The sequence below is a fragment of the Schistocerca piceifrons genome, chromosome X (assembly GCF_021461385.2).
Source record: "Schistocerca piceifrons isolate TAMUIC-IGC-003096 chromosome X, iqSchPice1.1, whole genome shotgun sequence".
Classification (NCBI taxonomy): Eukaryota; Metazoa; Arthropoda; class Insecta; order Orthoptera; family Acrididae; genus Schistocerca; species Schistocerca piceifrons.
The window spans coordinates 263,097,352-263,241,530 of record NC_060149.1 but is presented as its reverse complement, the minus strand read 5'-3'; the positions used below and the strand labels follow the sequence as shown (position 1 = coordinate 263,241,530).

At 43.0% G+C, this 144,179-nt stretch overlaps 1 protein-coding gene and 1 pseudogene across 2 annotated transcripts; both read right to left on the bottom strand.

Annotated features, from left to right (window-relative positions):
* Window positions 1-28,037: 28,037 nt before the first annotated feature.
* Window positions 28,038-28,155, bottom strand: LOC124723429 (annotated as a pseudogene).
* A 65,481-nt stretch (window positions 28,156-93,636) lies between these two features.
* On the bottom strand, window positions 93,637-143,958 carry LOC124721737 (steroid receptor RNA activator 1). Of its 2 annotated transcripts, none has more exons than XM_047246839.1 (4): window positions 143,814-143,958; window positions 134,840-135,150; window positions 109,106-109,211; window positions 93,637-94,003 (listed from the first exon to the last, which is right to left on the bottom strand). In XM_047246839.1, the coding sequence occupies exons 1-4, from the start codon at window positions 143,836-143,838 to the stop codon at window positions 93,873-93,875; spliced, it is 573 nt and encodes a 190-aa protein (XP_047102795.1). In that variant the 5' UTR covers window positions 143,839-143,958; the 3' UTR covers window positions 93,637-93,872. The 2 variants fall into 2 exon arrangements, with proteins under 2 accessions (XP_047102795.1, XP_047102794.1); XM_047246838.1 differs by lacking the exon at window positions 143,814-143,958 and adding an exon at window positions 143,617-143,760.
* Between the last annotated feature and the right edge of the window lie 221 nt (window positions 143,959-144,179).

Sequence of the window (144,179 nt, the reverse complement as noted above, 5' to 3'; positions counted from 1 at the left end):
CTGTCTGAAAAGCGATATTCATCCCCCTCATCAAGCTTATAGATAGTAATGCATGCTTTTCTAACAGCGACATTTTCCAGAAGAGGGATGAAACTGGACCCACCAGTAAGTGGATCATAGACTTGCGAATATACGTCGAGGTGGAGTACACAGCTGACTACCTTACTGCATGTTGGAATAACAGTCGAGTATGACACTCTTGACAAAAGTACCATACCACTCTGTGATTCAATTGCTCCACAATACCACACCACTCCTCCCCCAGATTTGCACAATACTCTTTGCACTGGCCTCTTTCAGGGTTGTCTGAGCTCTCAGTATAGAACTGCATTACACTTAATGGCAGGATTCTGCAGATCTTTGACAATTTTGGATAGCTTCCTTTCCACAACAAATTGGTAGGCACCGAGAAAAGTTGCAGGATCTCAGAAGCCTACATTCGTGTTGTCAATATTGACTTGTGAGATCCTCGCCCCAAAAGCGATAGTATCCACGGAGCAGTCCAGTACTCTTGAAGGTCTTACTTGATTGTTTGTAACAAAGCGAACAGGGGTACTACTGCTGCTGCCAGGCCCAAAGTTATGCTGAAGCAATGTCCAGTCCCATTCCACATCCGATGCAAGTCCGTGACTATTACGAGATGATGCACAGTGATACTGCATTGGCAAATGCAGTCCATACCGCTGTGATGATGACAGAGTGGTCTGTGGTGATGTTTGCAGGTGCAGTGAGTATATCATCTTGTCATGCATGATTTAAGTTACATCCTTTACTTGGATGTCAGCAACCTCTAGGAGTACACCATGCAAGAAAGACTACCATTTGGAGAGTTCCAATGGCTGCATGAGGAGGAAGTCGTCAGACTGAAGGAAGAGATCCATGATTTGGTTGCGGATGTTGGTCAGGGATATGTTCTGAAGGTATAACTGCCATATCACACCCATTTGCTAAACGTGTACTGTGACTTACCACTGTGTCCCAAGCACGTAGTTCCGCAAAATGGTTTCATCCTGAAGCTATTCACAACCCTGTGGAATAAGTTGTGATACATTATGCACCACAGAAACCTCCAGCAGTGTCTCAGGTTGGAAATCGAACTTTTTAGTATCAGTCGGGGATATTTTCTTCTAGCAGTGTTGCTAGTTGGAGTACATCGGTCTAAACACACAACAGTGGGTTCTCACAACATGAGGCTTTGAAAAAGATTTTTACGATTTAATAAATAAATCAAATTTCCGAAAAACAATGGAAAATGTTATCGAATATCGTGAAATTCATTTAGTTTACCTGTGGAACATTATGCTGCAACATGCGACGCTGTCAGACCAATTTCAGGAAGGCCACCATTATCAATGGAGGACTAGTCGCTGTAGAGATGGCCAAGGTATCAGTGCAGTTCATAGAACCTGTCTATACGGTTATGTAGGTTGTGGACCTCTCCAAACTCCATATGTACTGATTCCACTACAAGTTTGCGAAGCCAAAGTTTACTGATCCCACATTACTTTATATGGATACAGACAGTTTCATCCACTGGATAAAAGATTACGATCCATGTGAAGCAATGAGGTACAATCACACAAGATTCAACATGTTTGATATGCACATGATAATCCTTTTGGAATAACACCACAAAACAGGAAGTTCATCAGCCTGATGAAAGACGAGGTGAATGGATTGCAGATTGTGAAGTTTATGGAGCTCAGATCGAAAATCCATGCCACCACATAGATGTAGGTGCCACTCAGGGGCAGAGTTATAGAAACAAAATGAGAGACATAGTACTTGAGTTCTTTTCTCTATACTAGCTTTAGTATATGTAAATACTGTATATAGAATAAATAGAAAGAAAATATAAATATTGTATATAGAAACAAAATGGGAAACATAGTATTTGAGTTCTTTTTCTCTATACTGGCTTTCGTATAAATGACTGTAGCCATTATTATTAAAGACTTCACAAAAAATAATAGTGCCTCTGTAAAGAAAACCACTGCATATATGTAAGAAAAAAAATGGCTGTGTAAACACACCAACAAAAAAATTGTGAATCATTGTTTATAAGAAGAAAGTAGCTTAGTAAAAAAAGCACTGCATGTATCTTATCAAAAACAAATAGTTTTGTAAATGGACAACAAAAAATATTGTAAAAAAAGTATTGCAAAAATCAAAAATTTTAACCATTAAGTGCTCACATCAGGTCAGTATGACCCAAAGGTTTTTTTTCTTATGTAGCTTATCTTTGACATGGTGAGAAACAAAGGTAGCCAGGGCCATTGAAATTCCTCTACTATGTGATTTTCTCTTGAGCTCTGTTTATTATCATTATCGCCCTTATTATTTCATTGTTATGTGTGACTACCAGACTCATTCCGATTTTCAGCGAAGGGAACCAACGCAGTCACTTGTGCTATTTACCATTTCACTGAAGTGACCCGATGTGAATGTTAACGCATTATCACCATCATTGCCTGTCACGTGCATCAACGTTCTGGCAGCAATATAACTACTGGCAACTGGTACACCAACATGCCTCTTACAAGAATTATATTTAAAAAAAGTTGCTATTTGCAGAAACATCACGAAAGAACAAACCAGACCTCTCCCCACAATTTTTGCCCAATAATGAAAGAACTGTAGCTTCAAGCGTGTTCGGATTTGTAAAAGATATGACAATGGTGTCACACGTTCCAGCCAAATCGCGATCTGTTGTGCTCATCCCCACGATGCATAATGATCAAAAGATCGATGAAGATAGTCCCTCAGAAAAAGCCGGAAGTTATAAAGTTTTACAACCATACGCAAGATGTAGTAGACACTTATGATCAGTTATGTACTAATTACAGCGATGCCTTAAGAACGGGACGATGGCCATTAACAGTGTTTTTCCATCTGGTAAATGTGTCTTCTCTGAATTCATATCTACTGTACAAACTGACCTCTTCTAATAAAGGTACAAGACGTGAATTTCTGAAGAATGTAGTTAAGGACATACTAATCGATTATATTGTCCAAAGGCTGAAGAGTTCTTATATACATCCAAATCTATGACAAAGAGTAAAGCTTTATGTAGCAGAGAGAGGACTTGCTGCCAACTTGCAAAGATGTGAAGAACAAGGCCAACTACTACTGCCTAACAAGAGCAGAAAGTGACACAAGTGCCCAAGTACGAATGACAGTAAGCATTCCATGGTGTGTTTGATTTGTGCAAATATGTATGTAAAACACATACTAGAGGGATATGTACTGGGTGATCAAAAAGTCAGCATAAATTTGAAAACTGAATAAATCACGGAATAATGTAGATAGAGAGGTACAAATTGACACACATATTTGGAATGACATGGGGTTTTATTAGAACAAAAAAAAATAAAAAAGTTCAAAAAATGTCCGACAGATGGCGCTTCATCTGATCAGAATAGCAATAATTAGCATAACAAAGTAATACAAAGCAAAGATGATGTCCTTTATAGGAAATACTCAATATGTCCACCATCATTCCTCAACTATAGCTGTAGTCGAGGAATAATGTTGTGAACAGCACTGTAAAGCATGTTGTGTTTCAGCATCCCTAGAGATGTTGGTCGATCACGATACACTTGCGACTTCAGGTAACCCCAAAGCCAATAATCGCACGGACTGAGGTCTGGGGACCTGGGAGGCCAAGCATGACGAAAGTGGCGGCTGAGCACACGATCTTCACCAAACGACGCGCGCAAGAGATCTTTCACGCGTCTAGTAGTATTGGGTGGAGCACCATCCTGCATAAGCATCGTACGTTCCAGCAGGTGTTTATAAGCCAGGCTGGGGATGATGCTATTCTGTAACATATCGGCGTACCTCTCACCTGTCACGGTAGCAATTACGAAACTCGTATCACGCATTTCCTCGAAGAAGAAAGGCCCGATAACGGTAGATGTGGTAAATCCAACCCATACCGTGACTTTCTCGTCGTGCAATGGAGTTTCCACGACAGCTCCAGGGTTTTCGGTAGCCCAAATTCTGCACTTGTGGGCGTTGACAGACCCTCGGAGCGTGAAATGAGCTTCGTCCGTCCACAACACGTTACTCAACCAATCGTCATCTTCCGCCATCTTTTGAAACGCCCACACAGCAAATGCCCTCCGCTTCACTAAATCGCCAGGTAACAGTTCATGATGCCGATGGATTTTGTACGGATAGCATCGGAGGGTACGTCTCAGTGCCAACCAAACAGTAGTGTTGCCGGTGCGACGTGCGACTGCACGAGCGCTGATTCCCCCTTGCGTAGATGAACCTGCTGCAGTCTCCATTTCTTCCTGAACTGCCTCAGCAGCATTACGCCTTGTACTCGGTCGGCCACTAAGGCGTCTATCGTCTAAACAACCCGTGGCTTTGAACTTCGAAATCGTTCTCGCCACAGCTGCATTTGTCAACGGACCTTTACCTGTTAGAATCCCCTTCCTATGGCGATACGATCGTAACGCTGAACTAGCACATGCCCCATTCTGATAATACAGCTTCACTAAAAGCGCCTTTTCAAGTAACGTCAACATGCTGCAACTGCTGGGGCATCTGATTCTCTCTCTCATTACAGCTCCTTTTATACACGATTGGCGGCGCGGGATTAGCCGAGCGGTCTTGGGCGCTGCAGTCATGGACTGTGCGGCTTTTCCCGGCGCAGGTTCGAGTCCTCCCTCGGGCATGGGTGTGTGTGTTCGTCCTTAGGATAATTTAGGTTACGTAGTGTGTAAGCTTAGGGACTGATGACCTTAGCAGATAAGTCCTATAGGATTTCACACACATTTGAACATTTGAACATACACGATTGTCATGCACAGTCATTGACGTTTTGCTGTCTAGCGCCATCTGTCGGACATTTTGTGAACTTTGTTTTTTTTTTGTTCTAATAAAACCCCATGTCATTCCAAGCATTTGTGTCAATTTTTACCTCTCTATCTGCATTATTCCGTGGTTTATTAAGTTTTCAAATTTATACTGACTTCTTGATCACCCGGTACATCATGTAAAGATGAAAAAGAATGAACTTTTATTCCATGTAATGTGAATTATAATACCTCTGTCTTAAAAATACTGAAATCGTTATTATTCTCTTAAAAAGGGATAAAAAGGTATATTTTAAATAATTATCTCATGGTATGATGAAGTATTACGTACTTCTTTGTGTTTTTGTTTCAGGTGAAATGAACTCAATCCGAGTGTGTCCATATCAAAATATCATGCAACTCCTTAAGGGTTAATAATAAACCATTAGTTCATTTGTTATAGTACTGTTATTTTACCCATTATAGAACTGTTGTTAAACTAACTTGAACCTCTCCCCATGATGCACAGATCTCGTATGATGACGCCTACACAACTGAACTAGTTATAAAGGTTGATAAGGTGGAAGAGAAGTTTGAATATTATTGGTCAATGGAGAGGAGTTTCCTAAAATTTTATTGTGCTCCCATTGATCTAGTGGTTTCCCACAAATTTTTTTATCATGTGACCAGTATCGAGTTACATCACAACCTAGTCCACTTGCCTAAGATGCATGTGAAGGATAGGGGTTCCCCTGCATGACCTTGAATGTACCACATACACATGCCAGTGATTTGGTGGGGTGAGGGGAGATGGTGGTGGTTCCCTAAGTGACCTTAAACACTTCCCGTGAGGGGAAGGGACTGGGGGTGATACATATATATATATATATATATATATATATATATATATATATATATATATATATATATACACTCCTGGAAATGGAAAAAAGAACGCATTGACACCGGTGTGTCAGACCCATCATACTTGCTCCGGACACTGCGAGAGGGCTGTACAAGCAATGATCACACGCACGGCACAGTGGACACACCAGGATCCGCGGTGTTGGCCGTCGAATGGCGCTAGCTGCGCAGCATTTGTGCACCGCCGCCGTCAGTGTCAGCCAGTTTGCCGTGGCATACGGAGCTCCATCGCAGTCTTTAACACTGGTAGCATGCCGCGACAGCGTGGACGTGAACCGTATGTGCAGTTGACGGACTCTGAGCGAGGGCGTATAGTGGGCATGCGGGAGGCCGGGTGGACGTACCGCCGAATTGTTCAACACGTGGGGCGTGAGGTCTCCACAGTACATCGACGTTGTCGCCAGTGGTCGGCGGAAGGTGCACATGCCCGTCGACCTGGGACCGGACCGCAGCGACGCACGGATGCACGCCAAGACCGTAGGATCCTACGCAGTGCCGTAGGGGACCGCACCGCCACTTCCCAGCAAATTAGGGACACTGTTGCTCCTGGGGTATCGGCGAGGACCATTCGCAACCGTCTCCATGAAGCTGGGCTACGGTCCCGCACACCGTTAGGCCGTCTTCTGCTCACGCCCCAACATCGTGCAGCCCGCCTCCAGTGGTGTCGCGACAGGCGTGAATGGAGGGACGAATGGAGACGTGTCGTCTTCAGCGATGAGAGTCGCTTCTGCCTTGGTGCCAATGATGGTCGTATGCGTGTTTGGCGCCGTGCAGGTGAGCGCCACAATCAGGATTGCATACGACCGAGGCACACAGGGCCCACACCCGGCATCATGGTGTGGGGAGCGATCTCCTACACTGGCCGTACACCACTGGTGATCGTCGAGGGGACACTGAATAGTGCACGGTACATCCAAACCGTCATCGAACCCATCGTTCTACCATTCCTAGACCGGCAAGGGAACTTGCTGTTCCAACAGGACAATGCACGTCCGCATGTATCCCGTGCCACCCAACGTACTCTAGAAGGTGTAAGTCAACTACCCTGGCCAGCAAGATCTCCGGATCTGTCCCCCATTGAGCATGTTTGGGACTGGATGAAGCGTCGTCTCACGCGGTCTGCACGTCCAGCACGAACGCTGGTCCAACTGAGGCGCCAGGTGGAAATGGCATGGCAAGCCGTTCCACAGGACTACATCCAGCATCTCTACGATCGTTTCCATGAGAGAATAGCAGCCTGCATTGCTGCGAAAGGTGGATATACACTGTACTAGTGCCGACATTGTGCATGCTCTGTTGCCTGTGTCTATGTGCCTGTGGTTCTGTCAGTGTGATCATGTGATGTATCTGACCCCAGGAATGTGTCAATAAAGTTTCCCCTTCCTGGGACAATGAATTCACGGTGTTCTTATTTCAATTTCCAGGAGTGTGTATATATATATATATATATATATATATATATATATATATATATATATATATATCGGCACTTCTGCGTGCTTGTTGGGGCTCTACCAGTTTCTTTGACTCTTCAGTGAATATCACAAGTCAACCTGACACCACAAGTCAGTGATCTTTAGATAAGATCGTTCTCAGTTCTTGTACCTACACTAATAACCTAACACTTATCAGCTGTGGTGTTATCATATCACCAGACATGTGAGTCGCCTGTTCCCCTTACCCCTGCACTTGAACCCACCCTTCTACACTACTGACCACAATGGACTGTCGCCAGTGACAGAGAACTGGAACATGACATCAGGTGTTAGCTTGCGCCCCAGGCTTAAATCTAATTGAACATGGACTGCTTCAGGTCACGCTCTCTGCAGGAGGCTTGTCCAGCAATACAAGATACTACTACGTGCCATGAAATAGTTATGACTCCATTAGGCAAAGCTGTATTACCATGTCAGAGTATCACAGCCCATGCTGACATTCTGTATGTCATGGTACTAGGGGAACATTACTTTACAGTACACATTGCATCCTCGATTACCGCCTCATGTTTCATAATTCATGAACTTCCAGGATGAAGCAGGAAAAATGGGTCATCAACTTATTTTATTAAAACTACTATTTTCGAAGCCACAAAAGTTGCAATGAGAAATATCTTCATTAGCAGTGACTAGTGTTGTCAGAGTACTTTTTAATTGCACATTTACTGCTATGGCTCATACTGTTTTATGTATATCGAGGATCCTATAACTTATGAACTTGTGTGTAGAGATGCCCACCTGGCGGCTTGTGGGCAAGTGAGGCGCCGTGATAGAACAATGCAAAATGCGCATGCAGCCTGCCTGTAAGAGACCTTCTGCAGTGGCTGTCCTACTCATCACAGGTGGAAAACATGCATCTATTTCGGTCCATAGTTTTAGTACAGTCACTTTCAAAACATTAAAATACTTTATATTTTTAATTTTATCGTCACAAATAGACGATACACATCAGGCAGCAAAGAAAGCTCAAGTGCTATTTCTTAAACATCTATTAACATGTTTTCTCTAATCTTACACTGAAACGGAAGTTCACACAGGCCTACAATTTGCGAAAAAGAAAGAAAAATTTACACCACTCAACAGTGTCAATAAAATTCTTTTCTGTAACACTTTGATGTTCGTTAGTTACTTAGTTACTTGTTCCATAGACCATTTGAATGATTATTTTATCAAAATGATTCTGAACGAGCTAATTTACAGGATAGGTATACATGTTTTATACATCATTTGAAACATTACACTTAAAAACAAGGCTTTTTTTTTACTGGATACCAGTGGTAGAAATTCGTCAGTGGAATAGAAAGAATTATCCAGGACTAATGATTTTGAATTAGATTTAAAAACTTGCTTTGCTACCTGTCAGACATTTGATGTTACTGGGTAAATGATCAAAAATTTTTATTGCTGCATATTGAACTCCTCTCTGAGCCACTGACAGCTTTAACAATGAATAAAAAGGCCATTTTTCCCTCTCGTGTTATGCGTAAGTACATCACAGTTCTTCTGGAATTGTGGTGGATTATTTATGACGAATTTCATTATCGGAAATATATATTGTTACGGTACAACTAAAACGCCTAGCTCCTTGAACAGGTTCTCTCATGGCATCTGTGGGTGAATACGACTGCTCGCTTTTGTGCGATCAACATTTTCTTTCTAACTGATGTGATACATCAGAAATATTTCATACGAAATTATCGAGTGGAAATATGCTACATATGTTAGGAGACTGATACATCAGCTTCCAAGAGTAGCAATTATACAAAGAGCAAAATCAGCTGAACTTAATTGTTTGAGAAGCTCATTAGTATGCTCCTTCCGGTTTAAGTTTTCATCAATATACAGACCCAAAAATTTGGAGCATTCTACGTTACTTACTGCCCCTGCTCATGTTCTACTGCAGTTGTTGGTATGGCTCTATTTGTTGTACTGAACTGGTTGTAGTATGCTTTTAAGAAATTATGGAGAGTTCATTTTCAGAGAATCACTTAATAATTCTTTGGAAAATATTATTTACCAACTCTTCCGTTGCTTTCTCTCTAATGGGATTTATTGCAACACTAGTACTGTCTGCAAAACAGTACCAATTTTGCTTGTTGATGTTAGGTGGAAGATCGTTCACACAGATACGGAGGAGTGATCCCGAAATTGAACCCTGTGGGACTCCCTTTGAGATTTTTTTTTTTACCCCAGTCACTAAAATTTTCTACTTTTCCTACTTGTTTTAATTATTCAGCACAGCCTTTTGCATTCTGTCTGTCAAATAAAAGTCAAACCAGTTGTGTGTAAAACCATCAGTTCCATAAAATTTGAGTTTTTGTAAGAGATTATCATCAAGTGGATTGCTCCTGTGAGATGAAATCAGTGAAATTATTCCTAAGCTTAGATTTCATTAATTTCATTATTGAAAAAATATTTGCTCATAAGTATGTTGTATCACGCATACTGCAGATTCAAGGGGTATTTCATACAAATGTTGAAATTGTTTATAAAGAAATTTCTTGTAGAATATTTCTTAATTTTTTGCAGTGCAAACCGTCGCTCCTTCCAGACGATTACACTGGAAATCAGTTAGTTCCAGTTGAACTTCAGGAGGCGACTTTCTAATGTCAATTGCAAAACGCGTTGAAAAAATATGAAGCCGACCCAAGTGAAGATCCGCCACGTTAGCTACCCCACAACATTCGTTTCTGGTGGTTTGATTCCGTGTAATCGTGAAGTGTTTTGATAAAAAATGTCGGCTTGCGTCGCTTACGGGTGTACTAATCGTTGTGATTGTAGTCTAAAGTTTAAACAAATCACACTTCATTCGTAAGTGGGCTTATTTAAGCGCTATATATACTTGAAATCCTGATGCACTGTAAAGTTTTACAGTATGGCCTTATTTCTGTGATTTGACTTTAGATTTCCTATCAAACCAACGCGAAGGGCTCTCTGGAGGTGAGCAATACACTTGGTTTTCATTGTTTGGTTATCCCCAAGTAACCGAAAAGTCCTGCCAAGAAATATCCTGGAAATGGGGACTAATGTTTTAAAATGCAGTAATTCAATATAAAAGTAATGTAACTACATTTAGTTAAGTAAACCTTCAGTAAAATGTGTGGAACACCTGTTACAGTGGTTAAATTATAAGTACTTAGAGGGTTACGTATTTGTTAAAGCAAAGTTCCCTATCTAAGACCAGTCCTAGATCATTACATTAATCACTGCGTTGTCGTGTTACCCTGTAAATTGCTGTTATTTGCCACACTGAATGTCATTTTGTAGGTACAATTTAAAAACGAAGCTGATGTGTAAACTACAATGGGCCTGACAATCTAAATTCACTTCTTTTCCTTTGTAATTTAACGAATCTTCCACTTTGTTGACATGACAGCTGGCTTGTTTATTTCATACCATGGGACACCAAAGGAAATGAGGTAAGTTTCTTGCAAACTGGAACATTTAAAATTTGCATTTGACTTGAAAATAAAACGAATACAAATTGGTGCCTCTAAACTATCAATCATTGCTTTTGGAGTTCTGGCTTTATCAATTATCGACACAAACACAATGAAAGTGAGTAGAAATGGATTACTAAAGCACGCTTTTCATAGCACATACTTCTCTTCTCGGTTATTCTAAGTGTATAAACAAAACGGAATTACAGTACTGAGGCAAGAAGCGTCACATTTTCGTGTCGTATTACTGTATCAAATACGCATTTAAGACCAGAAAAACGTTTGAAGTTGCGTTCCTTATGCTTTGTTGTTCACTAAAACAGTGTAACATTTACTATATAAAACGAATATCGCGTGCACACGACAGAAATGACGAACAAGAAGCAATTGTAAACACTCGTCTGCTAATGTTTTGGGGGATCCAAGATGGCGGCAGGCCCCGCCCACTGGCTTCAAATCAACGTACAGCGTAAGTCTGTAGCGCCATCTCCCCTTATTCTACCTCCATGATTTTATCGTGATAGCAGCTTTAGAAATGCCTTTAAATTGTTAAACTGAGTAACTCTGCACTGGTGGCCTCCCCCACCTTATCCGACATTTGAGAAAGTGCTTGCTTCAGCGGAATTTTTGTCAGTTTTAAGGCTATTTTCTTTCGATATCTGTGGCTGACATCTATGTCTCTGGCTGACATCTATATCTTTGCCTGAAAACTTTCTTGCATGTGGTTTATTTACGTTTTGACAATGCTGACACATATTAGTAGGTGGAGGGTTGAATTTGCAAACCTTTACGTGAAAGTCGAGATTTGTGCATAATGGATGGTGGAAAAACTGTGTTTAGGGAAATGAAGAACATATGCTCTCAGCTTCAGCATCGAAACTTGGGACAGGAGAATTATACAGGTGTGTGAGTGATGTTGATGTGGATGCCACTGGATTCAGACTTATTCATTTAGAGCTTCTCTGCCAGGCTATAAAGTTTTCATGTTCATGTGTTAGCTGTAAAAATACGGAATGCATGATTCATGTTGAAGAAAGAAGAGTGGGAAGCGCTTGTGACTTTAAATTAACTTTTAATTCGTGTGGCTATGAATTTTCATTTTCCGCCTCCAGAAAAACAGACACTGGTACCTATGAAAGCAGTTTTAGGTTTGCATATGCTCTGAGATGCCTTGGACAGGGCAGGGAAGGAGGTAATTTATTGTGTGGTTTTCTGAACATGTCTCCATCTTGTGCAAGGTTTGAAAACATAAATAAAGAAATGTCTGATGCTGTATACGATACTGCCAAAGTTTGTACGAAGAATGCTGATTAGGAATTGGTGGAAATAAACCAAAAAAATTAATCCTGAGGTAGATATTCATGACAGTGAATCTCCTACAAATGTTACTGACCTGTGTGTGTGTCTGTAGATAGGACCTGGATGAAAAGGGGCACACATCTCTGTATGGAGTTGCATCTGTTATTGGTATTGACTCAGATAAAGCTTTAGATGTAGAACTTATATCTAAATACTGCCACCACTGTGCAACAAGGAAAATGTCCAACAGTGAAGACAGTGAGAAATTGTGGCAAGAAAAACATGCAGTAGCATGCTCTAAAAATTATAGTGGTTCAAGTGGGGGCATGGAGGCTGTCGCAGTTATGAAGATGTTCTCCAGACCTGAGGACCATTACGATGTTAGATATAATAAATACCTTGGTGATGGGGACTCCTCTTCGTTCAAAGCTATAACAAATAAAAATCCGTACAATACAACAATAGAAAAGTTCGAATGTGTTGGCCACATCCATCATTGCTTGTTGAAAGAGAAGAAAGACGAAGTACTTGAGAATTGAAAACCACTAGGAAGAGAAGGCAGGCTTACCCTGAATGAAACTGATTCTTTTCAGTTATTTTATGGGAGAGCTATAAGGAAAACACACATAATTTAGAGGCAATGAGGCGTGCTGTGTGGGCAATTTTTTTCCACAGCAGTCCACTTACCAAACACCAATGCACAATCTGTGTTCAAAAGACAATTGGTGTAAGTTCAGCAACAGAAATGAGATGTATGAATTCACATAAACACTCATTACCAGAACCTTTTATGAATGCAATTAAGCCCACATTCAGGTTTCTTGCAAACCCTTATTTATTGAGGAAGTGTCTTCACGGAAAGACACAAAATGCATTTGAAGGCTTCAATAATTTAATTTGGATTAGATGCTCGAAAAGGACACTCTGTGCACTTGAAGTACTCAAAGTAGGTGTCTATGATGCAGTTATATGTTACAATAACGGAAATAATGACAGAATTGAACTGTTAAAAAGAGTTGGACAAATCCTGCTGTGTTTAGAACAAAAGCATTTTACACCATCGACGACAGCAGGGTCAAGAAAGCTAACAGATCATTGTCTTACCTGCAAACACAGGCCTGGCAGATTTGAGGAGGAGAGAAGAGAAACCTGGAGGATGAGGAGTATCAGTATGAAGGATTTTAAAATTGAAATAAGAAGTATGAGAAGAAAAAAATCTTTGAACCTCATTTTCTCTGTTTTACATGTTTTACGTTATTAGAAGCCTTGTCTCAAAAAGTATATGGGCTAATGGTATGAAATTTTCAGGAACTGTTTGCAACATGTCGCTGTCTCCCTGGGACTAAAAAATATGAGATTTTGCAATTACATTCTGATTTTTAGGCGACTGTATGTAGAAAAAGTTAATTTTGGATGTGCAAAATTAAAAACTCTGTTAATGATACAATTTGTACCATAAATTAATAACTGTAGTTCAGTGGTCTTATAGCCTTCTCAGAGCACTACAATAAAATTTTCAAATTAACTGCATAATTAGACTCTGAGTTGTGGCTTTTTATAAAAAAGATAATTAAAAATTAAAAAATCACATTTCTGGTAAAATATTAATCCTGCATATTTTATTATATTTTTATGTTAAAACACAGCTCTTTTGCTTTACACATGCAAAACTTTAGATTTGTACATTGATAAATATGGCTGTAATGATGTTTTATATAAACTTTTACATTTTCCGTTATAAACCCCCTTAAACTCTTAATGTTACTTCTATCAGAATACAGGTTCTGCAGCTTGTATGTGCGTCAACAAAAATTGCTGGGTTTTTCCACAAACATCTGATTTGGCGCGTCTTTCGAAATGTCTGCACATGAGGCTACTTCGCTCTGTACAAAAGGGACCCTTTCCACTCAGTCATATTATTGGATTAATCGATATTTAATACGGGATTCTAAATAACATGATTTCTTGCTTTCTTCTCAGATGGTCCGCCCATACAAAAGGCAAAGCCAAGGACTTCATGGTCCAAGGAAATGAAACTCGCTGTAACAAGTGTTACAGGCTGGGATGGAGTATGAGAGGAGCTGCTGCGTTTTTCAAAGTTCCTTATTCGACACTTAAGGCTAGGGTAACTGTTTTAAAACGTGATTTGGCAATGGGAGAAAGGAAACCTCATATACCAGCTGGTCATCTGACTGTATTCAACCCAGAAGAAGAGGATGATTTAAAGTTCTCGGTTGAAAGACAGCTGTAAGGGGCTTTGGCTTCACTCTTGAACAGACTCGAAGAGCATCATTAACTTATGCAACGACGAATAACGTCAAGCATCCCTGGGGCATGACACACATGATTGCAGGTAAAGCAGGTTTACTGTGTTTATGAAGAGGCATAGTGATTCATCACTGCCGGCCGGAGTGGCCGTGCGGTTCTAGGCACTACAGTCTGGAGCCGAGCGACCGCTACGGTCGCAGGTTCGAATCCTGCCTCGGGCATGGATGTGGTGTGTGATGTCCTTAGGTTAGTTAGGTTTAATTAGTTCTAAGTTCTAGGCGACTGATGACCTCAGAAGTTAAGTCGCATAGTGCTCAGAGCCATTTGAACCATTTGATTCATCACTCCGAAACCCACTAGGTTTGTTAAAAGCTAGAGCAAAGGGGATGAATAATAAGGCTGTGACTGCATTTTTCGATAAGTATCGGAATTTGTCTGATCAGACTGGAGTTTGTGTAAGCCTCGTCTCATTTTCAACGTTGACGAGACGGGTTTGGCCCTTAATAATTTCCCACCTAAAATAGTGACAGCAAAAGGCACCAGGGAAGTAGTGAGGTTAAAAAAAGAGAAGAGGAGGGAAAACGTCACCATTACAGATTGCTGTAGTGCTAATGGCGTTTTTATTCCTCCCTTTGCTATCTTCAAAGGTGTTCAATTTAGAGAAGTGTACAAACACCCCCTACCAGTAGGTTCAGAAACCACCATATCAGATTCTGGGTATGTGAACGAAGATGTTTTTCTAAAGTGGCTCGAACACTTTCAGAAGCACCGCTCACCTAGAGAGTGTCTTCTAATTTTGGAAGGCCATAGCTCTCACTGTTCTCTCCAGTGTCTGGAGTATTCTCGTCAGAACGACATAGAGATGCTCTGCCTTCCACCTCACACCACACATGCCCTTCAGCCTCTGGACAGATCAGTGTTCAAACTGCTGGAACAAATTACATCCATTCGACATCAGGAGGTGCAATCAGCAAGTTTAACGTAGGAGAACTGTTTTCCGCAGTTTGGAATAAAGCTGCCACCGTTGGAAATGGCGTTAAAGGATTTAAATGCACTGGACTGTTCCGTTAAATCCGTTAGTTTTTACGAAGACAAATTTCTCTCCTCAGTTTGTTTCCAGGCACATATTTCCAATGTGCCATCATGTCCCCTTCCGCAGATTCCTGTGTTCCCACTTGCGACCTGAGTCCTCTTCGCTGGGACCCTCTTTCTCCGTTCATCAGAAGGGTTCTTCTTTCAATGGAAGCATTTCCTACCCAGCAAAAAGAATGTCCCAAAGGGGATCAAAAAAGGTAGGAACAGAACCAAGGCATTAGAACTCAGTAACGAATTACGATGCGACGAAGGCTACACGCAGACTAAAAATGTAGAAGGAAAGCAAAGGTAACGCAAGTAAGAAACGTCGTCGTCAACTGAATGAGTCAGATGATGACTTACAGCCAACTGCGACTGAAGACGATCATCAGAGCACTCCTTGCGGCTTTTGCGGTCTGAAATATTTTTCGTCAGAATAGGTCAAGAAGGAAGACTGGGTACAGTGCCAGTAATGTGCTACATGGTTTCACGAAGTGTGTGTGGGTACAAAAGGACGAAAAATGATTACTTGTGGTAAATGTTTGTAATCTGGACACTGAAATGTACTGGGCGGAATAGTCCCGTGATTGGGCAAAATAGCCCCACATTTTGGTATATTGTGATTTCTGCCTTCTTCACCTGTTTGTTTAATATTTTGTTCTTATGAACGAATTTCCGCCTTTTATGCACTGGAATGTATTCGCAATGTAACTGCCATATTGTATCACATTCAGTGATTTTTTTCATATTACATACGACTTACAGTTGAAATGAACGGATGATGATGATGTTTGGTTTGTGGGGCGCTCAACTGCGCGGTCATCAGCGCCCGTACAAAGTCCCAATTTTTACACAGTTCATTTTTTTTCACAATCCAATCTAGTCACTGTCACAAATGATGATGATGAAATGATAAGGACAACACAAACAACCAGTCCCCGGGCAGAGAAAATCCCCGACTCGACCGGGAATCGAACCCGGGACCCCATGATCCACAGGCAGCAACGCTAACCACTAGACCACGAAATGAATGGCATAGTCCCGATGTACCATAGCTGTTGTGGTACCGTATTCGCATTTTGTCAATTCATTTCATCATTCAGGTTTTTTTTTTTTCACCGAGGCAACGACACAGGTCAAGGGCACGCTTGTGGATTATTTCTAAGGAAGAAAATGTCATTGTCTGTAGTTGTGTCACGTACTCAGACAAAAACAAGGAGTTCCTCCATGACGCTCAACAAAGCAACAACACTCATCAGAAATATGGCCAGTCTAGCAACGTCAGTTACATCAATGCTTTCATCCAAAGCCAGAGAGAAAGAGAATATTCCCTTCTTTCAACTGTGCTGCCATGTAGTACGCTAATTCTTCAATGCGCCTGGAAACCACTCTACATTAAAGAGATGAATGAGGATTTGTTTTTAAAATAGGAATTTCCTCTGCACAGAAAATTCTAAATGGCGCGCCGCGGCATCCCTGGACGAGGTAAAATAACGCAATGCCTTACTAATAACGGCAATAATTTTAATAAAAAATTACATATATATACCTACACGTGCACTTACTTCTTTCTCTCTATTCTGCCTCAGCTCGACAAGTTTGGGTTCCTTTCTTTAGTATAGCAGACTTCCATTAGTTCGACATCGAGCGGTCCGGAATGCCCGATGGTCCGGTGCCGTCGTAGGTTCGGAACCACTCGGATTTCGCTACTGCGCGTCTGCTACTGTTAGACGCAGTCGGCATTGTTCGGAATCATTCGGAAGCGTTCAGACTTTACTCGGATGGTCCTGGCTGTCACCACACAACGGTTCAATTCTCTGTTTTGATCGCGAGCGGTTTTCGCCATTTTTCCTTCCGACCTAGGTTCCGTATTACAGCAGTGAACGTAAATGTCAAAATGACCTGTGGCAGTTTTATTGACACTGAAGCAGTGACAGTGTTCTCGAAACCGAAACCTTCTTCAAGTTCTAAATCAAGAGAGAAACATAAGCACGTAACTCTGACCGTCAACCAGAAACTGGAAATCATCAAACGCCTGAAGAAAAGTGAGAACAGAAATATTTTGATGAATGAATTTAACATTGGCTCATCAACCATTCATGACATAAAAATAGCAACTGAAAAATTGGCTTCCAGACAAACATTAAAAAAAAAACTGGTAGAAATACCAAACGAGCATATGAACAGGGAAACTTATGGAAATAGACAAAAACTTTGTAAAAAGTAATACCTGTGACTTTCATCAAACTTTTAAGAACGAATAAAAGGGGTAATAAACTCCAAACATCTGTTTCAAAAATGAAAACAGCAAAATTGGGTTAAGCAATTCTGAAAATTGTGAAATACTAGCAAGATATTTTCATCAGCTTCTCAACTGTCCTGAACCAAGTCATAAATTAGAATTCTCAGATATTAATGAAAATGTGGAAGAAGATTTACCACCAACTGCAGAAGAAATTGAAGAAGTAATTAAATCCCTCAAAAACAACTAAGCTACAATTGTTTGATCGAAGTCTGCTTTGCTGATGACCCATGATATTTCCCTTCAACATGGGTTTTCCTCATAGTCATCTTTCTTTTTATTCTAGTAGTTGAAATATTACCAAATAAATGAGTATTATATATTTAAGAAAATTAAACTTACATCTCTAGCTACTAAATCTTTCACAAGCTGAACCTCCCAATGAAATAATAGTCCTACCTTTACATTACAGTATAGAAATAAATCAAACGTTCTCATTAAAATAGATATCACTATTCTACTTCAGTTTCACGAATTTGTACTCCTTCATTACACTGTTCGGTAACTAATGTCTTTCCTATGCATCTTTGAAAAGCAAGTAATATTGTTCTTTTATCAAGTACACTCACAGGAATGACACTTTCTATGTCCTAAATACAGAAAAATATACCACGGAAAACACTTCTATACTACTACATACGTGAAAAATAAACCAAAAACTGAAAGAAAATCTAATATCTACATTGTCATTATAAATCATGTTATATACAGTTTGATGTCTTCATAAGGGTACAGTCCTTTAATCTTTTCTCAGCCTATATTAGACAAGAGAAAGCTACAATTATGTGGTATGTCAACGATTTTGTATGGTCCAATGTATAACATCTGCCATTCTTTTTCAATAGCGATGACTTGGGGTGACTTTTCACTAAAACCAAGTCTCCAATTTTATATTGCAGTATCTTTTTTATATTTTCGTCATATTTTTTCTTTCTTCCTTCTACACATTTTGTAAGGTTGTTTGCCACCTCAGCAATTATTACTTCCCGAGGCATAGATGCCCTTGGCAACCTGGGTAAAGGATTTATCCATTCATTCTTTTCTATTTTATAAAACATTATTTCATGCGGTGTATAACCAGTAGCCGAATGGGGCAGGTTATTATGAATATTTTCGAATAGAGGTACCAATTCCACCCACTTGGTGTGTTGCTTTGTTGCATATGTTCTAATAAATCTAATGAGTCCACGAAGAGCCCTTTCCACGAGACTTGCGTCTGGTAGATATCGAAATAGATGGCAGAGGGATAGAAAAACAGTTGAAATCGCTCAAAAGAGGAAAGGCTGCCGGACTTGATGGGATACCAGTACGATTTTACACAGAGTACGCGAAGGAACTTGTCTTCCTTCTTGCTGCAGTGTACCGTAGGTCTCTAGAAGAGCGTAGCGTTCCAAAAGATTGGAAAAGGGCACAGGTCATCCCCGTTTTCAAGAAGGGACGTCGAACACATGTGCAGAACTATAGACCTATACCTCTAACGTCGATCAGTTGAAGAATTTTGGAACACGTATTACGTTCGAGTATAGTGACTTTTATGGAGACTAGAAATCTACTCTGTAGGAATCAGCATGGGTTTCGAAAAAGACGATCATGTGCAACCGATCTCGCGCTATTCGTCCACAAGACTCAGCGGGCCATAGACACGGGTTCCCAGGTAGAAGCAGTTAATTCCATAAATTACCTGGGAGTAGGCATTAGGAGTGATTTAAAATGGAATGACCATATAAAATTAATCGTAAAGCAGATGCCAGACTGAGATTCATTGGAAGAATCCTAAGGAAATGCAGTCCGAAAACAAAGGAACAAAGGAAGTAGGTTACAGTACACTTGTTCGCCCACTGCTTGAATACTGCTCACCGGTATGGGATCCTTACCAGATACGGTTGGTAGAAGAGATAGAGAAGATCCAACGGAGAGCAGCGCACTTCGTTACAGGATCACTTAGTAATCGCGAAAGCGTTACGGAGATGATAGATAAACTCCAGTGAAAGACTCTGCAAGAGAGACGCTCAGTAGCTTTGTACGGGCTTTTGCTGAAGTTTCGAGAACATACCTTCACCGAGCAGTCAAGCAGTATATTGCTCCCGCCTACGTATATCTCGCGAAGAGATCATGAGGATAAAATCAGAGAGATTAGAGCCCACACGGAGGCGTACCGACAATCTTTCTTTCCGAGAACAATACGAGACTGGAATAGAAGGGAGAAACGATAGAGATACTCAAGGTACCGTCCGCCACACACCGTCAGGTGGCTTGCGGAGTATGGATGTAGGTGTAGATGGATGGTACACGGCTATCATAATGCACTTTATACCAGTTTCAGATAAAAAAGCTTTCCATGCATGCCCTGTGAAGTATTTAGCATTATCAGATATAATTGCTCTCCGATTGCCTACATTGGGAACGTAATCATTCAAGATTCTCTGGGTCATGGGTTTCGCTGTGGATGTCTTTAATGGATATAATTTCAAATATTTGGAGAATGTATCGTAAACTTCTAATAGATATTCGCCCCCACCACGTGCTGTGGGATAGGGTCCCACTACATCCACAGATACCAAATGATGCGATCCTATGGATAAAATAGGGTGAAGCACATTTTTAGTGACTCTGTTGGCATGTTTTGTCTTTTGACGAACAGTACAAGCTCTTAACATTTTGAACGTTTCATGCCTGGGAAATAACAATTCATATGGTTCAAATGGCTCTGAGCACTATGGGACTTAACTTCTGAGGTCATCAGTCCCCTAGAACTTTGAACTACTTAAACCTAACTAACCTAAGAACATCACACACATCCATGCGCGAGGCAGGATTCGAACCTGCGACCGTAGCGGTCGCGCGCTTCCAGACTGTAGCGTCTAGAGCCGCTCGACCACCCCGGCCGGCGGAAATAACAGTATTTATCAATAATATCCTTACATTTTTCTATGCCTGTGTAGTCCCATAAGAGATGAGTGTGCCACACAAGGCTTTCTACACATTGTTCAGGTATACGAACACACCAACTGTCGGAATTACTATCCTTCTTATGGAAAAGAATGTCATTTTCTATCTTATATTTTTGAATTATCTCAGGGTCTGAATTCTACTGTAAGGATTGTTTGATTCTTTCCCACAGCAATTCTGAGTCTTGGATCTGTGTCATGTTTTTAAACATTCTCAGGAATTGGTTTGTGTGTGCTATAACTTTGACCAGTAATACCTTAAACTCGGATGCTTGCTCTATCAGCTCGGTAAATTCAGGCAAACCGTGAGATAGCCTGGATAATGCATCTGTCATTACATTGTCTTTTCCATTAATATACATTATGTGAAATGCATATTGTTGTAATGCAAGTGACCACCTCGCTAATTGGGCATCTGGATCGACATGTGCGTGATTACTCTGCTATTCATAATTAAGCGCCTGGCAGAGGGTTCAATGAGTCAACTTCAAGCTGTGTCTCTATCGTTCCACTTTAGAACGGCGCGTGGGAAAAAACGAGACTTAAATTTTTCTGTGCGAGCCCTGATTTCTCTTATTTTATCGGGATGATCATTTCTCCCTATGTAGGTGGGCGTCAATATAATGTTTTCGCAATCGGAGGAGAAAACTGGTGATTGAAATTTCTGGATCGACATGTGCGTGATTACTCTGCTATTCATAATTAAGCGCCTGGCAGAGGGTTCAATGAGTCACCTTCAAGCTGTGTCTCTATCGTTCCACTTTAGAACGGCGCGTGGGAAAAAACGAGACTTAAATTTTTCTGTGCGAGCCCTGATTTCTCTTATTTTATCGGGATGATCATTTCTCCCTATGTAGGTGGGCGTCAATATAATGTTTTCGCAATCGGAGGAGAAAACTGGTGATTGAAATTTCATGAGAAGATCCCGTCGCAACGAAAAACGCCTTTAGCCGGCCGAAGTGGCCGCGCGGTTCTGGCGCTGCAGTCTGGAACCGTGAGACCGCTACGGTCGCAGGTTCGAATCCTGCCTCGGGCATGGATGTGTGTGATGTCCTTAGGTTAGTTAGGTTTAACTAGTTCTAAGTTCTAGGGGACTAATGACCTCAGCAGTTGAGTCCCATAGTGCTCAGAGCCATTTGAACCATTTTTGAAAAACGCCCTTGTTGTAATGATTGCCACTCCAATTCACGTGTCATATCTGTGGGACTATCTCCCCTACTTTGCGATAATACAAGACGACTTTCCCTTCTTTGTACCTTTTCGATGTCATCCGTCAGGCCGGCCGCTGTGGCCAAGCGGTTCTAGACACTTCAGTCCGGAACCGCGCTGCTGCTCCGGTCACAGGTTCGAATCCTGCCTCGGGCATAGATGTGTGTGATGTCCTTAGGTTAGGCCCGTTTAACTAGTTCTGAGTCTAGGGGACTGATGACCTCAGATGTTAAGTCCCATAGTGCTTGGAGCCATTTGATTTTGTTGTCCGGTAGGGGCCTGGACGGTTTTCGTCTGACATCTCCACTATCCTAACACTGGATTGCTGTAATGGCCAATCTTGCTGATTTACGTTTCCTCCGCGATTTTCATTTTTTTGTTCACTGTTCAGTCCTAATGGGGGACCTGTGCTTTCATTCCACTGTGGCGAGAAATTACTCTGCCACTCGATTCGGTTGTTACTATTGTTATTCGGCCCCTTCGAATTGCTTTGGTATCCGGTGTTGGGTCTGTCATCCCACTTTCTTTTTCGATTTGGTTACAGATAACCATCGCCATTCGCTTGCCTTCCATTACTGGTTGGCTGATCATAACCTTTACCACTGTTATTGTTGTGTCCTTGTTTGTTATTTCGATTGCCATTTTTCTGAGGAGAAGACGAATGATTTGTATCACTTTTTTCTGCCAAATCAATCTTGTCTAATGATGACAGATATTTGTCTAAATTTTCCTCATCAACATTAATTTTCTTTGATATGTCCAGGCAGACGCAACTTCAGCAGCCGGATCACACCTTTACTAGCCATTGGCTCATCCCAGTAACTGGTCTTAGACTACCTTGTCTGGGATTATACATTTCTGGACAATAGACTTCATTTCTTAATCTCTCCTGAATATTCGGTGACCAATACTTGCCGAAGAAAGCCTTTTCGAACTGCTGAGTATTGTGACATCTATCTATTGCCTCATTTCCCCAAAGTCCAGCATCTGCCTGCATACGAGATACAATAAACTGAACTACTTGTTTTTCTGTCCACATGTTGGGCAAGATATTCCTAAAAGTTTTAATGAAAATGACTCGGTGATCCGATTTCTTTCCGTTATTAGAAATTTGGAATTGCCTATGTTTAAATAGGCTTTCCTCTCCCATCATGCTCGGTGCCAGTACTGCCGTCCCCGGAATGCTAGGTAGCATTGTCGGTACACTATTAGGAACGCGGCTGTTCCGGCCACTATCATGTTGTTGATCATAATTAATAGCCATACTCGGTGCGTTACCATACACTTTATGAGTAGGCATGATAATTTCTGTAATGTTTTGACAGCCAAGCGCCTCGCGCTGTAAGTTTAGCAATATGCTCTGTCACTTCGCGCTGCCAGTGTGGCAGCTCTGCGCGTAACTTATCCCTCAGCTGTGCGACTTCTGTTTACAGCGTTTCCGTTACTCGATTGTTAGCAAGGTCAACGCCCCCAGACACAGCTGTATCGCAGTGTTTACTTTTTCGTCTACCTGTTGTACATTTGTTTGTTCTTTCGATTCCAGCCATTCCTGGATTTCATCCTCGATTCTGTCAGCCTGATCGGCTAAATTATTTTCAACATACTCTCGGTTGTGATTGAATCTACCTCCTCCTTCAAAGTCGTTTGTGTTGTCTGTATAATCTTTACCTCCAAAGCTAAGCTGATGACTAGTTCAGGCAGCCCCTGACAGGAATGCTTTAATTCAGTTACCTCTGAGGAAATTTTCTCAAGGTAATCTGATAGCATTTTTTCATTCGTTTGTTCTCGCTCAGATAACTGAGATAACAATTGCCTATCCCTCTCAGCTTGTAATCGATTACGTTCTTCTAATTCTCGTTTTAACTTTTCATCGCTTTCAGCCTGTAACCGATCACGTTCCGTGTCACGTTCTCCCAATTTGCGTAGTAAAGCCGCAAATAGATCAGGCAGTGGAGAGCACGCAAGTGACATAAAAATTCTCTCCACTGACCTGTTCGGTATCAAAACATTTTCTGTTAACAGTCTGACATCCTCTACATCCAATATATTTTTTGTGTCAATTGTTCCACCTGAGAACTACTGACAGCTGCCCCCAACATCTTGCTTGCTGAGGCAGTGGCTTTACTATCATCAGCAAATCTACTCATGTTCTGCACATTATCATGCTGTACAAAATCATAATTCTACCCACTTTGCCCATAACTTGATTTTGCTGTTATAAAAGTCTGCACACGCTTGGACACTGTACACATATAATCACACACGTTAAAAGCATTTACTATTACAATGCTGTTGAAATGCTAACCTTGGTTGTGGTGGCAAAGTGAAAGTTAAACTCAATAACATTACACTGTCTTTATATCAGTAATTGTTCTAAAATTGCAACTTGAAATGAATTTCTGCCTTGCCATGAGTCATCACTTCAGCAGTGCATGTCAAACTTTAGTGCAAAAAACGGGATAGTATGCATAGTAATCCTTACCCTTATTACTGTGTTCTGTACTGGTTTATTTGTCTTTATTTTCAGCTTGGCAGCTATCTTTTTCATATATCTCAGGGTCGGTTTTCTTCAAATCTATATAACATACCCTAGATGTACGTAATTTCCATGTAAAAGAATTTTGGGTTGTGGTTAGTATACAAATTATAGATAAAATATACACACATAAAATCACAAAAATACAAATATTACTGAGAAATTATACTTTAAATCGTGTATGTTTTCTATTATTCTGGCCCCACGTTGGGAGCGACCTCTGTAGTCACTAGACATCGTGAGAGAGCAGAATGGAGCGCTCCGCGGAACTCACGGACATCGAACGCGGTCAGGTGACTGGGTGTCTCTTGTGTCATACGTCTGTACGTGAGATTTCCACACTCCTAAACATCCCTAGGTCCACTGTTTCCGATGTGACAATGAAGTGGAAACGTGAAGGAACACGTACAGCACAAAAGCGTACAGGCCGACCTCGTCTGTTGACCGACATAGATCGCCGACTGTTGAAGACGGTCATAATGTGTAATAGATAGACATCTATCCAGACCATTACACAGAAATTCCAAACTGCATCAGGATCCACTGCAAGTACTATAACAGTTAGGTGGGAGGTGAGAAAACTTGGATTTCATTGTTGAAAGGCTGCTCATAAGCCACACATCACGCCGTTAAATGCCAAACGAGAACTGGCTTGTGTAAGGAGTGTAAACATTGGACGATTGAACAGTGGAAAAATGTTGTGTGGAGTGAAGAATCACAGTATACAATGTGACGATCCGATGGCAGGGTGTGGGTATGGCGAATGCCCGGTGAAAGTCCTCTGCCAGCGTGTGCAGGGCAACAATAAAATTCGGCTGTGGTGTTGTTATGGTGTGGTCGTGTTTTTCATGGATGGGGGGCATGCATCCCTCGTTGCTTTGGGTGGCACTATCACGCCACAGGCCTACATTGATGTTTTAAGCACCTTCTTGCTTCCCACTGTTGAAGAGCAATTCGGGGATGGCGATTGCAACCTTCAACACGATCGAGCACCTGTTCATAATACACGGCCTGTGGCGGAGTGGTTACTCGACAAATAACATCCCTGCAATGGACTGACCTGCACAGAATCCTGACCTGAATCCTACAGAACACCTTTGGGATGTTTTGGAACGCCGATTTCGAGCCGGGCCTCACCGACCGACATCGATAGCTCTCCTCAATGCAGCACTCCGTGAAGAATGGGTTGTCATTCGCCAAGAAACCTTCCAGCAACTGACTGTACTTATGCCTGCGAGACTGGAAGCTGTCATCAAGGCTAAGGTGGGCCAACACCACACTGAATTCCAGCATTACCGATGGAGGACGCCACGAACTCGTAAGCTATTTTCAGCCAAGTGTCCGGATACTTTTGATCACATAGTGCATTTATATAACTTATTAATGCGTGTGTTGTTGAGTGGAATGTGAATGTAGAGTTCTATTATTTTATTTTATTTTATTTTGGTTTCACTGTAAAGTATGTAGATTTTACTGACAAAAAAATGTAGCGTGGGATCCTGTATAATTATTGAAGTTACTTAGGCGAATCCGTGCTCAAACACAGTTAATCATTATAGGCTATATACACACACAAAAAAACTATTTCGCCATTTTCAATACATAAGGACCTAAGTGTGATTTAATTTCGTCTTAGTGCAGTGTCCTATCGTACGCAACACAAAACGTCTTAATAAATCGTTAAATACTTTGAAAATATCAGTTTCTTATAGATCATAAATAAAAGAAATAATATCGCCAATCTCCAGCGTCGCCTGTGGAAAGAAAGGGATAATAATTACGATAATTTGAAATTGCAGCTTAATGGCGGCCAATTGTCGCCGTCCAGCGATGTTCACCTTTCTGCCGGCGCGGCGTCCAAAATTCTTTTAAAAATGATGGGACAAGCAAACGGGATAAGTGGTGCAGGTTACAGTTAAAATTAACAGTAGCAATACTTTAGACATCTATTGGAGTTCACTTCCCAAGTAATAAAACATGTACACACCTTATTATGTAGATTGCGCACAATTGCGTCCTATCAGAACAAGACAAAACAAGAGAGAGTCTGCCACTTTTTGTTTCACGCCGATACCGAAAAGAACAAAGATAATAATAATACTTATCCTACAGATAATTATTTTTCTTGACAATCGCATCATTCCTTGCCTTTCAATAGAGTTTCTTTTACATATGACAAATATAATTGCTTAATATGGAGGAAAAATATTCAATAATTTATAGTTCTCATAATCTGGACTATGGGACGCCATAGCCGCTTAGCGATTTACATGAGACCAGAATTTTCCCGGGTTCTCTGCCAGATCTTTTGCTAAGGTGGTAGTTGTATGCCTCGGGCATAGATCTTTTCACGGACGCACCAATCTCTACTAACCTTTACTTGCCGTCGCTTGTGCGTCCTCTTTTGAACCTAGAGTGCAACAGCCTATGCTTCCTCAGCATCATACGAATTTCGTTACTGAACCATGGTTGATCTTTTCCATCTTTAACCACTTACTACGCACGTAACTCTCCAGACAACGATTTACAATCTGCTTAAACTTTGCCCATAATTCCTCTACATACGTCATACTGGTACCAAGTGATGCTAATTCACAGTGTAAGTAAGATGTTAATAACTGCTTATCACCTCTATCTAGCAGAAACACTCTCTTAGCCTTCTTGACTGATTTATTAACTTTCGTAATTATAGTTGCTCTAATGACATCATGATCGCTAATCCCCGTTTCTATACTGACATTGCCGATTAGGTCTGACCTATTTGTAGCTACAAGGTCTAAGATATTTCCATTGCGTGTGGGCTGCCGAGGTAGCTGCTCAAGAGAGTTTTCAGAAATTTGTTCAAAAGTATTTCGCGTCACTGTCTGTCTGTAACCCCCACAATGAATCCATAGACCTCCCAGTCTATACTCAGCAGGTTAAAGTCGCCTCCAACTAGTATTGCATGATCTGAGTATTTACGCGCTATTGACCGTAGACTTTCTTTGAATGGCTCTAGAACTGCCACAGCGGAATCGGGTGCCGGGTAAAAACACCTAACAACCGACTTAGTTTTACCTACAACTCTTATATGCGACCAGATGACTTCACTGTCACACTCAACTTCGACCTCAATGGAGACAATATTTTTGTCAACTGCAATGAAAACTGCCTCTCGTATGGCCTCTAATCTGTCCTTCCGATATATGCTCCATGGCCTGCTAAATATCTCAGAGCTTTTCACTTTGGGTTTCGGTCAGTTGTTGGTCCCAGGAACAATTTGACCGCAAGAACATTCCAGGAGGGCAGTAAATTCTGAAACTTCATTACGAATATTTTGACAGTTTGCTGATAAGATTTTGACAGTCGAAGTGTCTTTACTCTGAATGGTCTCTGACTTCCCCTGCTGCGTATCAACTGGTGAGTGTTCATCAGAGCACCTCAAACTACCGTCTAGCCTAAAAAAACCAGCATGTGCACTGCACAGGTACTCTGCTACACGAGTAGCAGCTTTCTTTGTGTAGTGTACCCCTGACCTATCAAGGAGGAGGAGGAGCACTTCGTCTTCAGGCCACAAGTGGCCCATCGGGACCATCCGACCACCGTGTCATCCTCAGCTGAGGAAGTGGATAGGAGGGGCGTGTGGTCAGCACACCGCTCTCCCGGTCGTTATGATGGTTTTCTTTGACCGGAGCCGCTACTATTCGGTCGAGTAGCTCCTCAATTGGCATCACGAGGCTGAGTGCACCACGAAAAATTGCAACAGCGCATGACGACCCGGATGGTCACCCATCCAAGGGCCGGCCACGCCCGACAGCGCTTAACTTCGGTGATCTGACGGGAACCGGTGTATCCACTGCAGCAAGGCCGTTGCCCTGACCTATCAAGGGGAGTGCTACAAATCCCCACACGATAACGCAGGCCTAGAAACCTGTAGCCAAGACCGTCACAATGTCGACGAGGCCTTTGGTTGAGAGCCTCCACTAGGCTGCAGACCAAAGGACCCAGATTAACTCTGCAAACAATGCTGCAAATTGCGAGCTCTACTTGTACCCTGCAACCAAGGCCAGCAGTCTCCATCACCCCACGAGCTGCCTGTATCAACTGAGGATGGCTCAGAACCCGTGCGACAGGCGTCGTTGGTGCCGACATGAGCCACAACTTGCCGACGACTGCACCCTGCACGCTGAATTACTACCAATAAGGCCGCCTTCACATGTCGGATGAATCCCCCCCAGCAGACATACCAAGTAAACATTGGCTCTCTTTCCAACCCTGAACGCTTTCTGCCTAAGGGGATCCATAATGCGGCTAACATTGGAGCTCCCAATAACCAGTAAACCTCCCCCTCCCCCCCCCCCCCCCCCCCCGTGTGCCTGCTCTTACCCCGCTGAAGGAGCGGCCACCTGTCCATTCACAGGGTGAATGGGCGAGGCCAGGCGGCCAGTCTCCACATTAGCCCTCGGCCTCGAGCGACGAGAACGCGTTACCACCTGCCACTCCCTGCGCTGTGAGGGCGGATCCATCGCATCGTGAGCATTAGGAGGTGCCTCGGGATCAGAGTCCGTGGGCAAAAAAAGTCACCTGTGGTGTCCTATGCGACACGCCAGATTTTCCACCCACGCTACACCCGAGGCAGCATCCTGAAGGTGACTGGCCGTAGCGAACAGCACGTTCAGCTGTTCGCAAACTGCGGCCACCACCTCCTGCGTCCGCACACAGCATGCACAAATCCATCCTACCCATCCTAGCAAAACTAACTGAAGAAGTGAACTATAAAAGCAGACAATCCTAAATATGCGACATGTTACCCTCCTGATGTGTCACCAATGGACGCTGATGCGTTAGAGAGATACGTAGCCGACTGCTCAGTGAGCAAATATTGTGCTAAAGATTGAATGAATTTGCACTTACAAAACGTGAGATTAACCCTCTTCAGCAGAAAAACACGCACGAAATTTAATAAATATACTACGTGGAAAACACAGAAGAGGATAAACTTGCCTCTCTGTAGACGCACTCGTACCACAGCCGGAAGCCAGGTAATTCACCACAGATCACTTAATTCGAAGAACATTGTATTGGATTTCAAAAAGGTTTTTCATTCTGTTGACAGAGAAACTATGGAGAAAATAATTCGTGAATCTGGCGTTAAGTCTAAACTGGCAAATCTGATCCGTGAAACACTTACAGGTGCAGACTGTATAGTAAAATTTATGGGAGCAATTTCACAGCCTTTCAAAATAAAAACAGGTGTACGACAAGGTGACGGCCTATACCAAATTCTTTTTAATAGTGTGTTAGAGAAAGCAGTGAGAATTTGGAACGAAAAACTTCTTGAACTCAACATTCGCCTATCAGGTTAGGAAGAGGAAGCGAAATGACCGAAATCAATTGCTTTACGTTTGCAGATGGGTTGCTATACTTTCCGAAAATGTGACATCTGCTATAACACAAATAGATCTCTTGGAAGAAATAGCCCACAGAAGCGGTTTAAGAATTTCTCCAGAAAAAACAAAAATTTGTAACAAAGATTAAGGACGCTCCAGAATTCCTGAAAACAGATATTGGCCAAATAGAGTGGGTAAAAAAAGAAATTCAAATATCTAGCGGAATAATCCAAGAAAATGCTTTGGAAAAATTTGCAATAGAGGAAAGGTTGCACAAAATGAGGAGAGCATGTGGTATCACCAAAGACCTCTACAAGGAAAAGTACCTATACAAAAATGCAAAAATAAGGCGTTACAACACATTAGCAAAGTCAGAATGCCTATATGCAAGTGAATGCCTGACACTAAACTATAATTTAGATAAGTTGGAAGTACTAGAAAGGTGAATTATAAGGAAAATATTAGGACCACAAAACACAACAGAAGGCTGGAAATTACGAAGTAATGCTGAAATACATCAACATATAGAAAATATTTCAAATACAATGAGAAAAAGAAGACACGTTTTTTGGACATTTATTTCGAATGTAAGACGGTAGATTAACTAACAAGATTTTCAAATATTTGTGGTGTAAGAAGTCCACTACAAGTTGGGTCAACGAAGTGAAAAAGGATTTCGAAAGAAACAATATAAAACATAAGATATAAACAACAGAGAAGCTTTTCGGGAAAAAGTACTGAAAAATGGAAGGATGCCAAGGCAGGATAGCTAAAACGACTGGTTCAAAACGGTCTGAAAACAGAAAGAAGAAACATAGTGAACAGATGAAAGCATACTGGAAGAATAGGAAAGAACAAAGAATGCCGGCCGGAGTGGCGGCGCGGTTCTAGGTGCTTCAGTCTGGAACCGTGAGACCGCTACGGTCGCAGGTTCGAATCCTGCCTAAAAAAAAAAAAAAAAAAAAAAAAAAAAAAAGGAACTGAGATTGGAACGTTGTCCACAGATAGCCTATTCGCAGGAAAAAAACTGGAACGATTACATAGCATATTGTACAAACGGTTTAGTGCAGTACGTTCCGAAGGAAAGCTGGTAACAGGGCCAATGGTTATTGAAGAAGCAAAGAAATTTGGACAAGATTTAGTTGCAGAAGGTGTGTGCAAATTTTTTGATGGTCGGTCAGAAACTTAAACTTTCGGCATGGAATTCGAAGACTTGGTGTAACTGGAGAAACACATTCAGCAAACTAAGACTAACAAGGGGTGTGCGAGAACTTCCTCTTAGCCATTTGACACATACTGACACGGTTCGTAGGGTATGATTAGGACACAAACAGGAAGATGCAGGTATCAACCATTTTCAAGAAAACAGAATTAGAAAATTTTACGCGTGTTTATGAACTTCGTATCCTCGGAGTCCGGAGTCGAGTGAGCAAGTGCTTGTTTCTAAGCGCGCGGTGTGTGGATCGAATCTCGCTGCCAGCTTTTTTTTTTTTTTTTTTCGTTCCCATGTAATTCTAACAACAAATGTGTGTGATACGCCACGCACACAACGAAAAAACCGTACACGTTCAAAACTTCGGCCTTCATTAATAACTGTATGTCGCAATATTACTTTCTATGTTAAGCATCATCCTAATTCGTGCAGTGCTCCGTATGTTACACATCATACTTGCCACAAATGTGAATAAAATAGTATAAAAAATGACTATACCGATTTGATTGAAAGGCCTTGTGTATCCTTTTTTATTTCCGATCTCTTTACCATTTTTTTTCTTTTTTTGAGAATAAATAGCATGGAAATAATAAATGAATCCCCATTGTTGATAGCCAGCCAGAGTGGCCGAGCGGTTAATTGCGCTACAGTCTGGAACCGCACGACCGCTACGGTCGCAGGTTCGAATCCTGCCTCGGGCATGGATGTGTGTGATGTCCTTAGGTTAGTTAGGTTTAAGTAGTTCTAAGTTCTAGGGGACTTATGACCGCAGCAGTTGAGTCCCATAGGGCTCAGAGCCATTTGAACCATTTGAACCCATTGTTGATAATTTGTCTAGTCACAATAAATCTGTTGTTCGAATTATGTGGAAATGAAAAAGAAAATAAGTGACAGCATGTAGATTCGATCCAAAGACCTTGCGATTCTGAAACTAAGCACTTACCCGCTATTTTTCTGGACCTTTGCCTTTCATGTATGTGTACTTGCGTCTTTTGAGCATATTACCCTTCAAATGTAATATGTGTGAAATAGTATGACTAGTGCTGAAGAAATTTTAAATTAAAAAGAAACTGAAACATGTACGGGATTTCATCCAGTGATCCACTGACTACGCGGCTTTTTTTCCGCTTATCGGGAGCGGTCGCCTTATCTTTTTCTTTTTTTTTAAGTAAGACGATGTTCTTTATAAAATAAAATATTTCTGGAAAACGTAAAGAAGTGGACTTTTTTACATAATCGTGTAACAATAACAAACGTAAACTGCTTCTATAAGTACAAACCAATAACGGACCACGTCCCTCTTCTTGGCTGTGTCCCTCGCTAATCCCGGTGTACCTCGCGTTGGTGCCAGGTACGTCTTCACGTATGGTGGTGGATCCTCTCCACTGTCCTGGTCCTTTCTTGATCTGAATACTTATAGACAATAATTTCATTCTCCTGCACGTTACACCCCAATGGGTGGGGGATCAAGCAAGGCTATCTCTAAAAAATTAGCATAATATGTTCGATATCTCGGATTTCTCATAATCTGTGAGTGATGTTCTTGTAGTAAGGCCCAAAGGCGAGTACATCCTTACTGTCCTCTCGGAAAAGTTAAAGCACAGTCAGACCCCGAATCCAAGTCACTGCGTTTGTCTTCGTTCGGGGATAATATGTCATATCTGGGTGAAGTAGTATCCGTGGTTCTTTGCTTGCGGCACCACCCGAAGGGGGAAGGCGATCATTTTTTTGGTCCAAACACCACACGTCAACCGAGGGCCCGCATATCAGGCGATGTTCCTCTGTGTCTATAACATCGCACTGTGGAAATGGGTCAAATGGCTCTGAGCACTATGGGACTTAACAGCTGAGGTCATCAGTCCCCTAGAACTTAGAAATACTTAAACCTAACCAACCTAAGGACATCACACACATCCATGCCCGAGGCAGGATTCGAACCTGCGACCGTAGCGGTCACGCAGTTCTCGCACTGTGGACACAGTGACGCATCCGCCATATGAATTGTAAGCAACCTGGAACGAGTCCGTATTTCCCATTTACTACCTGATACTACAGTGCGTGCTTCCCCGTGTCAAGATGTGCGTGGTGTACTGTACGCCATACCACTGACCATGTCACTATTAGTTGTCGGCGCTCAACGGCATTATTCGGCCGTCGTCGAGCCAAGAGGCGCTATACGAGTATACCACGTGCCGTTGACGTCCTGGTGGTCGTTGGTTCCATATGTACATAACTGTGGTCCAAAAAAAGGTTCCTATGTGAGCAAGCGATGGTGAGATATGAGCCACCGCTACCAGTGCCAGTCGAGAAGATCAAGGTGCACGTCAGACTTATCCGGTGTCGTGTTCACATCTTTATCATCATGCTTACGTAAATAGCCACTGCTCGGTCTTGGACGTGGACTATTTCAAGACCGCCACGACTACTAGGAAGGGCGAGGGTTTCGTATCCGACCTTAAAAAGCAGACCTGTGCTCACAAAATATCCTAATGCCGCCAGGATTCGGGGCGCCAACACCACCGGCATAGGAAGAACTTGGGCCAGGTGGGGGATGCGAGAAGCTAGATAAGTGTTGGCAAAGGTGATCCGTTGTATCATGTCCAGAGCGCTAAACCTGTGACTTCGGACACTCGCACGAATTGTTTAGAAGAGGTCTGTAGCTCAGTGCCGCCGTGCGTCGAGCGTCTGTAGCGAAGATAATTCCTAGGCATTTCATCTTGTTTATCGGCTGTAGTGGTGCTGCACTTGCCGTCGGGAGTCCTCTCCTAATGTTAATCGCTCCCGACTTTGCCATGTTCATACGATTTCCCGTAGCCATACCATACAAATTAATCCAATGCAAGGCCGCTCTTGCCTCGTCGGCCGACCGTGCTAAAAACACTAGTTCATCCACGCATGTTCTGCATATAAACTTGTTGTGCCTTTTCGTCATTCCTTGGAGTCGATCCCGGAGCCCGCAGATGGCATACAGTATCGTCGACAGCGCTCACCCTTGTCTGACCGATCGGAAGGAAGATGGTGATGGACCCCACCATGCGTCCATTGATGAGCACTCTGGATGAGGCGCCGAGGAGTAATCGCATAACGACGGTGGCAAAACTCTGTGGAAACTTCACTTGCATCATAACTTCCAAGAGAGAGGCGTAGCTTACCCTGTCAAAGGCTCGATCGAAGTCTATCGATACCAGTGCACCCCGGAGGCGACATGTTGTTGCCAGTGCGATAACATCGCGGTAGTCGCTGAGTGCCGTTTGTATATTGCTATTCCTTCCTATAATCCGTTTATCATAAGAATAAACGTGATGTAAACGAACACAAACGCGATGATTGGTCAGTAGCTGTACCACACGTACACTGGTGTTTTTACGCTCTTGGAAGTAGGTCCTACGTCTTAGTTATCTTATTACTAAGTCACGCTAAATAAAACTTTAAGGTATTCAAATGTATTAACAGCCATCAACGTTTTTCTTAATCACGCTTTAGCCACGTCGTTTTTATTTCAAAAAACGCGTACAGTCTCAGCCTCTACAAAAAATGGTGCAAATGGCTCTAAGCACTACGGGACTTAACCTTTGAGGTCATCAGTCCTCTAGACTTAGAACTAATTAAACCTAACTAACCTAAGGACATCACACAACACCCAGTCATCACGAGGCAGAGAAAATCCCTGACCCCGCCGGCAATCGAACCCGGGAACACGGGCGCGGGAAGCGAGAACGCTACCGCACGACCACGAGCTGCGGACGTTTACAGAGATAATCGGCTCTGAAGTTTTCCCAGCGTTGTATATAATGCAGTTGATAAAGACACTCATGTAGATCATGTAACGCAGTCGGTAGCGTAATGGAATGTGAAGCAAATGCAGTTATTCGTGCGTAAGTTCAAATTCGTGAAGTATCATTTTTTTTTTCTCGTTCAATTTGAAACACATACATCTCGTAATTATGAAACTCATCTTCATTTTTTATGAATAATGCACGTCTACTTATTTATAATTACATATTGGACGCGAAATTCCTTTTTCCATTTCAAATACAAATTGTTAATTATTGATGTTTTATGAAAGACTGTTCATAAAAGTTGTTTAAATTAAGAAAACATAACAATTTAATTTCTAACGGAAAAATGAAAAACCAAATCCTCTTTATTTGGACTATGGCCATCGTTTTATAACACGGAGGTAGATAAGTATCGTAGAAACATGAAAAACAATCATTTTCACAGCATCGAGCACATCATACAAATGCTGCATTTTTACATTTGCTACTGTACCATTACAATATGAGCCCAGCAGAACTGATCTGGAACCAAGGTGCAGGATTTGACCCGAGAAATAACAAGATTGTTAAGCTGCCATACGTACTGGAACTAACGCATGCAGCTTTCTCACATGTCACTGCCGAACGCTTGTGGAATATAGAACGGCTCGTCATAATAGAAGAAGAGAAAATGCTGCGTCTGGTTGGCTTCGTGGATTCTATTGTTGATAGGCTCGTTATCCACGTAGCAGGCGACACTTCCAGAGTTGAAATGTATTTTCGGATTCGGATAACGAAAGAGCTAAGAGATTACCAGATGACTGACTGTAAGTAATAACTTCAGTGGCTTCAGCATTTAACTACACGGCGAAATCCTTGAATACTCTCTTACGTTACACACAGCTTATGTAGAAAAAATACCCTGCGGTTAAGTCAGGAATTTTGATGATTCTTGTTTTTAGTTACAATAGTACTTTAGCTAAAAACGATAACGTGTTACGGTTTTCGTCTAGTCGTCTAAGGGGCGTATCGTGGGAGATTTGCAGTGTATTATTCCATACTGCTTAAAAATTAAATGACATTTGAAGCTGTATTGCTCCTCCGCACGTCTCGTTTTACATGTGAACTGCAGCTGGCCATGTCACTGCAGGCAAGCTGTACCAGCTGACCGGCCAGTGCTAAGTTAAATGCACCGGTAAAGCTGTTGTCCCGTATTATCACTAAGTCGATGTGCGCGTAACGCACAGCTCAAAACGTACTCGTATTATGGTACTTGACAGTACTCGATACAACTTGGCTGCAGTCCCACGTGAAACTGAAATCCAATAAGGTTCCAGCAAACGCTGAAGAATACATACTGCAAAGTTTACATCGTATTTATTCTTATGATGAACGGATTATGCTTGGGTTTGGACGAGTGATATCACTTGGCGCAGTACGCGTTTAAAGCGTGCTGCAAGTATCCTGGTGAAGATCTTGTAGTCGCAATTAAGAAGGGTCAGTGGCCGGTAGGCCTGTATCCCTATGCCGCCGGGTGGTTTGTGGATAGGGATGTCATTCCTTCCACGAAGGAGGGTGGAAAATGCACATTGGGCGACATCAGTTCGCGTTACATGGCAGTCTATCGCGGAGTTATGAGATCTTTAAATGTACGATAAAACTCTGACGGTAACCCGCCGGGCCCCGGCGACTTGTTGGATGCTCCCTTATCGAACGCTTCTAGTACGTCTTCATCTGTGACTTCCCCCGTTAACTCTCGGTCGGCCGTCGCGTCGTGGCACGCGGATTGCGTTCGTGGGACCTCATGAAGGGCTGGCTGATCGTGTTCCGCTTCTTTGTAGAGATGACCGTATTGTTGCACAAAGGCGTTGGCGATGTCTTTTTGCGTTGACATACGGCGACCGTCCGGCAGTATGACCGCCTGTATTAAGGTTCAGCGGCTACGTTGTTTTTCTCTGATAACGTGATACATCGACGATGATTCTCCAAGGACTCGTTCAAAGGCCCTTGCGTGGACAGCGACGCCGTTCAGACGGCGTCGCGTTATGGAAAGTATTTTTTTTTCCTTTATTGAATTTCGATTCCCCCCCCCCCCCCCCAGAGGGGGCGGGCTGGCAGCAGCTTAGTACGCCGTACTTGAGCCTACAGAATACTAGCAGACTTGAAGCTGTGAGGACGGGTCGTGAGTCGTGCTTGGATAGCTCAAAGGGTAGAGCGCTTGCCCGCGAAAGGCAAAGGTCCCGAGTTCGAGTCTCGGTCCGGCACACAGTTTTAATCTGCCAGGAAGTTTCATAACAGCGCACACTCTGGTGCAGAGTGAAAATCTCATTCCAGCGTACAGAATAGTTTAAAACATAATACAATAACCAATAAAAACAGGCCATAGAAACAGTGACTTTTTAAAACTGTAAAACGGTGGAAAGTTAAAATATAAAAACAAAGGGTTGATGATGCTAATTAAGACACACAATAAGTAGACAGGTACAATAGTATACAGACAATTAAAAAACATGGCGACAGTCTCGTTTCTGTTTGCAAGACATAAAAAAATCACACCTAGCGACAGTATGGTTTCTGTTCGCAAAACTTAAAAAAAAAAGGACAACATTTAACACTCACGTAAACACTGCACTAAAGAGTAGACACGAAGATGACACACCACAGCCTAAGGCAGATGGGGGGGGGGGGAGGAGAGGACCCAGACAGATGGGGGGGGGGGAAGGGACGGAAAAAAGGGGGAGGAGAGGAAAAAGCAAAGGGGAGAGGAGCCGATGGAGGGAGAGGACACATAAAAATGGGGGGGGGGGGGGGTGCAGGGCAGACGCGAGAAGTAGTGGGGAAGGTAGAGGAGGGGAATTCAAAAAGACTCAGGGGAGAGAAGGCAGTGAAAGAGAGGGTAGGCGGGGAAAAACAGAATGGAAGGGGGGGGAAGAGGGAGCCTAGGAAAAGGACAGAGGTAAGGAGTGGGAGGTGAGGATCAGAGCTCATAGGAGGGATAAGTAGAGGGAGAGAGGGCATCATCTGGGAGGGGGAGTTGACAGAAGCCACCTTGGGAAAGGAGATGAAGGGTGTAGAGGTGGAGGGTAGGTGGGACACAACGGTGAAGGCGGGGCAGTGGGCGAGGGTTGGAGAGGAGAGGAGCAACCAGGGGATGGGGGGAATCAAGTCAGAGGGAGGTGAAGAGGACTCAGATATGTTCGAGGAAAAGGAGCAGATGGGGGAAAGAAATCAGGTCATAGAGAATCTGCATGGGGGATGACAGGCATATACGGAAGGTGAGGCAGAGTGCATGGCGCTCGAGGATCTGGAGGGACTTATAGAATTTGGGGGGAGGTGGGTGGAGATCCAGGCAGGACTGGCATAGAAGAGAATGGGATGGGTCAAGGATTTGTGGGTGTGGAGAATGGCAGAGGGGTGCAACCCCCATGTCCGGCCAGAGAGGAGTGTAAGGAGATGGAGGCGATTGCGAGCTTTGGATTGGATAGAGTGGAAATGAGGGATCCAGGTAAGATGATGGTCGGGGGGAGGCAGACAGGTCGGGCGCAGATGGTAAGAGAAAAATCAAAAAGCTGGAAGGAGCGAGTGGAACGACCTACGATGATTGCCTGCATCTTGGAAGGATTGATTTTTAGCAGCCACTGGTTACACCATGTGACATAAAGGTCAAGGTGATTCTGGAGAAGGCGTTGGGACCGTTGAAGGTTAGGAGCAAGGGCTAGGAAGGCGGTGTCATCGGCATACTGCATATCTGCTGTGTATAGGAGGTAGAAGAGAGGTGAGAGGGCAGAGCCCTGGGGCACACCCGCAGAGGGGTCGAAGGTGCGGGAATCGATGTTATGGATGGTAATGTAGGAAGTGTGGTGGGAGAAATATGTGTGATGTCAAATGTGTGTGAATTCCTAAGGGACCAAACTGCTGAGGTCATCGGTCCCTAGACTTACACACTAGTTAAACTAACTTATGCGAAGAACAACACACGCACACCCATGCGCGAGGGAGGACTTGAACTTCCGGCGGGAGGGCCCGCACAATCCGTGTCATGGCGCCTCAAACCGCGCGACCACTACGTGCAGCGCTGCGGGAGATGTAGGAGGCAATCAGACGGACATAGTTATTAGGAAGGGCGTAGGTCTGGAGTTTAAACAGGAGACTGGGGAAATCATTTGGCCCTGCTCTCGTTTTATAGTAGCACTCCGGTCCTGTGAAGGCGCTTGTACAGAAAGTTCACGGAGCATCGTGAAATAAAATTCCGTTGTGTGGCGCCTCCATATCATCTGCTCTCATCCGCATGCAATTAACGCTAGGCGCAATGCAGGCTTAACGCATTCCAACCACCACTGCAACGTCGTCGGAAATGTCGGGAGGCGTCGTTCACAGATGTGCCGAGAGTCTTTCATTAAGCAACTACACTCAGGTTCCCTGAGGTGCGTTGTATTCAATTTGCAAACACCACGACTCCTCCACACTCGTTGACGACTTAGGGAGCCCGTGCATATGTATGCTATGTGATCTGAAAAGGCGACGGGCCACAATTCCGCATCAAGGATCGCAGATTCGAGACGACGTTTTACGTAATTTCAATCGAAGCGACTTGCAGAGTGACTTGTGACATAGGTATATCCGCATCTGTCGCCGTGTATCGTCTCCCATGTATCGATGAGATTCATGTCCTGTATCAATTACGGCAGCTCCTGGCATGAATTAGAGCGTGGGTGCTGATCCTTTAGTGCGAGCACGCAGTTGAAGTCGCCTCCAAATAATACATGTTCATACCGGCCTAAGAATAGTGGTGCAATGTCGTCTGCGTAAAATCGGGATCGATCGCGCCGTCTGTCAGACGCTGACGGTACGTAGATGTTAACAATCCGTACTCCTAGCACTGTGAGCGCCAGTCCTCGCGCTGACGGCAGGTACTCCACGTCCTCGGCTACTATGCTGCCACGTAGAAGTATCGCTGTTCCGCTGCCGCCGTCTGTAGTGGGTGTAATGTATGTATCGCAAATATGACAAGTGCAATTTGACCAGCGTTCTAACTGTATTAATATTAATGAAGGCTGTTCTATATGCCTGTGGCCATTCCTCGGTGCATAAAAGAAACATGAACACTTATGTTAATTTGTGTGCTGTTGCTCGGCGACATGGTGTCTGTGCGACAGTCTGCGTCTTCTGCGTGGTTAACATCCGGCGGACACCGCATTCGCCATTGCAGCTGCGTCGTCGATCTGTGGATCAATATTGGATTCATCGGCCCAGTTCCTGTGCTGGAGGTCCATCTCTCGTGGGCGGACGGTCTTCTACCGGCGGCTCTCCGTCCGGTGGGTCTGCATTCAACCCCTGTCTCATGTGATTCGCGTCGTACTGCTGTGTGGGAAGTAGGTCCTCCCTTTGCGCATCCGGATTCACTGTATCGTCGTTACACGCAATTCCGTCTGACGTGGAATGCATTAAAGGCCGGTTCCCACTAGGGCTGCCGCGTGTCAAAACCGCGCGTCAGCGGCGTGGTTGCCATGGAAACGGCGTCAGCGGCAAGGCGCGGCGGGCTCTGCGTCGCGGTTTCACCATGTCGAACCGCTTCCGCTGCCGCGTACCGCGCTCCAGGTGCGCGCCGCCAATCACAGAACGCGCTGAGCGTGACGTCAGGTACGGCACCCCGGGCCACATGAACTTCCGCCGAAGCGCTGGCGCAGACGCGGCGGCAGCTATGAAATACTTATCATCCGATTCCAAGGAAACTATTTGGTAGAAAAATTTGATTCTTGGGCATGTTACAGCCTGATATCTTCTCTCGATAAAGGACCGAATTTCTTTTCGTTATTCGTCGTGGTTACTTGCTGTATCGCATTTACGTAAACCTTTACACGAAATTTTAATGAGTGTGAAGAGGTAAAAACGCATTGCGTGGACTTTGCGTACAGTTCATTTTAGGTGATACATTATTGCGTATGAAATTTAGTCAACATATCGAAATTGTTTTTAAAGCTCAGAGCAGAGCGATAGCTATCACCGTTCTCGAGATATTGAATGATATATCGGCGGACGGGCTATGCGGTGATCGCGCGCAGATCGCTCGTGACGCGACCGATACTTCGTCCTGCTCGTCGTAAACCATGTGGTTGTATCAACCGCAAGTTTCGTAAACGGTTCAAGACATCGAAACGCGTTTTTTTGCAAACGATAACTTGTAAAAAGTCATGTATTTCGTCGCATGATAAATATCCAAAATCTGTTTATCTACCAAGATATGAAAGTAACCACAGTTTTTCAGAAGGGATAGATGAATTTTTTAAACGGCATTTAATAGCATGTGGAATGAGAAGTTAAACCGAGACTAATTTGCTGGTATGTCATAAGATGTAATTTGCTAAGTATCCACAGCTATTGATTATTTCCTTTGGAAGTAGCAAACGTTTTTTTCTATATCCAGTGTACTTTATTGGTTCAAGACGCGTTTTGCCTTTTACTTTAAGGCATCTTCGGTGGAATCTAGAATGATTGTTTTGTTTTGATATGTGATGCTTGCAGATTATAAAACAGTTCACTTTTTTTTTACGTGAATAACTGATTACTTACAGTGAATCGAGTTTTTGGCGGCCATCTGCGTTTCTCCTCACCTGGTCACATACTGGGGGTTGAACTAAAACTTAGTTTGTGGAACATAAGCACATTTTCATGTTCTCTCTTTTTTCGTCTGTCACTAGCTGTAGACATTTTACCGAAAACACTGAATTGAAGTCGTAACTAGTGTGTTCACCTTATATCCCTTCCTGCTTGGTTCGTTTATGTACATGTTGCCAGCCTAAAGAATTATATGCTGAAAACTAATGTTTGTTTATTTCTGTTCTCCTTATATCTGTATGTGTGTGTGGCTAGCCAGTGATAGTTATAGAAAGTTGAAAGTGAATGCAGTAGTTGTCAGACAATGGTTGAAAGATTTGGTGTTCAGCTGATTTCAGTTTTGGTTTAAATGTTTTGTGGAGGAGTGCATGGAAGAGTAAATTCACTGCTTACATTAATAGATAAAATAGTAGAATAGCATTTCAACAGATGATTATTATCAGATACTATCACCCAACCCCTTTTGTCCTCAATCTTTGATGCCTCATAATATGTCGTGTCAACTTATCCCTCTTGTAGTCAGAGTTGTGCCATAATTTCCTCTTCCTCCTCTATTTAATTTTGTACCTCTTCTTTAGTTACACGATCCTCATATCTAATCTTCAGCATTTTTATTGATCATCACGTTTTGAAAGTATCCATTGTCTTCTTGACAGAACTGTTCATCGCCCACATTTCACTTACATACAAGGTTGCACACCACACAAATACCTTTGTAAAATAGTACCCAATCATTAGAATTTATATTCGATGTGAACAAATTTTCTTTTTTAGAACGCTTTTCTTGCTATTCACTGACTTCATTTTATATCCTCTCTACTTCTGCCTTCTCAATTACTGCTTCCCTTTCAAGTCATTGAAGTCTTAGAAATGCAGTTTGGTTTCAGTACAAGTTGTAGATAATCTTGTGGCCCTGTGTTTTATCGATTACATCACCAGAGCTTCAAAGAATGTTTTAATGAAGATTGTCAAAATCTCTCTATTAACATGCAAATGCTATAAACACAGTTTCGCAGTTCTTCAGTGTGTCTACTTAGCTAAGTGGTAGGATCAGTATTGCCTTGCGTGTTCAGATATCTCACAGGAATCTAACATTGTGCTTATGTTAGTTTGTACAACCCCTCCCCCTCTCCTCTCTGCATATTCCTTCCACTTTCTAGCCTTCTCTTATTTGCTTAGTTCTGACTTGCCAAATGAGTTCTTGACAGTTGCTTCTCCTTTGAGCAAAGTTTTCTTTGTTCTTTCTCAGTTTCATTCCCTTATGTTTTCCAAGTGCAAAATCGCGTTGCAATTTTGGACTTTCTGTCAACGTCATGTTTAGGCATTTCTATTTCCTATGGCCTACTTTATTTGCTGCATTTTTATATTTTTCCCTCGTATCAAATTTAATATATCACGTTTTATCTAACGATTTCTACTGTACCTTCTTCCCATTCACATACTCTGCTGCACTGACCACTTCTTCTCTCAAAGATATCCATTCGTATTCTAGCGGATTCCTTCCTCTGTTTCAGTCAGTCGTTGCATTACGGTAACTTTAAGATTATCGAATTCAAGTTCCGTCTCCTTAATTTGCCACCGTTTACTGTCTCTTTAGTTGTAAACCGCAGCTCGTAACCAATAAATTATTGTAGGTTTGCGTCTGCACCAGGAAATGTCTTATAATTTAAAATCTGGTTTCGAAAACTTTGTTCCAAATATGCATTATTCTTTCATGATTCTTAAGCAAGGTGCTGGCGATGATTACATTATGCTCTGTCGCGAAATTCTATCTGGTGGCTTCCACTTTCATCCCTTCCCCCCAAGCCTTTGTGTTCTTACTGTTTCCCTGTACCTGCTACCGTATCACATTTTAAATTTTTGTCTCGCTTAACTATCTGAATAATCTCTTTTGTCGTACATTGTTTCAGTGTGTTAGGAGATAGTGAACAATCATGAACGGTAGTTATCAAATCTGTTTATGGTGAAATGAGAAAACAGGAATAATGAAATATGTGAAAGAGTACATTTGTACAGAAAGTGAAAACATGGTATGTCTTCACCCAACTTCGTCTTTCCTTCATGTAGGTGTAAGATATAGTTATTCAAACACACCGGTCGTTTCGGTGGGTCTCGCCCCGTACCTCAGTGGCTGTCCGTCATTGGCTACCGCTAGCGTCTGCCGCTTCCAGATGGGAACGCCAATTCCGCGAGCCGCCGCGTCAACGCGGAAAACGCTTGCCGCTGCCGTTGCCGCACGATGCGCTGCCGCGCTCTAGTGGGAACCGGCCTTTAAGCAGGTGTCCGGCGGCTCTAGCCGTCGTTTCTTGTGGCGCTTCGGCGATCGTTGTTTGCACGTGTGCGCCTCCGTGTCCGAGTGCGAAAGTGACTCCCTTTGCTCAGGGACGAAAGCAGCTGTCGGCTCAACCATAGGATCAATTTCCATACCCCCTACCGATCCTTTCCGGTCGGTTAACGGCATCGTCGGCGCCGGAGTGGCAGAAGTGTGCGTCGTTTCGTCACAGGAGGCGGTCTCTGCTGCAGTCGGTTGCCATAAACTGTCAGGATGTTGGTGCTGGTCATTCTTCGGGATGGATCTGTTCGAAACGGGTCCGCATACGTCAGTGTCAGCGGCGTTAGCGTGAACGTAGGTACGGGTTCGCCAATTGGAACTTGCACAAGCCTCCGCTGCTTACATTCTGAACGGACATGGCCCTCTTTCCCGCATCCAGAGCATGTTTTGGGTTGTCCATCGTACGACTATTGCTCTGGATCCGCCGATGAACAAGTATGAGGGTACATGGTGTGTCAATTCTGATTAGCCGCAAGCCGTTGAGAACGGGGAAGGTAGTGAAGTTGGACCATTCTTCCTCTACGTGGCTAAGCACTCTTCCATATGGGGTCAATCACCAACTCAGACGGAACCTCGAAGGGAAATTCGAAAATATGTGTGCTTAGTAATCCCAGTCCTGCGTGATCAATAGTTACCTCTTCAACATGTCCATCAGAGTGACGAAATTTGAGTCCATGTTTAGTATCTCGAATGATTCTGTCACATTGCATCGTTAATCAGTTTGACGTAGACGACACTGCTCACTATGGAGAGGTGTATTCCAATAAGTTCGTTGTAGTCAAGTTGAACTTCGTCTCGTAGGAACCTTTCAATTTCATAGACTTTCGATCTCGCATATTCATTCCAGAAACTAATTTTGAGAGTCGACTTCCAGTATGCATGTGCCATTCTACAGGGTGGTCCATTGATAGGGACCGGGCCAAATATCTCACGAAATAACATTAAACGAAAAAACTACAAAGAACGAAACTCGTCTAGCTTGAAGGGGGAAACCAGATGGCGCTATGGTTGGCCCTCTAGATGGCGCTGCCATAGGTCAAACGGATGTCAACTGCGTTTTTTTTTAAATAGGAACCCCCATTTTTATTACATATTCGTGTAGTATGTAAAGAAATATGAATGTTTTAGTTGGACCACTTTTTTCGCTTTGTGATAGATAGCGCTGTAATAGTCACAAACGATAAGTACGTGGTATCCGCCAGTGCGGACGGTATTTGCTTCATGATACATTACCCATGTTAAAATGGACCGTTTACCAACTGCGGAAAAGGTCGATATCGTTCTGATGTATGGCTATTGTGATCAAAATGCCCAACGGGCGTGTGCTATGTATGCTGCTCGGTATCCTGGACGACATCATCCAAGTGTCCAGACCGTTCGCCGGATAATTACGTTATTTAAGGAAACAGGAAGTGTTCAGCCACATGTGAAACGTCAGCCACGACCTGCAACAAATGATGATGCCTAAGTACGTGTTTTAGCTGCTGTCGCTGCTGGTCCGCACATCAGTAGCAGACAAAATGCGCGAGAATCGGGAATCTCAAAAACGTCGGTGTTGAGAATGCTACATCAATATCGATTGCACCCGTACCATATTTCTATGCACCAGGAATTGCATGGCGACGACTTTGAACGTCGTATACATTTCTGCCACTGGGCACAAGAGAAATTACGGAACGATGACAGAGTTTTTGCACGCGTTCTATTTAGCGACGAAGCGTCATTCACCAACAGCGGTAACTTAAACCGGCATAATATGCACTGTTGGGCAACGGGAAATCCACGACGGCTGCGACAAGTGTAACATCAGCGACCTTGGCGGGTTAATGTATGGTGCGGCATTATGGGAGGAAGGATAATTGGCCCCCATTTTATCGATGGCAATCTAAATGGTGCAGTGTATGCTGATTTCCTACGTAATGTTCTACCGATGTTACTACAAGATGTTTCACTGCATGACCGAATGGCGATGTACTTCCAACATGATGAAAGTCTGGCAAATAGCTCGCGTGCGGTTGAAGCGGTATTGAATAGCATATTTCATGACAGGTGGATTGGTCGTCGAAGCACCATACCATGGCCCGCACATTCACTGGATCTGACGTCCCCGGATTTCTTTCTGTGGGGAAAGTTGAAGGATATTTGCTATCGCGTTCTCAGAAATAATAAGTTCACAAAATTACATGTATCACACTGGAACAGCCGAAATAAAATGTTCAAACATACCTACGTTCTGTATTTTAATTAAAAAAACCTACCAGCTGCAGCAGCAAGTCGTATACTCCTAGCTCACTCATTTGTTACATAGTTTAATTCTTAATTTCTTTGCGTGCTTTTGGTACTTGCATTGTTTAATTCATAAATTTCGGGCGTATTATAGTATTTGAGAGTTGTAGCATCGCGTTTTAGTACCTGAATAGTGTAAATTCGCGTAGTCGTTTGTCTTCTGTTTTTGTTTTGAACGGCCAGTGTCGGTTGGTCACAGTCAGTGTGCTCCCTGCCGCCGTTGGATAAGCAGCTGCAGCAGCAAGTCGTATACTCCTAGCTCACTCATTTGTTACATAGTTTAATTCTTAATTTCTTTGCGTGTTTTTGGTACTTGCATTGTTTAATTCATAAATTTCGGGCGTATTATAGTATTTGAGAGTGTAGCATCGCGTTTTAGTACCTGAATAGTGTAAATTCGCGTAGTCTCCTTCCGCCGCCGAGCAGTGTCAGCAGTGCGCAAGTAGCAGCATTACTGCATTTACTAGGCAATCTTGTAATTTAATAACCGTTTAAATTTTGTTGATTTGTTTGCGCTCTCTGTAGATTAGTTCAGACGTTCTTTGCAAAACAGTTTTTAGCATGGATAGGGACTGCAACTGCTGTGTTCGGATGCAGGCTGAGTTGGCATCCCTTCGCTCCCAGCTTCAGGCAGTGTTGGCTTCGGTCACACAGCTTGAGGCTGTTGCCAATGGGCATCACTGTGGGGGTCCGGATGGGGGTTTGTCGGGGACGGCCAGCTCGTCCCACGCATCCCCTGATCGGACTACGACTGTGGTTGCCCGGGATACTGCCCGCATTGAGGCTGATCCCTCACCTGTGGTAGAGTGGGAGGTCGTCTCAAGGTGTGGCAGGTGGCGAAAGACATTCCGGAAGGCTGAACGGAAAGCCTCTCCAGTTTGTCTGACGAACCGGTTTCAGGCTCTGTCTCAGGCTGATACTGATCTTCGGCCTGACATGGCTGCTTGTCCTGTTCCAGAGGTTGCCCCTCAGTCTGCAAGATCCGGGCAGTCGCAGAGGGTGGGCTTACTGGTAGTTGGGAGCTCCAACGTCAGGCGCGTAATGGGGCCCCTTAGGGAAATGGCAGCAAGAGAGGGGAAGAAAACCAATGTGCACTCCGTGTGCATACCGGGGGGAGTCATTCCAGATGTGGAAAGGGTCCTTCCGGATGCCATGAAGGGTACAGGGTGCACCCATCTGCAGGTGGTCGCTCATGTCGGCACCAATGATGTGTGTCGCTATGGATCGGAGGAAATCCTCTCTGGCTTCCGGCGGCTATCTGATTTGGTGAAGACTGCCAGTCTCGCTAGCGGGATGAAAGCAGAGCTCACCATCTGCAGCATCGTCGACAGGACTGACTGCGGACCTTTGGTACAGAGCCGAGTGGAGGGTCTGAATCAGAGGCTGAGACGGTTCTGCGACCGTGTGGGCTGCAGATTCCTCGACTTCCGCCATAGGGTGGTGGGGTTTCGGGTTCCGCTGGATAGGTCAGGAGTCCACTACACGCAACAAGCGGCTACACGGGTAGCAGGGGTTGTGTGGCGTGGGCTGGGCGGTTTTTTAGGTTAGATGGCCTTGGGCAAGTACAGAAAGGGCAACAGCCTCAATGGGTGCGGGGCAAAGTCAGGACATGCGGGGACCAAGCAGCAACCGGTATTGTAATTGTCAACTGTCGAAGCTGCGTTGGTAAAGTACCAGAACTTCAAACGCTGATAGAAAGCACCGAAGCTGAAATCGTTATAGGTACAGAAAGCTGGCTTAAGCCAGAGATAAATTCTGCCGAAATTTTTACAAAGGTACAGACGGTGTTTAGAAAGGATAGATTGCATGCAACCGGTGGTGGAGTGTTCGTCGCTGTTAGTAGTAGTTTATCCTGTAGTGAAGTAGAAGTGGATAGTTCCTGTGAATTATTATGGGTGGAGGTTACACTCAACAACCGAACTAGGTTAATAATTGGCTCCTTTTACCGACCTCCCGACTCAGCAGCATTAGTGGCAGAACAACTGAGAGAAAATTTGGAATACATTTCACATAAATTTTCTCAGCATGTTATAGTCTTAGGTGGAGATTTCAATTTACCAGATATAGACTGGGACACTCAGATGTTTAGGACGGGTGGTAGGGACAGAGCATCGAGTGACATTATACTGAGTGCACATCCGAAAATTACCTCGAGCAATTAAACAGAGAACCGACTCGTGGAGATAACATCTTGGACCTACTGATAACAAACAGACCCGAACTTTTCGACTCTGTATGTACAGAACAGGGAATCAGTGATCATAAGGCAGTTGCAGCATCCCTGAATATGGAAGTTAATAGGAATATAAAAAAAGGGAGGAAGGTTTATCTGTTTAGCAAGAGTAATAGAAGGCAGATTTCAGACTACCTAACAGATCAAAACGAAGATTTCTGTTCCGACACTGACAATGTTGAGTGTTTATGGAAAAAGTTCAAGGCAATCGTAAAATGCGTTTTAGACAGGTACGTGCCGAGTAAAACTGTGAGGGACGGGAAAAACCCACCGTGGTACAACAACAAAGTTAGGAAACTACTGCGAAAGCAAAGAGAACTCCACTCCAAGTTTAAATGCAGCCAAAACCTCTCAGACAAACAGAAGCTAAACGATGTCAAAGTTAGCGTAAGGAGGGCTATGCGTGAAGCGTTCAGTGAATTCGAAAGTAAAATTCTATGTACCGACTTGACAGAAAATCCTAGGAAGTTCTGGTCTTACGCTAAATCAGTAAGTGGCTCGAAACAGCATATCCAGACACTACGGGATGATGATGGCATTGAAACAGAGGATGACACGCGTAAAGCTGAAATACTAAACACCTTTTTCCAAAGCTGTTTCACAGAGGAAGACCGCACTGCAGTTCCTTCTCTAAATCCTCGCACAAACGAAACAATGGCTGACATCGAAATAAGTGTCCAAGGAATAGAAAAGCAACTGGAATCACTCAATAGAGGAAAGTCCACTGGACCTGACGGGATACCAATTCGATTCTACACAGAGTACACGAAAGAACTTGCCCCCCTTCTAACAGCCGTGTACCGCAAGTCTCTAGAGGAACGGAGGGTTCCAAATGATTGGAAAAGAGCACAGATAGTCCCAGTCTTCAAGAAGGCTCGTCGAGCAGATGCGCAAAACTATAAACCTATATCTCTGACGTCGATCTGTTGTAGAATTTTAGAACATGTTTTTTGCTCGAGTATCATGTTTTTGGAAACCCAGAATCTATTATGTAGGAATCAACATGGATTCCGGAAACAGCGATCGTGTGAGACCCAACTCGCTTTATTTGTTCATGAGACCCAGAAAATATTAGATACAGGCTCCCAGGTAGATGCTATTTTTCTTGACTTCCGGAAGGCGTTCGATACAGTTCCGCACTGTCGCCTGATAAACAAAGTAAGAGCCTACGGAATATCAGACCAGCTGTGTGGCTGGATTGAAGAGTTTTTAGCAAACAGAACACAGCATGTTGTTATCAATGGAGAGACGTCTACAGACGTTAAAGTAACCTCTGGCGTGCCACAGGGGAATGTTATGGGACCATTGCTTTTCACAATATATATAAATGACCTAGTAGATAGTGTCGGAAGTTCCATGCGGCTTTTCGCGGATGATGCTGTAGTATACAGAGAAGTTGCAGCATTAGAAAATTGTAGCGAAATGCAGGAAGATCTGCAGCGGATAGGCACTTGGTGCGGGGAGTGGCAACTGACCCTTAACATAGAGAAATGTAATGTATTGCGAATACATAGAAAGAAGGATCCTTTATTGTATGATTATATGATAGTGGAACAAACACTGGTAGCAGTTACTTCTGTAAAATATCTGGGAGTATGCGTGCGGAACGATTTGAAGTGGAATGATCATATAAAATTAATTGTTGGTAAGGCGGGTACCAGGTTGAGATTCATTGGGAGAGTGCTTAGAAAATGTAGTCCATCAACAAAGGAGGTGGCTTACAAAACACTCGTTCGACCTGTACTTGAGTATTGCTCATCAGTGTGGGATCCGTACCAGATCGGTCTGACGGAGGAGATAGAGAAGATCCAAAGAAGAGCGGCGCGTTTCGTCACAGGGTTATTTGGTAACCGTGATAGCGTTACGGAGATGTTTAATATACTCAAGTGGCAGACTCTGCAAGAGAGGCGCTCTGCATCGCGGTGTAGCTTGCTCGCCAGGTTTCGAAAGGGTGCGTTTTTGGATGAGGTATCGAATATATTGCTTCCCCCTACTTATACCTCCCGAGGAGATCACGAATGTAAAATTAGAGAGATTAGAGCGCGCACGGAGGCTTTCAGACAGTCGTTCTTCCCGCGAACCATACACGACTGGAACAGGAAAGGGAGGTAATGACAGTGGCACGTGAAGTGCCCTCCGCCACACACCGTTGGGTGGCTTGAGGAGTATAAATGTAGATGAAGATGTAGAACTGTTCATCTAAAATTGTGAGCCATATGTTTGTGACTATTACAGCGCCATCTATCACAAAGCGAAAAAAGTGGTCCAACCAAAACATTCATATTACTTTACGTACTACACGAATATGTAATAAAAATGGGGGTTCTTAGCCGGCCGCGGTGGTCTTGCGGTTCTAGGTGCTGCAGTCCGGAACCGCGGGACTGCTACGGTCGCAGGTTCGAATCCTGCCTCGGGCATGGATGTGTGTGATGTCCTTAGGTTAGTTAGGTTTAAGTAGTTCTAAGTTCTAGGGGACTGATGAGCTAAGATGTTAAGTCCCATAGTGCTCAGAGCCATTTGAACCATCTTTTGGGGGGGAGGTTCCTATTTAAAAAAAACGCAGTTGATATCAGTTTGACCTATGGCAGCGCCATCCAGCGGGCCAATCATAGCGCCATCTGGTTTCCCCCTTCAAGCAAGACAAGTTTCGTTCTTTGTAGTTTTTTCGTTTGATGCTTATTTCGTGAGATATTTGGCCCGTTCACGATCAATGGACCACCCTGTATATCAAGTCTTCGAAACGTGCGAGTACGCCGAATAGGTAAACAACCGCGCGCGCCCGAACTTCCACGGCAAGGACGTAAACAGACGTCCGTGCCGCAGCCACGCCGAAGCCAGACCGAGTCACAATAAATCTGTTGTTCGAATCTTGTGGAAATGAAAAAGAAAATAAGTGACAGCATGTAGATTCGACCCAAAGACCTTGCGATTCTGAAACTAAGCACTTACTCGCTTGGCTGCGGACTCCTGGATCACTAACGACCATACAAAGAAGACGCCTAAAATTTTAAAGGTCGATTTTTTTCGAAAACGGTTGGGTGTTGCGTCTTCTTGTTTGCATATGTTGAACTCCTAGTCGTGTCCTACACATCCTGTCAGTATCAATCAAATCGGAAAATTTTATGAACCATATCGGTGAGGGGACGTTCGTACGTTCCCCTTCTCAGCAGAAAAATACAAAGACGAGTTTGAAGAAATAATCGCAGTTGATAATGTAACAGCTGATCAGATTGACAATGCCTATGAAACAGACTTACCATGGCGGTGCTTACCAACATCTGCTCTAGCTGGGGGAGGTGAAGAGGCGGCTATAGGGTTAAAAACAAACAAACAAACAAAGACAGGTTGACCGTTTTGCTATGTGCTAATGCGTCTGGAAGCCACCGAATAACTCCTTTTGTAATTTGTAAATCTAGAAAACCTCAGACATTTAAGAATGTTACGAACTTGCCGCGCGGGATTAGCCGAGCGGTTGTCGGCACGGTAGCTCAGCGTGTTCGGTCAGAGGGTTATCTGCCCTCTGTAATAAAAAAACTGAGTTAATCGATCAACAACGAACTTAAACGGATGTCTTACGACGTCCACCCCGAGCAGATACAACGAACGAAAGCGAACAAAATGAGGTTTTTTTTTTTTTAAAAAAAAAAAAAAAGCGGTCTTAGGCGCTGCAGTCATGGACTGTGCGGCTGGCCCCGGCGGAGGTTCGAGTCCTCCCTCGGGCATGGGTGTGTGTGTTTGTCCTTAGGATAATTTAGATTACGTAGTGTGTAAGCTTATGGACTGATGACCTTAACAGTGAAGTCCCATAAGATTTCACACACATTTTAACATTTTGTTACGAACTTGCTTGTTCATTATCACGCTCAGTCAAATGCGTGGATGACTGCCACAATTTTCAAAAACTGGATGTTTCATCATTTTGTTCCACAAGTCAAAGAAAGCTTCAAAAACTTTGGTCTGCCAGAAGATAGCAAAGCCATCCTAGTTTTGGATGATTGTAAAGCAAATCCGCCAGTAGCTGAGTTAGTTTATAGAAACATATTTTCTACACTTCTTCCACCTAATGTTACGTCACCGATTCAACCAATGGATCAAGGGGTAATCCAGAACTTTAACTGTTTGTGTAGGAGCTCTTTCGTTCACGGCCTGTTAAACGCCCGTGTGATGTAACTGACTTTCAAAAAAAGTTTAATGTACAAGATGCCGTCTATGCTGTCGCACTGTCTTGGGCTCAAGTATAAAGAGTTATTTTACAACGGTGCTGAAGAAAACTGTGGCGAACTGCAGATCCTATAGTTGCTTCAACACCACAGACTGTTGAGTAGGAACAACATCCAGAATCAGTGTTTGAAGTTTTGGATGTTGTAAGAAGTGTAACCAACAACAATCCTTTCGAAAACGTATCTGAAGAGAGTGACTCAGATGTTGGTCCGTCGAGGGGGAGGGGAGGGGGGCGGAGGGGCAGGGGGAAGGAGCAAAATCTCTGTAACCAAAGTCTCATGGGGACCCAAGTCTCAAGGTTCGGTACCCCTAGTGTGTCAAGTTGCTGAATATCAGACTGCTACCGTAAAACAAATTTTGTATCATACAATAAATAAAAGAACAGTATCCCAGCACAAGCATAACTAGCTCTTCCTTTCCACTTCAGTTCTTCAGTTTTATGAGTCATACAGACCAAATTCTATTTCGTGTTTCATACTGAATGCACAATATTTTCTTTAGATTTCGTGCGCTAAAGCCGCGATGTGATGGTGTCGAAAATGCACTTTCTTTAAATGTTGTTGGAAATCCTTTCAAAACATTTACTCAACGAATGTACACCACAACAGCTGTGAAATGTTGTTACAATATGGTAGGTTTGTCAACAACATTAAAAGATAAGGGACTTCTGGTTCCATCACAAGGTGATTTTACAGAAAATATTTTGCATTCAAGACTAACCACAAAATAAAGTGAATTTACAGTGAAATCCAAACCATTAAATGCTTACGGGCGTTGATAAATATGAACTGGGATAGTTCAAAAGGTGCTCGCCGACAGGGACTCGAACCCAGGATCTCCTGCTTTACATGGCAGACGTTCTGTTCGACTGAGCCATCGATGAAACAGGTGATAATGCGACTACAGGGACTAATCTGTGGCACGCTCCCCGTGTGACCCACACTTCCAGCTTACTGTCGACACACTACATTTGTAGTGCCCCCCTATCCACTATACTCATTACTCGCAGCGCAGAATCTACCGATTCCCGTAAGAGTTTGAGCAATGTGAGTGCATCCGCACTGAAGAAGATCATTGGCCGGTAAGCCTTATCTATATGAAGATGGTATCTGTTGTTTCGGATATGTCCGAAAGAACAGGTACCATCTTCATATATTCATACAGAATAAAGTATTTGTATTTGTATACGACTGCCGTGGAAGGAGTGTAAAAGTGAAGAAATGAAATGACAGCCGTCAGGGGTGGCCGAGCGGTTCTAGGCGCTTCAGTCTGGAACCGCGTGACCGCTACGGTCGCAGGTTCGAATCCTGCCTCGGGCATGGATGTGTGTGATGTCCTTAGGTTAGTTAGGTTTAAGTAGTTCTAATTTCTAGGGTACTGATGACCTCACAAGTTAAGTCCCATAGTGCTCAGAGCCATTTGAACGATTTTTGAAATGAAATAACATGAAAGGAGCACTGTGGCCATGCTGATGTACGGAAGTAAAGAGGTAACGTTCTTCTTTTGTTCGTCCGTAGAATAACCAACGTCCGAGCGAACTCTCACGTTACTTGATGTGGCATTATTCCTTAGTCAAAGATGCTTCGCCTTCAGAGATTCAGCTCAAAAAATTCAAGACCCATGAAATTTCTTCGGAATATTATAGCTGTTGAGTAAGTATGATCCACTTCTTTCAAAACCCATTAGCTAGGTCAGAGACCGACAAGAAGCTGGAAAGTGTTAACAAGTGAAACTTCCTGGCAGATTAAAAGTGTTTGCCGGAACTGCGACTCGAACTCGAGACCCTTGCCTTGTGCGGGGAAGTCGTCTACCGACTGAATTACCCAAGTACGACTCAGGACTCCGCGTCACAGCTTCAGTTCTACCAGCACCTCGCCTCCTACTTTCCTAACATCACAGAAGCTCACCTGTGAACCTTGCAGAACTAGCACTCCTGTAAGACAGGATCTTGCAAAAAATGGTTCAAATGGCTCTGAGCACTATGGGTCTTAACATCTGTGCTCATCAGTCCCCTAGAACTTAGAACTACTTAAACCTAACTAACCTAAGGACATCACACACATCCATGCCCGAGGCGGGATTCGAACCTGCGACCGTAGCGGTCACGCGGTTCCAGACTGAAGCGCCTAGAACCGCACGGCCACACCGGCCGGCAGGATATTGCAGAAACATGACTTAGCCGCAGCCTAGAGGATTTTTCCAGACTGAAATTTTCACTCTGCAGCGGAGTGTGCGCCAATATGAAACTTCCTGCCTCCTCTCTCTTTCTCTCTCATTGGCTCTGTCTCCTTTCTATTCCACCGTCATTGTCTCTTTACTATACTCTTTCAGCACAAAAAAGCACGATTATGTTGTATGCAAGTCCTTTTGGCGAGGAAAGCGGAATGAGGATCGAGGCAGCTGGTTCCCCCACTTGTCTGCCAGTGTCTTTTAAAGAGGTACAAATTCGCCTTTTTTATGCTACAACAGGAGCATTCTTCCTCTCCTTTTCTTCTTTTCCCCGTGAAAACAGTGTGAGCTGCTTCTATAAAACAAATCCTATAGGTCAGTACAGTTTTGACAGTTTATTTATAAACTTTGACGCATTTATATACTTTGACACACATAAACAACAGATAATAAGTACGCATAAAATGAGGTTAACACAAAGTTGTTTGCTTTACATTCATCTGTATACTTTATTCAGCGATCGCAGTTCATTCAAAACTCCCAGCTTATGATTTTTTAAAAGAGTAAAAATGTTATTAGAAATATTTTACTGAATTAGCAGTCTTTTCAGTTCTACACAATTTGTGCCAGTCATGTTAAGTTCTTTATAGGGATGTTAAGACCCTTTTTTGCCCATTTTATGTTACTGCAGTACGACTTTGGGCATATTTGTATAGGCGTGAAGTGCCCATTACACAGAGACAGTGTGTCATAAAGTTTTATTGGTGAAAAAATGCTGACCAAATACACAGTTTGGTGACCTCAGATCCATTGTGATGACCTGAGAATCCTTGCCGTGTGGGACCGATGACCAACCAACCTCTCCATGTGTTCAGAACGTCAGTTAAGACTACGTGGAAGCCTCAGACTGGATATTACGCAGAACTGTACTACATAAGTTCAAATGGCGACTTGTTACCCTCCTGATGTGTCACCAATGGACGGTGATGCTGTAAAGAGCTACGTAGCTGAATTTTCAGTGAGCAACTATTGCGCTGAAAAACATTGTTCAAATGGCTCTGAGCACTACGGGACTTAACATCTGAGGCCATCAGTACCCTAGAACTTAGAACTACTTAAACCTGATTAACCTAAGGACATCACACACATCCATGCCCGAGGCAGGATTCGAATCTGCGGCCGCAGCAGTCGCTCGGTTCCGGACTGAAGCGCCGAGAACTGCTCGGTCACCCCTGCCGGCTACTACATAAGTCCGACAAATTTGAACCTCTGGTCCTTGGTAACGGTCAATGATATCGAAAAAAGTTTCAAAGTTTCATAAGACATCTTAAGAACATACCAGAAAATTTTCGACGACCTGCGTTAATAGAAGTTGTAGAAGTGGTCATCCCCAGAATTGGTACTTTTCGCAGTAAAAAATCGTGGTTTTTTGGGATTTTATCAGGAATCGCTCATGAACAAATGTTGCTTTTATAAGCCGCCAAACGTCCATCCAGGAATACACCTAATGCAAAAGAACCAACCGATTTGCTCAGTGTACCTGTGCCAGAGAAAGTTTGTAAGGTTTAAATCTTGACCCTGTACTGTGTGAGAGCTGCAGTATACTAGTTCTTCCAATAGTTACACAAATGTTCGCTAGGCTGAGGGCTGTCCAAAATAGTGTGATCAATAGAACCCGAGATATGACCCCTGAAAAATCGTACTTTCGCGCGCAACTTTTTGGAACATATAAGCACCGCGCACTGCCCCGGCCGGGTTGGGGATTTTCTCTTCCAGCGGACTGGGTGTTTGTATTGTCATCATTTCATCATCATCATCATTCGTGACAATTGCTAAATTGAATTGTGTAAAAAATTGGACAGTGTCAAAATTGGGACTTCGTACGGGCGCTGATGACCGCGCAGTTGAGCGCTCTACAAATCAAACATCATCATCATCACCGCACACTGTCGTGCAGGGACCGATTGTATTTGTGAAGATAAAAAATGGTTCAAATGGCTCTGAGCACTGTGGGACTTAACATCTGAGGTCATCAGTCCCCTAGAACTTAGAAGTACTTAAACTTAACCAACCTAAGGACATCACACACATCCATGCCCGAGGCAGGATTCGAACCTGCGACCACAGCGGTCGCGCGGTTCCAGGCAGAAGCGCCTAGAGCCGCTCGGCGACATCGGCCGGCCTGTGAAGATATGTGTGTGTGTGTGGGGGGGGGGGGGGGGTACTCGTGTTTAACCGTTGGCACAAGACTGCATGGCAATATCTTCGCATTCTTCTTACGCTACACCATTCACCCGCCATCCGACCCGAATACGTTATATTTACTCTCATCAGAAAATATTACTCTGTTCCAGAAGTCTTCTTTTTTGAATCTATGTTCCATCGCTAAATGAAGACGTTTCTTTCGATTCTGTTCACTGATCCAAAATTTCTTGCCCGCTACCCGGCCGTGATACCTATACGTTTTGAAGCTATTTCTGATAGCGTTGGCACATACTTTCTTTCCCCTAGACTCTAAACTCCCCAGCCAACTTAGGAGCGTTGATTTTAGGCTTCTACCTCATTTCCCTCATGACAAATCTCACGTCTGCATCAGTCAAAGTGTGAGGGCGTCCGGTACATGGTTGGTTTCTTAATGATTTTGTTGCACAAAAGCGATCTATTATTGACTGAATTGTCGAGCTAGGTCTACCGACTACTTTAGCAATCTCGTAAAAAGATTTGCACTCATATGTAAGCGCCGAATAAGTTTCCTTTCGGTCAGCGTCGTCTCACTACCCTTACGCCCCATGGCGCTAATTGCACTGTATCGGCGCCCTTCAGAACCACAAAAGCGATAGAGTGGGGCCGCGCACGGTTGACTATAATGTGTGCCGTGAGTCAGCGTTATGGTTTAATCATTGCGCGTAGAATTTCGGCATGTTCAGAATGTGGACGAATACTTTATGAACTAGCTCTTGTATTAAATTTTCTATTTTGTTAACCATGCTGTCGATTTGAATGTATTTCTTTCCTTGCTTTTCAGCAAAAATGACTTACCGGCGTAGTTCCGAGATGATTGGCTCTTTAGATTTTGTATACATTTCTTTTCATGTTACACAGACTTTGTTTTCTAAAAGATATGCAGCTAGACGAATACTTTTTGGACTCACTGTATGTAAACTAAAGATGTGAATTTCACTGCAAAACACCATATTACTGCTGTTTTCGCGGTACGGCTTAGCCTACACTAGTAGTAAGAGGTACCACCCGATATCGTGGCATTTTCGGTAATCCGGCACCAGGTTGGTCTCGAACGTGCCAGAATATCGGGCTTCTACTGTATTCCGACGACTAATTTCTCAGGAAGCAATTGGAAATGTTGCTCCACATTATACGTCTTTGTCGCCGATAACGTTATATTATAAAACACTAAGCGCCGCTTTGCGTTTTATCAAACGAGTAATCTTCTTCACACTGTGGATTGAAGCTTAGGGATTACAGGAGCTTTGCAGACTATAACTTCTCCTCAGCAATTTTTTTCTAACTAATTCTGGATTTTTAGCGCATATACAGCCTTCATTAACATAGACAAAGTTAGCGACACTAGGTCAACAGGCCGTGCTGCCGCTCCCGCGTCGGTTTCAAACGAGTGGGCGACAACAGTTACGGCGGAACTCGTAACTGGCAGAGTGTGAAGTGCGAGAAGGGGGAGCTGCGGGCTATTACGTCGTCCTCCCTCACACCGGACGAGGCAGTTAACGTTGATGTGGACGGGAAATCCAACCTCACGAGAGACAGCGTCGTCAGCACACGTGACAACCTTGTTAACGTGATTCGTGCCGTGACTTTATTTGGCTCGCAAACATCACAGTTCTTTTACGAAAATTGACACACGTAAAGTTCCTGCGTTAGCTTCATTAAGTCGCTCATTTCATTCCTTGTCCGTCTGCAACTCGTGCTAGTCTGTCTAGTATACAAAAATAAAAAAGTTCAGTGTCGATTAACATGTTATAAGTTGTAAGGTGCCTCTTACGTGAGGAAGACATTTTTACCAGTTTTAATAAATTATTGTCTCTCACTGATGCATTCACGATAGTTAGGAAGTGCTGTAGTCCGTAGCCGGCCATGAGTCGGAGAGCATTTCCCACGCTGGTTGGCTAGGTGACGAAGCGACCTTATGTCGCGCGTAGTGGAGTGGGGCTCGGCACTGGACCTTAGCAACAAGTGTCAGCCTGGGAAATATACATAATGGGAAGTACCGCCATCTTGGTGCCAAAGTTACCGATTTTGTTTATTTATATTTAATAATTAAAGTCATTTATGACAACATAGGAGGAGCCTCTGGATGTTTAAAACTATTTATCATAATTTTGCCTCGTTAAAATTCACACCCGTTCATTAACAAATGCCTATATTAGTAAGTACGAACTTGATCGGAACTCCACTAACTGTGACGAAACTAGTAAGAGACACGGACTGCACGCCAAAGTCGGCAGTCGGCGTTAAGGGCTCTTCCTGTCTTGCTCTCGGTTACGAGCAGTTTGTGACATGAGTGTTTCATTATTGATCTAATAGGAATAAAAGTGATATTACGGCATTCTGAATGTTAACTTCGAGTAAATAGATACCCCAAAGTTTATCGACAGCAATTTCAGATAATTAGCTTCCACCGACAGACATCCAACGCACCAATGAAGAATCTGCACGGGACGACATTTACGAGAGCTGCACCGCGCACAGGTAGGAGGAAATCCGACGACACGACCCACCAAGGCGGATCAAGGAAGGTCCGACTTACGCACGCAAATTCCGGGTGGAAATGCTTACCAGTTATACTATACGTCACATATACCACCCTCTACGGACTCGCGGCTAAGCTGAGTAATAACAGTATCAGTTTAGAAGCGAGGGGATCTTGCTAAGTTCATGTCTAGTCACTGAGGACATCAGCTTACAGAACTTCACAAAATCAAACTTGCTCCTGAGAGACGGTGCACATATATTCATATAACATCTAATATTACAGAGCTATTTCTATTAACCCTTTCGTGGGCAAAATTATTGAGTAGTTTTTTTTAATGAATGGAGATCAGATAGTAGTTAACAGATAGGTATGTTTATCATACAGAATATCAAATTTGCTCCAACTGTGAAAGTGAGGCCACACAACAAGGTGGGAAGTATTCTGCCCACTGCCTTTCCTTGGAGTTAAATGACAAAAACAACTTGCTCAATATATGTCATATTTATTTAATAAATTTACTTCTCTTGTTACAATGATTGTTCACAATTACTTGCCATGAAATTTTCTGAAACATGGGTCTACGCAAAGTGGTATTTGACAATATGTACAAACACAGCGAGTGCTCTTTTCCGTAGCTTTGGTACTACAATGACGGCACGTCCAGTAGGTTAATCCTAAAATGGGTTGATGCTCCCCTACAGCCACATGACGAAAATCTTCAGGTACTTTACCCCTTTTTGCCAGAAGGACAGGTTTTTGTCCACGCCTTTTTTGGGATGAGAAGCCAGCTAGATGGATCCTGTACGTGAGCTGATCATGCTGTCCACTTTCTCTTTTACTAATTTTCCACAGGATAAAACTGTTCACTGCAGCAACATCCACCAGGAAATAAAATATTCTGTGCCACCATTTTACAGAACGTCTGCCAATAGCATACCTTTCTCGTAATTGATCAAACTTATCGACACCACCCATTATTTTGTTGTATTCTGCCACAACTTCAGGACAAGAAATCTCTGTACTAGTACCATCCTCGTGTTTCCTTTTCACTGTGCCTGTTTCTCATGGGTCATGAATTGAGGACAAGAAAGTGACTGGATGGTTACACATCCATGTTACTGCAGAAATGGCTCCTTTTGTTTCAAACTGGAATCCTCCTCGTTCCAATTTTACCTGCTCCTTCATAAATTTGGGTAAATCGAAAGTATTTACGTTATACTATAGCTTTGAGGAAAAAATCGCAAAATATCGCGCAAACAGCACTGAAAGGCTCCTCTACACAGCAACACTCAGCTGTACAATGCCTCTGCGCGAAGGTACAGCAAAAACGGCGGGAACTTCTGATTAAATGTAGTACCCTATACTGTTCGCTAGGTGGTAACACCGTTCAGAGGTGGGAACTGTGAATCCCACGGGACTAGGAGCGAGTTCATTGTAGTGGGAAGCATGTTTCACACGGCTCACGAAAGGGTTAATTTAACAAGGAAGCCCCTCAGCCTTTAGAAAACCCGAAGGTGAAAACAAATCTGGATACAGTGGGACCCGAATACGAAACACATTGTTTCATAACTCGGCGCCTGTACCTACTACACCGCACTTAAGGTATGCAGTGAACGACCTTATATTTTATGTTATGGCATTCTCAAGGCTTCAATCGCCAATATGTTTGCTTGACATTTAATCATAACATACCCTACTAAGAACGACGCATTTTTGATGACTCTTCAGTGTGCCATTGTCTTGAAACGGCGTACTTTCACAACATGAAAACAACTAAATCCTAAGCCGGCCGGAGTGGCCATGCGGTTCTAGGCGCTACAGTCTGGAGCCGAGCGACCGCTACGGTCGCTGGTTCGAATCCTGCCTCGGGCATGGATGTGTGTGATGTCCTTAGGTTAGTTAGGTTTAATTAGTTCTAAGTTCTAGGTGACTGATGACCTCAGAAGTTAAGTCGCATAGGGCTCAGAGCCATTTTGAACTAAATACTAAAATTCTTTAACCACAATTATAGCGTTTCGCGCCATTCTATTACAACAAATCGTACCAGTAATGACGCAGTTTTTGAGACATTCAATGTGTTGGTGCTTATAAATAGGATATATTCAATGGGTGTAAGTTTTACAAAACCCACCAATTATGGGCTTCAACTGAAAAAGGCAGATACAATATGGCGTCTGCCAAATTATTGTGACATAGAGAGCGTTCTTGCTTCTTACTGGTTGTACTTTAGTAGATTCTACTGCGGTCAATTCAGATATTGATCAGTTATCTTCCATATTAAGATATGTGAACAAGAATGATGAACCTGTTGAACGTTTCCTTCTGTTTTTGCCAAACCTGGGACACAAGTCCGAAAACTTAGCTGAGGCCATATTAAAAGTTCTCTCTACAAATTCCGTTGATATTACTGACTGTAGAGGCCAGTCATATGACAACGCAATCAATATGTCAGGAACCTAGACTGGTTTGCAGCACATATTAAAGAACGAAATCTGAAAGCGCATGATGTGCCTTGTGCAGCACATTCTTTGAATTTAGTCGGCACTAGTGCTGCAAGCTGTTGTCGGGAAGCATGTCCATTTTTCAACGTAGTGCAAAACCTTTATAATTTTTTCTCTGCTTCTACACAGGGCTGGGGTAAACTTTTCTCTTTCATGAAACCAGGAAGCAAAACGGTAAAAAGTTTGTCAAAAACACGTTGGTCAGCAAGAGAGGAAGCGTGTGTAAGTATATATGAAAACTGGGAGGGCGTTATCAATGCCCTCACACATATTGCCAATAACACGCTTGAAAAACCACTTGTGCGAAATGAGGCTTCAGCTTGAATCAACTCAGCAGACTAGAAACAGTGTTCATGATGACAGTTTGTAAGGACATAATCCAGAGATTTACACTACTGGCCATTAAATTTGCTACACCAAGAAGAAATGCAGATGATAAACGGGTACACATTGGACAAATATATTATACTAGAACTGACATGTGATTACATTATCACGCAATTTGGGTGCATAGATCCTGAGAAATCAGTACCCAGAACAACCACCTCTGGCCGTAATAACGGCCTTGATACACCTGGGTATTGAGTCAAACAGAGCTTGAATGGCGTGTACAGGTACAGCTACCCATGCAGCTTCAACGCGATACCACAGTTCGTCAAGAGTAGTGACTGGCGTATTGTGACGAGCCAGTTGCGAGGCCACCATTGACCAGACGTTTTCAATTGGTGAGAGATCTGGCCACGGCAGCAGTCGAACATTTTCTGTATCCAGAAAGGTCCGTACAGGACCTGCAACATGTGGTCGTGCATTATCCTGCTAAAATGTAGGGTTTCGCAGGGATCGAATGAAGGGTAGAGTCACGAGTCGTAACACATCTGAAATGTAACGTCCACTGTTCAAAGTGCCGTCAATGCGAACAAGAGGTGACCGAGACGTGTAACCAATGGCACCCCATACCACCACGCCGGTTCAAATGGCTCTGAGCACTATGGGACTTAACTTCTGAGGTCATCAGTCCCTTATAACTTAGAACTAATTAAATCTAACTAATCTGAGGACATCACACACATCCATGCTCGAGGCAGGATTCGAACCTGCGACCGTAGCGGTCGCTCGGTTCCAGACTGTAGCGCCTAGAACCGCACGGCCACTCTGGCCGGCACCATCATGATGCTGTAAACAGAACCTGGATTCATCCGAAAAAATGACGTTTTGCCATTCGTGCACCCAGGTTCGTCGTCGAGTACACCATCGCAGGCACTCCTGTCTGTGATGCAGCGTCGAGTGTGACCGCAGCCGTGATCTCCCAGCTGATAGTCCATGCTGCTGCAAACGTCGTTGAACTGTTCGTGCAGATGGTTGTTGTCTTGCAAACGTCCCAATCTGTTGACTCAGGGATCGAGACGTTGCTGCATGATCCGTCACAGCCATGCGGATAAGATGCCTGTCATCTCGACTGCTAGTGATACGAGGCCGTTGGGATTCAGGACGGCGTTCCTTATTACCCTCCTGAACCCACCGATTCCATATTCTGCTAACAGTCATTGGATCTCGACCAACGCGAGCAGCAATGTCTCGATACGATAAACCGTAATCGCGATAGGCCTTTATCAAAGTCGGTAACGTGAATTTACGCATTTCTCCTCCTTACACGAGGCATCACAACAACGTTTCACCAGGCAACGCCGATCAACTGCTGTTTGTGTATGAGAAATCGGTTGGAAACTTTCCTCATGTCAGCACGTGGTAGGTGTCGCCACCGGCGCCAACCTTGTGTGAATCCTCTGAAAAGCTAATGATTTTCATATCACAGCATGTTCCTATCGGTTAAATTTCGCGTCTGTAGCGCGTCATCTTCGTGGTGTAGCAATTTTAATGGCCAGTAGTGTAATAGTGTAAATCTGAAATGGCAAAGTGTAAATATTGATACTAAAATAGTGCATGAATTATATGAATCACTTGTAGGATTTATTTCATCTACTCGTGGCATGTTCGACTGTTGTGAAAATAAATCCATGGAGATTGTGACTGATATGGACTATGAATGCACCTATAAAAGATCACGAAAACGCAAACTTCATGATGACGAAGAAGCGGACTCTGAAGAAGTTTTTCTGGCTGGAAGGGAAAAATTTAGAGTCGAAACATTTCTCCCAGTACTCGACAACTTGTACGCCGAATTAGGGAGGAGGAAGGAAAGCTATTGAACACTGTTGGATTCCTTCACAGTTTTCGGCAACCTTAAGAAGAGTTCACCTGGCGATAGTGCTGAACGTGCAGCAAAACTCCAAGCGTCATATGACACAGATTTAGAGTCTCCCTTCCCTAGTGAATGTGTACATTTCGAGGAACTTTTGAAATCTTCTGAGATTAGTGATATATCAGTCAAAATGAGTAAATTTTTCCGAAAAGAGAGGTTGCAGTCCGTGTTTCCGAATGTTGACATTGCTCTTAGAATATTTCTATGTATGGCACTTACAAATTGTTCAGCAGAACACTCGGTTTCGGCTCTTAAAAGACTAAAATCGTACCTACGTTCTACCTTGCCTGAGATGAGATTGAACACCTTGTCCATTCTTCACATCGAAAGCGACCTCCTAACTGATAAGCGTCTGAACTATGAAGATATGATCAACGAGTTTTCTGCCGTCAAAGCCAGACGCAAGCTTTGCTTGCATATTAGTTTCAAAAATTTAAGATCATAATGTGAATTTTATTATAACTTAGAGCAGATTCATTGGAGTTACAAACTACGAATTACCTGTTTGTTTTACAATTGCCGACGGTAGAATGCGGAACTAAACGTCGTTTACGTGCAGACGTGACCAAAAGCGCCCGACAATACTAAACAATACCCGAATGACCCAGGCCGCTCGGCGCTGTACAGTCAAGTCATAGTGATGCTGTTCTGTGTTTGTTCGTCTGTAGTTAGTTATTAGTTCGTGCACCGAAATCTCTATTTCATTTTCATTTCCTACGTTTTCCTATAGATTCACGTATTAATACCGAAGGTGTTTTTTTTTTTTTTTATCTGCTACGCATTCAAGTTATTAGACCGTAAAAGGACATTTTAATTTTGAACGCATCTCTGTAAAAGTACGTTCGCTTCAATTTTTAGATCATAACACAACTTTTATATTTTCATTTTCAACGGTTTCGTGTAGAACATATTAAAAGTGACTGTATAACAAAAATCCGTTGTCTCCTACACACTCTGCTGATTTTTAGGCCATAAAAGAAAAGTTATTTTCCTTGTGTTCGTTTCTGTTGTCTTTCGACAGAAGAATGTGTTAACACAATGCAGTTTTAAGTTTGTTTTATCCACTGCCGTACACCAAATACAGTGCATGAACCATATTACATTTCGATTCAGCACGACTAGACCGCTGACGCGTCCTTCAGAACAACGAACAGCAAAAAAAAAAAAAATGTTCAAATGTGTGTGAAATCTTATGGGACTTAACTGCTAAGGTCATCAGTCCCTAAGCTTACACACTACTTAACCTAAATTATCCTAAGGACAAACTCACACACCCATGCCCGAGGGAGGACTCGAACCTCCGCCGAGACCAGCCGCACAGTCCATGACTGCAGCGCCCCAGACCGCTCGGCTAATCCAGCGCGGCAAACGAATAGCAGAGAATGGAAACAGCTCATAACGCTCCCACCCAAAACCGCAATTGTGAAGTGATCAGGTAATAGTTCTTACTTAAAACATGTTTTCTTTGGGGGGGGGGGGGGGCGTATATAATATGGTGTGCCTCAGGGCGCAAAATTTTTAAATCCGCCACTTTGCTACAATCAAATGGCTCTGAGCATTATGGGACTCAACAGCTGATGTCATAAGTCCCCTAGAACTTAGAACTACTTAAACCTAAGTACATCACACACATCCATGCCCGAGGCAGGATTCGAACCTGCGACCGTAGCAGTCGCGTGGTTCCGGACTGAAGAGCCTAGAACCGCTCGGCCACCGTTGCCGGCTGCTACAATCCCAAAATCTTTTGGTATTATGTATCTGTGTGTGTTCGGTCATGGCTGTACGCGAATAAGTATTCATCATACACTCCTGGAAATGGAAAAAAGAACACATTGACACCGGTGTGTCAGACCCACCATACTTGCTCCGGACACTGCGAGAGGGCTGTACAAGCAATGATCACACGCACGGCACAGCGGACACACCAGGAACCGCGGTGTTGGCCGTCGAATGGCGCTAGCTGCGCAGCATTTGTGCACCGCCACCGTCAGTGTCAGCCAGTTTGCCGTGGCATACGGAGCTCCATCGCAGTCTTTAACACTGGTAGCATGCCGCGACAGCGTGGACGTGAACCGTATGTGCAATTGACGGACTTTGAGCGAGGGCGTATAGTGGGCATGCGGGAGGCCGGGTGGACGTACCGCCGAATTGCTCAACACGTGGGGCGTGAGATCTCCACAGTACATCGATGTTGTCGCCAGTGGTCGTCGGAAGGTGCACGTGCCCGTCGACCTGGGACCGGACCGCAGCGACGCACGGATGCACGCCAAGACCGTAGGATCCTACGCAGTGCCGTAGGGGACCGCACCGCCACTTCCCAGCAAATTAGGGACACTGTTGCTCCTGGGGTATCGGCGAGGACCATTCGCAACCGTCTCCATGAAGCTGGGCTACGGTCCCGCACAACGTCAGGCCGTCTTCCGCTCACGCCCCAACATCGTGCAGCCCGCCTCCAGTGGTGACGCGACAGGCGTGAATGGAGGGACGAATGGAGACGTGTCGTCTTCAGCGATGAGAGTCGCTTCTGCCTTGGTGCCAATGATGGTCGTATGCGTGTTTGGCGCCGTGCAGGTGAGCGCCACAATCAGGACTGCATATGACCGAGGCACACAGGGCCAACACCCGGCATCATGGTGTGGGGAGCGATCTCCTACACTGGCCGTACACCACTGGTGATCGTCGAGGGGACACTGAATAGTGCACGGTACATCCAAACCGTCATCGAACCCATCGTTCTACCATTCCTAGACCGGGAAGGGAACTTGCTGTTCCAACAGGACAATGCACGTCCGCATGTATCCCGTGCCACCCAACGTGCTCTAGAAGGTGTAAGTCAACTACCCTGGCCAGCAAGATCTCCGGATCTGTCCCCCATTGAGCATGTTTGGGACTGGATGAAGCGTCGTCTCACGCGGTCTGCACGTCCAGCACGAACGCTGGTCCAACTGAGGCGCCAGGTGGAAATGGCATGGCAAGCCGTTCCACAGGACTACATCCAGCATCTCTACGATCGTCTCCATGGGAGAATAGCAGCCTGCATTGCTGCGAAAGGTGGATATACACTGTACTAGTGCCGACATTGTGCATGCTCTGTTGCCTGTGTCTATGTGCCTGTGGTTCTGTCAGTGTGATCATGTGATGTATCTGACCCCAGGAATGTGTCAATAAAGTTTCCCCTTCCTGGGACAATGAATTCACGGTGTTCTTATTTCAATTTCCAGGAGTGTATTTGAAACGTAAGCTGCCGGTTTTTTTTTTTTTTTTTTTTTTTTTTTTTGTTGCTTCTCGGATTCCGGCATGTCTGACCTACATGAATAGACTGCCAACAATTGCGTATCAGCTTGTAAATACCTCACTTTGTTTGTCAGTGGACGTGTCACATGTTCTGAGTTTTGTAGTCACCACAGTACCCTATCTGAAATACCTTTTGTCACCCATGTGCTGGTTCCTCAGGTGTGGTGTATTTTTTCATTACCTGTGTCACAAACGTTGAGTGTTTCTGCCATATGTGTGTTGTATACATTCTCTAAGACTATTTCTTGTTTCATTGACAAGAGGAAGTCACGACGTTCGGATCACAGATTTATATTAAACTTTGTACACTTGTAATCGCCAATTAGGACAACATAATGTGCAAGTCGTAAGGCGCGCTACTTAGGCAATTTCGAGAAAATCGCAAGAGAAGTATTACACGCCCATGATGTACCGGTGCGTTGCGACGCTGAACACGAGGTGGCGGCAGTCATGTGGTTAGCTCAATAATTGTAGGATCGCTGGATCGAAACCTGCTCATCTGTTTTTTATTTACATTTTTTAACACTAGTCATATTATTTCGTACATATTTCATCTGAAAGGTTATGTGATGAAAAGACACATGTATTTGCATGAAATTTTATTGAATTTTCATTATTATTTGAGTGAAATGAAATGAAATGATCATATGAAATTGTTGGCACCCTCCATGAAGAACACGACCACACCATAACAACACCGCCTCCAAATTTTGCACTATGCACGCTGGCAGATGACGTTCGCCGGGCATTTGCCATACCAACACCCTGCCATCGGATCGCCACATTGTGTACCGTGATTCGTCACTCCACGCATCGTTTTTCCACTGTTCAATCGTCCAATGCTTATGCTCCTTACACCAAGTGAGTCCTCGTTTGGCATTTACCGACGTGATGTGTCGGTTATGAGCAGCTGCTCGACTATGAAATCCAAGTTTTCTCACCTGTCGCCTGTCATAGTACTTGCAGTGGATCCTGATGCAGTTTGGAATTCTTCTTTGATGGTCTGGACAGATGTCTGCCTATTACACATTACGACCCTCTTCAATTGTCGGCGGTCTCTGTCAATCAACAGACAAGGTCAGCCTGTACGCTTTTGTGCTGTACGTGTCCCTTCATGTTTTCACTTCACTATCATATCGGAAACAGTGGCTCTAGGGATGTTTAGAAGTGTGAAAATCTCGCGTACAGACGTGTGAGACAAGTGAAACCCAGTAACCTGACAACGTTTTAAGTCCGTGAGTTCCGCGGAGAACTCCATTCCGCTCTCTCAGGATGCCTAATGACTACTGAGGTGGTTAGCACACTGGACTCGCATTCGGGAGGACGACGGTTCAATCCCGCGTCCGGCCATCCTGAATTAGGTTTTCCGTGATTTCCCTAAATCGCTCCAGGCAAATTCCGGGATGGTTCCTTTGAAAGAGCATGGCCGACTTCTTTCCCTGTCCTTCCCTAATCCGATGAGACCGATGACCTCGCTGTTTGGTCTCTTCCCCCAAACAATCAAATCCAAACTACTGAGGTCGCTGATATGGAGTACCTGGCAGTAGGTGGCAGCAAAATTCACCTAATATGAAAAACGTATGTTTTGGGGGTGTCCAGATACTTTTGATCTCATAGTGTACCTGCAGTCGGGTACGATTGGTGCTTTGTACCAGGACGCTTCGATCTGCAGACACAAGTTTCGAGGACGAGGGACAAGCTTGGAAAGGAGGTCAAACATCGATAAATTAAGGTCTAATTAACTTCATTCAACAAGATGCCAGAATACGAGGGTAATGTGCGATTAATCGTCGGATGTGCTTTCGAGATTACGAGCTGCAAGATGATATTTTTCATACAGACAGAGAAAATCTACATTAAAACGGCATCTACCACACTGAATGAATGCAGTTGTCCCACATACACAAGGAATCTTCAGAGCTTCTAAGGAGAAACAAAGCTCGTTGACATTTTGAAAAATTTCTCTTTCTTCCGACAATTAGGATGTAAACCATGTGTAACGCAGCATTTTCGTAAATGTCAGTGCTAAAAATCGGCGATGTACGACTGAATGTGCTTTAATAGTACTTCATGAGAAGCAGTTTCATGTTCGTTGCCAGTCAAATATGAACAAGTCTGAAGACACTTTATAAAGTTTTCAGCTTGTTTACCGTAATAAAAAGTCGCATAACACTTGTTGTAGTGTAATAACAAAATTGTTAAACACTGCAATAGTTCGCAGCTCGTGGTCTTGCGGTAGCGTTCTCGCTTCCCGCGCAAGGGTTCCCGAGTTCGATTCCCGGCGGGGTCAGGGATTTTCTCTGCCTCGTGTCCATCATCATTGACTCGCAACTCGCTAAAGTGGCATCAACTAAAAAGGACTTGCAATACGGCGGCCGAATTCCAGCATTACCGCTGGAGGGCGTCACGAACTTGTAAGTCATTTTCAGCCAGGTGTCCTGATACTTTTGATCACATACTGTATAAAGGATTTCGGATATCACGATAGGTATGCATTTTCAGAAAACTTTATGCTTTTGGTTGTTGTCTATACTTATAAGTATATAATATTTGTTGTGATAAAAAAAAAATTACCGACCAACCGAACAACACAAACTTTTTTTGAATGGGGACACCGCCAGGAGCTGCGTGCACCCCTATCCTCATGCAGGTATTAATAGCAAAAAGATGGTCAGCAATGGTCGTTGAAGTAGGAATCTTTATTTCTGTCGAAAATCGATGTCAATTACTGCGTGACCATCATCAGTTGCATTTGTGCCTTCGTTGTGACAAGTACTCTTCATTGATATGTGTAGATCTTGTAGTTTTACTGCTTGTATTTATAAGTCCGTAGTGCTTTAATACTAGCATTGATGGTGGTTACGCAGGGGCTGAAATCGATTTGCAACAGAAATAAAAATTTCTACTTAAACAAACAATGCTGATCCTCCCTTTATTATTCACATTGAAAATTGAATAAACTTTCATGCAAATACACATGTCTTTTCACCATATTACCTTTCAAATGTAACATGTATGAAATAGTACGACTAGCACTGAAAAAATATAAATTAAAAAAAGCCATGACTGGGACTCGATCCACCGATTACGGAGCGTCAACGCTAACCACATGACCTACGCCATTTCATAATCACGGTCGCAAAGCATCGGCACGTAAATGATGCATGAAATTTCTCTCCCCATTTTCTCCAAATCGCCAACGACGTTTGCCTCACTACTTGCACAGTATGTTGTTCCTAATGGACTACCGAAGGTGTACAAAGTCTGAAGTAAATTCTTGACCGGAACATAGTGGCCTCTCTTTGTGTGTTTAATCCTTGTATGTACTTTGTGTTTCTGCCGGAGTGTTGTTTTTTTTTTTTTTTTTTTTTTTTTTAATCTGTGAAGTAGGGGTCTGAGAATTGTTTGTTTGCACGTCACTTGGTTGTTTGATTGGTACTACTTGTGCTGTGGTTTTGTAGTATATCATGAAAACACACCTCAAAAAATAACACCCAACATCACACATATGCTGACCATGCGATGACCCACCACCATTACCCAACAGACATGTACTTAATAACACTTAACTCCTGGCACAACCTGTACAAAAAGCTCTCCATTGCAGAAAAATTCCGCAAAAGGCACCGCAGCAGAGTCATGAGTGATGTATACGTTGGTGCATAAGAAAAAAGCAAGAAATTAGAACCTCCCCAGTATGTTCTACCTCAAAGTACCCTTATCAAAGATGGCGGCGATGACATCATCCAAGATAGCGACTGTAACATCGTTCAAGATGGCGGATTTTGGCTAGAGGTTTGAATTTTGGCGGGAATATAGGAAAATTGGGCTACCTCCGTCAACCTAACCCCCCACAACCCCCCTCCCCTCACCTCCCACAGAAAAATGGCGGGAAGTTGAAATTCCAACAGGATAATGCATCACACCACTGTTACCTCTACTATCCTAAGAAAATTGTGGGAAGATAGGTCACTTGGGCTACATCCACTAAACTAAGTAACCCGACCGCCACGTCTTCCTTGGAACTGGCGCCAAGTTTTAATTTTGGCTGTAAAGAAAGGTCACTTGGGGTTTCTCTACCAACCTAGGAAAATTGTGGGAAACAAAGCTCACCTCCACCAACCTGAGTCACCCAACCGCCACCTTTTCCTAGGGATTGTTGGCAAAAGGACTCAGCCTGCACTGGCTGCTGAAGAGAGGTAGGAGTGTACTTTATTTATTTTGGAACAATTTATTTAGGAATGGATTATATACAGAACACACGCTCTGACATGCCACACAGCATACAGGCCTGCAAACTACTACTAAATAACTCATGTATAGTGCTCTGCACTTGCACTTGCTAATTATAAACTGTCACAACAATGCATTGCACAGCCTACAGACATGCAAATCACTCGTAATTAAAGCAATACATTTATGTCATAAATTGTCAAAATAACAATCCATCTAAAAGACTCTGCAAACATGCTTGCTAATCGTCAACTCTCAAAATCATGTGCCAGTCTTTATTTAAGTAATTAGAGGCAGCAACACCATCCAGTGTATTCGCCACGAGGTCCACACTCCAACTGACCTAAAACACAGGACCACCACCAGAGGGTGCTGTCGTCCGTTCCGTGACGTAATCCAAGATGGCAGCCATGACGTCAGTTCAAGATGCAACCACCGTTATCCAAGATGGTGGCAAACAGTGTGTTCACCACGAGCTCTGGACCAAGTACACAGTTCCACCACCAGAGAGCGCTGTCGTCTGTTTCATAATGTATCCAAGATGGTGGGGGGAAATGGCGAGAAAACGACTCTGCCTGTGTTGGACGTAAGTTTTTATTTTGTAGGCGGTGTCTCCACCACGAGATCTAGACTCCATCTGACCTAGTACACTATACTGCCACAAGGGGGTTCTGTCATCCCTCCTGCAACATATTCGAAGATGGTGGTCTGGAGGTGGAAAATGGCGCGAAAATGACTCAGCCTGCGCTGGGCTGCTGGAGAGAGTAAGGAAGGAGTGCACTTTATTTATTTTGGAACAATTTGTTTAGGGATGGAGTATATTTATCATATTGATACAAAACAAATGCTTGGTGTCACGCCACACAGCCCACAAAACTGTAAACTACTCCTAAATAACGATCTGCAGACATGCAAACAACTCCTAATTTTTTTTCTTATGGGACTTAACTACTAAGGTCATCAGTTCCTAAGCTTACACGCTACTTAACCTAAATTATCCTAAGGACAAACACACACACCCATGCTCGAGGGAGGACACAAACCTCCGCCGGGACCAGCCCCACTCCTAATTTACCGAAATAATTTCAGTGCAGAAATGCAGACTCCTCCTAAATAATGCAGTACACTGATGTGTAGACACACTCAGTACTCGGAAACTGTCCAAATAACACCTAGCACAGCTTACAGACCTGCTCGCAAAATAATGCAACAGACATGCAAACAACATACGCAGACACCGTCTGCCACCCCCTGTCCAGTAGACTGTACAGGAGACTACCTGCAGCACCGCGAAGTGATGCGGCCGTCAGCTGTCAAACCTCCCACAGATGCCCTGAGTCGACCTCTTGGAAATTGCATAGTGTCCCAGAAATACTTAATGTGCTCTTTTGTAGGAGTTTTCGTGATGTTTCAACTTGTATGCAAGGAAATTTTTGCCCTAACAGAATCTGTTTACGAAAATAGCTCAGAATAACATCGAATGCACTCTCCCAGCGGTCCTAACGTGATACCCCATCCATCGCGTGTTACCTTTCCTGATTCCAACACACACAAACGTTCCCACTGCTATGTAAAGACTCCTATATCCCAGCACAAACGATGTCTTGTTAATGAATCGAGCATTATGATTGGCTCTTATCGAATTTACCCGCTGAATTACTGATGCCCCCTGTATCGAAGCACCATCCACCTTTTCTTTCTTTCTGTAGATAAGACTTTCAGCAGTAAAACTATTTTGCACATATAACCATATTGCACCAAAAATTAAACCCTGCAAAGTGCCCTCTAAACAACTTCAAATACAGAACGACTCTTACTCATTTACACTGCTCTCCCACCGAGGACAGGAGCTAAAATATTAGAACGTGAAACCGACCTATGACCCATCAATATATCACCGCATACCCTACATAATGTCAAATATGGATAGACTCCTACTCAATTACACTGCTCTCCCAGCGAGGACAGTAGCTTGAATATTAGTGCATGAAACCGATCTCCAACCCAGCAATATATCACCGCATACCGTGTCGATGTAGTACACATACAATTCGTATCCTGTGCCAAACAAAATCATCCCTTTTACATCATTCATACATATACTGCGAAGACGGACAGTACCGTATACACTCCTCACAGCACTAGATATTTTCCCGCAGCTGACAACCACAAGTCATCCACCGCCAATGCGTGACCAGAGCACCCTCAGCAGACTGAGGTCACTCTCAGAGCTGTTCTACAAATTCGGGCTCGTTTCCCCTCCGTACAAACACGTTACTGTTTCTGCTTCGAACCTGCTTCCTTGCTTGCTTGCTTTTCTACACACATCTCCAGACTTGGGGATTACAAGAACACATGTATTTTCACTGGGTTCGCCATTTTCACGGTACTTCGCGATATCAAGCACTAGGCAGCATCCCACCGATCGCTAGTGGAACATAATTCCCAAGATATAGACTGGAAATTATTTCTCTACATACCCGAAACTTTAGCTAGATGGGGTGTGCTGTAAACCACTGACTAACTAGAAACTTGTCACGTCTCCGAAGACATTTACTCTGAAACTCGAAACAAATAGAGGAAACTGATATTTCCACTCTCGAATACCGATGTCAGTGATGTAGTAGAGTCCAAATCATCCCTATAATTTACAAGGGCAACTAAAGTATTTCTCATGTCTAGAGAACTGGCAAACGTGTCTTCCACATGCTAGATGCACACACCACAACAGATTTCTCTTAACTAAATACAGGCACGAAATGTGCAGAAGCAGTCAACTGAACAAATTACATGGGAGGGAATAACAGTCCAGTGCAAACGCACCTCCATATTCAATCTTCTCAAATTTCCACGCAATCACGAAAGCTATCTAACACATACTAAATATTAGTTCGCTATTCGGTGGTCTAGAGGATAACACGGTTAATTCATCTACATTCCTACACTCCAACAGGTATTTCCAGTCTGACAGATCCTACCATTAACGGGAAACATGAATCACTCCCGCACAGGTCACCAGCGCTGCAGGCCAAGCACGCACAGGCAGGATGTTTATCCTAAGAAATCGGTTACATATATATTTTATCCCTGTACTTACAACTAAATGCTACGATTGCAGCCTCAGTTGAACGACATTCGACAATGAGCAAAGTATCGGAAATACATTTTGTTGACGGCTGTGGCTCTGAAAATAGAAATATCAGTACTATTCTTATGACTTGACATACTCTTCCCATGCTATCACAGTACTCCACGTCAAACCCATGCCTTCCTTACGACTGGACATAGTCATTTCCTTTGCACATGTCGGAATACAAATACACACTTTATACGTATGATGCTAAAATGTGAACATATTATGCAACCCCTACTACTAAGTATAACACTTCGCCAATAACCGATCGCTGGCTATACGAAATAATACTGAGAGAAAATCAACCAAGGGTGGACTTGTCTCCTAAGTTTTTCTTGCAAGTGCTACCACCATGTCCTAGAAATAGAGATGTTAAAAAAACTCGATCCCAACAGCTACTGTATGTTACTGTCACAAGTAGTCAAGGTTCTACAGGTGCACACAAGTATACATGATAAAAGCTATACTGGCTTTATAAATCGAGGTACGACATTACCTCTGAATGAGGTAGTTTTTCTATCCGGACAAATACCGAGATGGTGATCGCTGGAGTGTATATTATCAGACCAGCACTCCAGTTACACATAGCCCACGATGCAACCTCGTTATAAAATCGCTAAATTTTGGAAGTGATTCGGCTAAGGGATGTGGATATTCGGGTATTGTGGTTTGCCTCCAAACTAGATACAGATACTACATTATGAAGCGGTATTTGCGACTCCCTCACACCACCCCAGCTAGATATTTCTATAGTGCTTGTAACGTATTCTGACTCGATACCATATCAGAGGTTCTGCGATATTGCCACTGAGTTATAGGCGGTGACTGATTGAGAAGGAACACAAACAGTAGTAGTAGACGATGTGCTGACTGCGGTCCTAAGAAACTGTACACTAGCTTTTCAGATCTCTAGTGTTACACTATCTGTTAGAAATGATGTACATTATTTGGAATCAAGTCTTTCCATTCAACCACATACTTGCATCGGATCACATCCACAAGTGAATCATATTTCTGGCACTCTCATATCTTGAAACGGGTCACCTTTCTGGAACCTGTCTACTACAGTAAAATTCCAATCTGGTTTTAGTCAGACTTCTATGTATCTTGCAGCTGCTCCCATTTCTACAGCTTTGCGCATGTGATCGTTCCAATTTAAGTCGGAACTGGGCAGAGGTAGGAGAAAGACATATCTGCCACCTTCTGTAACCCGTGTAGAAACAGAACGACCTGAGTTAGTGCAACAGGAGCGTGTTTTGTCCATTCAGTGGATATTCGGGCGTTGTGGTTTGCCTCCAAACTAGATACAGATACTACAATACGAAGCAGATACGCGTCCATTCACATCTGTCTCCCCAACATGCTATCATCATTATTCTGTACCATCCAACAGAGAAAAATTACGAACTATAAAAGCTCCACTAACTTCATCCGATACAGAACTCACCTAGGCATCATTGCTAGCGCGATGACGCGTAGCTGCGATATGGGTCTGGCACAGAGAGAGAGTTGTTGCGATGCTTCTCAGTATAGCACTCCTAAAGGGACACCTCGTCTGTCGTCGAATTTACCTATCAAACTGCTGCTGTTTCCGATGCAGCACGATCATATTAAATATACAGCTTTTGATCCATTGCAGTGGGCAATTTAAGGTTTCATCACGCATGCTATAGGAGGATGGCCATATCCCACAGACTATACTGTAAGTCGCACGAGACGCTCCCTGTGACGTTGTTTGAAACATTGTTTTCTAAAACGCTTTGTACATTGTTATACACTTTGTTTTTCTGCCACTACTTCGATGTCTATGTCAGGTCCTAAACTGACATAAAGGCGCTCTGATCCACGGCCTCTCGCAGAAAACTGGACATCGCACAATGTAAATCATATTGTTACTGTGGCTACCATAGCATGCCACAAACACTGGATGATTTTAAATAAAAGAAAGTTACAACATGGCCGCCGTGCCAGGCAGCACATGAAGCATATTGAGCTGAAAAAATGTGACCATTCTCAAATGGCCGTCTCTTCGATTGGTGAAGGATCATTGAATGCTGCTTCGTATGACTTGACAGCCTTGCCTTTCCTGGTTACACCATGGGAGAAGGGCCAGACTCGCAATCTTGGGATGAAATGCTTTCCCCTCTACCTTATCTGTACTAGGATGGGTGGAGACACATCCACAGCCTTAAAACCATTGTGGAGAATATCAAAGTCAAGTTTTGTGAAGTATAGTGACTCGGTAAGATGTGGTCAGGCTCCCTGTTGATCAAAGCTGCTTCTGCCACCCAGTTTGCAGCTCTTCATGCTTGTGATCATCTTGGCAATGTTCCAGTGTCTATTACCCCTCACCAATCTCTGAATATGGTCCAGGGAGTGTTTTTTAATAGGGACCTCATCCTGCAAACTGATGAGGAACTCTGGGCTAATCTGGAGCACTGCAGCATTTATTTCGTTCTATGTGTGCAGAAGGCTTGCAAAGACAACTGCATCGATGCTGGCACCTTCATTCTGGCTTTTGAGGGGGATACCCTCCCAGAGAAGGTCAAGATTACATGCTACAGATGTGACATGAAGCCGTACATCCCACCACCCATGAGGTGCTTTTGGTGCTTGTGTTTTGGGCATATGTCTTCCCACTGTACAGCAGATCCTCTGTGTGGTGACTGTGGGCACCCACTCCATGAGGGAAATCCCTATGTTCCGCCATCCACGTGTGTCAGTTGTCATGACAGACACTCCCCTCACTCACCTGATTGCCCTGCTTACAAGAGAGAAAAGAAGATCCAAGAGTACAAGTCTGTAGAGCGCCAATCTTATGCTGAGGCTCGCCAAAAATGTGAGACACACCGTCCAGTGTCACTTTCTTCAGCTTTTGCCTTTGTTACACCCCTTTCCCCTCATTCCTCTTCCTTACCCCAAGCCTCTCCTCACCCACTCCCCTGCAGTTCCCATGCCCTCCTATCCAGGAGCTGCTCCCCCTTCTTCAGCACCTGGCACCGATAGGGTTCCCCCTTCACCCCCCCCCCCCACCTCCCCAGGTCTCTTCTCCCTGGTGTCTCTCAGGCTGGAAGCCTCCTACCACAATTCGGCCATGAGATGCTCCGTCTGTGCGCTCCAAGGTCGCCTGCTCTCTTTTGGTTCCAGATCTTGCAGACACCTGTACTCCCTCTGAGCCCTGCCCTCCTCCACCTCCTAAAGTGGAGAAGAAGAAACATAAGCTCCAAGACAAGTCGCCCCCCACCCCACCGGGTCCCCGATTGTGCCCTCACACCCCTCATAACCTGAGTCTGACTTGTTACCCCATCCTTGTCAGTGATGACCAATGACCGAGTGACATGACCTCCTGTCGACTTCTTTATGTCTAACTTTGATTCTCGCCACACGATCATCCAGTGGAATTGCAACAGATACTATTGTCACCTACCAGAAGTACATCATCTTGTTTCCTCCTATTCTGCATTCTGTTTTGCTCTTCAAGAAATGCACTTAAGTGATGACCACTCACAAACATTTCATGGCTATCGGCCATTCTGTCAGAACCGTGCCTGCCCCGGGATAACATATGGTGGGGTCTTCATTTTGGTTCACTCTGATGTCATTAGTGACTGGATCCCCCTTCATACCACCCTGGAAGCAATAGTAGTTAGAGTGCAAATGACTCCGGCAATTACCGTTTACAATGTCCAGCTCCCTTCAGTTGGCCACTTCCTTATGTTGAACTGTCTACCTTAAAACAGCAACTCCCACCTCCATTTCTCCTCCTTGGGGATTTCAAATCCCACCACCCACTGTGGTGTAGTGCCACTTCCACAGATAACAGGTCTCCTAATTGTTCAACTTATTACAGAATTCGATTTGTGTCTCCTCAATGATGGTTCCCTTACCCACTTCACTGCTGCCCATGGCACCTTCACTGCTATCGACTTCACAATCTCCTCCTCTGCTCCCATGGCTTCCCTACATTGGCCATCTCATGATGATCTTTGTGACAGTGGCCACTTTCTGGTGGTTCTATCGTTCCTGTGCTGCCAGCAGGAAGACAGCACCTACATTGGGCTTCCTGCAGGGCCATTTGGTCTTTATACAGGGTGTTACAAAAAGGTATGGCCAAACTTTCAGGAAACATTCCTCACACACAAAGAAAGAAAATATGTTATGTGGACATGTGTCCAGAAACGCTTACTTTCCATGTTAGAGCTCATTTTATTACTTCTCTTCAAATCACATTAATCATGGAATGGAAACACACAGCAACAGAACGTACCAGCGTGAATTCAAACACTTTGTTACAGGAAATGTGCAAAATGTCATCCGTTAGCGAGGATACATGCATCCACCCTCCGTCGCATGGACTCCCTGATGCGCTGATGGAGCCTTGGAGAATGGCGTATTGTATCACAGCCGTCCACAATACGAGCACGAAGAGTCTCTACATTTGGCACCGGAGTTGCGTAGACAAGAGCTTTAAAATGCCCCCATAAATGAAAGTCAAGAGGGTTGAGGTCAGGAGAGCGTGGAGGCCATGGAACTGGTCCGCCTCTACCAATCCATCGGTCACCGAATCTGTTGTTGAGAAGCCTACGAACACTTCGACTGAAATGTGCAGGAGCTCCATCGCGCATGATCCACATGTTGTGTCGTACTTGTAAAGGCACATGTGCTAGCAGCACAGGTAGAGTATCCCGTATGAAATCATGATAACGTGCTCCATTGAGCGTAGGTGGAAGAACATGGGGCCCAATCAAGACATCACCAACAATGCCTGCCCAAACGTTCACGGAAAATGTGTGTTGATGACGTGATTGCACAATTGCGTGCGGATTCTCGTCAGCCCACACATGCTGATTGTGAAAATTTACAATTATATCACGTTGGAATGAAGCCTCATCCGTAAAGAGAACATTTGCACTGAAAAGAGGATTGACACAGTGTTGGATGAACCATTCGCAGAAGTGTACCCGTGAAGGCCAATCAGCTGCTGATAGTGCCTGCACACGCTGTACATGGTACGGAAACAAGTGGTTCTCCCGTAGCACTCTCCATACAGTGACGTGGTCAACGGTACCTTGTACAGCAGAAACTTCTCTGACGCTGACATTAGGGTTATCGTCAACTGCACGAAGAATTGCCTCGTCGATTGCAGGTGTCCTCGTCGTTCTAGGTCTTCCCCAGTCGCGAGTCATAGGCTGGAATGTTCCGTGCTCCCTAAGACGCCGATCAATTGCTTCGAACGTCTTCCTGTCGGGACATCATCGTTCTGGAAATCTGTCTCGACACAAACGTGCCGCGCCACGGCTATTTCCCCGTGCTAAACCATACATCAACCCCCTATCCACAGGTCCCCCTCGTCGTCGACCAGCATCATGGTGGACCAAGGATGTAGCTGTCGCTGCCCAGGACCACCTACGAACGCTGCAACGATTTAAAGGACACGCTTCACAGACTAATCTTCTCGCTTTTAATCATTTCCATGCTAAGGCTCATTACCTTATTAAGCAGAGAATGCTGGGAGTGCTATGTTTCCTCCTTGGGGACGAATGCCTCTTCATCGCAGGTTTGGTCCAAGCTCTGTAGACTTCTGGGCCACCAGCGACAGTCAATTGTCCAGGGTCTTAACCTCCTAGATGCTCTGTGCACTCATCCATTGCTCCTGGCAGAACACATCGCGACACGCTTTGCAACGGCATTGGTGTCCTCTTTCTATGGTGCTACCTTTCACAAGCAGAAATGCCAATTTGAACAGTCCTCCCCCCCCCCCACCTCTGTTTCAAACCTCACCAAGCTGAACCCTATAATGAACCTTTCACTGGATGTTAATTCTTGCAGGCTCTTACCTCTTCACATGGCATGGCTGCAGGCCCGGATTTCATCCACAACCAGATGATCCAACACTTGGATGTTCTCCAGACGCAACATCTCTTCAGGGTCTTCAACCGCATTTGGCTCGCAGGTGTGTGGCTAGAAACTCTGCATAATCCCAGCAATAAACGGTGTTCTAAGCCAGTAGCAGGCATGGAAGTGTATCCCACCCCACCTGTTGTCTTAGAAGCGTCAGTGGAGAAGATGGTGGGACTCTCCAAGGATGGCACGTAAAAGACGCCTGGACACCATAGGGGCGACAGAGACCTTAGGTCCCTGGAATAAGTGATAGGTCGGTCCTAATCCGTGGTCTAGGCACCGTCCAAGGGGGGGGGGGGGGGAGGAAATACACAGGGTGCATTCCAGTGAGTGGAGATCCTGACAGAGGGAAGTGAGATGCAGTACTTCTGGCAATCCCACTCGTGGCTAGTTGTCAGGAGGGCGACATTATCGTTTCCAAAGAGGACAGGTACACTGGGGGTCAGATAATTGGTGAATGGCGATTGAGTAAGGAACCAGCAGTTGGTCCAGTCGTATGTGTAGAGGGGGAATGCCCACCTCTGCAAGAAGGCTGTTAACAGGACTAGTGTGAAAGGCACCAATAGCCAGACATACCCCACAATGGTGAACAGGGTCAAGTATTTGCAGAGTGGAAGGAGCCGCTAAGCCATAAACCTGACTACCACAATCTAGTCTGGACAAGACCAGATCATGGTAAGGATGGAGAAGAGTGATGTGGTCTGCACCCAAAGATGTGTGGGCCAGGAAGTAGAGAGCATTAAGCTTCCACATGCATGTAGTCTTTAGGTGGCAAATATGGGGCAGCCATGTCACCTTTTTATCAAATATAAGGCCCAAGAAATGGGACTGTGCTACAACATGGGGGAGCTGGACGCCTAAATAAAGTTCTAGATCGGGGTGTACCGTGGCTCGACAGCAAAAATGCATAACCCGTGTTTTGAAGGGAGAAAAGTGGGAGCCATAGGAGTTGGATGGTGCCTTGGAGCCGGCGCTCAGCAGATGCTACCAAGTGGGAGCTGCACCAGATGCAAAAATCGTCGATGTACAATGCCAGGGTTACCACAGGCCCAAAAGAGGATACAAGCCAATTAATGGCTATGAGGAAGAGTGTGACACTTAACACAGAACCCTATGGGATATCATTCTCCTGAATCTGAGTACCACTGGCTGAAGTGCAAACTCAAACTCAGAAGAGCCAGTGAGAAAATTGGAAGGGGGCCATAGAAGCCCCAGTCACGAAGGGTGACTAAACTGTGATGGTGCCAATCCTTGTCGTATGCCTCATGTAGGTCAAAGAAGACTGCTACAAGATGCCAGCATTTATTAAAAGCCTGTTGGATTGCTGTTCCCAATCTGAGTACATGATCAATTGGAGATCGTGCTTCCCAGAAACCACACTAATACGGGGACAAGAGACCCTGAGACTCGAGTACCCAACATAATCTGAAGCTAATCATCCTCTCAAGCAGTTTACAAAGTACATTCGTCAGGCGAACTGGGTGGTCTGGAAAACACCTGTGAGCCAAATGCAGTTGAAGACCCTGAAGAGATGTTGCATCTGGAGAACATCCAAGTGTTGGATCATCTTGTTGTGGATGAAATCCGGGCCTGCAGCCATGTCATGTGAAGAGGTAATAGCCTGCAAGAACTCCCATTCAGTGAAAGGTTCATTATAGGGTTGAGCTTGGTGGGGTTTGGAACAGAGGGGGGGGGGGGGCTGTTCAACTTGGCATTTCTGCTTGTGAAAGGTAGCACTATAGAAAGAGGACACCAATGCCGTTGCAAAGTGTGTCGCGATGTGTTCTGCCAGGAGCAATGGATGAGTGCACAGAGCATCTAGGAGGTTAAGACCCTGCACAGTTGACTGTCGCTGGTGGCCCAGAAGTCTACAGAGCTTGGACCAAACCTGCGATGAAGAGGCATTCGTCCCCAGGGAGGAAACATAGCACTCCCAGGATTCTTTTTTACTCTGCTTAATAAGGTAATGAGCCTTAGCATGGAAATGATTAAAAGCGAGAAGATTAGTCTGTGAAGCGTGTCGTTTAAATCCTTGCAGCGTTCGTTGGTGGTCCTGGGCGGCGACAGCTACATCCTTGGTCCACCATGATGCTGGTCGACGACGAGGGGGACCTGTGGATAGGGGGATAGCAATGCCAGCAGCATGAAGAATAGTGGTAGAGATGCCTTGATGACCGCAACAATGCAATTCGAGAGGGGGGTGTCAAAGTGCATGGCAGACGTATACAGGGTGTTACAAAAAGGTACGGCCAAACTTTCAGGAAACATTCCTCACACACAAATAAAGAAAAGATGTTATGTGGACATGTGTCCAGAAACGCTTAATTTCAATGTTAGAGCTCATTTTAGTTTCGTCAGTATGTACTGTACTTCCTCGATTAAACGCCAGTTGGCCCAATTGAAGGAAGGTAATGTTGACTTCGGTGCTTGTGTTGACATGCGACTCATTGCTCTACAGTACTAGCATCAAGCACATCAGTACGTAGCGTCAACAGGTCAGTGTTCATTACGAACGTGGTTTTGCAGTCACTGCAGTGTTTACAAATGCGGAGTTGGCAGATGCCCATTTGATGTATGGATTAGCACGAGGAAATAGCCGTGGCGTGGTACTTTTGTATCGAGACAGATTTCCAGAACGATGATGTCCCGACAGGAAGACGTTCGAAGCAATTGATTGGCGTCTTAGGGAGCACGGAACATTCCAGCCTATGACTCGCGACTGGGGAAGACCTAGAACGACGAGGACACCTGCAATCGACGAGGCAATTCTTCGTGCAGTTGACGATAACCCTAATTTCAGCGTCAGAGAAGTTTCTGCTGTACAAGGTAACGTTGACCACGTCACTGCATGGAGAGTGCTACGGGAGAACCACTTGTTTCCGTACCATGTACAGCGTGTGCAGGCACTATCAGCAGCTGATTGGCCTCCACGGGTACACTTCTGCGAATGGTTCATCCAACACTGTGTCAATCCTCATTTCAGTGCAAATGTTCTCTTTACGGATGAGGCTTCATTCCAACGTGATCCAACTGTAAATTTTTACAATCAGCATGTGTGGGCTGACGAGAATCCGCACGCAATTGTGCAATCACGTCATCAACACACATTTTCCGTGAACGTTTAGGCAGGCATTGTTGGTGATGTCTTGATTGAGCCCCATGTTCCTCCACCTACGCTCAATGGAGCATGTTATCATGATTTCATACGGGATACTCTACCTGTGCTGCTAGAACATGTGCCTTTAAAAGTACGACACAACATGTGGATCATGCGCGATGGAGCTCCTGCACATTTCAGTCGAAGTGTTCGTACGCTTCTCAACAACAGATTCGGTGACCGATGGATTGGTAGAGGCGGACCAATTCCATGGCCTCCACGCTCTCCTGACCTCAACCCTCTTGACTTTCATTTATGGGGGCATTTTAAAGCTCTTGTCTACGCAACCCCGGTGCCAAATGTAGAGACTCTTCGTGCTCGTATTGTGGACGGCTGTGATACAATACGCCATTCTCCAAGGCTCCATCAGCGCATCAGGGAGTCCATGCGATGGAGGGTGGATGCATGTATCCTCGCTAACGGATGACATTTTGCACATTTCCTGTAACAAAGTGTTTGAATTCACGCTGGTACGTTCTGCTGCTGTGTGTTTCCATTCCATGATTAATGTGATTTGAAGAGAAGTAATAAAATGAGCTCTAACATGGAAAGTAAGCGTTTCCGGACACATGTCCACATAACATATTTTCTTTCTTTGTGTGTGAGGAATGTTTCCTGAAAGTTTGGCCATACCTTTTTGTAACACCCTGTATAAAGACCAAATGGCCCTGCAGGAAGCCCAATGTAGGTGCTGTCTGCCTGCTGGCAGCACAGGAACGATAGAACCACCAGAAAGTGGCCACTGTCACAAAGATCATCATGAGATGGCCAATGTAGGGAAGCCATGGGAGCAGAGGAGGAGATTGTGAAGTCGATAGCAGTGAAGGTGCCATGGGCAGCAGTGAAGTGGGTAAGGGAACCATCATTGAGGAGACACAAATCGAATTCTGTAATAAGTTGAACAATTAGGAGACCTGTTATCTGTGGAAGTGGCACTACACCACAGTGGGTGGTGGGCATTGAAATCCCCAAGGAGGAGAAATGGAGGTGGGAGTTGCTGTTTTAAGGTAGACAGTTCAACATAAGGAAGTGGCCAACTGAAGGGAGCTGGACATTGTAAACGGTAATTGCCGGAGTCATTTGCACTCTAACTACTATTGCTTCCAGGGTGGTATGAAGGGGGATCCAGTCACTAATGACATCAGAGTGAACCAAAATGAAGACCCCACCATATGTTATCCCGGGGCAGGCACGGTTCTGACAGAATGGCCGATAGCCATGAAATGTTTGTGAGTGGTCATCACTTAAGTGCATTTCTTGAAGAGCAAAACAGAATGCAGAATAGGAGGAAACAAGATGATGTACTTCTGGTAGGTGACAATAGTATCTGTTGCAATTCCACTGGATGATCGTGTGGCGAGAATCAAAGTTAGACATAAAGAAGTCGACAGGAGGTCATGTCACTCGGTCATTGGTCATCACTGACAAGGATGGGGTAACAAGTCAGACTCAGGTTATGAGGGGTGTGAGGGCACAATCGGGGACCCGGTGGGGTGGGGGGCGACTTGTCTTGGAGCTTATGTTTCTTCTTCTCCACTTTAGGAGGTGGAGGAGGGCAGGGCTCAGAGGGAGTACAGGTGTCTGCAAGATCTGGAACCAAAAGAGAGCAGGCGACCTTGGAGCGCACAGACGGAGCATCTCATGGCCGAATTGTGGTAGGAGGCTTCCAGCCTGAGAGACACCAGTGAGAAGATGGTTCAAATGGCTCTGAGCACTATGGGACTCAACATCTATGGTCATTAGTCCCCTAGAACTTAGAACTACCTAAACCTAACTAACCTAAGGACATAAACAACACCCAGTCATCACGAGGCAGAGAAAATCCCTGACCCCGCCGGGAATCGAACCCGGGAACCCGGGCGTGGGAAGCGAGAACGCTACCGCATGACCACGAGCTGCGGACCCAGTGAGAAGAGTCCTGGAGGTGGGTTTTGGGGAGGGAGGGGGGGATAGGGGGAACCCCGTAGCTGCCAGGTGCTGAAGAAGGGGGAGCAGCTCCTGGATAGGAGGGCATGGGAACTGCAGGGGAATGGGTGAGGAGAGGGGGACAAGGCTGGGGTAAGGAAGAGGAATGAGGGGAAAGGGGTGTAACAGAGGCAAAAGCTGAAGAAAGTGACACTGGATGGTGTGTCTCATATTTTTGGCGAGCCTCAGCATAAGATTGGCGCTCTAGGGACTTGTACTCTTGAATCTTCTTTTCTCTCTTGTAAGCAGGGCAATCAGGCGAGTGAGGGGAGTGTCTGTCATGACAACTAACACACATGGATGTCGGAACATAGGGACTTCCCTCATGGAGTGGGTGCCCACAGTCACCACACAGAGGATCTGCTGTACAGTGGGAAGACATATGCCCAAAACACAAGCACCAAAAGCACCTCATGGGTGGTGGGATGTATGGCTTCATGTCACATCTGTAGCACATAATCTTGACCTTCTCTGGGAGGGTATCCACCTCAAAAGCCAGAATGAAGGTGCCAGTATCGATGCAGTTGTCTTTGCAACCTTTCTGCACACATAGAAATAAATAAATGCTGCAGTGCTCCAGATTAGCCCAGAGTTCCTCATCAGTTTGCAGGATGAGGTCCCTATTAAAAAACACTCCCTGGACCATATTCAGAGATTGGTAAGGGGTAATAGACACTGGAACATTGCCAAGATGATCACAAGCATGAAGAGCTGCAAACTGGGTGGCAGAAGCAGCTTTGATCAACAGGGAGCCTGACCACATCTTACCGAGTCACTATACTTCACAAAACTTGACTTTGATATTCTCCACAATGGTTTTGAGGCTGTGGATGTGTCTCCACCCATCCTAGTACAGACAAGGTAGAGGGGAAAGCATTTCATCCCAAGATTGCGAGTCTGGCCCTTCTCCCATGGTGTAACCAGGAAAGGGGAGACTGCCAGGTCATACGAAGCAGCATTCAATGATCCTTCACCAATCGAAGAGACGGCCATTTGAGAATGGTCACATTTTTTCAGCTCAATATGCTTCATGTGCTGCCTGGCACGGCGGCCATTGCCAGGACTTCTGATGCTCCAGGAAGACAAGCGACCCCTTCTTGGCATACATGGGGAGGGAGCAGCTCAGGTATCAGTAGTATGATCCCTGTGCTGTCAGGGGGCTCAGCGAGATGGATACATAACAGCACCACCACATGGACTGACTACATGTGCTGGTGACCTAGCAGGGTGGAGGGGGGGGGGGTCTACAGTGTGGAAGGAAGAGGGGAAGGAAGGGGCGAGACGAATCCACACCCTAGATGCTAGGGAGGGAGTTGTTCCTCAAATAGCTCACATTAAAAACAGAAAATTTGGAAGTGGAGGTGAAAATTCAAGCAGGGACCTAAACTCCAAAAAGGATGAAAGAATAGGCAGAAGAAACAAAATTGTAAGCGCCACAGAAACTGGTATAGGCATGCTTATTCAAATACAGAGATACGTAAACAGGCAGAATATGGCACTGGGGTTGACAATGCCTATATAAGACAGCAAGTGTCTGGCACAGTTGTTAGATTAGTTACTGCTGCTATAATGTCAGGTATCAAAGATTTAAGTGAGTTTGAATGTGCTGTTATAGTTGGCACAAAAGCGGTGGGACACAGCATCTCCGAGGAAGCGATGAAGTGGGAATTTTCCCATATGACCATTTCACAAGTGTACTGTCAGTATCAGGAATCCGGTAAAATACCAAATCTCCGACATCGTTGTGGCTGGAAAAACGTCCCACAAGAACGGGACCAACGACAATTGAAGAGACTCGTTCAACGTGACAGAAGTGCAACCCTTCCACAAATTGCTGCAGATTTCAAAGCTGGGCTATCAACAAGTGTCAGCATGCAAATCATTCAATGAAACATCATCGATATGGGCTTCTGGAGCTGAAGGGCCACGCGTGTACCCTTGATGACAGCACAACACGAAGCTTTATGCCTCACCTAGGCCTGTCAACACTGACATTGGACTGTTGATGACTGGAAACATGTTGCCTGGTCGGACGAGTCTCACTTGAAATTGTATCGAGTGGATAGATGTGTACGGGTATGCAAGCAACCTCATGAATCCATGGATCCTGCATGTCAGCAGGGGACTGTTCAAGCAGGTGGAGGCTCTGTAATGGTGTGGGGCATGTGTAGTTGGAGTGATATGGGATACAACTCTGACAGGTAACACATACGTAAGCATCCTGTCTGATCACGTGTATCCATTCATGTCCATTGTGCATTCCGACTGACTTGGGCAGTTCCAACAGGACAATGCGACACCCCACATGTCCAGAATTGATACAAAGTGGCTGCAGGAACACTCTTCTGAGTTTAGACACTACCACTGGCCACCAAACTCGCCAGACAGGAACATTATTGAGCATATCTGGAATGCCTTGCAACATGCTGTTCAGAAGGGATCTCCACCCCCTCGTACTCTTATGGATTTATGGACAGCCCTGCAGGACTCATGGTGTCAATTCACTTCAGCACTGCTTCAGACATCAGTTGAGTCCAAGTCACCTCGTGTAATGGCACTTCTGCAGGCTTGTGGGAGCCGTAAACAGTATAAGCCAGGTGTAACAGTTTCTTTGGCTCTTTAGTGTAAATCAGAACACCAAAAGAGGGGAAGGAGGAAGCAACAGGGAAGGAGCAAGGATAGGAAGGGAGCTTTTGTTTCATATTCTTCTTGAAGGAAGTTCGCCAGGCAAATAACGTTTTTATTGTTAAAGCAGTATTAACTTGTACAGTTTCTCTCTTCAGATCTGTTTGGGCTACATGTGTGCCTTCCAATGAACATAAATTCTGCCACTACTACAAAAAGTTGGTAAAACAAACTCAACAGAACTCACTTCAAAAAACAAAATAGTTCTCTGCTTGTGAGAAGCTCCTCTAGTTTTATTCATACAAAATTGGAAACTGTTTTTGGTTTTGAGCAACTTCCCTCACACTTTCACTCACTCTGAGGACATTCTCGGGTGATTCATACTCTCCGATTTGCTTTATTCATGCAACTCTAAGAATGTTCTTCGAAATTTCGAGTATAAAGTATATTCTCCATTTTACTCATATGATCCAATCTCCGTTCAATGCGACAGCCTTGCGCTACTCTACTGGTAGGGCCCATATGCCCACATGGTAGGACTCTAGTTGTCGATGTTGGAGACAAAGTGTGCTCCCCGGGTGTGCAGACTTGTGTGAGGCTTTCTGTTATGAAGAAGTTTGTTTACATTTTTGTGGTGACGAACATGCTTTAACTATTTCTTCAATTTCTTGAGGGTAGCACAATATGTTTCAGAGTTGATCATTGCACCATAAAGGAGGAAATCAAACAGAATAACCCCTTCAGAGTCACAGAAGACTGTCGCCTTGACTTTCAATTTTTTCTTCAGAGAGGATGTGGTGTGGTGCCACTCCATGTATTGCAGTTTTGCTTCAGATTCGAAGTGATGAACCCATGTTTCAACATCTGTGACAGAGTTTGACAAAAAATTGTCACGATCAGCCTCTTAACACACAAGCAATTATCCACAGTTCATCCTTCATTGCTCTTTACAGTTCCTTTTAGACGGTGAGCAACCCAGCAGGCACATATCTTTGAGTATGCCAACTGGTGGACAAGTGTGCCAACAGTGACGTCCAGTTATGCTCTCGTTTCACGCCAAAAGAAACTCAACAACAGCTCTCTGCTTGGAAGGTACCTACGTTGCACACGCCATTTTGAAGGCTACATATAGTGCTGCCTCATACTGAAACTTCATGAAACGATAGGGGCTGAACTGAGAATCTTTTACAATGTCTCACAACAAATTCTGCTATTTTTCAACTGAACTTGGCTGAGAAAAAGAAGTGTTGCTTCACTTAGAGAACACCCCTCATAATTCTTACAATCAAGCAATATAATGAACAAAGTATACAATAGGTCTTAAAAAAAGTCTCATCATTTGTTGCCCTTTTAGTAATTTAATGGAAAGTACATGGAAAAAAATCAATCTAAGCATCTGTGAACCTGGAATCTGATAGCAGGAACATGACAAATGCACACGATGTCATTGGAGCAGCACTGTCAGAAATAGTTAGCATCCAACTGCTTCATTAAGCTTTCAAAATTTGATGGCTCCTGTAACTAGATTTACAGGCATTGTACAACTGATACCAGTTAGTAGCAACTAAATATTCAGTTTTAAGGAGTGACAGCAGCTTACAGAGCAATATAAACTTTGTTCATATCCACAGCCTGGGTAGGTTAAAAAAGGGATGGTCTTCTGTTTACAATGACATTTCCTAATGACAAATGTCCAGATTTTAATGGCAAGGCATTTTTTTCCTGATCTTTAGGGTGAATTTTGCAATCCATGTACTGTAGTGCAGAAAACTATATTGTTCATATACAGTAGTATTTACATCTTTTTAATAATAGGTCACATTTCAATCAACTTCTGTCAAAAATGCATATATTTTTCATATCTTTGAGAAGACAAGAATAAAAACAAGAAAATGTTGTCACTTTAGAATGTTTCAGGTCACAAATAAACACAACAGTTACTACAAAACTTCATTTATCAGGACTGTAGTATATGAGCAGCGTACAGGACTATAATAGACAGGAAGCATAACACATTAGTTGGTTCGCTGACAATAAGATATTGTTGTATGGGTTCGACAAAACACACGCAAAGCCAAGAAAGACAGCTTCCAGTGTAATAAACAGTGCACATGTGGTCACACTATTTACTTTGCAAATGCTGTCTGGTTCTACATGCCAAAAGTAAAGTGTTCCAACACCCTCAAATTGCGAGGTTTTGTTCATTATTATGCAGGGAATTTGTTCAGAATTGATGGGGAAATATTATTTTGTAAACTTTAATGTACAACATTGTAATACTGCCAAAAACAGCAGTTGTGTGCAGAGAAGTGCTCAAAATTACAGCAGACAAACACTGTTATTTGAGCAGACAGGTCCATCTTCAACTGTGCAATTATTTTTCAAGTACTTGTATGAGATGTGGTGCCCTGAAACACCCCACTGGAGAAGCTGGAGAATCCACGCTTGTCTGTTGCTGGACAACATGGCACTTCCAGTTCCACATGAATCTACACTGAGAAAGAAAGAACTATTTATACGTGTGCTACAAGGTGTTCAACAAAATAGGAATCAGTGTTACTCACAAAGAGTCTGCGTGTCCATACATTAAACCACTGATGTGAGTGGGCATTATGCTGCAAATGATGATGGTGACTCTACAATTGGCATTTTGTTTGAAAATTCTGTGAAGCTACTGTGGCCAGATGGTGTGAACAGAGACTATGTTTAGCTGCTAAAAACAGACAGTGCTTCATACATGGACAAAGCAGCCAACGGGCTTCAAATTCTCTACGCCAGTATGGTGCATGTCACTTACCTTGCACACTTGTTAACACAGAGTTGCAGTATAGGTGTGGTCAGTTTACCCTGTTGTGGACAAATCGATTTTCTGTTGCAAGAAAATCTATGTGAAAGCTCTGCTGTGGGTGCAGAAATTCTAGGAACAAGAACTTTTGCTGCCCTTCGCCCTCAGCCTGTTCTTACATGAATGAGTCCTTGGCTTAATGCTGCTGTGTATTACTGCACCAACTACACCAAAATAATGAATCTTTTGTCAGCCTGATAGCAATGAATTAAGTGCTATCAAAACTGTGAAAAAGGTCTTTACATGTACCTTGTCTGAAAACTTGGCATACATCAATTGCATCAATGCCAACTTTTCAGAAGTACCAAAAGCCATCACACCTCCAAGTGGAATCCTGGACATTCTACAATGTGCAAAATTAGTGACCGTCTTTCTGGAAATGCCACAACACTAGAAGACAATGAACCAAATCTGGCCTGCAGTGACCTTTTCACCTTCAAATATGCTCTTGTAATGTCCTATGATGTGGAGAGGTGGTTTCCCAGGTACAAAACTATCCTCAGTGACAATTTTAGATCTTTGAAAATGAAAAACCTGAAAATGCAACTTGTGATCCAGTGCAACTCTGCAGAAATGGGATATTCACACGATGTGTTAACTAATCTGGAATACTTTAAAATAAAGGGCGTGCAATAGTAAAAACATGTTTTTGTGTTTGGATAGGTGTTACTGTTTTCACTGTATTTAGTGTTTTCTTCTTTTTCCCCAGACACACAAATATTTCAAAAACAAATGCTAGTCAGTTTCAAACATTGCAAAAAGTAGATACTGTACTCTGTTAAGAAGTGAATTTTGTTTTACATTGCATATTTTTAAAAACATCAACAATAATGTTTATAAATAAACTCTTATAATGTCATATTTCGTTTTAAGGTCATATTTATATACATTTTAGCTCATGAATACTTGCATATTTCACAGTTTTTTAGTTCATGAAATTGGGGCTGTACTAATGATCATCTCTTCTGTTTCTATCATAATTAATGTTAGTAAGAAATTCATATAAAGTACTAATATTGATATTGTCTGGTGTATGAGACTTAGAGCTGTTATCAGTAAAACCTAGAACACTGTCATTGAGTTACCTTAACATATGTACAGCAGTTCCGATTTATTCAACAGTACACATGATTTTTGCAGAAAGAGCTATTTCCTTTTTCCACAACAAAAATGATAAGAAAACTACTTCCATGTGCTAGGATTGGTTATTTTGTTTGTTAGTGCTACCAACTGAAAATAGATGAGCGCAAAATACTGATTTTTTTCTAACATAATATACCAATGTTGACTGGAATACTCTCTTTCAAATTCTAAAGATGGCAGGGGTAAAATATAGGGAGCGAAAGGCTATTTACAATTTGTACAGAAACCAGATGGCAGTTATAAGAGTCGAGGGACATGAAAGGGAAGCAGTGGTTGGGAAGGGAGTAAGGCAGGGTTGTAGCCTATCCCCGATGTTATTCAGTCTGTATATTGAGCAAGCAGTAAAGGAAACAAAAGAAAAATTCGGAGTAGGTATTAAAATCCATGGAGAAGAAATAAAAACTTTGAGGTTCGCCGATGACATTGTAATTCTGTCAGAGACAGCAAAGGACTTGGAAGAGCAGTTGAATGGAATGGACAGTGTCTTGAAAGGAGGATATAAGATGAACATCAACAAAAGCAAAACAAGGATAATGGAATGTAGTCTAATTAATTCGGGTGATGCTGAGGGAATTAGATTAGGAAATGAGACACTTAAAGTAGTAAAGGAGTTTTGCTATTTGGGGAGCAAAATAACTGATGATGGTCGAAGTAGAGAGGATATAAAATGTAGACTGGCAATGGCAAGGAAAGCGTTTCTGAAGAAGAGAAATTTGTTAACATCAAGTATAGATTTAAGTGTCAGGAAGTCATTTCTGAAAGTATTTGTATGGAGTGTAGCCATGTATGGAAGTGAAACATGGACGGTAAATAGTTTGGACAAGAAGAGAATAGAAGCTCTCGAAATGTGGTGCTACAGAAGAATGCTGAAGATTAGATGGGTGGATCACATAACTAATGAGGAGGTATTGAATAGGATTGGGGAGAAGAGGAGTTTGTGGCACAGCTTGACCAGAAGAAGGGATCGGTTGGTGGGACATGTTCTGAGGCATCAAGGGATCACCAATTTAGTATTGGAGGGCAGCGTGGAGGGTAAAAATCGTAGGGGGAGACCAAGAGATGAATACACTAAGCAGATTCAGAAGGATGTAGGTTGCAGTAGGTACTGGGAGATGAAGAAGCTTGCGCAGGATAGAGTAGCATGGAGAGCTGCATCAAACCAGTCTCAGGACTGAAGACCACAACAACAACAATATACCAATTTCAGATTCAAAAGTGAGACAGTGCTTCCAAATTAACTTTTTGTTTTGTCTTACACTGCTTTATTCATATTATTTCACTTATGTGACATTAATTAATTTTTACTGTTTTTATTCTTAACGTAAAAAGTTACCTAACAGTAAATAAAAAAGAAACAAGAGTGAGAAACAGTTTATTTGATGGAATTGACCCAACATCCAGTTCCACTCAAAATACAAAGATCAATGGTGTTCAGGAATACAATATAATACATCCTTTGCTTACGCTCCAGCATAAATAAATTCATAAAAGAAAAATGTTAAATTGTATCTTTCAACATGCCTTATTTCAGTAACACAATAAACATCCACACTCATTTTCAGTTACACAAATACTGTTTGTATTTTTCTTCTTCATGTGGTTGAATCCATCACAGTCAGAATATGGCTTATTACTGGGATCCATCCAGATGCTATGCTAGAGAAATTCTCCAACACGTACTTCAATAGGTCTTCTGCTGTTTCGTCATTCTTGTCAACAAGTGCTGAAAGCAAATTAACATGAACAGTAGATTTATTTAACAGCCAGGGACTGAAAACTTTCTATAAATGACCAGTTTTAGATTCACATAATTCATCTTCAGCTTTACCCACATTATGGAGTAACTAGTAACTTAGGAACCAAACTGTCTTCACACGTGACAAATGAAGTTTGTGATCCCAGACAGTTGAATAAATTGTAATAGATATACATTTGCAGTTATCATTTTACAGAAAATATCAAACTTTTGTACTTAAATATTTTGTTCCCTCCCAAGTTATTTCCATATTAAGTTCACTCAATACCGAAACACAAAGACGGTTAGAAATTTTAAACATTTTTCTTAGTCTCTCACAAACTCAATGTGTCACACAGTACCATCATACACAGCAACAAAATTTTTAAATTTGTTAATATGATCAAGGATATTGACTTAAAATACAAATAAGTAATTGAGCACGGCTAAAACAAAATATATGATAAATTCAGCCACAGTATCATCTACTAGAACTTAATTTGGAAGAGCTACAAGGAAGTATAATTAACGTGGTCACTGATATTGACCCTGATGGGTCAGGATGTGTAGGACACATGTTTAACTATCACACTGGCATTTGCCATGTAGCATGTGGTGCCCATATTGTGTACCTGCAATGCAAGTTAAAAATTTGGAGAGATTCTCTATCCACTGTGTGTTTTCTGCATATCTTGTAATTTTTGTGCAGTCATCTTCTGAAACCCCACAAGTATTTATCAATAACCCAAAATATTGGAACAGTCATTTAATGGTAGTCATAGTGGCTCTTCTTGGCAAATTGTGGCAGTGAAATAAATGGAAAACTCAATAAAATTATGTCTGTTGTCCTTATAGCATTTCTATTATGCAATGCACATTTTGAACACTCTCAATCTCTGGCTTTCTCCAGATTTGTGCGCCCACCCATTAACTGACTTATCAAGATTTTCATAAATCATATGCAGGCAATGTGGTCCTTTGGAATTAGTTTGTAGTACGACCTATACTTTGATTAAAATAACTTTGTGATTGGCTTTCTAGGGCATTGAGTGGTAGAGGTCAGATGTCAGCCAATCACAGTTCTTTCTCAAATGCCACATGCTTCTTGTGTCACCTGTTATGTAGGTACAAGCAGCAGTTTGTCTAGTGTGGCTGGCTGTACACTGAAAACACTACCACATCCCTCCCCCCCTCCCCACAACCACTGAAATCTGCAAATCATAATTTTAATCACAGTATAATGTCATGAAATACATATAACTTCACTCCTTAATCATAATTAAATTCAGTTTCCATTCCGAGAGCTCATTTTATGTTTTCTGTCGCAAAAGACAAATTTGCTTCAAAGTATACTATCAGACTACTACTATATTTCAAATTAACAGCATAACTATGTGATAGCATTCATGGATGAGTTTATTCAGGGGCTACCTTAGATACCCTGTTGCTTCCTGTGCACATATTCTCAACATAATACTGAGTGTATCATCATTGTAGTCAAAATATAGCACTCATAGTTCAAAGGAATGTGTTTGAAATTGCTGCCTGGCCATCCTGATTTCCTTTCCATGGTTTCTACTAAGCAACCTCAAGCAAATAGTCTGTTACGTCCACTTCCCCCTCAAGATACACCCACCGAGTAAATCACACATTTTGCCTAAAATTTCTCATGATAAATGAGACTTGACTGTGCAATGAAATTTCACATCTGCCTAGTCTCCACAAATGCATCTCCACATTATCTGATGGTTGTACCCTGCAGAGCAACAAGCATTGAACACATTAGTATGGCAAGGGACATAGGTTGTGTTTTTGTGAACATCTGGGCATTAGCTTTGGTTAGAGACAGACAAGAAAGCTTATTAACTTGCTGTTTTGGTTGAAATTATCAACCTGCCTAAGGTATACTCCTTTTCAGTCATTCATACTAAGTAAAATCCTTTAACATATTTCCAGCAAAGATATTGTTCGCAGTCTAAGATTCTTTCACTGACAAGAATTCACAGTTTTGCAGTGATATCAAATTCATGCCGTGTTTGGCGAAAGTATTATGCTTGTTATCACATACTTCTAACACAGGTTGCCTATCAAAATATATAAAAAATGAGCCATAACAGATATGTGATCATTTTTACTCTCACAGACAATTCACTTATTTACCCGAGTTTTAAAAAAGATGTTATAAACTTTTGGGCGAGGAGTGATAGTACTTCTGAATCGATTCCGATATTTACGAAAGCATATTGTAGCAAGAAAAATGACAAATTTAAAAATAACCAATGTGGAAACTGCTTATTAAAAACTTCCTTTAACAAGACAGCTGCTGAAAGGTTTAAAGAGCATGTGATTCTCATTTCAAACAGGTATCCTATTCATAAAATTATAGTTGGTGGTGGCTTCAATCTACCATCAATATGTTGGTGAAAATATATGTTTAAATTTAGTGCCAGGCATAAAATGTCATCCGAAATTATGCTAAATGCTTTCTCCAAAAATTATTTTGAGTGAATAGTTCAGGAGCCAACTCAAAGCGTAAATGGTTGTGACAACACGGTTTCCCTCATGGCAACAAATAATCCAGAGCAAATAGGAAGTATCATGATGGATACAGGGATTAGTGACCACAAGGTCATTGCAGCGAGACTGAGTAGCATACACTATGTGATCAAAGGTGTCCAGAAAACCAAGTACTCCATATCAGCGACCTCAGTAGTCATTAGACATCGCGAGAGAGCAGAATGCGACACTCTGTGGAACACACAGGCTTCAAACGTGGTCAGCCGATTGGGTGTCACTTGTGTCTTACGTATGTACGTGAGATTTCCACACTCTAAACATCCCTCGGTCCACTGTTTCCAATGTGATAGTGAAGTGGAAACATGAAAGGACATGTACAGCACAAAAGTGTACAGGCCAACTTCGTCAATTGACGGACAGAGACTGCCGACAGTTGAAGAGGGTCGTAATGTATAATAGGCAGACATCTATCTAGACCGTCACACAAAAATTCCAAACTGCATCAGGATCCACTGCAAGTACTATGACAGTTAGGCGGCAGGTGAGAAAACTTGGATTTCGTGGTTGAGCGGCTGCTCATAACCCACACATCACACCAGTAATTGCCAAACGACAGCTCGCTTGGCGTAAGGAGCATAAACACTGGACGATTGAACAGTGGAAAAACCTTATGTGGAGTGACGATTCACGATATGCAATGTTGCGATCCGATGGCAGGGTGTGGGTGTGGGTGTGGGTATTGCGAATGACCGGTGAATGTCATCTGCCAGCGTGTGTAGGGCAACAGTAAAATTTGGAGGTGGTGGTGTTATGGTGTGATCATGTTTTTCATGGAGGGGGGGGGGGGGGGGGCATGCACACTTCGTTGTTTTGCATGGCACTATCACAGCACAGGCTTACACTGATGTTTTAAGCACCTTCTTGCTTCCCACTGTTGAAGTGCATTTCAGGGATGGCGACTGCATCTTTCAAAATGATCGAGCACCTGTTCATAATGCACGGGCTGTGGTGGAGTGATTACATGACAATAACATCCCTGTAATGGACTGGCCTGCACAGAGCCCTGATCTGAATTGTATAGAACACCTTTGAGATGCTTTGGAATGCCGTCTTTTTGCCAGACCTCACCAACCAACATTGATTCCTCTCCTCAGTGCAGCACTCTGAAGAATGGGCTGACATACTCCAAGAAACCTTCCAGCACCTGACAAAATATGCCTGTGAGAATGCAAGCTATCATCAAGGCTAAGGGTGTGCTAACACCATACTGAATTCCACCATTACCAATAGAGGGCACCACGAACTTGTAGGTTTTTTTCCCCCCCAGCCAGGTGTCTGGGTGCTTTTGATCACATAGTGTATAAACCAAATCCACCAAAAATAAATGTAAACTATATCTATGTGAAACAGCAGATAAAAATCTGTTTACCAGCTTCCTAAGAGAGAGTCTCCATTCCTTCCGAACTATGTATGAGTAGACCAGATGCGGTATAAGCCAGAACTCTGTTGCAGAAGCATCGAAAAACATCAAGTGAGATTTATAAGATTTATCTCCACAACTGACTATGTTTTACAGAAGTTCAAAATTTAGTGTGGACTTCAATGTGAGCTGATTTTAATAGTTTCCACAATGAAACTCTATCTCAGAATCTGGCAGAAAAGCAATGAGATTCAAGTCATATGTAAAGTACACCAGCAGCAAGACACAATGAAAATCTTTACTGTGCGACAGTAATGGTAATATTACCGATGACAGTGCCACAAAAGCAGAGTTACAAAACACAGTTTTCCAAAATTCCTTTGTCAAAGACAGCAAAATAAATATTCCAGAATTTGAAACAAAAACAGCTGCAAACATAAGTAATTTAGAAGTGGATACCCTCAGAGTAGCAAAGAAACTTAAATTACTTAATATAGGAAAGTCTTCCAGTACAGTGTGTACACCAATAAGTTTCCTTTCAGAGTATGTTGATATAACAGCTCCATACTTAGTAATCACATACAACTGCTCGATTAGCGATAGATCCATACCTAAAGACTGGAAAGTTGCCAATGCCACACGAATACCCAAGAAAGGAAATAGAAGTAATCCATTGAATTATAGACCTATATCACTCCCCTCAATTTGCAGTAAGATTTTGGAATATGTATTGCGTTAAAACATTGTTAATTACCTTGAAGAAAACAATCTATTGACATGTAGTCAGCATGGATTCAGAAAATGCTGTTCTTATGAAACACAACTATCCCCGTAGTCACATGAAGTATTGAGTACTATCAACAGGGGATCTCGAATTGATTCCACATTTCTAGATTTCCAGAACGTTTTTCACACCATTCCTCACAAGCTGCTTCTAATCAAACTGCCTGCCTATGGAATATCATCTCCATTGTGCAAATGGATTCATGATTTCCTGTCAGAAAGATCACAGTTCATAGTAATTGATGGAAAGCCACTGAGTAAAACAGAAGTGATATCTGGTGTCCCCGAGGAAGTGTTGTACACCCTCAGATGTTCCCCATCTATATTCACAATTTGGGAGACTATGTGAACAACATACCTACATTGTAAATGATAGCATCATCTGCAAACAATCAAGAAATGTCATCAGAAGATCAAAACCAATGGCAAAACGATTTAGACAAGATATCTGTATGGCATGCAAAGTGGTAATTGAATCTAAACCATAAGAAGTGAGAGGTCAGACCACATGACTACTAACAGTAATTGTTTGGTTACATGATAAATCACACAAATCGGAAGGCTGTCAATTTAACTAAATACCTGGGGACTATTAATAACCTGAAATGGAATGAACACAGAGAATGCTGTGGGGAGGGCAAGCTACAGGCTGTGTTTTATTGGCAGGACACTTGGAAGCTACAACAGATCTACTAAACAGATTGCCTACACTATGCTTGTCCGTCCTCTTCTGGAGTATTGCTGCACAGTTTGGGATCCGTACCAGATAGGATTGATGTAGGACATCCAAAAAGTTCGAAGAAGAACAGCTCATTTTGTATTATTGCAAAATAGGGGAGGTTGTGTCAGGGATATGGTAAGTGAGTTGGGGTGGCAATCATTCAAACACAGGCGTTTTTCATTGTAGTGAGATTTTTTCATGAAATTTCAATCAGCAGCTTTCTCTTCCAAATGTGAAAATATTCTGTTTACGCCCACCTACAGAGGGAAAAATTATCATTGCAATAAAACAAGAAAAATCAGAGTTCACAAGGAAAGATTTAAGTGTTCGTTTTTCTTGCATGCTGTTCAAGAATAGAATGGTAGAGAGATAGTGTGAAGGTGTTTCAATGAACCCTCAGTCACGCACCTAAGTATGCATTGCAGAGTAACCATGTATATGCAGATTCATATGTTAATTATGATGGTGTGCAACACCCACGGAGATGCTACAGTAAAATGGATCACCATCAAAACAAATCATACATACCAATATTTAACAGCTATCTTAGTAAACCATCATGCACACACAGCTCATGAGCTAGATACTTGTTCTTGCAACTAAGCTAAAACGACACAGTGATAAAAGAATTACCAGTTTGCACAGCCACACAGAACCTGACAGCCAATGACTGACGACAGAGTAATTTTTCATCTTTTCCATTTCATCAATCTGAAGAATATTGATGAATGAGACTAAAAGCATCAGAAAAGCAACCCAAGTAACAGCAGTATTACTATCTGCAGAATATTCTTCTAGTGTGTTCTGGGATCATTCACTGAAGTGTCAAGTATCATGATGAAGTCAGACACTAAGATCTGTAACTTGGAACCAATAATGGAACAAAAGGTGCAAAGGTCATCATGTTCACAAAGTGCCGCCACAGGCACAGTATATTCTTTGGATGGAGCCCATTTTCACTGCACGTATGTACTGGCAGGCAACCACTGGTGGGGTCTTCTTGAGTACCTGCTGCTAAATGCTACATTGTTCTTACTCATGAAGTGCCTACTCCGACAGCTAAATAAGAGATCTCAATTTTCTGTGGAAAGTTTTAATAACATGATTTTGTGCTCTATTGACCTGCTAGTGCTGAAAATTCAACAGCTTGGGTGAGCTTGATGTTTTTTTCTTTCTAATGTTAGACACTAGCTACAATACTATTCATTAACAAATTGTGTTTCAGCCCAGCCAAGGGTTTTTGGTGATGATGAGGTTGGATTTCATATGCACATCTTTCACTACTTCATTGTAGAGTCAACTATATTGGAAATTTTAAAGTGATAACAGATTCAGCATAAGCACCAACTGAAGCAACTCCCAGCTAAGCAGTAGTAGTAGTAGTAGTAGTAGCAGCAGCAGCAGCAGCAGCAGCAGCAGCAGCAGCAGCAATAGCAGTAGCCAATACAGCACTACAGCTACAACATACACAAGCTAACAATACCCAACATGATTTGCCTCATTTACTGATGCCAAAGAAAATTTAGAATTTTATACATACCATGTTAAGTAACATTTAGTTGTTCTAAAGGTAGAAGATCACTATGCGGATTTTTCTTGTTGTACATAGAGTCGAAAATTTGCCGCCTTTTTAGGAAGTAGATCCTAAAAAAATGTCACTTGGATAACTACGTAATTTCCTGGAAATCTATTGCACTCAGAAATACCATATAACATCACCATCTCCATCAATGTCAATCAATCATGTTATTCTTGTCAGGAACAGATGACTGATTTTGCGACTTTGTTGCAAATCTGTGCAACCTGCCTTATGTCAAAACAGCGATTCAAAATGCAGCAGCAAAGTTTGAAACTGATGTTTGAAAGAGATATCTCAGACCGTGCAATGTAATAGTGACAACCCAAGTGTCTGAAACCAAACAACCAGGTGACCAACTAACATAATTGATTCCAGAGGTAGCCCAGACCCTATACCATCACAGCGCTGTAAATCCTCACAAACACTATCAGTGACTATGTATTCAAGTCTGTCATGATTGTCTTGCAAGTACTCCAAGTTACAATTATATCTAAACCTTTACTGCCAATGTTAAACATTCACATCACTGGGCTCATTGTTCAGCACGTGATAAACGAGGACATGTTGCCTTAGTTTGCTGCAGCATTGTGCTATGATGAAGTGGCCAGTTAACAAGCACACCTTTCTTTTTCCCAGTGTTTATACTGTCTATTACATGTCTGCTTTTCCAGGAATTGGCAAACTTTATTTTATTATTTAACTTTGTGCTGGATGCCCCTTTGACGCCACAGATATCAATGTAACCTAAGGGAGAGAAGTTGTGTGCAGCATCTGTCTATTAACCATGTAAACTTTGTTTGCAAGGTAAAGGCAAGGGCTAGTTGCTATAAGAAAGCTTGTGCAGCATTATGCCACACTGCCCAGTTTGTGACCAGATACTTACTGTAACCAGCAATGATTCTGCATGCAGAATATGTGACATTAGTGGCAGCCAACACACAACAAATCTGCTTTGGCACATAACTATTGACTATGTGGCCAGGCTGGGCACCAAATCAATGATTCATGAAATCAGCACCTGCTGTAGTGTTGGCTTCAGCAGTGAGGCTGCCACTGCTACACTGTCACCCTGATAGGACTGCCTACTTGAGGATCCAGCCACAGCACTTATAGGCTGAGGGTTGATCTGAGGCCCCTCACAGCCACCAAGCCAATGGGTGCCTGACACCATCAGACGCTGCCAGCCAAACACTGGAGTGGTGTTTGCACTGCAGATGTCTATGCTCTCGTCAATCGGCACAGCTGGGACACTGCCTACATTCATAATAGGCGTACCAATTTGTCACGCCCACTCCTGACGGAGCTACGCTGCCTGGTGAGGAAAGCTAATGTCACACCACAGCCTCTACAAGTGGTATCAGAAGTACTGGTAGAGACTAGAACGGCAGTTCGATGTCTGCACTGACAAAGGGAAACACTGTTAGCAGCAGTACAGCGGCAGTGTTTAACAGGAGGACACAAGTATGAGGTCTGTTCAAAAACTTCTGGAACTATATCCACAAAATTTTTCTACGCTTGCCTTTTACTTATTGTGCACGGTCTCCTTTGAAATACTCTCCTCCACAATCGATACACTGCTCCCAATGGCGTTTCCACTTTCAAAAGCAGTGCTCTTGCTGGAAGTGCTGTCTGAGAATTTTCTTTTCTGTCGACCACTGTCGCAAATCTTTGCCTTTCAACATCGTAACAGTAGACCCATGTCTCACCAGTTAGATTCTCTTAAGGAACACCTTTTTCTCATTTGCGCACACCAGAAGCTCTTCACAGATTGCGAGGCGAAAGTCTTTCTGGTCTTGGCTCATGAACTGTGGGACAAACTTAGCAGCCACACAATGCATCCAAGATGCTGTGTAACAATTTCATGATATGATCCGACTGAAATGTTTTCTTCTGCAATCTCTTGGACCATTAGTCTTCAATTTGCATGCACAAGTTCGTTGACATTTCTGACTCGAGCATCATCAGTAGAGATCGATGGGCATCCTCAACGAGGGTCATCTTTGGGAACTTCTGTCTGGCCATTTTTAAACCACGTGAATTGTTCTTAACACTGAGTACAGCTTAAGCACTCATCACCGCAGGCTTCCTGCTTCATTTGGTGTCTCTTTGTAAAGGCTTTCTTGAGTCACACACAAAATTTAATGCAGAAGCATTGCTCCTCTAACTCAGCCATCTCAAAATTCGAAAACTGTGCAACACAACATTCTACTCAATACAGCAGTGAACAATAACTAACAGACATACAACAATGAAATGCCCAGCAGTTACACATTAAACACAGGTGTGTGCCGAGATGCCAATAACATTTCACTCCAACACACCAATGGTGCAAAATTACAAGTGTTCTGGAATTTTTTGGAAAGACCTCATAAGTGCCGGCTTGTGGTACATGGAAGGAGCCTCTGCAAATGGCTGCTGTAGAGAGAACAGAATCATGTGTATCTTGGAAAAGTTGAACAAGTATCAACGGCTAATCTTTCTACCACCGAGAAACATCGGAGAAAACTGGCAAATTCACAAAAGTGGACCTCTTCGAGACCAAAAATTGTGATTACTTCATTAAATATTGAGGGACTGCCGCAAGAGAAAAGTCTTACTGTCACACAAGTGCAAACACAATTCATGGAACATTTTAGTATTGGAAGAAACACACAAAGGGATAAACATCTGAACACCAAAAATTGAAGACGTGAAGAGGTATTAGAACATCCTCATGAAAAATATGGTAGTGCTACCTTTGCAAGTCCAGATACAAAGATTAAGTCAACAAGCATCACAGAGACAAACAACATCGAAGCTTTAACACCTGAGTGCCAGTTGTGTACTATTACATCAGTGTGCAAACCACTTAACACTGATTGTATCTTCAATAAGCCAAATAACTTTCATAACCAAAACATCAAGACCGTACTGGGAGACGTACTGGGGATGTAGCTTAACTGATAAAAATCAGGAAGAACTAGAAAGTTGAACAGGCAGAGGGAGACTTAAGCTTTTTTCTTTTTATTCTAAACTAAGAAAATCATTTAATAGCAGCAGATTACAGAGAGGCTATAATCCTGATATCATCTTTATCACTGAGAACACTGCTCACCATGTTAAAAAAACAACATTGCCCTATATCTTGTACAGTTTCTGGAGTTGTCCAAGTAGAAAGTGAACCTTTCAAATACTGTTTTAACTTCGTTAAAGCAAAATGGAAGGCTTTAAGAAATGAACTAGATCTCAAAGTTGAAAACATAGGGACTGAGCCACAAAACTACAAAGAATTTGTTGAACTTTTAAATTATACGTCAGGGAGGCATATTCCTAGTAGAGGTAGTACCCAATTTATATTTGGCCTCGACTGAAGATCACAAGACCTCTTGAGTGATTAACATAGCAGGTACTGAATTAACAGATAATAGAATGATCATTCCTTGTGTGTACCAATCACCTAGTTCAAATAGAGAAACTTTTTCTAAAAAATTAACTGAGGTTTAAATAAAGTTTCAATGACCAAGAACATTATGTTGAGACAAATATAAACACAAATATCGTGGATGAAACCAGTAGCAGAGTCATTAACATTCTTCACAATCTTAGCATGAGACAGATGGTCAACAAAGGTAATAAAAACTTCAGTAATCAGTTATGTTGTTACAAATATACCCAAGGAACTCTGTGTAGTACATGTTAATGATCTTTGACCACTTAAAATTAAAATTTGCACTGGATAAACTCATCACACAGCAGGCATACAAAAAATTTCTTTCTAAACCCAAAATTCAAGATTTTTCAGTGGTATTGTCAGAGCAAAGCTGGGATGAAATGTGTAAAGAAAATTATGGTAAAGAAAATTATGTATGAGCAAAATTATCTAAGTTCTGTACAATATTTAAACTGTAGTTTGAGCAGTCATTTCCAGAAGTATCCTAATCACCAGCAATGACAAATGAAAATGAGTATAAGAAAGTACTCACCATACCATGAAATATCTCAGTTCCATAAGAAGAACGCATAGTGTGTCAGAGTTCAAAAATTATTCTCAAAGATACAAAAGATTTACAGGAAAATGTTGCATGCTACAAAAAACATCAGTAAATGACAAAACAATACTAAATGCTGAAAATAAAAGTAAAGTGACCTATAAGGTTGGGATTCGGTTTCCCTGTTTCTTGTTTTACAATCATTTACAGATAAAGACACGGGTAGGTCAATAAATGATACACAGAAACTACTACATTTTCTGAATGAATATCTTTCAGGTACAGCTGAGAAATAACAACAAAAATTCCCACAGCAAAATGTTGTCCCAATAAAACATTATGTGGCAAGTACAATGATGTTAGCATTGCAGAGCATGAAATCAGCGAAACATAACAAAAATTCAAAAAGAGTAAGAAGTCAGCAGGCATAGATGAAGTGCAGGTCAGTGTATTTAAAGAATGTGTACACATTATACAAGCCCTATTAAACAACATGAGTCTTTCAGCTCATGTAATTTACCAGGGTATTTGAAACAGGGAAGAGTTGTGCCTCTACTAAAGAGGGGCGACACAGAAGATATAGTAAACTAAAGGCTTATTTCTCTGCTGTTACCAAGTGAGGTGGCACAGTCGTTAGCACACTGGATTTGCATTTGAGAGGACGACAGTTCAAATCCACATCTGGCCATCTAGATTTAGGTTTCCAGTGATTTCCCTAAATCACTTTAGGTTAGTTCCTCAAAAGGGCATGGCCGACTTCCTTCCCCATCCTTTCCTAACCCAAGCTCGTGCTCTGTCTCTAATGACCTCATTGTAAACACTAATCTCCTTCCCCTCATCCTCCCTGCCATCATCAGTCTTAAAAATACTAGAATTCATTGTGGAAGACAGACTAATGAATTACAACGAGGTGCATTCAAGTTCTAAGGCCTCCGATTTTTTTTCTCCGGACTGGAGAGAGATAGAAACATGCGCATTGTTTTAAAATGAGGCCGCATTCATTGTCAATACGTCCCAAAGATGGCAGCACTGTACGGCAGATGGAATTTTAGCGCCAGCGGTGAGAATGAGAACTGTTTTAAATACTTAAAATGGCGACGTTTTCCTTACTTGAACAGCGTGCAATCTTTCGTTTTCTGAATTTGCGTGGTGTAAAACCAATTGAAATTCATCGACAGTTGAAGGAGACGTGGTGATGGTGTTATGGATGTGTCGAAAGTGCGTTCGTGGGTGCGACAGTTTAATGAAGGCAGAACATCGTGTGACAACAAACTGAAACAACCTCGGGCTCGCACAAGCTGGTCTGACGACATGATCGAGAAAAGGGAGAAAATTGTTTCGGGGGATCGCCGAATGACTGTTGAACAGATCGCCTCCAGAGTTGGCATTTCTGTGGGTTCTGTGCACACAATCCTGCGTGACGACCTGAAAATGCGAAAAGTGTCATCCAGGTGGGTGCCACGAATGCTGACAGACGACCACATGGCTGCCCATGTGGCATGTTGCCAAGCAATGTTGACACGCGACGACAGCGTGAATGGGACTTTCTTTTCATCGGTTGTGACAATGGATGAGACGTGGATGCCATTTTTCAATCCAGAAACAAAGCGCCAGTCAGCTCAATGGAAGCACACACATTCACCGCCACAAAAAAAATTTCGGTTAACCGCCAGTGCTGAAAAAATGATGGTGTCCAGTGGGACAGCGAGGGCGTAATCCTTACCCATTGCGTTCCAAAGGGCACTATGGTAACAGGTGCATCCTACGAAAATGTTTTGAAGAACAAATTCCTTCCTGCACTGCAACAAAAACGTCCGGGAAGGGCTGCGCATGTGCTGTTTCACCAAGACAACGCACCCGCACATCGAGCTAACGATACACAACAGTTTCTTTGTGATAACAACTTTGAAGTGATTCCTTATGCTCCCTACTCACCTGACCTGGCTCCTAGTGACTTGGCTTTTTCCAACAATGAAAGACACTCTCCATGGCAACACATTAACCAGCCGTGCTGCTACTGCCTCAGCGATTTTCCAGTGGTCAAAACAGACTCCTACAGAAGCCTTCGCCGCTGCCATGGAATCATGGCGTCAGTGTTGTGAAAAATGTGTACGTCTGCAGGGCGATTACGTCGAGAAGTAACGCCAGTTTCATCGATTTCAGGTGAGTAGTTAATTAGAAAAAAAATATACATTAATGACTTTCCAGACAATGTTAGACAAGGGAAAAAAAATTTCTGATGACAGCAACAGTGCAACTGTTGAACACAAGATCAAATACTTTTGTGGCTGCATATTAAACTGAAACACTTCTAGCTGTAGCCATGAGTTATGCAAAGTTTTTTTCCATCTAGTGTTGTGCTTGTGGGTATTACTAATATATGTTGAATTATTTTTGATATTTTTTCTCACTGTTTGCTTTTGTGCGCTCACTAATTTCTCCTTAAGTGTTGAATTAAGTCATTTGTGAGTGGAAATATGTAAAGATGTTAAATATTTGTTTCTAAAACATTTCTAAACTTAGCTGTTGAGAAGCTCAATACCAGGCTTTTCGCACTTCCAGTTTTCATCAATATGAATAAGAAAAATCTGGAACATTCTACCCTATTAATGAGCAACATCAACTTACGGAGTTACTCTATTTGTTGTACATTAATTAACGAAATGCAATTTTTTTCTAATGTAAATGGCAAATCCCTGAAAGCCAGTTCCTAATTCTTTGAAAGACACTTAACAATGTCTTCTGTTGGAGTCTCCAACAGACTAAATTATAACACTTGTTTCGTCTGCTGAAAGTACCAATTATGCTTGATCAATGTCAAGTAGGTCATTATGCGGTGTCACACACTAGTGACACCATGCCTAACATTCTACATCCAGAGGTTGGCACTAACACATGTGACTGACCTGCTAATCCATGGCTGGCTTGTAGACACACCCTCTGCTGCACCACCATCAAGCTGCCTTAAGAAGATGTCGCACTGACGCCAGCCACTCTAACTGTGGAGTTCACTTTGCGCCTTCGCAATGTTCCCAGTCTGTACCTCTGTTACTGTAATTGTTTATATGAATGTGCCTATGTAATGGACTAGTGTAGGTTACTATTTGGACTTGCCAAAGAATGTTATGTAAATAACTTTACATAAATATTACATGTGCTTCTAATCAGTTTGCTTTCTGTCTCGGCACCCACCTATTCCTCGGCACCCACCATTGGACTGACTCAACACATTACATATGTAAGAAATAGGAGAAGTAGTAAAATTGAACTCTGTTAGACTGAATGCATGATTCCTACCTAGGTGGCAAAACTATCTCTACTTCCAACATTGTAGGAATTGTTCTGCACTACTTTACACCCTCTTTTGTTAGCAATGATCCACACCAGTTCATTGTAACATCATTACTTTAATATGGAACAGACTAAGTTTCACATTAGCATTTCTGTTCCTATGGTGCCTCATCCTATTTCACCTTTATCAGGCTTTTAATAATGGTATTCTGGTATTAATAAACCTCAAAATTTTCTATTAACATGTCTCAGAGCTACATAGTTCATTTTCACTAGTTGTCCCTCATGGTCAGAGGCATAGGGCATTAACTATGGTGTTAACCAATTTTTTTTTCAGTCTGACCGCTATGAGAATGTAAACAATCAGGGTCCTGTTATCTTTCTGTACACGAGTTGAAATATTCATTAATCAAATTTGACTATAACAGTTGAATGAGGCTTCCAGTTCATTATATTTCTTTCAAGAAATTCACATTGAAATCACTGCAAACTATTAACTGTTTCTATTTGTGACAGATGGCTCAACAATGAAGATATTTCATAAATTGGCCAGTTTTATTTATTTTCATACAGAGATTTCAGTTATTCACATTACATTCCGGATGCCTCAATATTATAAGCTGCCTTACCAATTTCTGCAGATGCATGACACATATTCAAATTCCCTTACACACACACACACACACACACACACACACACACACACACACACACAGGAATATTCATATTCATCACTACATATTGCAGTGCATAATATCATAAATTTAATCACATCGTGTCAAAGAAATGAAAAATACATTTCACAGCTTACCTTCAGAGAGCCTTAGCAATTTTTCTTTTAAATCTGCTGGAAATTTATTTTCTTTCCACTGAGACTCAAAACATTTAATTCTCATCTTGAAGTCATATTTCATATCCTGAAAAAGATTTTAAATTACCCTAAATTCAAAATATGAAAGCAAAAACAAATGCAGTTTAACACATAAGATCATTTACTTATCAACAATAGAGAGTACAAATGAATTACAGCTTGTGCAGATATGTAGAAGACGTTTTCTTCCGTCTTTTTGAACCATTATTATTGTTGTTGCTGATGGTGGTGGTGGTAATGAGTCTAAAATCACGGTCTGTAAGAGTAAAGATCCAACTTCCAGGATATTATTAATGCATTGCGGGTGAATTATAAGAAAGAGTGAAAAAAAAACAGAAAAAATGCTAATTTTAGAAAACAATGAATGATAAAAATATATACAAACAAGGACTGAAGGAAACCAAGCAAGGGAAACTGAAAAATAATAACTATCAAAACAGAAGCTGTAGACTCAATCAAAATCAACATTTAATGTACCATTACTGATGTCATTAGAGACAATCTTAGATTAGGGAAGAATATGAAAGGAAATCGGCTGTGCCCCTGCATTTTCCTAGAATGATTTAGGGAAATTATGGAAAACCCAAATCTTTATGGTCAGATGGGTATTTGAACAGTCATCCTCCTGAATCTGAGTCCAGTGTGCTAACCACAGCACCACCTTGCTCAGTGGAAGAGAGTTGTGAAGAGGAAAATGAGAAGAAAATACTGCCATGTAAAATCACAAGTATAGTAGGAGCTGAAAATATATCCAAAGACAGACTGCAATCCATTAAGTTTGAACATATTTATCTTGGGAGGCAAGGATACAAAGGCATTATCAGAATCAGGAAATTAGGTGTTTTCCCCGTAAACAGAATTTGCAGACTAGATGATGTGAATCATCTCTCACATTTCCAGTAGTGGGGCTGCAATATGTGATACTGTTTAGCAGGGGCAGGGGTAATGGTACCATTTTACAGGAGACTGCTGACACAGGAAGGAACCTTCAGCAGTACTAGCATTCTCAGGTTGTAATAGGGTCTGACAAGTACATTATAGAGCATCAATGGGAAATGGAATACTACCACAAAATATGAGTCTGTAAGTTTGGGTAATGTCTCTCATTTCTGATCACACTGCATAAACGTCACAATCTTGCTGCAGAAGCCAATCATGTCATTCATGTTAAATATGAGTGGAAAGACTAATAATCTGGCAATATTTGCTGTCTAAGTTAATATGGTCTGAGAGACAAGCTAGGGAACAGACTCCTTTGCTGCTTTTGGTACAAGGAAGAATTCATGATACTAGTTTAATACACTTGGTTTGAGAGAATTCATCAGAACAGGACAGAAATTGTAAAGTTGTGGTGAATAATTATATATTATAATTTAAATACTGTCCGGTCCCTGAGCTAAAAATTCATTAGTTAGTATCCACTACATAGCAACTTACATACACACCCAAAAAATATTTCCACTGGAGAGTGTACAAAATTATGAACATATTGACATTTACATTCATAAAGATGTTACAATATTACGATCATACTTTTTATTGAAACCTTCTTGGTAAATAAAGTCTGAAATAGATATGATGGATTTTTTTAGAACTCGAGGGGTTTTCAGTTTGAGTACAATAACTTTTGTCATGTACGTCCTCTACAAAATGACAAATTAAGGGTTAAAATAACAACTTGTAAACTGTAGCTCAGTTACAAACAAAATCTATATGAAGCAGCCACCTTAATAACACATTAACATCTTGTTTAATATGCCACATCAAATCTGGATGAAATTCCAAGTTTTCAATGACTGCCTCCTTCATCATCGTCAGGGATTAAGTCTGACTGTCAAGAAACTGGTAAGGTTTCCACTTGTATACCCAAGGATGACATATGGCTAGAATAGGTCATGGAGATGGTGCATGCTGAGGTGGCATTACCTGTGTCCATCAATTATGTTTGCACTTTCTGTCCACCATCGCCTGCAGTACCACTACTTACATGAAGCGGTACATTATGATAAGTCTTTCTCTGTGCTCTTTCTTTGTCAAAAACACACTTCCATGCACTGTAAAAATCAAGAGGTAGTTTAATTTCCACTGTTTCTCTTATCAAAAAGCCCTAATAGTTTTATGTACGAGCCAGCAATATCATATGTTCAGACATAAAGTTAGATTTAAATTATTCAAAGTTTGTCAGAAAAGCCAAAATTCTGACAAACCTATGAATAACTTAAGAGCAAGAGAACCCATGCCACAAAGGTCTGCCTAAAATACACAAAGATGGCATACTAGTGAGACCAAATGTTAGTGATCAGCTCTCCCACATACAGGCTGGTTAAATTATTGGTGCCTGTAGTTGAGCACTATAGACATTACATTAATAACACAAAACTGTTCACTGATATCATAAGGAAGATTAAGATAGGCCCATGTGAAGTCCCAGTCACTCACGATGTAGTCTCCCTTTTTATGTAGGTACAAGTAGAAATAAATTAAAACTACTGGCTATTCATGTCTCCCCTGAAATTTTAAAACTGTTTCAACACACTCTGAGATGGTGTAGGCCTACTTTTTGTATGGTTGAAATTACTGTGAAACAACTGATGGAACAAATGTGGATTTGCTGCTGTCACCAGCTATAGCTATTCTTTTCACGGAGAATTCTGATGACCAAGTATCGAGCAGTGCCCCCGCCTATCTATTCTGCTCTTTCAGATATATTAATGATACAATTTTAATCTGGTAACATGACAGTTAGGCAGTTCAGCAGCTCATTGACCACATGAACCGTGTACATCCAAACATAAAATTTACAGTGGACGTGAAAGAATGGGAAGTCGCCTTGTGTTGGTTGAATGAAAAGCAGGTAGTCCGGTTGACCATTCTGTGTACTGAAAATAGATGCATATGGACCTATATCTCAATAAGCGTAGCTTTCACCAGCTGGCTGAGACAGTAGCTAGGATAAACACCCTGATACACAGAGCCATGACTATTTCAGGCAAGGACCACCTCATCTCAAAGATTATTCCTCTGATGATGTTATTCAGAAGTAATGGGTATTTTGTCCACTATATTGGGTCAATGTTATCGAGGAATTCAAGATATGATATTGTTCAATCAAGCCAGGAGCATCAGCACACAAATTCTGTGGTGCAAGAACTTGGAAGATGGGTCGAGTCCTAAACAGGCAAGGAATCACACCAGTCTTCCAGCCACTCTCGAAAACTAAAGAAATGTTGCAAACTGTTGTGTGGTAGCAATTATGCAGAGCAGTCAATACAGACTATTATTGATCGCTGTGGTGAATATCAATGGGACCTTAAATACTGGAATTTTGAAAAATCGGTGGTGGCCAAGCATAGTAAGTTAAATAAACACAACATTATGTTTGAATGTATGAGAATTCCGAGCCACACAATAAGTTATTGGTACTCTGTGATAATGGAAGCATTGGAAATTAGACTACGGCTTGATTTCTATAAGGCATCGAAGTGTGCACTTGACAAAGAAAGAGTGTGATGGAATACTTCTCATAGTTACCTCCTGATGTACACGGTGACACTGCAAGTGACACAGGACAGCAAGTGCAAATATAATTTATGGACGTACACAATATGACATCAGCACCCACCATCTTCGCAACATAATGTAGCAAATTGGATGCCTTCCTCTGGGCACAAAAGTGAAAGCCTCGCCAATTTCATGGCAGTCAGACTTAGTCCCAGACAATGCTCATGTAGGAAATCATCAAAAGCTCAGGATTTTATCCAAATTTGATGCTGCAAGTTAGCCGAGAACATTTTATCTACAATCCCCATCACTTTGTAGCTGCATTAAAATCTATTCCCTGATGACCTATTCCCATGTGTTTTGAATTTAAATAACCATGGCAACCTTTCAGCATTTGTTGGTTAGTGTGTTACATGAATTATAACCAAAACAGTGCATGGTATATCTGGATGACATAAATGTATTCAAAGAATATTCCTGAACATCAGGAGCAGTTCCGCCAAGCGTTTGATTGTCTGCGTGCAGTGAGTTTAGAGAAATGTCATTTTGTATTGCAAGAAGTTCGGTATTTGAGTCTCATTACTGGGCAGGGTGGAATTCTTACCAATCCAAACCTAGTTGAGACTGTTCAAAATTTTCCAACACCCACAAAGCTAAAGGAATTGCAATATTATTTGGGGCTAGTGAATTTTTACCATCAGTATGCTCCAAAATTTGCAGAAATTACAAGATCTCTCATGCAGCTACAACAGAAGGGAGTGATGTTTCATTGGCCAGCTGAGTGTGGACGATGCATAGGCAAGATGTGGACTGTTACGTGAAAAATTGTGTTCCGTGTGCTCAAAGAGCATCCACCTGTCATGGGAGTCATCGCGTGGATGCTTTGTAGTAACACACTGTCGCTATCGTCCTGGAACACTGCCACCACAAAACACCATGACTGGGGCAGGAGCCGGGGATCCTGGCCTGCGGACACCAGACAGCAGTGACCTGTCCGGCTGCCATGCCTCCCACCCACCAACACAACAGAGGCCCATAGCACATGGTTCCAGCTGCTGCAGTAAATCTGTTCAAGGCTGGAGTGCCACCGTCGAGGCAGCAGATCCGAATTATGTCAGCACAGCAGTGGGAACACGTTAAAATCCGCCAGTCACCTCAGTCGTCACCAAGAATATTATAAGTGGAAGCAAACCTCGCCCAGAGAGCCCACAACCAATGTATTGCAGTTGATCAGTAAATGTTGTTATTCTGTCATCAGGAGTCATCCATGGACATACCCCCACCATCTTTTTCCTCACACCCAGCAGACAACCCAGGTTTGAATCTGGTGACAGGCAGTGAAGTCACGTAGCTGCCAACATGCCCCACTTACACTAGTATCAGATTGGCCTCCTACAAAAGCGTACCATTACTTAGCCAGGATGACAAAAACTGAAGCAGACATGTCTGACTTGCTCTCAAACACATGTAAATAAGGCAGTTCAAGATTTTCCATGTCTTAGGTTTGATAAACATGACAGCTAGGAATGAAATACGAGGCCCACAAATTTCATGAACTTTTTTTAAAACTTGACATGATACCACTCATTTGCAGGCCAATTAAATTAAGAATATATTGAGCTGGAGTCATTACGAAGGATGTTACACTATTAATGGTAAGAGAAAATAGGATTAGACCTAAAATACTTCCTTAAGGGAGTATTTGTCTTACACCAGATTTTCGAGCATAACTTCAGGTAAGTAATTTAAAAATCATCCTGAAAGGACAATCCATATGTATGTACAAAGACAACTATGGCTGCCCCTTCAATTCAACTGCAATGTGGGGGCAGCTCATTTCATGAGAAAAACTATGGGCTAATCTGGTATGACTGATATGGAAGCAGCATAGGATAGTAGATTCCTTCTGGGAGGAATGGAAGAAGTGTCATGCATCTATTATCTACCTGAAAGTGTGGAGTTTATTAAAGGGGGCAGTAGCCTACCAGAAGTTGCTCCATCTCCAAGTGAGTAGAGGTCTTATTTGCATCCACAAGCCATTGCCTGGGATCATCAAAACAAATGTTGGGTGAGTAATTACTCCTCTAACCATTCCCTGGGATACCCATGTTGCTTGGGACCCACAGAAAGACAACAGATCAGGCAGTGCAATAAAAGTCAGAGACCAGAAAGTGAATACCTGGGATGACAGAGAAACTAGAGAACAATTGAACAAGAGGTTGGATACCACTCACTGAGTCGCTACAAATTAAAACGTGGTTGAGGGTGGTATTTTCCATAAAATGTAGAGTTCTGTTAATTACTATCAGCTGTAAAGGTGCTAAACATTCCCAGCAACAAATATTGTTCTTGACTAGTGACAAATGTAAACACATATCCTGTACTATCCTTGCATTTTGAGCTGTCAGTATGAATGATGGTGGCACCTTGATACTCCTGAAAAACTGAGAGCAAGAGAAGCTGAGAGATCATGTGGACCACCAAAACTTGAATCACTGAAATAGATTGGTCATAACTCATGGTCTGGGTACTAACCAAGCAGCAGTGTGCAGAAACACACAGCAAACTCTTATTAAAGGGGATACAAAGAGATTTTGTAGAGGCTTAAACAAATGAAATGACACATTTTCAGTGACTTACTGGTCTCATACAGATATGATTTTATTTATATAAACTTTGAAGCGAAGATCAAAAATTTGAACCAAGGCCGGGAATCGAACCCAGGTCTCCTGCTTACTAGGCAGGTGCATCAGCCATTAGTGACCAGGAGATTGTCTATGGGATAGTCCAAAACATGTCGGTGATCAGTCTTACTACATAATGATGTACTACATCGAATAATTTCAAAACCAAGGCGTTGCTGAGCCATAAACCTGTCAACCATAGTCCAGTTCGGACAAGACCAGTACCCAGTAAATATGGAGTGGAGTAATGCAATCCATGCCCCAGCAGGTATATGGGCCAGGAAGTAAAGAGAGCTTAGCTTTTGCATGACACTAGTCTTTAGTTCATGACTATGGGGAAGCCACGTCAGCTTTTTTTCTGAGAACCTAAAATCAGGGCTGCACAAAAATGTCCAAGAGCTGGCTACCCAAGTAGAGTTCTGGGTCACAATTAACTGTGGTAAATCCACAGAAATGCAAAACTCGTGTTTTTGTGGGAGGGAGATGGAAGCCACATAAAAGCTTCCACACAGAGACCCTTCAAATTGGTCCTTGGAGCTCATGTTCAGCCAAGGTTAAACACTGGGAACTATACCAAATGCAAAATTCTTTGACATATAGGTCTGATGGAGGTCATTTGCCCATTGATGGCAATGAGAAAGTGTGTCACACGTAGCATGGAGCCCTGGACACCATTCTCTTGGACTCCTGGGGAGTTATTGAACCATGTACCCACTCTAACTCGAAACCATCAGTGGTATAAGAACTGACAAAAGTTGGTAAATAACCTTGAAAGCCCCAGTCATGAGAGTAAGTAAAACATGACAGAGCCAAGCCATGTTTTATGCCCGGACAAAAAATCTAACATGACATGTTGGCATTCAGGAGTGTGTCTGTTGGACTGCTATTTCCAACCTAACAAAATGGTCGATTGTGAATCATCCATTGTGATAGCCACATTGAAAGCACAACAAAAAATTCTATGATTTGACAACCCAGTGTAATTGTTGGACTACCATCCTTTCAGGCAGTTTGTAGAGCACACCAGCAACATTAATCGGTTAGCAGGTGTGAATGGATGTAGGGTTATTGCCTGGTTTAAAAATAGGGTTGATCGTGCTATCTATCCACTGAGAAAGGAAAGCATCTTCTAGCCAAATACAGTTGAAGACCCTGAGCAGATGGAATCTGGATCACATTCAAATGCTGAATGTTGGATCGTCTGATTATGAATTGGATCAGAGACTGGGGCAATATTGTGTGACAAATCAAGAATCTAAAGCAGTTCTCAATCAATGAAAGATTGATTACATAATTCAATATAGCAAGTGTGTGTGTGGGGGGGGGGGAGGTGGGGGGGGGGGGGGGAGAAAAGAGGGATGTCTTTAACTTGTCATTTAAGCTTTAGAAAGGCTTCCAGGTAGGAAGAGGATGTGGACACTGTCACAAAGTGGATGATACGGTGTGATCAGTAAGAGCTGACTCATCAGTAGAAATACCACCATGAATGAGGAGACCCAGAACCATTGTTACCTTTCGTGGCACAGTTAACTATGGAGATTGGTCCACATCTGGGATGAAGTGGCATATATTCCCAAGGAGGACACACAGCACTCCCTGTATTTCTTCTTACTGCCTTCAGTTAATTAGTGAGCCTTTGCATTGAGTCACATAAAAGTGATGAGGGCGGTTGGTGAAGGATGTCACTTGAGACATTGCAGGGCTCTTTGTCAGTCCTTAAGATCTGTTGAAATGTCTTTGATTCACCATGGTACTGGCCACTGGTGAAAGTGGTCCAATACAGGGGAGGAGGGGGGGGGGGGAGGGGTTGGAAGTGACAGCAAAGATATACAACAGCCAGTTGGCTTTTCAGAGACCTCAACATGGCAATTGGTCCATAAGGGCAATGCCAAGAAAGGATCACTGCAACATCATAGCTATCACAAAGATTGTCATACAATGACCAATGTAGTGAAGCCACAAGATTGGGGAAAAAAAGAGAGTAAGGTCAATAGCCATAAAGATGCCACAGGTGGATATGAGTACAATCATTGGCAAGGCATAGATAGAGATCATAAAGAACTTTGTTAATCAGACGATGAAGTGGTAATCCTCCACAGGTGGTGGTGGTTTGCATTGAGAGCCCTCAAGTAGAAGAAAGTAGTTGTTGTTGTTGTTGTTGTTGTTGTTGGTGGTGGTGGTGGGGGCAGAGGTCATCGCAAGGTAAATAAGTACCAGGAGTAAATCAATGTTACAGTGATTGCTGGGATCACTCACACTGTTACTGTTTCCAGTGTGGTACTAGGGGGACTCCACTCACTGACATCTGTACTAACCAATAAACAGACCCCTCCATAAGCTCTCTCGGGATCAGTACTGTTCAATCGGAGTGCATTGTAACCTTAAAGAGATGGAGAATTGACATCAGTGAAATACATTCCTTGGAGAGCAACGCAGATCACAGAACAAGAGGGCACTAGTTGTAGTTCTGGCTGGTAACAGTAATATCAATTGCAGCTCCACTGATGGCATTAATTGTAGTTCTGGCTCGTGACAGTAATAGCCATTGCTGTTCCATTGAAGTATCAAATTAAGGAGGCCAGGAGTACAAGTCGCACCCAAGACCACTGTCTGTCACCTGTGGGGATGGAATAACAATCGGAAAAGATTGCTTCAGTGTCCAGTGGTGTGGGAGGATCTGGCACCTCCTGGGTCAATGGATTAGTCTTCTCCCAAGAATTATTCTCTATCTCTAACTAATTTAGAGGGTCAGCACTCTTGTGAGGTCTTATCTGCTGTGGAAGTAGGAAATTAAGAGTAATGAGCTGGCCTAGGGCCAGCAGTCCGTGATTCCTTCAGCCATTGGCATCTGTTGTGTCACTGGTCCGTAGATTTCTGGGGAGGGGGTTTCCTAAAAAGAAATCCTGACAACAGATGGTTCCATATGAGGATACTGTTTTTTCAAAGATGGTTCTATAGGAACCCATGGGAGTAAATACTCGAGGTACTGTTGATGACCATGCCACAGCAGTGGCAAAAGCAGATACCAATGAGACTACTTCCAAGCTTCAAAATATGAGAGGTGATTGGGGACAGTAATTTTCTGAGTTTTGGATTTCTTAATTAGGAAAGCCCATTTCTTAGATCAGGGAGGGTGGTCATCTCCAACAGAGAATCTTGTGTGTGTGTGTGTGTGTGTGTGTGTGTGTGTGTGTGTGTGTGTGTGTGTGCGCGCGCGCGCGCGCGCACACATTTGGATCTAATGGGTGCCCAACAATAAGGTCATCAGTGCCCTTACACTTCTTAAAAGAAATGAATGTGGAGATGAACTAAAAGTGTTGTACACGCACGCACTCGAAATGACCACAGTCACTCTGTATCACATGCACTCTCACATGCACTAAAACCAATTAGGAGAGAAGATAGCCAACCAAAAAATTAAAACACAGAGAAAACAAAACACAGAAGAACTAAATGAAAGGCACAGGGAAATGTTGATGAAATCTTCTCGGGCTTCCATCTGGGTAGCTGCGCCGAAAATCTGCAGATTTTCGACACAGTTACCCGAATGGAAGCCCGACAAGATTTCATCAGCAGTATACACTGGGAAAGCCTACATTGACAGGAAAATGCGACTGGCTGAGCACTTGCAAAAAAACTAGGGTGAGCCAGCCACCCTTCGACACATTACGAATATCTCCCTAAAATCTTGTTAGGAACGTTGTACAATTCACAAAACTTTAAAACCTTAACCACATTTGTTTGATTATTACATAAAATAGACTAGAGATCAGCCGGCAAACCCACCACAGTTCACAGGTCGGCAGATGAAATGCAGTGCAATAAAATGTGACACACTGTGGTCTGCACACCACAAGCATCACACATTGGAGGGTCCTCTCGTCATAGTAAGAATCCATGCATCATAGAGCTGTGGAATATGCAAAGACGAGTAAGAAGGAAGTATTCCATGGCCGAGTTGTCAGCTTGATGGGACAGAGCTTGTTATCAGTCATTGACAGTCACTTTTCTTCCCACCAACACATGACTTCGTACATCAACTGTGAGGTGATAGCATGCAAGGGGACAGCACACCGAAACACCTGAGGATCACGACACGCCGGAGTGGCCGAGCGGTTCTAGGCGCTACAGTCTGGAACCGCGCGACCACTACGGTCGCAGGTTCGCATGGATGTGTGTGATGTCCTTAGGTTAGTTAGGTTTAAGTAGTTCTAAGTTCTAGGGGACTGATGACCTCAGCAGTTAAGTGCCATAGTGCTCAGAGCCATTTGAACCATTTTTGATCAAGGCACACCTCCTTCGTTGCCCAATCTGCCCTTTTGTTCCCCACAATTCCAATGTGCCCAGGTACCCAGCAGAAAGACACGGCCTTCACCAGTTGTCGTCGTTGGAGGAGGGCATCCTTGATACTCTGGGGTACTGTACCTGCTGGGTACAAACACAGGAGAGAGTAAAGGGCACTCAGAGAACCTGAGCAGAAGAGAAATCTAACACCGGGAGAACGCCTCATCTACACCAGTGCTCGCAAGATCGCATATAATTCTGCATCTAAGACAGTAAATTATGATGGCAGTCTTACCTCGAGGACATGAAATGGGAAAACAACAGAGAAACCAACAGAGCCCTCTGCTTAGACCCATCCATAAGAAGAGCTACATGGTCATGATACTCAGATAAAATATCAGAGAATATCACATTAAAAATGGAAGCAGGAGTGCTACCTCTCCTGTACCGCACCAAATTTAAAATCACTCCGGGCCATGGCAGACGGTTAAAACCCTGAATTTTGGGTCGTACTGGCTCCACACCGAGTGACACCAGCACATGTTGCATGCAGATTCCAGATGGCATCGTGGCTTGTACAACATTGAAAAAAAAAAAAGCATTCCACACGTGGATGAGCAACAGTATGGTGCGTGGGTGAAGTTGGAGCTGCAAGGAACTGACACCATGAGAATCTGGTGCCACATGGTAAGTGGCAGTTCCCCCGCCTCAGTACAGATGCTAGGTATGGGACTGGTCCCAGAGGCACCCATGGCCAGCCGAATCTCCTCATGATGGACAGCATCAATGATCCGCAAGTAAGAGGGCCTCGCTGGCCCGTACCCCGTGCACACGTATTCAAGCCACAAACGGTCAAAAGCCCAATGAAATTGAAGGAGACGGGCCCTGTCCGCTCCAAGACCTGTGGCTAAGGTACTTGATGATGTTCAGTGCCTTCAGGGTTCTGGCTTTCAGGTCTTGCAGATGTGGCAACCATGACAATCAGGAGTCAGACATGAGGCACATAAACCATTGTGTGTGTCTAAAATGTAGGATGGTGTCCCCCATATTCAAGGCAGGCAAAGTAATAAGACAACAAGAATGATTAAAATGCGCGCACGCCCACACACACACACACACACACACACACACACACACACACACACACACACACACGCGCGCGCGCGCTCGCGCCCACACACACGCACACACGCACCACTGGAGGAGCAACAGAAAACAGCAAAATTGTCTACAAATAAGGAGCACTATACAGGATTCCTTACCGTAGATGTGATGCTGTTGGTGGCTATGTCAAACAGGGTAACACTTAAAACACTGCCCTGAGGAACACCATTCTCATGTTCAAATTACCAACTGAGGCAGGAAAGACCGAATGAAGATGGGGAGGTGGCCACGAAAGCCCTATTGATACAGTTGTGTGAGAATACAGTATCTGAAAGTAGTACCGTATGTCTTACTTATATCAAAGCTAGAAGGGTCAGATTGTCGACAGTGGACTGAAATCTTCGGAATCCACACTGATAGCGGCTAAGGATTTGCTTGGTTCCTAACAACCAGACCAGACGATGGCTAACCATTCGCCCCATGGTCTTTCCTACACAGCTCGTTAAGGCGATACTCCGGTAACTACTGGGACACGTGCAGTCCTTTCCCGGTTTGAGGAGAGGGATCAGAATTGCGTCCCTCGAGTTGGGAAGTTGCCTGGCTGCCATATTAGATTACAACATTCGAAGAGAATTTCCTTTGATGCTGCTAGCAAATGTTGAAGCATGCAGTACCGGATTTGGTCGTGACCAGGTGCACTGTCATGAATCTCAGTCAATGCCAATTTGAGCTCCCACATAGAGAAAGGGGAGTTGTAGGCCTCAAAACTGTTGGACCTGAAGTTCAACTTTTTCCTCTCCATAGCCACACAGTAGCGACGAAATGCTGGATCCAGGCTTGTATTGGCAGTAGTCTGTGCAAAATGCTTGGCCAGCATCTGAGCAATGTGCTTGGGTGTTGTTTGGAGGCACCCCTGTTTCAGCACTGCTGCTATCAGTAAACGGCTGTGTTTACCGGAAGTCCTCCAGATGGGTTCCCATACTTTTATAGAAGTGGAACGATTGATGGAGTCGAGGAACACTGGCCATGACCTTTTCTTACTCTTCTTAATTAGAGCCTTGGCCTTCGTGACTTGTAAGGCCCTAAAGTTGTCTTATGTTGGCCAGCATTTAAAATGTCTAAGAGACGCATGCCTTTCCTGCATCGCGGAACGGCACTCATCTGTCCACCAAGATACTGGTTGTCTCATAGGATGACCTGAGGACTGTGGCATGAAGAGGTCAGCGGCACAATGGATCACTCGTGTGATGTGGTCCACCCATCCTTGGATGCTGTTGCAGTGTTTGAACACAGCCAGCTGGCTGGAATGCATCCAGTTAGCCCCGCTGACCATCCGCTTCAGTGGCTTAACGTCACATGATGAGCTATTTAGGAGGTGAAGGGGGATTGGGAAGTGGTCACTGGAATGAAGTTCGTCAATGACCTCTCTCTGAACAGTCAGCGAGGGCAGGAGAACAGAAAGAGGGGTTGATGGCTGACAATGACCCAGCAGCAGTAGAGAAATGTTTGCGAGTACCTGTGTTGAGGATGCACAGCTCGTGAGACGTAATGAGGCCCTCCAAAACCCGACCCCGAGGGCACATATTGGTCAAGCCCCACACAACATGATGGGCATTGAAGTCTCCCAGGAGGAGGACTGGTCACGGGAGTTGTGAAATAAGATCCGGGAGAGCCTCAGAGTATATTGCATCTTGCAGAAGTAAATACAGTGACCGAACAGTGATCCTTCAACACGCTGAATTTGAACTGCAACTGCTTGCAGGGCAGTAGCCGAGGGGAGAGAAGAAGAGTGGTGCGCATTAGTGACAAACACTGCAACACCTCCCTTGGCCTTTCCCCCAATTGGTCATCCTTGCAGTATAGTGTATATCCCTGCAGCACAGGGACATCTATATCCTTAAAATGAGTTTCTTGTAATCAAAAGCACAAGGGGTGTGATGGAAGCCATATCATCAGTGCAGTTTTACCTTACCCCTACCTTTGCACTGGGAAGCTGAAGCACCCGTAGAGTGAGGGAGTGGAGATGTTCTCCCCATCAGTGAGACAGGAAAGAATGACGTCTCAGGGCACTTGCGACAGCTTTTGACCTGAATGTCGTAAGCCTTTCCCTGCACCCTATCCCTTCGAGGATGAGGGGGAAAGGGGGCGTTGAGAGGAACTCTGTTTTTCTTGCACCTTCTGGATGCTTGCTGTGGGACTGCTGTTCCTGGTACAGCTGCCTGGATTGCTTTGCCCTTACTCTTTTTTCCTTGACATGTAGATGTGCTAGTACAGATGCTTGTCGTGGCTACAGGCACACTAGGCGTCATCTGTGTCAAAGTGTCTGCCTTGGGAATAGGTTCCTGCACCATGGAACAATATGAGGTGGCAAAGATGGGGGTTTCATCGCCTTATATTCTTTTTTGGCTTCGACGTAGGGGATCTGCTTCGTCACTTTTACCTCGTGTATTTTACGTTCTTCAGCAAAAACAGGGCAGTCTCGGCTCCAAACTGAGTGGTTCCCAGAGCAGTTGAGGCTGATTGCTGGAGACGGACAGTCAGTCCTGGCATCATGAGTGGCTTTTCTGCAGTTCCCGCAGATCGTTTCACCTCCACAACTCATGGTTGTATGGCTGAAATGCTGACATTTATAGCATCGCATAGGGTTTGAAATGTAAGGTCGAACATTAAGTCTAAGACGTTCAGGCAGTATTGGAGAATTGAATGTGACAATGAACCATTCTTGCTTCAGTTCTGCTATGTCCATGACACCTTGGAACGTGACAACACCCTTACTGGAGTTGAAAGAAGTGTGCACAGCTCAACAGTGTCTGTGATTTCTTAATAAGTTTTACCTGCTTTGACCTGTTACTTTCAACCAATAATGAGCGATTATGCAATCATTTTATAGATTTTAATGTTCCAGCACGGCCTTCCAAACCCTTATGGATATAAAAGGGGGACACTTTTTAAAATGTCCCCTCCTTCCTCTTTACCACCAGAAACAAGCTGTTATTCACGACTCCATGAGCCTTGTTACTGCAGCCCAAAGTATTCTTATTACCAGGACGACTTGCCTCCCTCATCCTTTTTGATGAGTGGGTGTGAATACTCCCAGGTGGTACACCTGTCCCACTGGGAGGAGGAGAAGATGATTTCGAGGGTTCCCTCTCAGTCCGACAAGCAGCTAGGGAAATAAGGGTCCACTCAGACAGAGCCTCGTGTGCCTGGGTAAGCCTCATACAGCTGAGGTGTGGCAGGTTCCCCAGAGGTTTCCTGCTAATGACTGTTCCACCTCAACAGCCACGCATCCCATCAGCGCACAGCACACCTTGAGACTGATCCCTGTTCCCTGACACACACAATGTTCGACTGCTGCACTGGATGGTGGTCGCTGAAGCATGCCCAGGGCTTACAGTGACAGGGGACTGTCGGCGCTTACCACTCCACAACTCTGGAATCCCAGTGCCGCCAAACCTGTACCCAGCAAATGAATGCTGAGCCCGTGAGGGCGACACAGAATTGTGGTAGCTCACATAGTGAGCTTTCATGAACTGTTTGGTTGGTTTAAAAGGGGGGGGGGGGGGGAGCAAACTGCTAGGTCATTGGTCCTTTGTTCCCAGTAGAACAATTACCCAAGGAAAAAAGAAAACAAAGAAGACATATGGCACAATAACAGGAGAAAGGAAGAACCAGAAGAACCGCAGGACAACAAACACTACAATAGACAAATCAGGAAAAGAAAACCACAGAGACATGCAAGGAACAGGGAGAAGAGAGTAAAAACAAGAAAGCAGATTGCCATGGCTGGCTGACCATGAAAATAAAAAAGGAGAAGCTAGCCACTCTGCAACACATTAAAACCTCCACCCTAAAAGCTCTAGTCCAGCAAGAGGTGGACAACTGTCAATTGGGAGCCACAGCGACGCTAAGGTGGGTCCTTGTGATGGTGAAGGTAACCAGGTGTGAGCCTTGTATGACCAATGCAGAGCTGACAAAGAACAACTGATTCACTGCGAGAAGCCCCCAGGGAAGACTTCCACACATCCACAGTCTCCTAATGACATGCAGTTTGTTGTGCATAGTGTTATGCCACTCCGTCTCCCAACGCATAAAAACCCTTTGGCGTAAGGCAGAACGCAGGTCAGTGTCAGAGATGCCCACCTCCAGGAGAAGTTTCCACGTAGCCTGTTTGACCAGCCTGTCAGCAAGTTGATTGCCTGGGACTCCGACGTGCCCTGGGGTCCACACAAACACCATTGAATGATTGGACCATTCCAGGGCAGAGATGGACTCCTGGATGCTTGCTACCAAAGGATGGCAAGGGTAGCACTGGTCGATAGCTTGTAAGCTGCTCAGAGTCAGAACAGAGAAGAAACTAATCACCAGAACAGGAACAGATGTACTGAAGTGAATGAGATATGGCCACAAGCTCTGCAGTGAATACACCGCAGCCAGTGGGCAAGGAATGCTGTTCAATATGGCCTCTATGGACATAGGCGAAGTCAATATTACCATCAGCCATTAAGCCTTCAGTGTAAACAACTTCAGAGCCCCGGAACACGTCAAGAATCGAGAGGTAGTGACAGCAGAGAGTGGAGGGGTTAACAGAGTCCTTAGGGCCATGCAAAAGGTCCAGGCAAAGCTTCGGCCGAGGTTTACACCATGGAGGTGTACGTGAATGGACCTCAAATAGAGGTGATAAAGAGAAGGACTCCAGTTCAGAGAGAAGGGACTGCACGCAAACTGCAATCATGAGCCCTGACCTGGGCTGCGGATGCGGGAGATGAACTACCATCGGTGGCAAAAGGAGACGGTAATTTAGATGCTCGGGGAACTACGAATATGTGCAACATAACTGGCGAGCAGTTGTGCATGTTGGATCCACAATGGAGAGACTCCGGCCACCACCAGGACACTGGTCACCGGACTCGTTTTAAAAGCTCCAGTTGCTAGGCAAACACCACAGTGGTGCACTGGGTCGAGTAAATGCAATACTGAGGGTGCCACCGAACCATAAACCAGACTCCTATACTCAGTTTGTATATTTTGCTTATTTTTTCACAGTTCCACACAACTTCTTCCCGTTTTCTCAATTGATCTGTGTTCGGTTTATCAAGGCCTATCCACTGTGCCAAGTTATAACTAAATCTGAGGGGGGTGCGATGGGGAGGTTCCCTTGTAAGAACTGATACATCTCCACTACAGTGAGCGGATCGTCATTAAGACAAAGTTCAGGTTCTGGATGAATGATACAACGCCAACAAAAGTGCATGGACACATGACTTCGCAGCTGAGAACTGGAAACGTGGGCTATAGGCCATGACTGCACATTGTGAATGGCTCCCTGTAGGCGCTGCTCAGCAACACCAGTACTGGAGGAGCAATACGAAATGCAGAAGTCATCCGCATACAGAGAAGAGGAGACCGACGGCCCTACAGCTGCTGCTAGGCCGTAAATGGCCACTAAAAATAGAGACACACTCAATACGGAGCCCTGCAGAACGCCATTCTCCTGAATACAGGGGGAACTATGGGAGGAACCAACTTGGACACTGAAAGTATGGAGCAACAGGAAGTTTTGTATAAAAATCAGGCGCAGGGCCCGGAGACCCCACTCATGCAATGTGGCCAGGATAAGACATCGCCGAAAAAGGCTGTTCGGATGGCAGACTCAAGGGACACAAGATTATCAGTGGTAGAGAGACCCAGGACCCAACCAAAACTCTGACACACCATACGTTCCAGCAGCTTACAGAGAGCGTTGGTGAGGCTGATGGGCCAATAGCTATCCAAATCAAGCTGATTTTTACCCGGTTTTAGCACCGGAATGATGGTGCTCTCCTGCCAATGTGATGGAAAGACACCATCACACCAGATCCGGTTGAAGATGACAAGGAGATATCGCTTGTAGTGAGATTAGAGATCTTTTATCATCTGACTGTGGATCCAATCCAGCCCAGGAGCTGTGTCGAGGCTATGTGCAAGGGCACTGAGGAGCTCCCACTCTGTAAATGGGGAGTTATATGGTTCACTGTGGCGTGAGGACTTTCCTTTCCATCCACCGTTTGAGGGTGTGAAATGATGGGTGGTAGTTCTCAGACGCAGAGGCTCAAGCATAATGCTCAGGAAAGTGCTCGCAATACCGTTTGCATCGGTAGGGAGCACGCCATTGATGTTAACGCCAGGGACACCTGCTGGGGTCTGATACCTACAAAGACCTCCGGTCTTTGTCCAGACTTGGGAAGGTGATGTATGGTACCCAATGATCAACACGTACCTCTCCCAACACTCCTGTTTCCGTTGTTTTATAAGCAGCTGAACATGGGTGCGGATCTGCTTAAAGGCTATTAGGTGCTCTATGTAAGGGTTCTGTTATGTGCTTATGTCACTGCAGAGCTCACCAACACACTTTAATTGCCTAAACGACTTCCAGCGACCACCAAGGGCCTGTCTTTTGCTGGGGGAGCCCTAGAGAGCGCATTTTCTGCCACAGAAACTGTCGTAGTGACCTTCTCAATCACAACATCAATGGCACCACAATGGCGGGTGGGGGGATTCAACAGTGACAGCAGAGGTGAAAGCTATCCAGTCTGCCTTGTTTAAAACCCATCTGGGTAGGCGTCCATGGGCATGACGCTGAGGGAGTGACAAGGAGATCGCGAAGTGGTCACTACCACACAGGTTATCATGTGCTCTCCAGTGGATAGATGGGAGAAGTCCTGGGCTGCAAACTGATAAATCAATGGCCAAGTAACTACCATGAGCCACAGTGAAATGTGTGGCGACCCCAGTATTTAAGAGGCAGAGGCCGAGATGGGACAGTAAATTTTCGACATCTCTACCACGGCCAGTTATTTCCTGCCTCGTCCGTATCCTCCAGACAGCCACACCTTCAAGAGGAGTTTGAAGGGGAACAGGTTCACTACATACTGAGTTCAGGACATAAACACAAACTCCACCTGACACACTATTATATTCACTATGGTTCTTGCAATATCCCCAGCAACTGTGAAGGGCAGGGGTCCACATTGCCGGGAACCAGCTTTCCTGGAGGGCAATGCAGAAAGCAAGTGTAAAGCTTAACAGTTGCCGTAGCTCAGCCAGGTGGTGGAAAAAACTGCCACAATTCCACTGGAGGACAACATGATCGTGAGACTGGGAAGGCATGAAACACTCTATGAGGCAGTCTACACCTCAGGGTCACCTGCTGCCACCGACTTATTTCCTGAACAGGCTATATCCATTGTGTCTGAGGGATTGACAAGAGCTAGGTCCTCAGTGGATGCCAGAATCTTCACCTCATCCTCAGATGCAGAACTTGTAGGCAGAGTTGGGGCGGGTGCCACCGCAATTCCCTTGGTCTTGGGGGTCTTTTTTCTGAATTTCTCACGCTGTTCCTTGGGTTTCTCTGGCTGGAAGGGCTTCACTGATTCAGTCTCCAAGACTGAGGATGATCATGAAGCCCTTCGACCAACTGCTTTTTGGCAATTCAGCCACTGGAGGGTGTCATCTTTCCCACTAGCAGAAGCCTGGGAAGGGAGTGACCCAAAGGACCCCCTGCTAGCGAGATGAGCCAAAGAAGACTTACGCTTCTCTGGCTGAGAAGTAGGGGCTGGTGTCCCTGATGGTTGGGGAGACAGTGCTCCTGAGGTACGTGGAACAGGAGTAACAGGGAGGGAAGCACTCATCAAGAGCCGACTGAAACTTGCAGAACTGACGGGAGTACAACTGTTCTCGTAGCGGAGGCATAAGTGGAGGTCACAGCCACAGGCGCTCAAATTTCCTCTTGGGCAAAATGTAGGTCAGTTGGTCCAGGGTCTTGTATTCCATGATTTTCCTTTCTCGCTGTAAAATCCTGCAGTCTGGTGAGCAAGGGGAATGATGCTCTCCGCAGTTGACACAGATGGGAGGCAAGGCATATGGAGTATTGAGATGGGATGGACACCCACAATCTTGACATGTGATGCTGGAAGTACAGCGGGAAGACCTATGGCCAAACTTCCCGCACTGAAAGTACCACATTGGGGGAGGGATATATGGCTTGACATCACAGTGGTAGACCATCACCTTGACCTACTCGGGTAATGTGTCACCCTCGAACGCCAAGATGAAGGCACCGGTGGCAACCTGCTTATCGTACACGTGAGGTACCGAGGTGAATAAGGTTTGCTGCCATCCATAGCCTGGCGTTCCTCCCATGGTGTGGCCATGGAGGGGGACGATTTATGATCATACTTCCTTGAATTGTACTGAGACTTCAAATGCTTAGAGACTGCTGGAGTTTGATCACCGGCAAGTGATGACGTGGTACGCTTCATTGTGCGTCATGTGCCCTTATACCACCTGTTCTGACCAGGGTCCCTCCCCATGGGCGCCACCCAGCCACAGCAAAGGCCACCCGGCATACGTGGGGAGTTAATGGCACAGTCATCAGGAGAGCGATCCCTGTGTAGTCAGGGGGCTACAACCAAGAGGGTACCACAATGGACTGGTTACCGTGCTGGATACGAGGTGCAAAGAATTCCATGGTCATCGTCGGTGCAGAAAACGACACTGCATAGTGGGTGGAGGAAAACACACCCCAGAAGATGTCCTCGCCCAAGAGATGAAGGATGAGCAGGACCGCAATGCCACAACGAGAAAGTTGGCTAAAGATCTCAATGCAAGATGGACATGACGCACCACGTAAGATGCCCTTCCCCAATTGGCTCGCTCTTCGGGAAAATTTTGAAGAATGGAGGTCAAACCATACCGGGGACCATCACATAAAAGCCAAAAGGCGAGGACTCCTTTTAGTCGCCTCTTACGACAGGCAGGAATACCTCGGGCCTTTTGTAACCCTCAGACCCGCAGGGCGGATGAAGTGGTTGACCAAACTCTCCACGAATCAAGTTGTTCACACATTGGGGAAACACACGCTATTGGCATTTAAAACACCGCATCGATGATAGGAAATATGGCTTCGAATCACAATGAAAGACCACAGTTTTCAGTTTCTCAGGAACTGCATCCCCCTCAAAAGTGAGGATGACTGCTCTTATGTCAACCTTATACTCAGATTGGCCTCGACGTACATGATACGTGAAGTGGACTCCTCACTACTTCAATTTCTGCAGTGGTAAGTCCAACTGAAAAATTAAACCCTGTTGATTACTCAGGTTCTTGTAGTGTGTTACAGTAACATGTAAATTAGCAAGATTTCTTATAAGAGATAGGATTCACTGTTTTAATTAAAACAGAACCATTTCATAATTTAATAAGGAAAGATATTTCTCCAAATATATTTTCAGTGTTTTCCACAAAGAACACTGGCTTGGTAGGTCAAAAGGGCACTCCATCAGTAAAGATGCGACCAGGAACTAAGAGGAGTAAGTTTTTGTAATTAGTTCGATTTTGCTTTCCTCTCATGGTGTGGCCAAGTAGGGAAAGTTCTTAAGCTCGTTATGATCTACACAGAAGAATTCTGGTCTGTCTGAAGAGACAGTCATAGCCTCACGGCCAATAGCTGGTAATTTTGGTCTTTTCACTGTGTTGGACATCAGCCTTGACACTGCTTACTCCAAACAAGGGATCTCCCCACAGACATCACCCGCACAGAGCAATGGCCACCTAGCTTAATAGACACTGCCCAGTGCCCCCAAACCAACAGGCACCCACTCCTCAATATGTGTGAGGAGGTAACACCTTGGGCATAAATAGTGCATTCCCTGCTTAGTCGGATGGGGAGAGGGAGCTAACACCATGCAGTTAATTGACAACCCCCATGTGGACTGGTTCCCATGTTGGGTACTGGGTGACGTTCTCCCCATGGCCCCCAATTCTGTACAAATTTTGAAAGGTGGAGAGCAAACCCAGATGTGGAGATCAAACATGAGTTAACTGAAATAGGTGGTGTAAAATAAAGAAACAAAAACCTGTAAAGCCTTAATAGATGTCCTATGACGAAGCTACATTGTCCGCAGGGAATCTGTCGTAGACAAGTCTGGGAAAAGATACAGTCAGAGGATGGCTTGGGGCACCGTGCTCACCACCCATGTACTCACAAAAGTGTTGAGAGTGTCCTGGGGGTGTAGAGATAGGATGCTGACTGTAGGATTGCTGAGGTGTTGGGCTGGGCGACATGCCTCACGACTGAATGGGCAACGTCTCCAGATGTTTGGAGATACCACTGTTTCAATACAGCTGCTGTCAACAAACTACTGTATTTTATATAAATCCCTAGGAAGAAATCCCAATTTGGGCTGAGCTGTTGGAATGCTTGTATCCAGATTCTTGCCAGGAACTCTGACACAGTGAGCCTCGCTTGAAACTTCTAAGACACTGAATCTGTGGTTTCAAATCACATCTACAGTCTACCAGCAACTCAAAAGCAAACATTTAACCACCTCTATTTTGGTTTGCTGTGGCTCCAATCTGCCGAAAGCCCAAATTACAGTCTGTCTGGTAAATGACGACTCAACTTCATCTTAGTTGACTGTCTTCTATCATTGACACAGCTCAAGTCACTGTCTTATTCCCCTTGCCTCATATATGCAGAGAATGCAAAGGAACTTAAGCATCACTGACTAGCATGTGGTCTTTGTGAATAGTATTACTGTGTTAGTGATATATTCCACTTTAATGGCATTTATTTCTTGAGTTACCACTGCTTCAAAATTTTTCTTTCATTTTCGGAAAGCAGTGTAATTATTTCTGAAGTCTGTCATTAATACCGTGTTACAGGTGGTATACGGCAGCATTCAGACTATGACAGCAGGATAAAAATTGATGTTCATTATTGCCATCTCAGTCTTACTCTGGCACAGGATGGAGAGAGTTTAGCATCAGATAAAAATTTTGTTATTGTCAAACTCCTCAAAAGTATGATATAATACTACCTTAAAATGTGTTTATAAAATATGAAATAATAAACAACCTAAAAGTATATCCCTGAGTTTCAGATCATTGTGGGGCACTATCTCAAGGACGTAGCCAAAGGAGGGGTCCAGGGGGTCTGGACCCCCCCATCACCCAAACGAAATTACACGTGACTTAGATGCCATATAATCAAATTGATGGATATAAGAGGCGATCAAAAATTTTCTGTGCAGGGGCATTGCTGCGGCATATATGCAATGTAGCATGACGCCGACACAGGAATATAAGAACTGACATATCAGCAAGGGATTAGTATGGCATTCGTGTCTTTTCGACAAACACATCCAAATACAATTAACATGCTGTTATTCTTTTCTTGGCTGGTGAGGGACAGATACTGGTAGGCATCCACAAGAGAATGAAGAATGTGTATGGGGCAGCATATAACGCACATTCCCACACTGCAAATGTTCTAACGCTTAAGTTACACTAACTCAAGTGGGAAACATTGGAGCACACTCCCCTCTAGTCCTGATCTCTCCTCGTGCGATTATCATGTCTTCAGTCCCTTAAGATACACCTTGAAGGGTCAATAAATCCTTTCAGATGAGGATGTGCAGCAGGCAGTTGCACACTTCTTCAGTTCTTACTTTCAGTTTAATTTAATGTATGTGCTGCCATTTATTATTTTTGCGCTCTATGCTGTTCTGATAGTTTCTAATTACAGATAAGATTGTAACACGAAAAAGAAAAACTGATTTTAATATTTCCGCTAGTGTTATGATAAGTTAAAAATATGTCCGCATGACTATAATTGGCTAATCACCCATCTGTTACAGTTTAATGTTAGCACTGGAGTCATCATTTGGAGACTGTTAGAACTTAGGGGTCAAAATATTTCAGGCAGTGGAGTGGTAATCAGGAGTGGTAATCATCATTGCAAATAACATTACATCAAAATCAGACCATATAACCACACTTGGATTTGCCTGTGTCACCTAAAAATCTCGTTGATCAACAACAATATTGTCCAAAAAGTGATGGTTTCATTTCTTTAAAAAATTGGCTCAAAATTCTGTCATTATTCGTCCAAATCTGGTCATCTGGGAAGTACCCAATTATGAAAACCGGTTCTGATATGGAATGATGGGGAAGTGTTTGTGGGGAACAGAAGGGTATGAGATGACAACAAAGTCTATAGTTCATTCATTTCTAAAAGATTTTTTTCAAGAAGCTACTTTAATTTGTCTGAGCTGACTGTATCCTGCATCTCCCACTCCGTCTTCATCCTAAGTCCATTTATGCCCTTGTAATACTGTTAACAACTGAGGTCACAAATTCCCTAGACAATTAAATCTTAAAATGTGTGCATTCATGCACTATCAACTGATGAATCATCCACAATCAAAGGATAATTTTGCAATATCAGAATTTGATCTTCTGCTGTGATGCATTTTATTTTATTTGAAAACAACGTACAACCAGTTTTTTCATATTCTTCAACAACTGGGGTACCTCTGTGCCTTGAGGTGCTGAGCTAGCAATCCCTGGATTCTAGAGACTTGGTGGTTGGAATTTATCAGCCAGTAGCTGTGAATGTTGTTTTCTGTCGTTTCCCATCTGCAGTTTAGGCAAATGCTGGGGTTGGTCCCTTACTATAGGCCACAGTCATTTCCTTCCGAATACCTTTCTTTCTTGACAGAATCACATTCCCTTAAATAGGCAGCCTCTCTGTTTAAATGAAAAGATGCATCGAAGGCAAGCCAAACATGTCTTCGGAGACTCCCGACACGAAAACCCACATTTACAGTGGAAGGTGGCTAGCAATCATCAATTTGTACTATGTTCTGTACATAAAGATGGCTCATTTGTAGAACAGTGATACATCATGCATCAAGTTTTACTACAAGAATGAAGTTCTATTGTGAAATGTCTTAGTCATAATATCCTCAGAACAGTGAGTCCAACCATTGCAACACTAATATATTCATACATAAAAATCATATAAATAACAATGTATTCTGTACATCGTAGATGAGCTTATTAGCATCAAAGACTATATAACCATATTACAATGGATAAATACAGGCACATTTATGATGTCACATGCATTAGGACTCAAGCTGACATTAATGCATGAATCAATGTTAAGATCCCAATACTGCAGCTCACAGTATCTATGTATCCCATTTTGATTTAAAAATAAATTTGGTTGCTATAGTTAACTGTTTAAATAAAAAAATTAAAAAGTTTTTTATCACTAAAGGAAATTGAAGAATTTTAATGAAATGAAAGATACTTTAATTAAATTTGAGGCTGAATTGAAGAACTTCAAATGTTTTGACTTGCTCAAGAAATTCTGACACTGTTTCAGGTAAGTTGAAAATTCAAATACAAGAGCGTAGGAGAAATATAGCTATTATAAAAAAATATTTGAACCCGTTTAACTTTATGAGTTATTCAACTCAACACTAAGATCCTTCTTCCCCACAATAGTGAACCTTATATTAAAACAGTAAGCTGTATTTTGTTAAGTATTTCTTCCGTGACTTTCATAAAATAAAGAACAACTGCCTTCAACCACAATCGTGATTTTATTTCAGTGCACAATAAATTCCAAGACCTGGCGACTCATCTTCAGGTGATTTAACAGCCCATATAATTTTTTTTTAAATCTCAGATTTAGTTTAATTCTGGTCGTGGTAAGATTACAATGGTATATTACAAAGAGGCAGATTGTAAATATCCATTTACAACTTAAGACAAATAGAAAAATAACTTCCTGTTTCCAGTAATGGATACATGGTTTTGAAGCACAGTATTAGGAAACATGTTTATGTGCATTTATACACTTATGTATATATGTGCACATAAACATGTTTACTCATACTATGCTAAAAACCATGTATCCACTCTGTCACATAATCCATAAGTGTATAAATGCACATACATTGATGTAGACTGTTGAAACACCTCAAGATGAGCCCACAGGGCTCAAAATGCATCATAAACTGAAATAAAATCACACCCGTGATTGAAGATGGTTGTTCAATTAACATGTTCATTCGGGTTTATAAAAGTAGAACACTGAACTAAATAGAATCATCACTTCAAATTCGTAGCTAATGATGTATTGTCATTTATAGACTAAATAATTACACAAAAATATAAGCTGGCACTGTAAAGCAATGACCCATAAGCACTATCATAAATGTTACACTAAGCCTATTTTTGGAGCCCAATAACAGCTAAGTGAACTAACCCTGTCACAACCACTGCGGTCCAGGCATTCAGAGAGGTTTCTGACCACTTTTGAACACTGTTCATTTGAAATACTTAATTCTTCAGGCCTGCAAGCCTCAGTTTCTTTACTTTTGTCCAACGTAACAGAGCTAACAGGTGGAGCTGACAAAGGAGGAAGTACTGTCTGAACTCTCTGTGATGATGTCTGCTCTGCTCCTTGTATTGGGAATGCCACCCTCTTTGTCAGTTTAGCTCTTCCTGATGCTGTTTGTTGAGGCCTTGATGGGTCATACGAAAGCTGTGGTGGATCATTCCAACCAGGAGTGGCAACTGTAGATGAAAAAATAATAACCATAGTGAATACAATTTCAAAAACACACATGATTCAGTCTGAAAGCAAATTTGCAGTCTAGTTCAACAAATTCACTCTGTATATTACAGCATTATCAACAATTTAAAAAACACACACACACACACACACACACACACACACACACACACACACACACACACACATTCTCTCCCCCTCCCCCCTTTCACTCCCTCATTCCTCTCCCCTCCCTCTGCTCTTGAGGATAATAGCATGAAATAAGTCCTTTTTAGTAGATGCACTTGGGCAGTTTGAGTACTAGGAGTCTTAAGTGTAAATGTTTTGCATTCATGTAAGTTAATAGCAATGGGGCTAGTGAGCTTAATGTCACCACTATCAACAAAGTCATGTGCCCTCAATCCATAGACACTGTGGAGAGGTTTGGAATATAAACCAGGACATCCGTTTGCAGAAATTTTATACCCCCCACTTCTCCTACCTTTGCTGTCTACACTCTGCCAATCAAATTTTTTTCACCCAATCAGGGTTAAAACCAATAACCTCCGAGTCAAGTACCACCATAGAAGCGTATTTTAGTGACCCCGGCTGAAGAGGCAAGTAATCGCCATGTGGCTCCCAGACTGGTGAAAATCTTTCATTTTGAGGCAATTTTGGTGACTGTCATGTCAATTCAGCTGTTATATATTCAATCACCTTTTCATTTGGTCTCACAAGACTGAATGGCCACTGTTCCATATCTTCCCAACAAAGAAAAATCTGAGGTAATCAGAACCAAACTCAGGTTCTCCACATCAGTAGGCTGTGACACTAACTTCTAGACAACACAGACAGTACCTTACTCACTGAAAAGCTGCCATGCAATAACATAAAAACAGAAAGGAATGGAAAACAGCAAAATGGCCAACTTTCTATCACTTTCATCTCTAAAATTTGATATTACCCATAGCAAGATGCCACAAATTGGACATTTGGAGAAAATATGAAATATGCAACATCCAGCTCGCATTATTATCAATGTGCACAAAAACTATTTTTTTAATTCCATGTTCTTGATTGATTTTCTTTCAAATAACACATTTTTAAGGAAGGAGACAGGTCTTTGGCAGTACTTCAACACTCTTACTACAGTGTAAACCAATACAAAAATGGAATTGGTTTGGTAAAACCTCATCTCACTTGAGTGACTGAAGATAGACATGTACACAGAAGAAGTCAGCTTCAGCAACTGCAGCTTACTGTCCATCACTTCCAGTAACACTTCATCAAGCTGACATGACTGTAGGTAAACAGTTGAGAGACAACCCTTTGTGGGATGGCAAATTGGACAACAGTGTTTACCTGAGATGGTATTATTACATCTGCTAATAAGTTTCGCCAAATTCCCATGTGGTCTGGTATCCAGAAAAATACAGTACCTTTCGTTGGCCTTTATACACAGAGATTGGAAACCTGGGTGGTCTGAACTTTTTATTTGCTGGATACCTGCAATGGATAGCTTGAAGGCCAATCAACTGAAGAAAGGAAGGAGGATCCCATTGATGATGAGATTGTTTGAGACTGACCCTAAGTGTGGTTTCCAGAATGAATTTTCATTCTGCAGCAGAGTATGCCTCATACAAAACTTCCTGGCAGTTTTTCAGGAATACTTCTGTAAACTTGTAAGGTAGATGATGAGGTACCAGCAGAAACAAAGCTGCGAGGATGGGTCTTGAGTTGCACTTTGGTAGCTCAGGTGACAGAGCACCTACCTGTTAAAGGCAACGTCCCAAGTTCAAGTCCTGGTCTGACACACAGTTTTATTCTGACAGGAAGTTTTGTACAGAAACTACTATTTGCAGTATTCATAAGACTGGGTTGTTCAAAAGCTTGTGGGAACGTGCACAGCACCTGCAAAGGAAGAACCGTCCAACTCCTGCATACTGTTCATGTAGGTTTTGGTATTGTCATAGAGATGGTCTGAAGACAGAATTCAAAGACATTTACAGGAGTAGTGCTACAGTTTTAACCAGTCAGTTTAGAGTGCATGAGCATCACAAGTATTTTCAGGAATTCCAAGAGAAAGTGTTGAGAACTGATTAGTGTTGTTTTAATGGTGGTACAGTTGGATAAACTTACAAATAATCGGTGTGTATTACTGTCCGACTAATTATACTACTTGTTCCTTTCACTCAATATTCTCTTCAACATTTGGTGAGCCCATTGAATGAATATCCTTTTCTTTCTAGTATTACTCTCTGCTGATGAAGTCTTATCACAAGTTACATATCCAGTCAATACCTTGCACACTGTTGTTCCTCATTAAGTCTAACATGGTGACCTCAAACTGTAAAATATTTATTAAATATAAGAATTATCAATCAGGATTGAGAATCTTCAATATGGTACTGCCATAAGGAACTACATTAAATACATTACTGTGTATCATTTACGTAAGTGACTTGGAAATGAAAGTACAAACTCCACAATACATACATAAGGTATGAGTGACTTTTACATCTACACCGCTGACAGGCACTGTTAGAAACAGAGTATACTGACTTCAACTATGGCTAGAGTCAAAAGACTCCTCTTTGAAATTTGCCCTAGTATAAAAACAACCAACTCTACAGTAATTCCATTTGACAACCATCCGCCCCAATAGCTGAGTGGTCAGCACGACAGAATGCCATGCAACGGGGCCCAGGTTCGATTCCCATCATCATCATCATCATCATCATCATCATCATCATCGACGTGCAAGTCGCCGAAGTGGCGTCAACTCAAAAGACTTGCACCAGGCGACTGGTCTACCCGTCGGGAAGCACTAGCCACACAATATTTCATTTCATTTCACAGCTGATTTGTTATCCAGAATCATAGGATGACTGAAGATGACAAATTTTGTGTAATGTATTATTGTGTATAGGTACGATATATGAATCACAACTGAGATAGATACCACACTTTTGAACTAAATATATACTTGTAATAAACTCATTTATGTATTTTGATTAATGATAGATTTTTTGGTGGGGGTGAACATACCCCAGCTTTGTTAATGACAAAAACATCAATAATAAATAACATCCAGAATGTACCTCACATAATATGGCAAACCACACACTTTTGGAAAAATTTGAGGGACTACTGTCTGCTTGTGTCATTGGTTTGGGAGCTATGAGATCAACACAAAAAAATGGTATGCTGTTCGGAGAAAAAGAAATGTTGCTGCACATAGAAATTAACTTCAACAATTTTTCTACTAACCAAACTTAGTTATTAATAGATGCATTAAACATCTACAACAATTAGACTATGCATAAATATCCTTATTTAGACAATAGTTACACGGCACTATATTTTTGTCTAAAAATATTTTCTTTTAGTAAACTACCAACATTCAAGTGCCAGTATAAACATCTCTCTGAAACAATTCCAGTTTATTATATGTAGGCCAGCAGCCTGATATCAGCTTAATTTGTGTCTTTTTGAATCACAAAGAAGAAAATTAGCGCAGTTCATTGGATACCTACACCATGGTTCCCAAAGTGAAATTAGTAAACAATGCTACACAATGCAGTACACCAATGACATCACTAACATGGTGGAGATAGGATTCTCAAGAAACTGTCAATGGATGTCGTCACTAAGAGAGAGAGAGAGAGAGAGAGAGAGAGAGAGAGAGAGAGAGAGAGAGCTAATGAAACCTTGACAAGAATAAGAAGGGTCTGAGTGGCAATGGCTTGAAAGGTCCACAGAAAGTTGCAATTTCACCACACTTTGACCCAAAATGTAACTGTGTTGGCTTGCGCTACGTCACACTGGTGCAGTGTTGTTGAGTTGGGTCACAGTTTGTTGTGGCATTTGGTGGCACTCTTGAGCTCAATGTTTATTTTCGAAGTTTGTTTCTCAGTTATGAGAATGAGACATTTGACACTGTGAATTGAGTATGTCAGGTGGTTGATGAAACAGTTAGTTCCAGATTGCTTGTGAGTTACTTTAATTCTGCATATTGTGACTGATGGATTTGTGTTTGTGATTATTATTGCAGTAGGTTGGGGGAGATTTATTATTCCCTTCCTTCTTTTGTCTGTCATGGATACGTGAGAGATATTTACAAGTCAGCCATTGCTTGTTGCTGTGGGTGTCTCTGTTTAAAATCAAGTAACTACAATTATTTGCACTTACTGTGGATGATTTTGTATTGTTTTTAAACACAGGAGTGTGTGAGAGTATGTGTGTTGAAAGTTGCTTTGGTTGACAAGTATATGGTTTATTTGTAGTATGTATGGCATGTGTGTTTAGAGTTGCATGTATATATTGAAATAGATGGTGATCCAAATTTTCATGAATTTCAGGGTTTTTCTTTTTAGTGTTTGGTAAGTCTGTTAGATTTTGGTAGGTAAGTATCATGGATATTGGTTTACTACCATTGGTTAGGTTATTTTTTATATAGTTATGTGAATTTTGGTTTGTTGTATTGTGAACTTCATTTTACGTAGGGAAAGTGAAGGTTTGGATAATGGTTTTGACAGTTTGCATGTGTTGGTTTTTGGTACTGAGGGCTTCATTTTAGCTGCCATATAGGTCAAGTGAAATCTGCAGTATCGGAATTTTTCATGGCACCGAGGGCTTTGTATAAGCTATGTACGTCAAGTGAAATTTGCAGTACTGTTTTTTTGTGTTGCATGTGGGCTCCTGGTATTGAGGGTTTCATTTGAGTTATATCGGTCACGTGATATTTGAAGTACCAGGTCTTTGAGTTGTGTGAAGTTTACTGGTATTGTCACCTTTCTTTGAGCTATACACTGAGGTGACAAAAGTCAAGGGATAGCAATATGCACATATACAGATGGTGGTAATATTGTGTACACAAGGTATAATAGGGCAGTGCATTGACATAGCTGTCACTTGTACTCAGGTGATTCATGTGAAAATAGTAGTTCGAGCTAGGCCTAGATGCATTTGACATTCCATTTCGGAAACTGTTAAGGAATTCAATATTCCATGAACCACAGTGTCAAGAGTATGTTGAGAATGTCAAATTTCAGGCAAATACCTCTCACCATAGGCAACAGAGTCGCCAATGGCCATCACTTAATGACAGAGAGCAATGGCATTTGCATAGAGTTGTCAGTGGTAACAGACAAGCAACACTGCATGAAGTAACCACAGAAATCATTGTGGGACATACGACGAACATATCCATTATGGCAGTGTGGTGAAATTTGGCACTAATGGGCCACAGCAGCAGACAACCGACACAAGTGCCCAGCACAATATTGTCTGCAGTGCCTCTCCTGAGCTAATGACCGCATCAGTTGGACCCTAGATAACTGCAAAACTGTGGCCTGGTCAGACAAGTCCCAATTTCAGCAGTTAAGAGCTGATGATAGGGTTCGAGTGTGACACAGTCCCCCGAAGCCATGGACCCTAGTTTCAACAGGGCACTATGCAAACTGGTGTTGGCTTCATAACGGTGTGGGCTGGATTTACAATGAATGAACTGGGTCCTCTGTACGTTTGGCTACCTGTTCCCAACCAAAAAATGGAATTTTTATAGATGACAATGAGCCATGTCACCGGGCCACAATTGTTGGTGATTGGTTTGAAGAACATTCTGGACAATTTGAGCACCTGGTTTGGCCACCCAGATTGCCTGACATGAATGCCATCAAACATTTATGAATATAACTGAGAGCTCAATTAGTGCACAAAATCTTGCACTGGCAAGACTTTCACAATTATTTATTGCTACCGAGGCGGCATGGCATATTTCTGCAGGGGACGTCCAATAAATTGTTGAGCCCACACCATATCAAGCTGCTGCACTACACCACGCAAAATGAGGTCTGACATGGTATTAGGAGGTAGGCCAAGATTTTTGTCACCTCAGTGTATATGCCAAGCAAAATTGATGATGCCAAGGGCTTTTTTGTTTTTACATTTTCTGGTTGGGATGAATGTTGAAAATTCTGAGAGTATGTTTTTTGGGTTAATATTTGTTTTGAAATGATTTCATCACTCTTATTGTCATATACTTAGTTTGTCTCCATCGAAAACTGCACTATTTCCCATGTTTGTCCCATTGGTTTCATTCTATTTCTGGAGTTAAATTTTTGTGTGCTTTTACATTTGTTCGCTGTTGTAATGAGTGACGAATAACAACTTTCAAATTCAGTAACTTGAAAATATCATATCAAAGTGGGAAAATTAGCGTTTTATCAGGAACTTAAAAGTGGAATGAAAAATGTAAAAAAATGGGTCACTACATTCGCTGCTTCAAAAACATTAATATGCTATAGTACTTTCCAGTTCCAAGCTAACCTAGAACTCCAGCTACATTTACACCTATGCTACACACGAATCTGTTCGACACCACTAGTCAAAGGAAACTGCTTTATTATTATCTTCAACGTGCAATCTAACTCATTATCATCCCTCACTGCATCACTATTTCCAATAGATCCAAGGAAGTCTAAGGAACAACGCAATCTAAGCCACAACTCACTATAACTAAATGACCCATTGCAAACAAAACACACTAATGACATCTACAATTGAAACATAAAAACAAAATCACTGCATACACCATCTATGTAACATATGACAACAAACTTTAAAGAATACATTGTTGGTTCACATACTTATCTACACCATCAAAATTATAGGAGGAAACTTAGAAGGTTGTGTTGTATTACACTCAATAATTTGTTATCAGAACACTTCAGAACCATAACCAGAACAACACTTCAAAGAGATACATCGCAAATATTCGTCAGGTGGTGGAAGAATCTTGTAGCAAGGATAAAAGAGTAAAGTTTCTGTGGATATGAGTTCAGTATAATGCATAATTCAATGAGAAAGATGATAACCTTCCCAAAGAAGCTGGCTCCAACAACAACATTGTTTAGTTTCACCCCCCATACACCAACCCAGTGACAGTAATAAAGAATCTAGTCACCACAAAATGGTAAGATGAGTGGACAGTAAGCAATATAAAGTGAGGATGGTTGAGTGGATGCATTTGATTTCAAATTACATGAAGATGTGGGTCCACAATTCTATATGAGGAATATTATGACAACAACCAGGATGTGATTAAATCACATTTTTCTGTGCCATCACAATAAAACCAAAAAAACGAAGAAACCAGTTTCTGTGACTAGTTCACATATTGATCATAACTGGCAACCAACCATCCGTCACCATATTTAAAATAATGTTAAGAGAGATGCGCATTAGGCAGACACACTGTCGTCTCCTTGTACAGAGGGCAAGCAACTCACTGGAATCAACATTGTATTAGGAATGTGTACTGCAATGCTATACTGCTATGGCATGCTTGTACTGTCAGCTAGCTAAGGTTGGCAAGGGGTACAATCTGTACAGGTCCCTGCTCATCTGGCTTCAGAATCCTGTGCTCCCAGGAAACTGCCACAGTATATTGTACTTAGTTCATTTTATTTATAAACAAACAGATGAAGATGCAAGGAAGTCAACATTAAACAAAAAGGGGAACATATGGAAGTAATTTTAGATGAAAGAATACTAGACATGCACATTCAAGTGTGCTTTATGTAGAATGATACGAAACTCCATCAAGACACTGTTTCCACTGTCACACACAGTTATGTAATCAAACAACTGGCTCACTATGCAAATAAAAAGCTCTTGTACATTGTCTATATGCGACTTTTTATACACAAAATGGATCCATTCTGTCGTCACAGGAATGAAAAGAATATTCATAATACAATAAAGATCATTTCAATTATATTTAAAAAGAGAAAAAAAATCATATAGACATACTACGGATCTACAAGAGCACTACTTTCAGTAACACAAAATGCAATTTTCACACACACACACACACACACACACACACACACACACACACAGACAGAGAGAGAGAGAGAGAGAGAGAGAGAGAGAATAGCACTTCAAAAAAACCTGCTCTATCACGGAACTTATAATACAAGCACTATCACAAAACCCACTAAGCTTCACGACTAGAGACTTTCCCCATGACACTGAAAAAATATCTGGTACAAAATTTATCTTATGGCATAAGGGAGCTACAAGGGCTAACAATGTGAAATTACTTGTTCAAATTGTGACTGATGTCACCTTATTCAATACATTACGAGGAAATTATCTGGCAATTAGGGCCGTCAAACAACTAATTCCTTCACGGGCATTCCAAAACCAGCAAGCGCTAACTCAGTGGTGCGTTTTAAGAAAAACGAAGGACAACAAATCATAAAAGATCATACACTAAAAATTACTGTCAGTGCTCACTAAATGATCATTCTTAGCACATGTCATCAGACAGTGATTAACGAATATGCGGGGCATGTTATGGATTCGAAAGCGTTAAGTTGGAAACTATAACATGAATCTCCGGAAAAATAAAATCTTGTCTCTATAGAACATTACTCGTTCTTAAACACATCATTGAATACACACTTCTAAAAATTACATGCCATATGTCTCTCCTTTAGCCACTGCAGTCATGTTACTGCCACAAAAATACGTCATGGAAGCACTTGGTCAAACTTTTTGAAACCATGTGTTCTCCAGCAAAATACTGAAAGCCTCTGAAATTAAATCTAAAAGCACAATGACACTACTTAGTTATCCTTTAGCAATTGTCACATAAGTGTCACATGACATGTTATACCTTTTGGTACAGTGCTACTGTTCATGTTTTTATATCCTCTCTCAAGTTTACAATTTAAACTTTTTTTAACGCGATTATCATTTCAGACTATTGTTACGGGTAGCTCACAGCCCAGACCCCACGCGCTTCTCACCACTAATCCACTACTTACATTCGAATCTTGCTAAGATATTACGTCGCAGTTGTCAAAATAATATGTGCCCTTTGCCAAAGGCTGGCTGTATGACGTATGTTGTGGCGATTGGATACATACATGACAGCACGGACGCTCTCGCTAAGTTAAGTGATTAATATTGTAATAAGAGCTAATTTAGTTAAAATTACATTGTAGACTAGTGTCTTCTCTAGGCTGCCTATTGAAGGTTT

Coding starts and splice junctions, on each gene's coding strand:
- LOC124721737 (XM_047246838.1), bottom strand. CDS start 143,671: ATGACGTATTTTTGTGGCAGTAACATGACTGCAGTGGCTAAAGGAGAG. Junction 135,151..143,616: donor GGCTAAAGGAGAGACATATG/GCATGTAATTTT, acceptor TTTCATCTACAG/TTGCCACTCCTGGTTGGAAT. Junction 109,212..134,839: donor ACCGCAGTGGTTGTGACAGG/GTTAGTTCACTT, acceptor AATCTTTTTCAG/GATATGAAATATGACTTCAA.